At 45.3% G+C, this 144,179-nt stretch overlaps 2 protein-coding genes across 4 annotated transcripts in view; one reads left to right on the forward strand and one right to left on the reverse strand.

Moving 5' to 3' along the window:
- Positions 1-16,175: 16,175 nt before the first annotated feature.
- On the reverse strand, positions 16,176-65,116 carry LOC147107365 (histone-binding protein RBBP7). The gene is made up of 12 exons (XM_086006314.1): positions 64,572-65,116; positions 60,938-61,082; positions 59,614-59,759; positions 58,284-58,457; positions 37,832-37,947; positions 37,285-37,445; positions 35,753-35,879; positions 35,469-35,546; positions 27,275-27,351; positions 21,197-21,254; positions 17,400-17,510; positions 16,176-17,184 (listed from the first exon to the last, which is right to left on the reverse strand). Exons 1-12 carry the CDS (start codon positions 64,594-64,596, stop codon positions 17,116-17,118), a joined length of 1,287 nt encoding a protein of 428 aa, XP_085862440.1. The 5' UTR covers positions 64,597-65,116; the 3' UTR covers positions 16,176-17,115.
- A 48,155-nt stretch (positions 65,117-113,271) lies between these two features.
- The window catches only part of reps2 (RALBP1 associated Eps domain containing 2), a 324,931-nt gene continuing 294,023 nt past the window's right edge, over positions 113,272-144,179 (forward strand). For all 3 annotated transcript variants that reach the window (XM_086006315.1, XM_086006317.1, XM_086006316.1), the window contains exon 1: positions 113,272-113,440. In XM_086006315.1, coding sequence (XP_085862441.1) covers positions 113,291-113,440 — 150 coding nt within the window. In that variant the 5' untranslated portion in view covers positions 113,272-113,290. The remainder of the gene's footprint in view (positions 113,441-144,179) is intronic.

Genomic DNA, 144,179 nt, shown 5'->3' on the forward strand with positions numbered 1-144,179 from the left:
AGGAAACAGGGTCCACAAGCAGAGGTTGACATTTTTTGCAGCGCTGGCAGTTTCCCATGTCTTCGGTTCAGTGAGCCTTCAGTAGACATGCAGGCTGTGCGGAGAAGTGAACCAACGCTAGTTTGTGCCACTTGTTGAATTGGGGTTGCTGCCTGTTAATTATTGTTGTCCTTACTCACACACTCCTGAAATTATAAGGAACCAGAGAGCCATCAGTTCTCCAGTTTTCTAGTCAGTCCTCTGCTCCCTATATCCCCAATAGAAAGAAGCTTGCAATGGATTTTGACCCTCTAAGTTAGTGTTGGGATTGAGCTTAATTTTGCACCAACATTTTTGTTAGTTTGCAAAGTTTTGATGCCCAGCCATTGGGGCTGACCTTGATTTGTTAGTAGCCAGTGATCTAAAAATGTTTAGTATTTTGGTCTTATCTTTTCGTAGCCTGGTTGGTCAAAGCGACCTTTTGTTTATTTTTAAGAACAAAGGGAACATTTTCCCTGAGACACTTTTTAATTTAAATGTAGCTATGATAACTGCACTATCCTTTCACCTCAGGATTTGAATCTAGACTAAAGCGAAGGGGATGAAAATCTTGTGTCTGTGGCTGCAAGGGTTCCAAATGAAATTAGTTTTGGCATTCTCCATCTTGGTGGCCCTGTATCTGCAGAGCACAAAACTGTCATTAATAGACCTATTCCCTCAGAGGCATTATAGATGGAAAAACTAGCATTGGTTTAATGGGGGGGCTCCTGTTTTGAGATTAATACGGAGACACATTTGGAGTGGAGTGGGGGCTTTTAGCCTCGGTATAATTATGCCTGACCAACGGGTACTAAATACTGGGTACCCAAAGAAAACAATTATTCCCACCACTGAATTTGGCATGAAATGTAGATGTCCTTCCATATATGGAGAGTCCGTCAGAGTTGAGCAGTGATAATTAAATGGAAACATTTTAGATGTCAACTCAAGATTGTTGGTAAATTGACAATTAAAGTGGCCAAATTGAGCCCTGGATGTGAAAGGAACAGGGAGATAACTGAATTGATCGTGAGGTCTTGATGGTTTTTTAATCGACATAGTTATTTATAAACCGTACATTTATCATCGATCTATATATACATTAACTATTTGAGGATACAATTCTCATTCCAGAAATCCTGCTTCTGAGTAATCAGATTTTTGTGTATTTAACTTTTCCCTCTTTCTGACTTTTCTTCACTTTGTCGAGCTTTGACTTGCTATTGATGCACTCTTCCCCACTCGCTCAGATCTGTAGGCGGTCTAGTCGTACATACGTACTTCACATACTGAGGGATGTGGATTCCAGTTCTTGCACTGAGTGATTTGCAAATCCATCCACATGATGAATTTGATCAAAGATCAGCCAAGACCACTAGATGTGATATAGCATTGGGCAGCCAGTAGTTCATGCTGATTTGATGTTTTTATTTGGATAAGTCAAAAAACTGACGGGTGCATTTTGCCCTCAGTTGGACACATTTCTGTATAGGGTTAAAAATTAAAAAAACATTTTTTGTCCCATACTGATCTTGACCTGAGAATATATAGGACTGATCAGTCCTGTTTCAGCAAGGGTTTTTCCCACCCCACTCCAACTTTGAGCCTGCTTATGACCCTGTAGGATAACTGAAGTGCTGTAGCACTGCAGCTTCTAAAAGCACTCCCCTTTTTCCCTTTGATATATCACGGACGTGACTTAGATCAGTGCTATTTTTATACTGTGTTTTGATCAGCTGATAATAGAGTAGCTTTGGGGGAATGGTGGTTATGAAGAATTCCTAACTCCCTCTTTAGGGAAGAGGGAAAGAGTGTTGTGAATCTAAGGATCCGCCACAAAGTTTTCATTAGAAATGGGCAGTATGAAAGTTTCTCATGAATTACTGGTTGCCCAATGCTATATTTTATTGAACTTTTCCTGTTGGTTTCAGGCAAATGAACAATTTATGTATCTTCCATGTAGTGTTTCCTGCCATCTTTCCTTTTTAGCTTTGTCAAATCTCCCTCGGCTTTGATGTTCAATGAAACTCTTTCATTATGAGGCATCCTTAGCTCTTGCAAGGTTCATGGCATTCTGTTGGGAGGAAAATGCTGTGTTTTGTGTGCTTAAATATTGAGAACCTAAAGATGACGGCTTGGCTATTTGTTCCCTTTGCCACCTGGGTGTGTGTCACCCTAGTGAAAGCATTTGATGTAATCTGTGAAACATTCCACTTGATATGCCACTTATTCTCCTTCAGTTCTTTGCACATTCCCGTGGGGGTTTTTTCCCCAGGAAGTTATGAAATATGAACCCACTAACCTCACGGTTGTAAATTCTGATTTTCAGATGTAGCTTTTTTTGAATCCCCTTGTATTACTTGAATGTAACCTGCACTATGAGTTTAGGTAGATCCCGGCAACTGTGTCTGGATGCCAGGGCTCAAAATTAACAGTAGTCTTTATAGCTGAGGTTTTTGATTGAGGGATGTGCCAGGCCTCTTGGTACAGCCATTACTCCTTAGGTGCTGAAATACAGCAATGGGTTCTTTGGTGGGCTCTTGAGTATGAGCTGCAGTAAGTCGCAGCAATGGACGGATGTTGTCATTTGGTGTACAGAAAAGTGTTGCATTCTGGAGCAGCCTGAACAGAACTTGCTGTCTAGCCCCATGCACAAGGAATGCTCGTGGGTCAGGTGCCTGTGGAACTTTAGCCAGAATCAGTTCCTTAAGGAGTGACTACAGAAAGTTTGAGAGGGGGAGCGAGCCACCAGCTTTTCAAAAGTGCCAGTGCACAACTGAAACTTATATTTCACTATGGAATATAGTTTTATACATATTAATTTACAAAATAAGGCAGATCGTGCACTAGCTGTAGTAGAAAGGCAGGAAAAAGGAAATTATTGCTGAATGTAAACTGAGCACAATTTGCTTATGAATTTGATTTAACAGCCTATAGTTCCTGCATCTTCTCCACAGCATCAGATGGTGGTAGACCCCTCATATCCATGCACGTTCTAAACAGCAAACTCAAGATCAGATTGGGAGTGAGTGGATTTTCTTTCAGTGTACAGTGTGCCATGGGCTGCTACACTCCTGAAAGCTGCCTGTGTTAATGCAGGCTTGGCAAAGTTGGTTTTCCATCCTTTTGGGTACATGAACACCGTGTGCTACTGGGGCCTTGACTAAGGAGTGAACTAGGCGTTTGGTGTATTTGGGAGGAAAGAAATTTCAAAAAGGAACAAAAATCCAGCGTGTGTACACACTTGAGTAGCTCCTCTTGAATGTACAAGTGGTACACCCATGCCTGCCTGCCCTACAATCTGATTGGCTGATGATCTCAATTTAATTGAATCTAAAGTTCAATTCCTGCCCTACTGTTAGAAAAGATACAGCGGTTGTACAGGGGCTTTCAAGAAAAACCACCATGCACAAGTTTGAGAAGTGTCTGCAGTCCAACATCCTCAAATCTAAAATATAACCACCTCCGATCTCAAACAATGCTTGTGAAGTGGCAATTTTTCTCACTGGTGATCAGTTAATACATTTCAGGCAAAGTACCAAATCTATTTGAAGCTTAGCTCAAGCCATTCTATTTAATCCTGGTCTCAACTTTACACCTAGAGCCTCTGATGACCTTCCAAATGATCAAAATCACAGCATGTTTTATGTTGCGTAGTTGACCCACCAGCAGAGTAAATCGGTGTGCCAATGTGTTGCACTGCACCACGGAGCGCTAGGATGCAGTAGTTTACAGCTGCAGTGAGATCGAGGACCAAATTATTGAATTAGAGGTCTGGAATTTCTTCACAGAAGGACAGTGAGGCATCTCACACACCTAGTAACTGGCTAAAGAGCGTGTACTTGCAGAGACCCCTCTCTTAGACTAGGGTTTGCTTAGGGATATGTGGGGTGGGGATTAAGCATAGGCTCTAGTCACTCAACTGCTATTTTGGTACCCTGATGCTGTGAATTTTGATCCATACCTCATGGCATGTTGCCATTTCCTGTATTTCAGCATCATACTCGTATGATACTATAGGGACTGATGCCAACATACGGTCAGTAAAATATTTTACATCCATTTCAAATAGTGAAAACCAGTGGTATTTACTTGGAGCTTAAGTATTGGCAGTTACGTAATCTAAACCAGATAAGATGTGTTTTATTTGGGAACACAGGTTACGCTAGTTATTTATCTAGCTCAAAATAAGGTCCCTTGTTTGAATGCAGTCAGCACCTTAATGTAGGTAACCAACTTGTCTGCATTCTACAATTCATAACAGTGAGCGATTTAAGTCTGGGATCATAATTTTCCTATGTTGGGATTAACTTCAATCCAAAATGTATTTTAATAGAAAGTATGAATTAGTACAATCTGATCCCTCCGAGGTAGTTGGCTCACTTCGTTGTATTTGCACTTGACCAGCAAAATTGCTGCCTGCTTTAGATAATCCACTTAATTGTAAAAGTGTGTGACAACTACTCACAAAGTAAATTAATGCCTGCCCAGCAGGCCAATGAGGGAGCATTCCAACCATTCAGACACAGCTTGGAAGAATATTGGGAGCCCACTTCCTGCTGCTGGGCTGTTGAGCACTGAAGCCCCTCCCTGACTGATGGATACTCATTGGTGACACGTACTTTTTTTGTCTCCATTTGCACAATTGCCGTTACTAATCAGCCCTTCACACATATTCAAGAAGACAATATTGCCTATTAAATCTCCACTTTTATTGGGCAGGAACAAAATGTTGCTCTTCCTATGACTTAATTTAATCCTTTTTTTGCAAGTTCAAAATCAAGCTGTATACCTCGTACAGTGCAACTGTGCATTGTATTGCTTAAATGATTGGTTTAAAGGTTTTTTAATTAGCAGTAATTGACATGCAGATAATTGAGGAAGCCACAAATTGAGATATACATGTGATTTCGCTAAGTACTACTTGATTGATCAACTCTTGAACCCATTGCTCTTCTGAAGCAATTTAAAAGGATATTTAGAAGATGCATCCCAACTGCAGTTGATCCCAAGCCTTTAAGAGGTAGTGTCCCTCTCTTTGTTTATATGGTGAAACTTTCCATAGCACTTAAACTGCCTTTTAAACAATGTTTGAACAGATGCTTGCTGCAATCAGTCTTTTTTTTTTACACAGCCATTGTTTTGTGTAGATGACTTACACATACTAAATTATTGTAAATTTAGAGGGGTGTGTTAATAGTTGAGATTTGAAATACTTTGCTGCAACCACCCAACCAACATTGAGCTCTGGTGAATAAGAATGAGCAAACGGGCCAGATCTCGGACTTGGCTTAAAAGAAGCATGGGTTTTATTTTCTACAAATCGTTTTTTTTTAGATAAGTGTCATGTGAGATTCTCACCAGTTTAATTTTTACGTAACCATGACTTCACACGAGGGAGTGCAAAATCTAGTGAAAATGGTACACCTTCTCATCTGAGGTGGACAAATGTAGGAAGTCACACAACACCAAGTTATAGTCCAACAGCTTTATTTGAGATCACAAGCTTTTGGAGCGCTGCTCCTTTGTCAGGTGAAGTGGAGAGAAGCATACAGGCACAGCATATATAGTCAGAGAAAACTGCCAGATGATTACAGGTAATCTTTCTAACTGCCCTTTATCACACCTCGGCAGAGAATCACAGCAATCAAAGGTGTGAATGGTGTCCAAACAGGTCAGTCAGGAAAACTTGTTTGGACACCATTCACACCTTTGATTGCTGTGATTCTCTGCCGAGGTGTGATAAAGGGCAGTTAGAAAGATTACCTGTAATCATCTGGCAGTTTTCTCTGACTATATATGCTGTGCCTGTATGCTTCTCTCCACTTCACCTGACGAAGGAGCAGCACTCCGAAAGCTTGTGATCTCAAATAAAGCTGTTGGACTATAACTTGGTGTTGTGTGACTTCCTACATTTGTCCACCCCAGTCCAACACCGGCATCTCCACCCCAGTCCAACACCGGCATCTCCACATCATCTGAGGTGGTGATGGGGAAGTTGTAGAAATCCTGAATCAGACCTGAACTGTTTCTTCATCTGGTGGTGAGGTGTAGTGAGTTGCTTGGTTTTTTCTGATTGTGATTGGCATGGCTTTCAGCCGCTTAGCTTCTATTAGTGTATTGAAAATGGTAGAAAGTTCTAATTCTGCTCACATTTAAATATGTTCCCCTACACCCCCTAGTGGCATATTAGGTAGTTTCACTCCATGTCACAAACCAGAAGGACTCGTCTTTGATCCCTGGTCCCTACTGACTTAGCTGAAGTGATGGTGGGGTAGGGGGCACTACAATTGGCTTCATTGTCCCTGGGCTTAAAAAAAAAGGGGGGGGTAGGGGGGAAAGGACCAGGATTTCTCTCCTGATCACAATTCTGAGAAACCCTTGCTGCAAAGTATGCATAAGTGGATATCCGGTATGGGGAAGGTGACACTTTTCTGTGGTCAAATATGAGACTGCCTCAGCTCACATGAAGAATGGTCACTTGGGGCAACGTATTAGAGACTTATCAATCCTCGTGGAACTGTACCCTAAAATAAGTCGTCAAGAGTAGAGAGAAGAATGGTGGCGGTGGAATATGTTGATCCACATGCATACATGTTTTGTAGAGTGTTTTATTCAAAGTGTTTCACAATTGTTAAGAGATGATGTTGAGAGACTGGGCTGTGTTCTATTTATAAGCTGCTGTTCCTTGCACACGACTGGCTTATGTGAGCCAGTTACAAACTTGTTCAATTCATCTTGTAAAAATCACACTGAGTGACTTAAGAGGTTAGAGGCTGCAGCTTCTAATGGGGAGGGGCAAGGGGAATTAGGCACCATTTCCAGTACAGAAAGTAATAAAGCTTTACTCTGGACCTTTCAGTATGTTTTCTTAAAACTGCTGTCTAATCGGTCAAAATGGCATGGTTTCTGAAACACCTATTTTTGATATTGGTCTTCCTACCTAATTGTGCTAAAGAAAAAAGATGCAGCTTCTAATCCAGATATTACTGCAGTTCTGAAACTACAGTAAGTTATTTTTAATGAAAAGATACAGACTACCTGTGTTTCTACGTGGAATGTTCCAATAATTTGCGTATGATGACGCAAAAATAGAAGAGATGTTTGGTGTATAGCATGTCTTCCTAGTACTGCCTGATTAGAATGGGTTTGCTGTCTGTGTTGATCAATGTTTTGCTGTGGCAAAGAAGTAATGCTGTACTGACAGTGCATTTACACATTTAGCTGGGAATGCTGCGGTTGAAACCTCAGGTGATGATGAGAACAAAAAAAAAAATCTACCTCTGAAGATTGTAGCAGAGAATAACTGTGAAACAATGCGAGGCAGAAATAGTCGATGCTTAAATCCGTTTTATTTTTTTTCGGGGGTTTGGGCAAGTATTTGAATGGGTGGTCAGCACGGTCTTGCTTTCAAATTTTCACAAACATTTTGTAGAATTCCTGAAATGTGAATCTAAAATGTTATTTACTAAGGACATGTACAGAGCAAATCAACAAATATAAGTATGGATAATAACTGCTGTTGCTTTCTTGTTTTGTCATTTTCACTTCCAATCAGAAATAGTTTTATTTTGTGGCTCTGAGCTGCTTTCTTCCATAACTACATTGCTTCCTGATTCCAAATGTCATTTCAGTGCAACAGTTTAAATTACATTTACCCACATTTATATTAATTTGATAGCAGTGCTATTCCTGGTTTCTAAGTAAAATGAGTATTTTACTAATGGAGCCCTAAAAACAATAGACATCCAGTTAATGTTGGTCATCACATTTGTGGAGCATTAACTTTGATTCATTCTTCAGCACTTACTGTACACACTGTTTGAAATGGGCAGTTAAGGAATGTTGCTGAGTGTATGTTGAGGAAATTACTTTGTTTTAGCTTGGGAGGATTTGTACCGCTACATAAACTTGTCGATTTTGCTTTCTCATTGCAAAATTTGATGAGCAATTTATTCCTGTAAAATTATCCCAATCTCTCTCCTCCCCGCCTCCATCTGCCTTTCATCCCTCCCAGTGGGATGGACCATGTTCTCTCTTTATTTTGTACCTCTCCTGCCACAATGACCAAGATCAGAAATGAGCACAACACATTATTCTTACCCTTGCACCATTTCCCCAAGAAAATAGGCAGATAAAGAATGGAATATTTTTCTTTTAAAACTGTACTAGGTTTAGCTTACCTTTTTGGAATGAGGAAGAAGTTGTGATTAAAACTGGTGTTATTTCTGAGGATCAGTTAGGTAGAAATTGTGACATAAATGAGCTGACGTTTCAAAAATCGACCACGCAAGATTTATTTCAGATACAAGGTATTATTGACAGTTATGTTATTCAGCATGAACTCTGGCAAACTTACATATGTAAACTATTTCCGTAGTTAAAAGAAGATGGGTACAAAAAAATTTTGAAAGACTTTTTCTTTTGGCAAATATATTTAAATAAACATTCATCTAAATTGTAGGGTTCAGAGACCACTCTTAACATATCACCCCAAAAAATCCTAGCTCCATGCATTTCAAATTCATTGACTAGATTATACATTTTTAAATGAGATAATAGGTATGGAAAATGTGTTTAAAATTCAAGATTGCATAATGTAAGCTTAACATTTTTGAATACTGAAAAACTGCTCATACCATAACTGTATCAATCTAGTAAAGCTGATTCTTGAAGCAGTGATGCTCATCTCTTTATTACTCCTCAGTTAATAAATATGCTGCAGTGATGAGCATCCCAGTTATATTGCTAAAATAACAGAACATGCTGGAAACACTCAGCAGGCCAGGCAGCATCCGTGGAGAGAAACCGAGTTAACGTTTCAGGTCGAAACCCTTCAGTGGTATTTCAGTTATATTGCTGTTTTCCTTGCTGCCTTTCAAATATTGTTGCTGTTAATAGCTTAGTGTAAATGCAGTTGCATCTAGAAACAAAATGACCAGGTTCCATATGTAGGAAATAAATTTGTTTGGTACAAGCTCACCACCAACCTTATTGGACAAATGTGACATTTGACCGACACACATTTAAAAGTCATTCTGCATTTTAAACTTACCATCTGAATCAACAACTTGCCTTTATATAGTGTTCCTCATATAAACATTTCAGAGCACATGGGGGTAGCTGGACATCAAGCAGGAAATGAAGAAGTTCAGAGGTGAGAATCTGTAATGGATTTTTAGGAGGGTTTTGATGACGGGAAGCGAGGGAACAAATCGGAGTGGTTTTAGGAGAGAATACCAGACAGCAGGAGTATGATGCCTGAAAGATCACACACTGGTGCTAGAGTAGAGGGTGGGTGGAGCTGGGAACAAGCAGTCATTCAGAATTGAGGTCTCTTCTTAGGCAGTCCCTTGGAACCGAGGATGAAAATTGAGGAACAGGAGTGGGCTCAGCCATATGGCTGAACCAAGTTTCCCATAGAGCAAGAACATTTGAAGATCAGGATCTTGGATTTGATTTTCTAAGCCAAAGGAACTTGGTGTAGTAATGGGTGTACGGAACTTTGTGTCAGAGAGGATTTAACACAGAATTCTGAATTAGTTGAAGTTTGTGAAAGTAGGAGGCTGGCAAGGGGAGAATTTGATAAATCAATCCTTGAGGGTTTCAGCAGTACTGGGAGGGAGATGGGACATAAACGGACAATGTTCTGGAGAGGCAGCAAATCAGCTCTGAGCTTTAAAGCTTAAGTCGGCGTTGAACAGAACACCCAGGCTGCACATCATTCGGCTCAGCCCAAGCAGGTGTCCAGGGTGTTCGCTGAATTGGACCCAGAGGTTCTTGCAAGAGTCAAACAACATAGCATCAGTTTTGTCAACATTGATCTGCAGGAAATTTTGACTCTGCTAGGACTTTTGTCACATGGGAAGTTTGGTTAGTACTGCACTATTCCTGGAGTTAGTTGTGACGAGGGCAGGGGGTGGGTAGATTGGAGTGTCAATTGTTTACATATGGGAGCTAACTTCATGACTTGGAGATGATGTCACTATGTCAGGATGTAGATAATGGGAGGGCACCAAAGGTGGAACCTTGGGACATAATGCAGGTGACTATACAAACATAAGAGGAACTGGGGGGGAGGAGAGAGGAGAGAGAGAAATGTCGAGAGCAATGGGCCAGGTTGGTGTGAAATCAGAGGTGGAAGGCATTGGAGAGAATGGAGTGCTCAACAATATTGAGGTCAAGGAGAATGAGGCTGCAGTCACACATTTTGCACCTTCCACCAAGACCTAGCTGGTGCTGCGGGTGGGTCAGAAACTGATTGGGCTTTGAACAGGGAATGGTGAGAAGTTGTGGTTCAAGTAACTTGGGAAGAAAGGACAGAAGGGATAAGGTGGTAGTTTGGGAAGATAGAGGTGTTAAGAGTAGGCTTTTTAAGAAAGGGAGATTGCAATTTTGAAAGGGATAGGAACAATGCAGATAATAGTGGTGGGATGATGTAGAACTACTGATTTAAGGGTTCAAACTGCTTATTTTAATGTAGAACATTAAAGATACAATAGCCCTGTAATTAATCAAGACAGGACTTCTGCACAGCCATTAATTGTACCTTGATCCCATCCCATTTCCTACAGGCACCTGTACTATTAATGGCACAACTGGGGTGCCTGCCAAGGGACACGTGGTAGGGGTCTGGGCACAGCATAAGGGTGCTGGCCCCAAAAAAGTAAAAGAAAATTGGGCACAAATGGTTGTGTGACATAGTTCCTTCATTTACATGGTGTCATGTCTGCACATTTGTGGTGGGTGCAGTACGTGCACGCCTCAAGACCTATGAAAACGTTTACCCCACCATCCCAGATAATGGTGGTTGCCAGAACACACGAATTTCAGATCACTAGTCATGTACTGATGTATCAACACCTGGAAAAACAAATCACACTGAATCGAGACTTTTCAATTGGATCTTGTGACCTACCCTTTTGAGTTCAAAGAAGTGACACCTTACCAAGTCCTCATTAGTTAGAATTTGCCCACAATGCTTCTGAATAGTAACTCGAGCTGTTCCATCTCAGAATTTAACTTGTTTCTCCAAGTTTTAGAATTAAAAATGTTTCCACTAGTTTTTACACTCACCCAGTGCACCGCAAAGGAAGTGGTTGCATGCAAAGCACTTAGGGATAGTTGAGAGGTGTGATAACATGCCATATAAATGTAAGTCTTTTTTCATTTTCTTTCTCCAAGCTGTCTAAATTATAGAAACACTTTGTAACCCAGCTTCACTGAACTATCAGGGTTTTTGAGAGAATATACAAAAACAGAATGCATGATTTTGAGGGAGAAAAGTCAGAGCCCCATCTAATTTTTATTTTTTGCTCCCTCTGCTGAAGCACTGGTTGCAGGGCTGCTCATCCAGTCAGCTGCCTGACCTCTGCTACCTCGCCAGGAAACCATCAGCCTTGGCCGTGAGTGCTGGCAGATCATTTGTCTCTGGCCTGCTTTGATTCTCACCCCACATTCATCCACAGGCACTTTCCAGCATGCATCACTGGATATTGGTGCAAGGTTCCTCACAGTTAGGGTTAAAAAAATTCCAGGTTTAATTCATTAAATACTGAATCCCTATAGTTAGTTGAAGCTTTCACTTAGTGAAAATTCCTCAAATACAAAATGTAGATACATTGGGTTCAAATGTTGATTGGGAAACTTTGAGATAGAGAATACCTGAAGAGATTCACAAACTGAATGCCATGGGTCATAGATTTAACTGAGCATTTATTGCTATTCCACTTGAGTTGGAGTATGTTTTAACTACTGAATCTAGCAGAAGTTTGCCAAGACATTGGCTGTTTAGCACATGCCATCCCAATGGTATATCTCACGCCTATGCAACTAGAATGCTGATGAGATTTTATCAGGATTGTATCTGCTTAACTATTGATTCTGCACAAGTTGACCGACCCCACTGTCTCCCAGGTCCTCTTCAATCCATTGATCATAATTGTTCTGAACTGAGAGTGATAGGAGGAGGGTGTCACAAACTAAATCTTGGTGAGCAACGACAGCTTCACTACTGCAGCTCACATCGGCAGCTGGAGCAAACACCCTCTCCATTAAAATTGTTGTAAGAAATTGCAACTTTCTATTGCTTCCCTGAATTTAGCATCAACACAACTGATGCTGTTTCTATGTAAAAATAGACAGAATCACAAGTTTAAAAAACCTTGGAATGTAATAAAAATTGAATTTAATTTAGGGTAAATTCACCAGTTTTGACCCAAGGGAGTTCAGGTGGAAGAGAGTTACAATACTGCAGCTGGTTCTCCAACCTACACGAGTGCGGGCTCAATTAATTTATCCTAGTTACCATAAACTAGTGACTCTAAACAGATCAAATTGCAAACTATAACCCCCAAAACACCTGTAGAAAATCCTAGAATTCTTTGCAATGGAAGTAGAATTTGACTTATCTGCCCACTGCGAAACAGTGGCCCTGATAAACACGACTTAAATGTGGAGAGTGAGAGTGAGGAATCTCTCAGTTGAAGCAGAGATTAAAAGCACAGTTGTAATGCCCCTGCAATCAGGCAATGGTGCTTTCAGAGCTTGGCTGATTCTTAAACTGACATCAGAATATTGGTACACAAAGCTACAATCTAACTGATGTCGACCTCCCAAATGTATTTAGTATCCAACCAGCTTATAAATGGCAATGCTGAAATGATGGATATTTGGAGTATTTTAGTATACCAGCTCATTCACAATTAATTCAGAATAAAGCAGTCTGCTCAATTTTGCCTAAATCTTAGTCTCTAAATGAGTCACATGGAATTTGGTTATAATGAAGTTCTATTAAATACTCATGCCAAAGTACAGAAATACAACAGACCTGGGAAATTTTCCTTCCTTCACTATAAATCAGATTGATAGGAGGTGCTTAATACTTTCTTACAGACTTGTGCAAATGTTGCTGAGTTTCTGGCTGCAAGAGCCTGTGGGTAACCTGCGTCTGATTTTCCAAGGTACTTGGAATCAAAGATTGGCAGGCAAAACTGTAATCGAACAATAGACTGCCTTTAAAGAGATGGTTCAGCTAGTCGAGGTACATTCCCACGAGGGGCAAAGGTAGGGCAACCAAAGCCAGAGCTCCCTGGATGATGAAAGAGATAGAGTAAAATGAAACAAAAAGGGGACATATGACAGGTGTCAGGTTGAAAATACAAGCGAGAACCAGGCTGAATATAGAAAGTTGAGGGGAAGTGAGAAAGGAAATAAGAGGGGCAAAGAGAGAGTCTGAGAATAGACTGGCAGCTAACATAAAAGGGAATCCAAAAGTCTTCTATGGGCGTATAAATACTAAACAGGTAGTAAGAGGGGTGGGGCCGATTAGGGACCAAAGAGACCTACACATGGAGACATAGGGCATGGCTGAGGTACTAAATGAGTACTTTGCATCTGTCTTTACCAAGGAAGAAAATGCTGCCAAAGTCATAGTTGAAAGGAGGTAGTTGAGGTACTGGGCAAAAATTGATTGAGGAGGTACTAGAATGGCTGGCTGTACTTAAAGTAGATAAGTCACCAGGACCAGATGGGATGCATCCTAGGATGCTGAGGGAGGCAAGGGTGGAAATTGCAGAGTTACTGGCCATAATCTTCCAATCCTCCTTAGAGAGTGGTGCCAGAGGACTGGAGAACTGCAAATGTTACACCCTTTTTGGATAAATCCAGCAATTGCAGACCAGTCAGTTTAACCTCGGGAGTGGGGAAGCTTTTAGAAACGATAATCCGGGACAAAATTAAGTCACTTGGACAAGTGTGGATTAATTAAGGAAAGCCAGCATGAATTTGTTAAAGACAAATCGTGTTTAACTAACTTGATCGAGTTTTTTGATGAGGTAACAGAGGGCTGATGAGGGCAATGCGGTTGATGTGGTGTACATGGACTTTCAAAAGGAGTTTGATAAAGTGCCACATAATAGGCTTGCCAGCAAAGTTGAAGCCCATGGAATAAAGGGACAGGGGCAACATGGATACAAAATTAGCTAAGTGACAGGAAACAGAGTAGTGGTGAACAGTTGTTTTTCAGACTGGAGGAAGTGGTGTTCCCCAGGGGTTGGTACTGGGACCACTGCATTTCTCGTTATATATTAATGATTTGGACGTGGGTGTACAGGGCACAATTTCAAAATTTGCAGATGACACTTAGAAGTATAGTGGATAATGATAGACATCACGAGGACATAGATAGGTTGGTGGAATGGGCGGACACGTGACAGGTGAAATTTAGCACAGAAAAGTGCGAAGTGATGCATGTTGGTAGAAAGAACAAGGAGAGGCAATATAAACTAAATGGTACAATTCTAAAGGGGGTGCAGGAACAGAGACACCTGGGGGTATATGTGCACAAATCATTGAAGGTGGCAGGGCAGGAAGAGAAAGTGGTTAAAAAAGCATACGGGATACTGGGCTTCATAAGTAGAGGCATAATTACAAAAGCAAGGAAGTTATGATGAACCTTTATAAAATACTGGTTCGGCCTCAACTGGAGTATTGTGTCCAATTCTGGGCACCGCACTTTAGGAAGGATGTGAAGGCCTTAGAGAGGGTGCAGAACAGATTTACAAGAATGGTTCCAGGGATGAGAGGCTTCAGTTATGTGAATAGACTAGAGAAGCTGGGGTTGTTCTCCTTAGAGTAGAGGTTGAGGAGATTTGATGGAGGTGTTCAAAATCATGAGGGATCTAGACCGAGTAGATCAAGAGAAACTGTTCCCAAGGGTGGAAGGGTCAAGAACCAGAGGACACAGATTTATAAGGTGATCGACAGATCCAAAGGCAACATGAGGAAAAACTTTTTTATGCAGCGAGTGGTTAGGATCTGGAATGCACTGCCTGAAAGGGTGGTGGAGGCAGATTCAATTGTGGCTTTCAAAAGGGAATTGGTTAAGAACCTGAAGGAAAAATATTTGCAGGGCTACGGGGAAAGGGCGGGGGAGCGAGACTAGCCTCAGTGCTCTTGCAGAGAGCTGGCACGGGCTCGACAGACTGAATAGCCTCCAGTGCTGTAACCATTCTATGATTCTACTTTTTTACTACAGAGCCATAATCCCCAATATGAGCAATTAAAGACACGGGTCAATTCCGCCCAGTCTAGTAATGGCCTGAAAATGGTGTCCCATCACTTAGTGCTGCATTTACACTGGCACTCTGGCTACCTCCAAGTTGGGTAGAGCCTATGGCATACATCAGACCCCAATTGCAATTTTGAGGTTCAAATGGATGGAGGATGTGCCTGTTGATACTCTGCCCATTTCCACCGGCGTCGAGTGGCTTAACCAGCAGTCCTTAGATTGGTGGAGGCTGCTCAAAAAATGGTCCAAAAAGATCTTTTCAACTTGCCAGGGGGAGTAGGAACGCTGCACCAAAATATTCTGGACCAGTGCTGGCCATCCCCAACCAGCAAGCTGCCTCAGAGCACTGGGTTGGCACGTGCAGCTTGCGGACTGCATGAAAATGAGGCCTGGGCCTTAAGGCGGTTTCAACGGGTGGGTGGCTGGTGAATTCTGCCCAGCAACCATCCATTGTGCACCTAATCTTAAAATTGGCCCCAGAAAGCCATGTCTACTGAAGCTACAATAGACAACACATTACAAGGCTCCCAATCTTATTTGGGAGGGTTTTGGATCACCTGTGCCAGCACCAACCCTTGATTTTGTGGCCGACTATATTGACTACACGGCTGCATCTAGTAGAGTCAGGGGTTTACACGTGGCATCAAGGTGTAGTGTTGGTATGGATGGTCCAGATCCTCCGGAGATTGAGCACTTATTCATAAAATTGGTGTGATAATCCATTGATGGCTCAGAGTACACCATAATAATTCCACTTTGATTGCACAGGATGGAGGAAATGTCAGTTAGTTTCTCTTCCCGTTCCGCCCCAGCTCCACCAAGCCATTACATCTAGTGACATTGGTAAGCCATAAAATCTGCATGAACAGGTGCTAAATAACGGGATCTGGTGTTCACTCCGTTTGCACTTTACAACAGAATATAGAGAAATTGAAAGCTCCAGTGTAGCACCTGTTAATTTATACTTGTACATGTAAGCATAAATTTCATTGAGCAGATTAACAAGATCAAAGTGTAAATTAACTTCTAATACGCATACTGATCAGTTTCAGCCTTTCATGTGTACATGTTAAAAAGAACGGCTAAGTTTTAAAAATTATTACAAAAGGTTTATTTTGTTTGTATACCCCCGCTCTACAATGTGCATAAAATGCAGTTTTTAAAACAATAAAGGAAAATACAGAAGCAAATTTCTATAGGAATTCTTAAATGCACAAACACACACACATCGGAGCCTCAAGGAGTAAGAAACCTACGCCACATATATGAAAGTTAGCTCTTAACCCTTTGAAGGCCGCAGCAGCATTTCTTCACCATATGCTGGGTTACGCTATAAAACACATGTAAATATTTTGTTCTCATTACGATATGCAATGTTTGCCGCACAGTTATTCCAGAGATGTAGGCATGGATGCTGTGCATGAGCAGAATATGCTGGAAAATCAATGGTACTTCGAACCACTACTGCGTGCGTGTGTGTTGGTGGTGGTAGTAGAGGGGGTTGGACAGAAGTAAAGCAAAGAATTTTAAGTGCTAAAACATGCACTTTGGATAACAAAAGTTCTTCTGTCCTCAAGTGTTTAAAGACGACATTGCTTCGCAGAGATATTATCAATTTTAACTCTCTTCCATTGGAACCAAGTGACATGCATACTCTGAATCAATGCCCCTGCTGCCAATCACATTTCAGGGTCAAGGTGTATATTACGTATTATCGCAACACACAAGTATACACAATTTGTGCTTAAGCTTTCAAGCAGCTATCAATTAGCTTTTATACATGCTAAGGAATACAATTACATACTACTGTATAAGTCAGGCATTGCATTCTCAAAACACTTCCCAAATTTCTGTACGACACTCGCTGAAAATTAACAGGAGTTGCACATCAGAATTTGCACAAGTGCTTTTTATATACAAGCCCCAGCACTTAACTGGAAAAGACTGCTTGGAAAACAGCTGTATTAGGATTATCAGTCTAAATCTTTTTCAGACCCCTTTTAAAGTGGTATTTTCAAAATGGGGCTTTATGATCCTTGACTCTCAAGTTCAGAGGCAGGCGTGTCTGGTTCTTCATCATTGTAAATATTCTCAGCCTGAAAGAGAAAAATCACAATCAAGCCATGATATATCACATTTAGAAATTTATGTAATTTAACCATAATATACAAGGCATAAAATTATGCCCAAGTATATTTTAACTGAATTTTTTATACTAAAAAGCAAAATTTGAAAGTCTTTGAAAATTTGAGGAAAGAGACAAAGATGGGATTCTTGGATACCCTACAGCTGATCCAGCAAGAACACTCACCATCTGCCAAACTTGCATAATATTATCTTCCGATACAGAACAGATTACCCAAGGTTCGTTGGGATTCCAGGAGAAATCAGAAATCTTTGCAGTATGTCCTCCATGAATAAACTAGCAGGAAGAAGCAAGGTTGTTAGAACGGCAGACAGGTATACATACAGAACAAAACTTCTTGGATTGGAATGCCACTCTTGGCCAATCATGGACCGTGGTTGCAAACTTTAACATGTTAAAATCATGCACCTAAATCTAGTTATAACAGCTCATTTTCGCCTCTGCTTTCAGGCTGACACTCCAGTACTACATTAGTAGAGAGTCTATCCTTTGCAGATGTTCGTGGTTCAGGTGCATGTTAAAAGATCCTATGGCACTGTTTGGGAGAACTCCCTGCTCCTCTTCAGTGTCCTGGCCAACATTTCTCACTCAACCAACACCATGAAAAACAGACTGACCAATCATAGAAACATAGAAGATAGGAGCAGGAGTAGGCCATTCGGCCCTTCGAGCCTGCTCCACCATTCAACGAGATCATGGCTGATCATCCAAACCCTAGCACCCGGTCCCTACACCAACAGCCATCCCACCCAAGCCCTATCACCCCGTAACCCCACGTATTTAATCCCCCCTAACACTAAGGGCCAATTTTTATCATGGCCAATCAACCTAACCCACACATCTTTGGACTGTGGGAGGAAACCGGAGCACCCGGAGGAAACCCACGCAAACACGGGGAGGATGTGCAAACTCCACACAGACAGTCACCCGAGGCCGGATTTGAACCCGGGTCCCTGGCGCTGTGAGGCAACAGTGCTAACCACTATGCCACCGTGCTGCCGAGCAGTAATCATCTCATTACTGCCTGTGGGATCCCATCATGTGTTATTTGGTGTATTCTTATTATAGGCAAGATATTAGTGCCAGGGAAAGGGCACAGTGAAGATTCATTTGAGTGACACCAAGAATAAGAGATTTTCAAAGAGACAATAGTGAAAGATTGATTCCAATGTTTGGCATTTTGATAATGAGGAGGCATAGGCTCCAGATTATCACTAGAAGTATGAAGGGGGAAGTTACAATAATTTATTTTCCTTACAGAGCATTATTGAAGCCCATGGGATTAAAGGGGCGGTTACTGCGTGGATACAAAATTGGCTAAGGGACAAAAAGCAGAGAGTAGTGGTGAGTGGTTGCTTTTTAGACTAGAGGAATTGTGCAGTGGTGTCCCACAGGGGTTGGTGTTGGGACCACTGCTCTTTTTGATATATAAATATTATAATGACCTGGACTTAGTATAAAGGCATAATTTCAAAGTTTGCAATGATATAAAACTCGGAAATGTAATAAACAGTGAGGAGGATGGTAAAGGACTTCAGGGGGACAGACAGACTGGCGAAATGGGAAGACACATGGTAGATGAAGTTTAATAAAGAAGCGTGAAGTGATTCATTTTGGTAGGAAGAATGAGGCAGAGGCAATATAAACTAAATGGTACAATTTTAAAGCAGGTGCAGGAACAGAGACCTGAAGGTGGACGTACACAAGTCTTTGAAGGTGGCAGGACAAGTTGAAAAGGTGTTGGTGATAAAAAGGCATATGGGATCCTTAGCTTTATAAATAGAGGCATAGCGTTCAAAAGCAAAGACATTAAACCTTTATAAAGCACTGGTTAAGCCCAAGCTGGAGTATTGTGGCCAATTCTGGGCACCATACTTTAGGGAGGATGTCAAGGCTTTAGAGAGGGTGCAGAGGAGATTGACTAAAAATGTACCAGGGATGAAATACTTCAGTTACGTAGAGAAAGTAGAAAAACTGAAATTGTTCTCCTTCGCGCAGAGAAGGCGAAGGAGAGATCTGATTGAGGCATTCAAAATCTTGAAGGGTTTTGACGAGAGTAAATAAGGAGAAACTGTTTCCAGCGGCAGAAGGGTTGGTGATCAGAGGACTCAGATTTAATGTAATTAGTAAAAGAATCAGAGGCGACATGAGGAAAACATTTTTTACCCAGCGAGTAATGATGATCTGGAATGCACTGCCTGAAAGGGTGGTGGAAGCAGATTTAATAATAACTTTTAAAAAGGGAGTTGGATAAATACTTGAAAAGGAAAAAAATGCAGGGCTATGGGGAAAGAGCAGGGGAGTGGGACTAATTGGATAGCTCTACTAAAGAGCCAATACAGGTCCAATGGGCCGAATGGCCTCCTTCTGTGCTGTATCATTCTATGATTCTAACAAGTACTGAGGTGACAATTTAATAGTTACCGACATACCTGTTTACAACATTCTTCATGTGGAAAGGACAACAACATTTCACGAGGAAAGGAATTAAAAAAACTGACTTGCAATATCTCACAAATACACATTTAAAATTGGTTGAAAATTCAAGGCTAGTTTGCATTACAGGGAGATCAGATTGCTTTATAAAATCACTTCTGTCACTATTGAGATTAGTCAAGAACAAAGAGACATAGGGGGAAAAATTCAGTTGTTTGCGCCTCCCGTTAGCGCCTCAAGAGGGCGCTAATGGGACGCAAAGCAACTAGCGCCCGGGCGCGGCGATGTTTGTGCCGCTCGCGAAATTAACTAGACATTTTGCGGCGGCGCTAAATACTGCCGCCACGATCTCTTGCGCCAGCAGATCGTGACGTCAGTCGAGTGCGCAACGCCCCGGACCGGATATTGAGTGGCGCCCCCTGCCTTACCGCCTGCCGCTAGCAACGACAGGTTGAGGGGAGCATTTTGCAGTCAGAAAGGGACTGGGGGGGGGGGGGGGGGTGGAGAGTGCTATTTAAAGGCGACCGCTTCCTGCCTTTTTTTGTTGGTGACATTTGTGCACCACGCATTCTGAGAGAGAGAGAGAGAGAGAGAGAGAGTCACTTCTGGAGAGATTTAACGCTGTGTGAAGGAGTTTTGGGTACTGAGCAGCACTTTGCAGGTTTATTTTGATATGCACTTCCTTGCTTCGCCAGTGCTCCGAGGTAGCGCCTCGCTCCTCGGACTTTGCGCCTTAAGACAGGTGTGAAGTGCCTGATTTAGTGCTCCAATCACCTCCAGGGGCGATTAAAGCCAAGTTTGCCGTCGGAGGCGCTAATTACAGGAAACTTTGTGCTATCCAGCACCCACAGGACCAAGCTGCTGCCATTGCCTCAAAACTGCCGTACTCTCCAGAGTTAACGTTGAGAGATACGGAGATTCTTATCTCCGTATTTGACAACAAACACTGTTGCTTAGCAACAGCTTCTAAACACTCGGGTGTGGCCCTAAAGCTCTGTAGCTGAAGCTGTTGCTATAGCTACAGACCTTGCACAGCTTGACTGTTCAAACAAAGCAAAAAAAAACAAAAAGAATAAAAAACGGCTGCTGATTTTTGCCGGTGGCTCCAGATTGCCGGATAGCTCACCTCCGGATAGCAAAGTTTCCTGTAGCGCCAGGTGCTAAACTTTGCGCACGGCCGATAATGGCGCCCCAAACGGGGCGATACTGAATTTTCCCCCCATAATCTTGGAATTAGAGCTAGGCCATTCAGGGGCAAAAATCAGGAAGCAATTTTTCACACAACGGTTGTACAAATTTGGAATTCTCTCCCCCAAAAGGCTGTGGAATCTGGGGGGTCAATTGGAGCTTTCAACACTGAAATCGATAGATGTTTGTTAGGTAAGAGTATCAAGGGATATGGAGCAAAGGAGGGAAAATGGAGTTGATGTACAGATTATAATTGAATGTTGGAGCAGGCCCGAGGGGCTGATTGGCGTACTCCTGTTCCTATGTTCCTAGTTGCTATATCTTGTACAGCGACCTACCAGTAGTTCTGGAGGTCCATCCTCTGCATCTTCTGCTGATTGTTCCTCGCCAATTTTACTACAAAAAAAACAGATGTACAAAAATCATTCATGAATTGTAACATTCCTGAAATTTATCTTGCACCTTGACTACTGCAAAAGGTTGGCTGCATTAATCTGCCTCAGAGAACAAGTCTGAGAATATTACCAAGAGATTCAGCTGGAGAAAGTGCAAAAAAGATTTACAAGGATAATACCAGAAACAGAACAGGTTGGGGCTCTTATCTAGAAAAGGGAAGACTGAGAGGTGATCTGATAGACGTCTTTAAATTTATGAATGGGATTGACCGGGTAGACGTAGAGAAGATGCTTCCACTTGTGGGCGAGTCTAAAACTAGGGACCATAAACACAAAATAGTCACTAATAAATCCAATAAAAAAGAATTCAGGAGAAACTCTTTCACTCAGAGTGGTGAGAACGTGGAACTCGCTACCACTGCGAGTGGTGGAGGCGAATAGCATAGATGCATTTAATGGGAAAGCTGGACATGAGGGAGAAAGGAATAGAACAATATGAAATAAGGAGGGGGGAGGCTCATGTGGAGCAAACACTGGCACGGATCAGTTGGGCCGAATGGCCTGTTTCTGTGCTGTAAATTCTAGATTTGAGAATGCCAGACAACACAGGTGAACCACCTTCCACTGTGCAGTAGTTAAATGTCAAATAGAACTTCTGCACAAAATTGGTCATGAAACCAACCAGTTCTCTAATATCTATATTAACATAGCACCAGTCACACTTCAAGTGTTTCTGAAGTGCAAAGAAAGTGGTCATGCTTTTGTGATTAGATCCTGAGCCAAAATAAAACCACAATCCAATGACATTGCACTCTCACAAACCTCTACAAGAAACTTTCTGGTATCCGGCACTGACGGGACCAAGCTGGTGCCGTTAGATCAAAACTGCTGTATAAACCAGCGGCAATGTTAAAACATAGAGCTTTTCAGCTCCGTGTGAATCAACAAACCCTGTTGCTTAGCAACAGCTTCAAAACAGTCGGCTGCAGCTGCAAGCATCTCTAGCTGAAGCTGTTGCTTAGCTACAGACCTTGCAGAGCCTGACTGGGAAAAAAAAAGCAACGAGAAGTAAAAAAAACTTATAGAAAACGGCTCCTGAATTTTGCTGGTAGATAGAGCTTTCCGGACTTTAACCTCCGGTTAAACGAAAGTTTCCTGTATATCCTTCAGCTCAGCGAGAAACACCACAGGAGATACATTAGTTATAAAACTTGTTTATTTTTCCCCCAAAGTATGTTCCGTTGGCCTAAAAACTGAGAATTAAAACATAACAAAATGTCATATAGATTTGCATTAAGAAAATACTTCCACCCAATAAGAACATAAGAAGTAGGAGCAGGAGTAGGCCATACGGCCCCTCGGGCCTGCTCCGCCATTCAATAGGATCATGGCTGATCCGAACCTAGACTCACATCCACTTCCCTGCCCGCTCCCCGTAACCCCTAATTCCCTTATCAGCTAGGAAACTGTCTATCTCCGTTTTAAATTTATTTAATGTCGCAGCTTCCACAGCTCTGAGGTAGCAAATTCCATAGATTTACTACCCTCTGAGTGAAGAAGTTTCTCCTCATCTCAGAATAAGGGGCTGCTGTTTCAAAACTAAGATTATGCCCCCTAGTTCTAGTCTCACCCATCAGTGGAAACATCCTCCCCGCATCCACCCGATCAAGCCCCCTCAATCTTATATGTTTCAATAAGATCGCCTCTCATTCTTCTGAATTCCAATGAGTGGAGGCCCAACCTACTCAACCTTTCCTCATAAGTCAACCCCCTCATCTCCAGAATCAACCGAGTGAACCTTCGCTGAACTGCCTCGAGAGCAAGTATATATTTTCTTAAATATGGAAACCAAAACTGTACGCAGTATTCCAGGTGTGGCCTCACCAGTACCCTGTATAACTGAAGCAAGACTTCCCTGCTTTTATACTCCATCCCCCTTGCAATAAAAGCCAAGATTCCATTGGCCTTCCTGATCACCTGCTGTACCTGCATACTAACCTTCTGTGTTTCATGCACCAGGACCCCCAGATCCCTTTGTACTGTCGCACTCTTTCCATTTAGATAATAACTTGCTCTTTGATTTGATTTTTTCTGCCAAAGTGCATAACCTCACACTTTCCAACAACATAATTTGCAAAACTCAGCAACTTCAATCTGCACAAGGTAGTTAATAGCAGTCACAATTACATATTTCTAGGCTACAAATTATATTTAAGTTATTATATATGTTAAAAACTGTTTATCCAAGAAAGTCACAAGTGAAATTTTATTTTGCAAGAACTCAGCAGCTATACAATAAAATTAAACACTACCAGCCTTCTGACATATAGTAACAGGAATAGGCCATTCAGCCTGTCAAGCCTGACCTGCCATTCAATGAGATCATGGCTGATCTGTAACTTAACTCCATCTGCCCACCTTGGTTCCGTAACCCTTGCCTAACAAAAATCTTTCAATCTCATAAATTTTCAACAGCTTTTTGGGGGAAGTGTGTTACAGATTTCCACTACCTTTTGTGTGAAGAAGTGCTTTCTGACATCACCCCTGAATGGTCTTGTCCTAATTTTAAGGTTTTATCTCCTTGTTCTGGAATCCTCCACCAGAGAAAATAGTTTCTATATACCCGATCAAATCCTTTAATCATCTTAAACACTCAATTAGACCAACCTTTAATCTTCTATATTCAAGGGAATACCAGACTATGCAACTTTTCCTCATAATTTAACCATCTTAGCCCCAGTATATTTCTGGTGAATCTTCACTGCTCCCCATTCCAAGGCCAATATATCCTTCCCCAGATGAGAATGCAGCACTCCGGATGGGGTCTAACCAGAGCTTTGTACAGCTGTAACAGAACTTCCCTCCCCTTTGTATTCCAGCCCTTGACATAAAGGCCAACATTCCATTAGCCCTTTTAATTATTTTTTGTACCAGTCAACTAGCTTTGTGATTTCTGTTCTTGGACCCCTAAATACGCACTCCCCAGCTCCTCGCCATTTAGAAAATCTATCTTGGGTCCAAAGTGGATGACCTCACACTTTCCCATATTGAACTCCATCTGCCAGTTTTGCCCACTCATTTAATCTATCAATGTCCCTTTACAACTTTCTGCTCCCATCTACACTATTTACTGTGCCACCTAACTTAATATCAGCAAACTTGGATATATGGCTCTCGATACCTTCATCCAAGTCATTTATAAATATATAGTGAAAAGCTGCGACCCCAGTACAGATCCCTGGGGGACAGCACAAGTCACATTTTACCAATTTGAATATGTACCCATTATCCCTACTCTCTGCCTCCTACCTCCTAACCAATCCAATAGGTTGCCTCCAATTCCATGCGCTCTCATTTTTCTCAACAGTCTCTTATGTGGAACCTTGTTGAATGCCTTCTGGAAGTCCATATAAATAACATCCTTAGACACTCCCTTATCTACCACATTAGTTACTGCCTCAAAAAATTCAACTAGGTTCCTTAGACATAACTTACCCATTACAAATCCATGCTGGCTCTCTGATCAACTCATATTTGTTCAGTCACGCTGTCCCTAATAACAGATTCCAGTAACATCCCCACAACTGATGTTAGACTAATAGGCCTATAATTTCCTAGTTTATCTCTCTTGCCCTTAAATAGTAAAGTCACAGTGGCAATTTTCCAAGCTATGGGGACAATCCCTGAATCGAAAGCATTTTGGAAGATCATGACGAACACGTCAACAATTTCCTCACCTATTTCTTTTATTATCCTGGGGTGGAAACCATTGGGTGCTGGAGACGTGTCCATCTTTAAACTCATTGGCCTAGTAATTCCGGGCACAACGCGTGAGTAAGGACGGGGTACTCACGCGTGTGCCCGGAGGAATTGCCGGTTTTCAGCATGCACTGAAAACTGGCATTTTCTGTCCTCTGACCCAAGGGGTTAAGAGGCAGAACACGTGCGACTGCACAGGCAGCGCGTGCGCAGTAAAATTCCCCTTTCTCCCCCTTCCCCCCCCCCCCCAAGAGTTGCCCGAGTGTAAAGGCCTCCGGTTTTTACGCGTGGAAAAACCAGACGTAAGTACTTAGTTTTACAGGTAAGTGGGCTTTTAGTGCAATGTAGAAATTTTTTTTCCACAGGTTTATTATTTTTAAAGAATTTACAGCAAGGTAAGTTTAGTTTTAGACCCTATTTTTAAAAAACTTATTTTTTTCAAAAAATTGATTAATTGTTTAAAACATTTTTAAAAACTTATTTATAGTTAATATAATCAGTGGGATGTTTTTTAAAATTTTATTTAAAGTTTAAGTAGTGTTTTGGCAGCCCATACTGTCAAACTCATGAATGAGTTTCCCCTCCCCTGGTTGGCTGCACAGTGCTCACCTGATCCCAGCCGGCACATCGCACTAACTACGCCGCTGGACCAGGTAAGCACATCGCGCCGACATCTGAACCGGGCCAGTGACAGGAAATGCGAGCAGGCCCGGGCTTCAGATGTCGGCGCGCAGGGTGAGTGCACATCGGGGGCTTGCACGCGCGGCAAGCTCCCGATCCTAATTTCAGGGCCATTAGTTTCTCCATCACCTTTTTTAATATAAAACTTATATTGAATCTAGTTGGTTCCTCCCCTTGATTTATTTTAATTTTTCCTCGTCTCGCTGGTATTTTATCCTCATCCTCTACTGTGAAGACCAATACAAAATAACAATTTAGCAAGTCTGCCATTTCCTGATTTCCAATACACTATCACCTGCGTCTGGCATTAAGGGGCCCACATTACTCTTGGCCACCCTCTTTCTTCGAATATATTTGTAAAAACTTAGTGTTGTCTTTGGTACTCTTTGCAAGCTTTTTCTCCTATTCCTTTTTGCAGCTCTTCCCACTTTTTGTATCCCTTTGCTGTTTCACTCCGAGTCCGCAGGATCTCGACTGATCTTTGCCTTCGCACAAGCCCTTTTAGTTTTATACCATCACTCACTTCCCTTGTTGACCAAAGTTGTTTAATTTCCATAAGTAGAGCTCTTGCCCTTTAGAGGTATGCACAGGTATCATATTCTACCAAATACTTTTTTGAACATCTCCCACCAGTTCATCCATTAATAGTTCTGCCCAGTCTATTGTGGTCAATTTCTGCCACAACCCTCCAAAGTCAGCCGTATCTAATTTAAAACCTTGGTTTGTAACTCACCTTTCTCCCTCTCAAACCCAATATTAAATTCTATCACAACACAAAACACAAAAGCAAAATACTGTGGATGCTGGAAATCTGAAATAAAAACAGAAAATGCTGAAAATACTCAGGTGGTCAGGCAGCATCTGTGAAGAGAGAAACACGTTTCAGGTCGATGACCCTTCGTCAGACCTTCTGTTAACTGTTTCTCTCTCTCCACAGATGCTGCCTGACCTGCTGAGTATTTCCAGCATTTTCTGTTAAATTCTATCATATTATGCTCACTGTTAGCTAGCTGTACCCTTATTGTTAAATTATTGACTAGTTCAGGCTCATTACTAAATCTAAGATGGCCTGTTCTCTGACTGGTTCAAGAACATATTGTTCCAGAAACTGTCCCAAATACCTGTATAAATCAAGAAATTTGCTGCTTTTCGGGCTCGAGCTGTTCTGCTTCCCCCAGTCTATGTGAAAATTAAAGTCTCTCATTATAACTACTCTGATTTTGCAACAAGCGTCACTGATCTCCCCGTATATGTAGACCGCTACTTTAGCACTGCTATCCGGAAGTCTAAAAACTCCCAAGGTCTTGCATCCTTTATTATTTAACAAAAAAATGTTCACGAGATGTGGGCATCGCTGGCAAGACCAGCATTTATTCCTCAATTCTACTCAGTGTTTCTACTGCCTGTTCCGCCCTTACTGATGTCCCCTCTTTCCAATGCTGTAATAGTGTCCCTCATCAATATTGCTACTAATTTCCCTGCACTTTAATATGAATATTGCCACTTGATGCTAGATGAGCTCGCTGCCTTAAGGAAGAGGAAACCCCCACTGGAAAAGAAATACAAAGAATTTCTCCTCACCTCAAATCCCAAACATTGAGGCGACGATCTGTACCGCTGGAGGCAAGGATAGTTTCGTTGTGTGGAGACCACTGTACCTACAAAAATAAATCAACGTTTCAGCACCACATGTGTTTTTTGAGAGGGTTGTGGGAAAAAAGTAACAAAGTAAAGTTATTAGCATTGTTTTATATACAATGCCAATATACAATTTGAAACATTATCCATTATGCACAAATACTGTTGTGATAAGTGGTCACTTGGTGAAATTAAATTTGTTAAAGTGATCATCCACACAATTAAGAGACTACAAATAGTAGCAAAACGTTTCAGTGGGTCCTTTTCAGGTTACTAATGGTTTCAGGCTCAGGGTGCAGTTCCAGATGTAGCGGAGAACTAACAAAACTGAACTAGTGGGAAAAAAATAGGAACTACAGTAGAACTTCTATAAACTGCAATAACTATAGAATCTGCAATTCGATAGGTATAGGTCAAACTATTTTGATGCGATCTGTTTAGATGATCTAGTCAAAGAACATTGGGGTGGTAGGGGAGGGGTAAAACACATCACTTTATTTTCACTCATGACTCAAAGGACTACTCCCAGTCACATTTAATACGAATACACAGAGGTGAGAGCATGGGAGCCACAGAGATTCTTTTTTCCATTAATTCCTTGCATTAAAAACTCCACCTACTCTAATCAGTGGAATTACAAACTTACTATTCAAGGACCAAGTGGGACCAAGTGGATGTTAAAGTTACCCTTGTTGATGGGATGCACATTACATTCTTGCTACATTAAATACCCCTGGATGTTGAATTCCCAGCCTTGGTCACCCTGGAGCCACGTCTCCGTGATCCCAATTATATCATATCCGTTTACATCCATTTGCGCAGCTAATTCATCCACCTTATTACGAATGCTCCTTGCATTAAGACACAAAGGCCTAGAAATTCACTTGCGTTTGCGCCCAATTAGGGGCGAAAGAGTGGGTTGCGCCGGAAGTTGCGTCGCGCCCGAAATTAGGTGGGCCCTAACATCGGCATTAGCCGGTAGCGCTGCACCGGCACCGATGACGTCATCGGTGTGCGCAGTGCCCTGGTACCGCCCGAAACCACGCCGATCCCCATCTTCAGTAGCGGCCGCCTCATCCGTGGCGGCCGCTAACAACATCGGGAGACCGGGTCCTTACAGCAGCCTTAGCGGGGCGCTTTAAGGTGGAGGTGCGACCGGCTGCTTTTTCGGCGGCCGCCTGCCCGCACCTCCTTCCCCGGCCTCCTCCACCCCCCCCCCCCGCGGCACTGCCGGCTGGTTTCCGTGGAGCCCGGCACTTCTCCGTTGTGCCGGGCTCTTTTGCCGGCACTTGCAATCGGGGCTCCGGCCGTTGCAGGCACCTCCCCCTTAAGAGAAGGGGGAGGCCTGCAGTACAGCAGCCTGCCGCACCGCATCGGGTGGCGCAGCGGCACCGGGAGCGCTGAAATTCACTTTCAGCGCCCCAAGCGGGGCGGCCAAACCCTGGAACAGCGCCCGGTTCCGCTTTGGGGCGCTGAAAGTGAATATGGGGCGGGCACAACTGGCTCCGCGGCGGGCGCAAAATTTACGGCGCAAACGAGCTGGCGGGGCTATACCCAATTTCTAGGCCAAAGCCTTCAGACATTTTTTTTTTTTTTTTTTTTTTAAAAACACTTAGTCCTTTTAGAATTATTATTTACTGTAGCCCTGTTTGATTTACTCCCTTGATTTCTCTGCCTTCCACTTTTGCTTTTCTCCTTCCTGTCTTTTGTTTCTATCCTTGCTTCCTTTTCCTCTGTCTCCCTGCACAGGTTCCCAACACCCTGCCATTTTAGTTTAAACCCTCCCCAACAGCACTAGCAAACACTCCCCCTAGGACATCTGTCCCGGTCCTGCCCAGGTGCAAACCGTCCAGTTCGTACTGGTCCCACCTTCCCCAGAACCGGTTCCAATGTCCAATCTGCTGTGTCATGGTAGGTGATGAGTTTGTACAGAGTACTCCCCATGCTGAGCTTCAAATCTTAACTTTGCTACTCGGGAGGGAAGGAAAGACATCAACCACGCTAGGTTTCCTAAAAAACTGCATTTTATTACAGTAAAGATTCCAACTAAAGTGCAGAATGATTAAAATCACTAACCAGGAGGATAGACTCCAGGGGTGTCAATAAACAAGAGAAGTTAGTTTTCTTGCTAGTCATGTCCTAATTATGTTTGCAGAACTGCTTCACAATGTGATTGGACTCGTTTTCACAAAGAATTTTATGCATCTAAATATCGATACCTTGTGTTTACCTATATCACATCACAGATTGCACTTCAACAATAATTTATTGGATGTGAACTGTCAGGTAGTTTTTTTCTTGATTAAGGGCATAGATCCATCATATACAACCTACAAACTGTCATCAGCATAAAGGCTTACACCAGCTGCAATTTAGATCAATGGGGCATGAAATTTGGGAATGGGACACTGCATTAAAATTGGGAATGCAATGTAGCGCACTAGACATGCAATAGTACAATTAAAGATACTAATGCCAGCATAATGGGTGAAAAGCTTTCACATCACATTTGATGCATTCCTGTTATGCATAAAACCTAGACATTGTCCTTGAGCCAGCATTTCTATATAGTGAGGCAAAAGCAAAATACTGTGGATGCTGGAAATCTGAAATAAACAGAAAATGCTGGAAAAACTCAGCAGGCAAACATCTGTGGAGAGAAACAGAGTTAACGTTTCAGGTCAATGAAAGATCACCAACCTGAAACGTTAACTCTGTTTCTCTCCACAGATGCTGCCTGTGCCTGCTGAGTGTTTCCAACATTTTCTGTTTTTACTTCTTTATAGTGGGGACCAATGTTCCATGTAATTTCTTTTAGCGCCATGCAGCCCCTTTAACGGGCTGCGCGGGCCATTCAAAATACAGCGCATGCGCGGTATTTGCACCGACAAGCGGGCTGTGCGGGATCCCTGGAGTGCTACGCGGTCGTGCAGCTTACAGGGAACATTGATGAGGACTGAGCTAATTATTCTGGGTTTCCAGACATTGTATTGTACATGCAGAGAAACAATGGGGCACTCCCAGCACTTGGCTGAAGATTAGAAACAGGAAAGGGTTAGCAGAGGGATAAAGTGGTATTAAATAAGTAGTGCTTACACTGCCACTATGCTACATACCTTGTATGCCATCACAGGTACAGCTACATGGGATTGACTGAAGAGCCGTGGTTAAGTTTGGCAGAGACAGTAACCAAGCTGTGCCAACTCCTAAAAAAAAAGGCCTCCAGGCAACATCTGTAATCTGTGCAACATTGCCAATGCTCGTCAAGGTCACCACAGCCTCAATTTCTGCACCTACAGCTCCTTTTAGACTAGTGCTGCGGGCATCTACACAGTGTTGCCCAGTTTGCAGCTGAAAGAGTCTACCCTTTGGATAAGACATTAGGTAACTGATGTTTTATTCAGAAGGGAAACATGAAAATAGCATTTACCACTAAGCAGTAGCTTAGGAGGACAACATAACTGTAGGGTACTGCTATCTGTCATTAGGAAAATGCTGGAGTCCTTCATTAAGGAAGCAATATCAGGGCATTTGGAAAATCATAATGCACTTAAGCAGAGTCAGCATGGTTTTACGAAAGGGAAATCATGTTTAACAAATTTGCTGGAGTTCTTTGAGGATGTAACGAGCAGGGTGGATAAGGGTGAGCCAGTGAATGTGGTGTATTTGGATTTCCAGAAGGCATTTGAAAAGGTGCCACATAAGAGCTCATGGAATTGGGGGTAATATATTAGCATGGATAGAGAATTGGCTAACTAACAGAAAGCAGAGTCGGGATAAATGGGTCATTTTCCGGTTGGCAAAACGGTAACTAGTGGGGTGCCACAGGGATCGGTGCTCAGGCCTCAACTATTTACAATCTACATTAATGACCTGGATGAAGGGACCGAGTGTAATGTAGCCAAGTTTGCGGATGATACAAAGATGGGTGGGAAAGCAAGTTGTGCAGAGGACTCAAAGAACCTGCAAAGGGATATAGACAGGCTAAGTGAGTGGGCAAACATTTGGCAGATGGAGTATAATGTGGGAAAGTGCGAGGTTATACACTTTGGCAGGAAAAATAAAAAAGCAAATTATTTTTTTAAATGGAGAGAGATTACAAAATGCTACAGTTCAGAGGGGCCTGGGGGTCCTTGTGCATGAAACACAAAAAGTTAGCATGCAGGTACAGGAAGTAATCAAAAAGGCAAATGGAAATGTTGGCCTTTATTGCAAGGGGGTTGGAGTATAAAAGCAGGGAAGTCCTGCTACAACTGTACAGGGTATTGGCGAGACCACACCTCGAGTACTGCATACAGTTTTGGTCTCCTTATTTAAGGAAGGATATATTTGCATTGGAGGCAGTTCAGAGACGATTCACCCGGTTAATTCCAGAGATGAGGGGGTTGACTTATGAAGAAAGGTTGAGCAGGTTGGGCCTATACTCATTGGAATTTAGAAGAATGAGAGGTGATCTTATTGAAACATACAAGATACTGAGGGGGCTCGACAAGGTAGATGCAGTGAGGATGTTTCCCCTCGTGGGGAAATCTAGAACTCGGGGGCACAGTTTCAGAATAAAGGGTCGCCCTTTTAGAACTGAGATGAGGAGGAATTTCTTCTCTCAGAGAGTCGTAAATCTGTGGAATTCTCTGCCCCAAAGAGCAGCGGAGGCCGGGTCATTAAATACATTTCAGGTGGAGATAGACAGATTTTTGCAAGATAAGGGAGTGAAGGCTTATGGGGAGCAGGCAGGGAAGTGGCTTTGAGCCCAAGATCAGCCATGATCTTATTGAATGGCAGAGCAGGCTTGAGGGGCCAAGTGGTCTATTCCTGCTCCTATTTCTTATGTTCTCCATGTGTACAAGGGCTTATTGATTGGGCCCCTCCAAAAATGCTGTGGCAGAATATAAACAGGGGTCACTCTCTCAATAACCAAACAAGCTGTGATCATCAGAAGTGTCATGCAGGTCAATGTTCAGTTCCCCAGCAGCTCCAAAAATGCATTGATTTTACATCAATCTGTGCCAGCCTTATTTGAACAAGATGGTAGAGTGGAAGGGCAGTTCTTTAAAGACAAAGTTTACCATCTTCAGCCTGGCTAATGACACGCTTTGCAGTTGCAACTGACAGAATCAGAGTGCCAACACAAGGCTTGTGGAATCTTCAGGATTATTGCTGAGCATTCAATTGCCACTTTTTAAGAAATACTTAAGCGATCAGGGGGTCGCAATGCTGTACAATCCTCCACAGGGTCCCTAGGATCTTCGTTTCGTCCTGCATGCTCCGTAACTTTGTTCTGCAAAGAGATCCAACAATGGCGGAAGAGCAGAATCCAGAAAGTGTGCCACAGAAGGGAGACAGAGAACAATTAGCTACCGAAACATTAGTGCAGCCTGGAATACTGATGATGATACTAATAGAAGATACATTTAACAAAGTTCCAGAGCTGCCCCCTTGTTAGCCTCATTATCAAACTGGCCCAAAACACTTTCAGCAACACTTCCACTATCCTCAAAAATGTGCAGGCCTAGGAGGAACGAGCAAGGGAGTGGGATTAATTGGATAGCTCTTTCAAAGAGCCAGCCAAGGCACGACAGGCCGCATGGCTTCCTTTCTGTACTGTATCATTCTATCCTCAATGCTCACCTGTGATGCTGCATTGTCCTAAACATTCACAAAAGGTACTTCCAGCACAATGTACAAATAGAGTGTATATATTAAGAGTGTTTTGCCTTGGTGGTTGCCCTTTGTGCTGGTTGTGTATGATGTCTAATGCCTAACCTACTATTTCTATTAAGTGATATTTTAGTGAACGAGGTATGTATGCTGGTTGTCTGGGTTTCACGACAGCCTGTTGGGATTCTGGTGGCCCTGGGCCTTATTTTGCTGTGCATCAAGAGGATCCTGCGCGTGTGTCAGCCACATCCGGCACAGTGGTGACCCGTGCTGCCTGCTTTCTACCACTGTGTCCCATCCTTTGTACATCAGGAAATTCGTTGGGAGGGCATTAGTCCAATTAAGAATGTGCCTCCTCTCCTTGTGGAGCTCTCCAGTGGTCCTGCCATCCCTCACTCTACGACATCCAAATTCATTTCCTCTTGTTCTGCAAAGCCCAATTCTCCAATAATTGTTCTCAGTGACCATCTGTGCTTGTCTTCACACTACTGACTTGGGTTGATGGAATTAGGAGGCAAGTCAGAGAGGATTAGTGCTTCTTCTTTTTCACTGGCTAATCTGCTGTGATTTTTGTCCACAGAAGGAAAGCAGCAAAATTACATACAAAGCAGCAGGCTTTTCTACCATCAAAAAAATAACCACTGCATAGCACGCCAATCACAATTTCTAGGTTATAATTATGGCAACTCTAAGTCTTACTCTGTAATTCTTAAGATTTCAAAAATGATTCAACCTACAAAAATTTACCACATAGTTGAGCTAGCAACAAACGTAAAAGGAATTCGAGCAATTCCCAATTTGGAAATGGGGAGACTGGATCTTTAAGTGAACGATACAAGTGCAGACCCACTTTCGCCATGCACCATTCCAATTCTTTGACTATTTAAAAGGGTGTACAGATGAACAATAACTACAACCTTTAAAAGAGTGGAAACTAGGGCCTAGAAATTCAGTTGTTTGCGCCAGCCGCTAGCACCTTAGGAGGAGGAGATGTGGGGCGCTAGGCGGCTAGCGGCCGGGCGCAGCGCGATCTGTGCCTCTCCCCAACTTCAGTAAAGATTTAGCGGCGGCGCAAAGCCTTTGCGCGCGCTCAGCTGCACGCGCAGATCCTGACGTCATTTCATCATGCAACGCCCTTTGTGTGCCCCGAACCGGAAATTCAGTGGCGCCGCCCTTCTTTGCGCCTGGCGCCCCCAGCGACTGGTAGAGGGGAACGGTTCCCAGTCGTTGCGGGGGGCGCTATTTAAAGGGGACTCCTCCTGCAGTATAAGTGGCAGCCATTTTGTGCCAATCCCTCAGAGAGACGGATATTTGGAGAGAGACAAAGGCAGAGAGCTTTCTGCTGACTCAGCGCTTGCACAGGTACTTGTGGCTTCAGGCCAGAGCTTTGCACTTGGATTTCACTTTCAGTGCCATAGCCTTGAGTCGCCACATATAATGGGGGCTGCAATGGGTGGAAACGTTGGCTTTCTGCATTGCATTCAAAGGGATCAGAGACGCCGTGAGAGAGTGCCAGTCATGGCCAGACGGAGATTGGTCAACAGGCGTCGGCACAGGAGGCCTTACCCACCCAGGGTATACCGCCAGCAGTTCTCATGTCTGAGGAGCAGTGTGTTCGGAGGATGCGATTCAGAAGGGAGGTGGTCACTGAGATCTGCCACCTGCTTCGCAGAGATCTGCAGCCACAGCTGAGGAGCAGGACGTCTCTGTCAGTGGCAGTGAAGGTGACGGTGGCTCTCAACTTCGATGCCACTGGCTCCTTCCAATCCGCTACTGGGGACATTGCCAACATCTCCCAGTTCGCGGTACATTGCTGCATCCGCCAGGTGAACAATGCCCTTTTCAGAAGGAGACGTCAGTACATCTCCTTCCCCATGACCCTGGACAAGCAGCAAGAGCGTGCAATCGGCTTTGGAAGAATAGCGGGTTTCCCCATGGTTGAGGGCGTAGAACTGATGAACCAAGGTCAGGCCTTGCTTCAGGGCTGCAGTGTGCAGGGCATGGCAGCCAAACAAGTCGACCCTTCCCCTTTAAGAGCTGACCGGCCCCAGCATGTCTGCCTTCATTGAGCAACTCGCCGCACCTATGCTGCGCCCGTCCTCGGTGTTAGCACCCCGGATCGCCGGCTTAGCGCCTAATGATAGTCGTGCATCGCCTGCTTTAGCGCAGCAGCAACCTCTTGGGGCGATGCCACTGAATATCGGCGAAGGTGGCGCGAAGTTGCGCCAGGCGCAAACTTTGGCGGCCGCCCGGCTGTAGCGCCCCAAACGTGGCTATACTGAATTTCTAGGCCTAGATCTTTTAAAAATCGAGTTTTTCCTCCTATAACCCCAATAGGATGCACTCACTTCCTGCAATTTTATGGATGTAAACGAGGAGAAATAGATGAACTCGGCAACACAACTGGGAAGTTAGATCGAGAAGACATTCACTGAATTAAGCAGTTCTCAATCTCTAAGTAAAATCTAAAGCTGCTCACCTGGAAGATCTCGTCCTTGTGCGACTCAAAGGAGTGGAGCTTTAACTTTAGATTTCGAAGGTCCCACAATGCCACCGTCTAGAGATAACATAAAAGTTACAATTGTACCGTGGGAAGAGATTCAGTACATGGCCACAATGCTTTAACACATTAAAAACAATACTGTGTTTATAGAAAACAGCCCAAGATCACAGAACTACTACAAAGAAACTTATAGAAACATAGTACTGTACATGCACTGTACAAGTTTGATAAGGTTGCTACAGAAACCAAGAAGTTTTAACCTTGTCAGCAGAGCCAGTTGCAAGGATAAATTCACTGTATGGGTTGAAGGACAGACAGTTGACTTCTGCTGTATGCGCGTCCACAGAGTGGCTAGGTTTTGAAGTGTTATTTGACCTGGTGTCCCAGCTGAAAAATAAAGGTTATATTTGGGTTTAGCCAAAGCTAAAAACGCTTTTGACAACTTTGTATTTTTGTAGGTTCCGTTTAAAAAAAAAAAAGCAAACATAAGGCAACTTGTATTCATCATTCTCAAATCTCAGCAATATTATAAACAGGGCCACTTCTCACTATTCAAGTTACAAGCCTGTTTTCTTGAACAAGACTATTTCAACTTTTGCCCAAATTGATCACCAGCTACTTTCCTGCTTTCATTTCATACATAAAATTTTAGTTGCTATCAGATTAACCACTGGATATTGAAGTGCAAATAGGCAAAACTAAAATAGATTTTAATGTGACTAATTTTATTCCCCAAATCGTTACTTTAACCCAAATTAAGCCCAATGTAGGTCAAGGCACCAGCTGGTTTGCACCAAGTCATACATAGCAATAGGCCTCAGGTTCAATTCCCGTCTGAGGAGTTAGCTGTTCTCAAGCAAGTCATTAGATGCTACAATTGGTCTCTGTGACCTTGGCTAGGGAAGAAAAAATAAAACACCAAGGATTCCTGTTCCTGATGCTATCTGGTGACTCATGCTGGAAAGTTCACATCCAGGGGAAGCAGGTGAAGACAGATGTAATGCCCTCCATGATCACGTCGCCTGCTAACACTCACCTGCTAGACTCACACATGAAGAACGGCCATTTGGGTGAGGTGCCAGCGTGAGTCACACCTTCAGGAAAGGGACAGAGGCAATCGGGGGTGAAAAGAAAACAAACCCTACTCACCTGAAAATCTAGCAATCTAACTGATGCCAACTTGTGAACCTGCCTCTCTGAGGGCCCACAATCCTCAATTTAGGTTTTAAAATGTAATCGCAGGTACCTGAATCTACTTACGGCTATAGTATAAAATGGTACGGGTTCTTCATGAAGCATTACACATTATTGTAACCAAAAACTAAAAATTTATGAGAATGAAAAATGAACATGAAGATTAGTCGCTGTAAAACTCTTGCTTACCGCATGAGAACATGCATCATATGGTACACCATAGCAGACCAGAATGATTACCACTGGTAAATATTAATGTACTTGGGACAGTGCTGCCCACAAAACAGCTGCTATGAGTCTACAGCAGTGGTATTCATAATGTGGTCACTGGTGGTCCCCTCTCCCTCACCTGTAGCCCTCAGCAGATGTGCTGCTCCATGTGTCTCTGGGCTGCCATCCACAGCCTGCCAGCTCTGAGATGTTGCCAGAGTCAGGATATATATTATAAAGAGAAAAAGATAGATATTGGGATTATAGCCCTCAATGAAAAGTTAGTGAATATCGCTGGTCTACAGGAAGTAATATCAGACTTTCCTGTTGCTTATATGGTTACAGTCTTGCTACTTTAGTTAAAATTGCCATTTTATCTTGTACTCACATCATGAGCTTCTGGTCATCAGCCACAGATCCAAACAAGGATTCATGCAATAAATGCCAGGAGACATCTTCCACAACTGCAGTGTGACCTGTAAAGATTGTTTTAGCATCTACTAGCTTTCCTTCTTTTGGACCTGCACTAATGTCCCAAAGACAGATAGTCTGTGGAAAAATATATAGAATTTAAATTAGTAATAATGCCCATTTGCTGGAGAACATTTCTCAATTGTTACCAGTCTGAAAATTTAAAAGAACTCGACTGCAGAATGTGAAAAAAACATATTAAGATTTGTCCATCTAATAGTCGAGATAAAAATCAGAGGGTAAATGATGATCAGAATTCTTTGTTTTGAATCACACAGCAATTCTTAAAATCTTGAGGCTTATTGATTTGAGTGCATTTTACAATCAAGTTTACTGCATAAATTACATTGGTTGGTAACAAAGTGTTTACAGTTTTGCTAAGAGTACATGCTTAAACCATCCTGTGTGAAATGTTTGAGTACTGCATTTGACTGGTCAAAGACTGAAGCAATGTGTGCACCTACATGATCATCAGAAGCACTGAGAAGATGTCCACTTAGATTTGGGTTCCAGGAGAGGCCATATCCTTCTTTCTGGTGACCACGTAGTCGTAGATCAGGATTACATTCACCACTTGGATCTAGTTCAAACAAAAGATCAGCTCATTATAATAAGCCCACGATTTTGCTCTCCCTCGACTTCCTCACAAATAGATATAGGTCACCAGCAAAACTGAAACATAGAAATCTACATATTGTTAAAGTACATTGTTAAAACTTATTAACTATATTAGGACTGTATACTAGCAAAATTTCTAATAATAAAAAAACCAAAATGGTAATTATTTGAACGATTCAGAGAATGTTAACTCTGGTTCACAATCCAATTTCAAAGCATTCAATACAACACAACTAGTAAATGAAAATTGATTTAATGGCCCAGTAATTCCGGGCACAACGTGTGAGTAAGGACGGGGTACTCACGCGTGTGCCCGGAGGAATTGCTGGTTTTCAGCATGCACAGAAAACCGGTATTTCCTGTCCTCTGACCCAAGGGGTTAAGAGGCAGAGCGCGCGCGACTGCACAGGCAGCGCGTGCGCAGTAAAATTCCTTCCCCCCCCCAGAGTTGCCCGAGTGTAAAGGCCTCCAGTCTTTATGCGTGGAAAAACCAGACGCGAGTATTTAGTTTTTCAGGTAAGTGGGCTTTTAGTACAATGCAGAATTTTTTTTTCCCCACAGGTTTGTTATTTTTAAAGAATTTACAGTAAGGTAAGTTTAGTTTTAGGCCCTATTTTTTTCAAAAAATTAATTGTTTAAAACATTTTAAAAACTTATTTATAGTTAATATAATCAGTGGGATGTTTTTTAAAATTTTATTTAAAGTTAAAGTAGTGTTTTGGCAGCCCATACTTTTCATGAATTTGACAGCTCTTACTGTCAAACTCATGAATGAGTTTCCCCTCTCCTGATTGGCTGCACAGTGCTCACCTGATCCCAGCCGGCACATCGCACTAACTACGCCGCTGGATCAGGTAAGCACATCGCGCCGACATCTGAACCGGGCCTGCGACAGGAAATGCGAGCAGGCCCGGGCTTCAGATGTCAGCGCGCAGGGTGAGTGCACATCGGGGGCTTGCACACGCGGCAAGCTCCCGATCCTAATTTCAGGGCCAATGTTATATTTAGTCAAGGAAAGCATATTTTCTAAATTGCAAGGAAACTAGTGTTTTATACATTAGGAACCCAATATCAAGGTAGTATTTATTTCAACAAAAACAAAACAACTTGCAGTAATATGGCGCCTTTAACATAGTAAAATATCCCAAGGCGCTTCACAGGAGCGTTCGCGCCACACAAGGTGATGTTCGGGCAGGTGACCAAACGATTAGTGAAAGAGGTAGGTTTTAAGGAACGTCTTAAAAGGAGGAAAGCGAGGTAGCGAGATGGAGCGGTTTAGGGAGGGAATTCCAGAGCTCAGGGCCTTGGCAGCTGAAGGCACAGCCAATTGTGGAGCGGTTATAATTGGAGATGGGCAAGAGGCCAGAATCGGAGGAGTGCAGATATCTGGGAGGGTTGTAGGGCTGGAGGAGGTTCGAGAGATAGGGAGGATACAGCAAGATAAAATGTTTTTCGAAAGACAAAACAATTCAGTCAAAATAAGAGCTGCAATAACTGCCTGGATTTAATTTACAAATTTTCAAAGCACCACGGCAAAAAGCACTGCAAAAAAAGCTGAAGGAAGTAAATAACAGTAATCTGTATCTCAAAAATACAACTCTACAAATATTTTATTCCCTGGTTCAGAGATCAATTGCACCATTCAAATAATTACCAGTTTCATGCATTACGAACCCTTTCAATAAGGACAGGATATTTTTGACCTATATTTTCTCATTAACACCAAGTCTACATACTACTCCCACAAAAAGCACCCGACCACTCTCCATTGCATGCATGGTTTTACAAACTGGATCTCATAATGGTATCAAATATCTGCAAGTTAATTCATTTTTATAACAACCACTGACATAGCTGATCACCATTTCAGGTGTTTCAGGCAAGTTTTCTGATTTCTCAAGGCACTGACTTTAGGAGAAGAGAAAAAAGCTCACTATGGCACAGACATCTGCTGAAGTCGGATTCCAGAGGAGCTAGACATACTCCTCCATCTGGCCCATTCTTCATGTAGTGGCCAAAACAACAAGTATTGTTAAGCTATTCGATCATTTGGGGGCGGTAGAATAAAGCATGGGCCAACACCAAGAAAAATAGCCATAGCTGCCAGATTGTCATAAACCCCAATTGGGTCATTAATGTCCTTCAGTAAAAGTATCCTGCCACTCCTCTCCAGACTCACCCAACATGAATCCAGTCCCACAAAGGTGGTTGGCTCTTAATGCCCGAACATGGTCTAGCAAACTACTCAGACCATCACTACAGAACACAATTATAAAAAAAGAGGGAGGAGGCATTGCTGGATCTGGTTCTGGGGAATGAGGTAGGTCAAGTGGAACAAGTGGCAGTAGATGAACATTTAGGGAACAGTGATCATAGTATCACAAGGTTTAATTAGCTATGGAAAAGGACAGGGAACAATCTAGAATAAAAACTGGGGGAAGGCCAATTTCAGTGCGATGAGAACAGATCTGGCCCGGGTAAACTGGAATCAAAGATCGGCAGGCAAAACTGTAATGGAACAATGGGCTGCCTTTAAAGAGGAAATAGTTCAGGTACAGTTGAGGTACATTCCCACTAGGGGGAAAGGCAGGGCAACTAAAGTCAGGGCTCCCTGGATGACGAAAGAGATAGAGAATATGATGAAGCAGAAAGAGAGTGCGTATGACAGATGTCAGATTGAAAATACATCTGAGAATCAGGCTACATATATCTAGAAAGGTCAGAGGAGTAGTGAAAAAGAAAATAAGAGGGGCAAAGAGAGGGTACGAGAATAAAATGGCAGCCAACATAAAAGGTAATCCAAAAGTTTTCTATAGGCATATAAATAGTAAAAGGGTAGTAAGAGAAGGGGTGGGGCTGATTAGGGACCTAAAAGGAAACCTACGCATGGAGGCAGAGGGTATAGCTGAGGTACTAAATGAGTACTTTGCATCTGTCTTCACCAAGGAAGAGGATGCTGCCATAGACATAGTAAAGGAGGAGGTAGTGGAGATATCAGTCAGTTTAACCTCGGTAGTGGGGAAGCTTCTGGAAACAGTAGTCAGGGACAAAATTAACAGTCACTTGGACAAGTGTGGATTAATTAAGGAAAGCCAGCACAGATTTGTACTTGATCGAATTTTTTGATCAGGTAACAGAGGGTTGATGAGGGCAATGTGGTTGACATGGTGTATGTGGACTTCCAAAAGGCATTTGATAAAGTGCCACATTATAGGCTTGCCAGCAAAGTTGAAACCCACAGAATAAAAGAGACAGCATGGTTACGTGAGTAGACTGTGGTTGTTCTCCTTAGAGCAGAAAAGGTCGAAAGGAGATTTGATGGAGGTGTTCAAAATCATGAGGAGTCTGGACAGAGTAGATGGAGGGAAACTGTTCCCATTAGCAGAAGGGACACAGATTTAAGGTGATTGGCAAAAGAACCAAAGGCGGCGTAAGAAAAACTTTTTTACACAGCGAGTGGTTAAGATCTGGAATGCATTGCCTGAAAGGGTGGTGAAGGCAAATTCAATCTCAGCTTTCAGAGGAGAGTTGGATGGAAATTTGCAGGGTTGAGGGGAAGAGGCGGGGGAGTGGGACTGGCTGGGGTGCTCTTGCGGGGAGCAGAATGGCCTCCTTCCGTGCTATGGCCATTCTATGATTCTAAGTATTTATGGACTTATTGGCAACAGCCCTGGCATCAGATCAAGACAAGACTCAAGAAAACCCAGCCCAATTGATCCGACAAGGCTCTTCTCACTAACATTTGGGGACCGGTACCCAAGTCAGAAGAGCTATCTCACAAACTAGTCAAACTACAGGCAGATAGGGTTGTACTCGGTCATATTTATCAGCTAACATATCAGACTCTTCCATCATTATCCTTTGCTATGTCCTAACTCACCAGCAGGGAGGTGGGGCTGTAGTGGCATTGTTGGGTGAGTTTAGCCGTGGGAATGACTCCAGACTCCATGAAGTCTCATGGCTTTAGACCAAGGAAACCTCCAGTTGACCATCATATACTGCAACCACCCCCCCCCCCCCCACCTCACCTGACCAAACAGTACAAGTTTCTATGTTGAACTCCACTCTGAGGGAGCAAGGGCACAGAATACACGCTGGGTGCGGAGACTTCAATGTCCATCATCACGAGTGGCTCAGTAGTACCAGCACTAATAAGAGGGCCAACTCCTGAAAAACCACAGCTGCCAGATTGGGCCTGCACCAGTTGGTGTAGAAATTGACAAGCGAATAACCTACTTGATCTAGTCTTCAGCAACCTACCTGTTGCCGACACATTTGTTCGTGACAGTATTAGCATGAGGGACAATCACACAGTCCTTGTGAAGACAAAGTCTCATCTTCATGATAGGACACCCTTGTGTATTGTAGCACTACTACCACACTAAGTGGAATAGACCAAGGACAAATCTAGCATCTCAAAACTGAGTATCCACAAGGCACTGTAGGCCACCAGCAGCAGAACTGCATACCAACACTACCTGTAACATCATGACTTGACACATCCATCAGCAAACCAGGAGACCAATCCAGGTTCAATGGGCAGTGTAGAAGGATGTGCCAAGAGTAGCACCTGGCAGAGTTTAGAATGAGGTAACAACCCAGTGATGCTACCACATGGTTAACACAAAAAGCAGTAGGCTATAGACAAAGCTGAGCAGTCACACAACCAACAGATCAAAGCAAAGCTCTGTACAAGGTGTCAGCCTTGGCTCAGGGGTAGTACTCCTCCGAGTCAAAGTTGTAGGTTCAAGCCCACTTCAGAGACTGGAGCACAATCTAGGCTGACACTTCAGTACAGTAGAGGGAGTTCTGCACTGTCGGAGGTTCCATCTTTTGGATTAAGCGTTAAATTGAGGCCCCGTGTCCCCTCTGAAGTAGATGGAAAAGACCCCACAGTTATCCCTCAACCAACATCATTAAAACAGATTACTGTATATGGTCAGTTACTTCTTTGCTGTTCACAGAACCTTGCCGTGTGCAAAATTAGCTGCTGTGCTGCCCTATATTACACCAGTGACTACAATTTAAAAGTATTTCATTGACTGTGAAGCTTCTTGGGATCTCCTGTAGTTATGAAAGGTGCTATTCAAATGCAAGTTCTTTCTTTGAGCCCTACCACAACCTGCCAAGAATAGTAGTAGGCAATCAGAAAACTTACAGAAGGAGGAGGCTCCATCACCATGAGTATCACCATCCTCAACTATAATGGAGCCCAGGATGCAAGTGCAAGAGATGAGGGCAAATATTTTGCAAACATCTTCAGCCAAAAATGATAAGTGAATGATCCAACTTGGCCGCCTCTCAAGTTCCCCACCATCATAGATGACAACGTCCAACCAATTCAGTTCACTCCATGCAACATTAAATTGCTGAGTGCAGTAAACACAGCAAACGCTATGGGCCTGAACAACATCTCAGCTGTAGTGCTGAGAACGTGCACATCTAAACTAGCTGCCCCACTAGCCAAGATTTTCCAGGGTAGTTGTGACACTAGAAACTACCCAACAATGTGATGGCACAATCTTATTTGATACTCTCTCATTCCTCTGTAGGTGGAGACTGTGATGACTAGTCTCTACTGCTCCCTTTCCACACTGAGTTATGGGTAGCCGGAATTGTGCTCCCTGGAACAATATATGTGTTCCCCGTTATCTAGTGCAGAGGTGGACAGCATTGAGTAGATGGCTGAGGTATGTCTGTGTGCAACTCTGCATTATAGACGGTTAACTTCAACTGCATTGGCTTGTGCTGGATTTTTAGAGCGCACAATAGAATCCTGGATGAAGTGGCAGATTTGGAGGTAATGAACGTAGTCATGTTGGATGATATGAAATTTGCTAACCAGCTGCTGGTTGGACATGATCCCGTTCTGATGGGACAGTATGTACAATCCAGTGATGCCCTTCTCATGCCACCCCGTGAAACCACAGTGATACTGGTATGTCACAGAAAGAGGGACAAAAGGCCAACTGGAACTTCAGGGTACCACAGGCTTCCTTCCAAATCACCAGGCTCAGGGATACTATTAAGTCTTGCTGTGCACTCATTGGTTATTAAGAGGTTCTAGGGACTGGGCTGGGGGGGGGGGGGGGGGGCCGCAGGGGTGAAGAGAATGTAGCAGAGTTGATATTCAGCAGCATTTGCCTCCATTCCAAACTAGAGATTTTGTAGAATCATAGAATGGTTCCAGCATGGAAGGCAGCCATTCGGCCCAGTGCCGGCTCTCAGCAAGAGCACTCCAGCTAGTCCCACTCCCCCACCCTTTCTCCATAGCCCTGCAACTTTTTTTCCTTCAGGTATTTATCCAACTCCCTTTTGAAAGCCGTGATTGGAGTCTGCCTCCACCACCCTTTCAGGCAGTGCATTCCAGACTATAACCACTCACTGAGTAAAAAAGTTTTTCCTCATGTCGCCTTTGGTTCTTCTGCCAATCACCTTAAATCTGTGTCCTCTGGTTCTCGACCCTTCTGCCAATGGGAACAGTTTCTCTCTATCTACTCTGTCCAGACCCCTCATGATTTTGAGCACCTCCATCAAATCTCCTCTCAACCTTTTCTGCTCCAAGGAGAACAACCCCAGCTTCTCCAGTCTATTCATGTAACTGAAGTCCCTCATCCCTGGAATCACTCTCGTAAATCTTTTCTGCATCCTCTAAGGCTTTCACATCCTTCCTAAAGTGCGGTGCCCAGAATTGGACACAATACTCCAGTTCAGGCCGAACCAGTGATTTATACAGGTTCATCATAATTTCCTCGCTTTTGTACTCTATACCTCTATTTATGAAGCCCAGGATCACGTAAGCTTTTTTAAATGCTTTCTTAACCTTCCCTGCCACCTTCAACGATTTGTGCACATATACCCCTAGGTCTCCCGGTTCATTCACTCCCTTTAGGATTGTACCCTTTAGTTGATATTTCCTCTCCTCATTCTTTCTACCAAAATGTATCACTTCGCACTTTTCTGCATTGAAGTCTATCACTCTCCTCCTCGCTGGTCACTATACTTCCAAATTTTGTGTCATTGCAAATTTTGAAATTGTGTGCTTTACACGCATATCCAAGTCATTAATATATATCAAGAAAAGCAGTGGTCCAACCCCTGGGAAACACGACTGTATACCTTCCTCCAGTCCAAAAAACAACCGTTCACCACTACTTTCTGTTTCCTGTCATTTAACCAATTTCGTATCCATGCTGCCACTGTCCCTTTTATTCAAGGGCTTCAACTTTGCTGGCAAGCCTATTATGTGGCACTTTGTCGAATGCCTTTTGGAAATCCATGTACACCACGTCAACCGCATTGCTGTCATCAACCATCTCTGTTACCTCATCAAAAAACCTCAATCAAGTTGGTTAAACACGATTTGCCTTTAACAAATCCGTGCTGGATTTCCTTAATTAATCCACACTTGTCCAAATGACTTAACTTTGTCCCTGGTTATGGTTTCTAAAAGCTTCCCCACTACCGAGGTTAAACTGACTGGCCTGTAGTTGCTGGGTTTATCATTACACCCTTTTTTGAACATGGGTGTAACATTTGCAATTCTCCAGTCATCTGGCACCGCTCCAGTTTCTAAGGAGATTGGCAGATTATGGCCAGTACTTCCCAATTTCTTCCTTCACTTACCCTCAACATCCTAGGATGCATCCCATCTGGTCCCAGTGACTTATCTACTTTAAGTACAGCCAGCCTTTCTAGTACCTCCTCTATCAATTTTTATCCCATCCATTATCTCCTCTACCTCCTCCTTCACTATGTCTATGGCAGCATCTTCTTCCTCGGTGAAGACAGATGCAAAGTACTCATTTAGCACCTCAGCCATACCCGCTGCCTCCATGCGTAGGTCTCCTTTTGGTTCCTAATCGGCCCCACCCCTCCTCTTACTACCTGTTTATTATTTATATGCCTATAGAAGACTTTTGGATTACCTTTTATGTTAGCTGCCATTCTATTTTCATACCCTCTCTTTGCCCCTTATTTTCTTGTTCACTTCTCCTCTGAACTTTCTATATATAGCCTGATTCTCAGATGTATTCTCGACCTGACATACGCACTATTTTTCTGCTTCATCTTACTCTCTCTCTTTCATCACCCAGGGAGCTCTGACTTTAGTTGCCCTACCTTTCTTCCTAGTGGGAATGTACCTCATCTGTACCCGAACTATTTCCTCTTTAAAGGCAGCCCATTGTTCCATTACAGTTTTGCCTGACAATTTTTGATTCCAATTTACCCAGGCCAGATCAGTTCTCATCCCACTGAAATTGGCCTTCCTCCAATTAAGTATTTTTACTCTAGATTGCTCCTTGTCCTTTTCCATAGCTAATCTAAACCTTATGATACTATGATCACTGTTCCCTAACTGTTCACCTACTGACACTTGACCCACCTCATTCCCCAGAACCAGATCCAGCAATGCCTCCTTCCTCGTTGGGCCAGAAACCTACTGATCAAGAAAGCTCTCCTGACACTTCAGAAATTCTTCCCCCTCTCTGCCCTTTACACTATTACTATCCCAGTCTATATTAGAATAGTTGAAGTTCCCCATTATCACTACTCTACAGTTCTTGCACCTCTATAATTTCTCTGCAAAATTGCTCCTCCATATTATTCGCACTAGTTGGTGGCCTATAGAATACACCTAGTAGTGTAATGGCACCTCTTATTTCTTAACTCTAGCCATATAGATTCTGTCCTTGACCCCTCCAGGACATCCTCTCTCTCCAGCACTGTAACATTCTTCTTAACCAACACTGCCACACCACCTCCTATCTTTACTGAACACCTTATATCCAGGAATGCGTAATACGCTATCCTGCCCTTTTTTGAGCCAGGTCTCCATTATCGCCACGACATCATATTCCCATTTGGCTATTTGCGTCTGCAGCTCACCAACCTTGTTTACTATGCTTCGTGCGTTCACATGCATACACTGTAAACCTCTCTTAGTCTGACCCCACCTAATAGCTTACTATTTGTTACTTTAGCGCTATCCATTTCTCCCAATCCTTTGTTTCTCCTTTCTAATGCTACATCCTGGTGCCCACCCCTCTGCCAACTTAGTTTAAACCCTCCCCAACAGCACTAGCAAACCTCCCTGCGAGGACATTGGTACCGGTTCTGTCGAGGTGCAACCTGTCTGGCCTGTACAGGTTCCACCTCCCCCAGAACCGGCCCTAATGCTCCAGGAATCTGAAGCCCTCCCTCCTGCATCATCTCTCCAGCCATGCACTCATCTGCTCTATTCTCCGATTTCTATACTCACTAGCTCATGGCACCGGGACTAATCCAGAGATGACTACCTTTGAGGTCCTGCTTTTTAATCTCTTTCCTAGCTCCCTAAAATCTGCCTGCAGGACCTCACCCCTCTTTCTACCTATGTCTTGGCACCGATATGGACCATGACCTCTGGCTGTTCACCCTCCCCCCTCAATGTTCTGCAGCCACTCAGTGACATCCTTAATCCTGGCACCAGGGAGGCAACATACCATCCTGAAGTCACATCTGCAACCGCAGAAACGCCTATCTGCTCCCCTAACTATCGAACCCTCTGACGTAAGAAAACTACTAATCACTTGGTCTAAGCGTTAAACAAATCTTTAATCAACTGTTTTACAACATGGTGGTCTAGTTGTGTCCTTCACTAGTTCCTGTTAAGAATGTCCTGCACAAGCTGGGCCCGTGCCCGAGTATTTATACTCTCCCTGGACAGCGCCACCCGTAGGCCGCTCAGTATTATTTCATGTGTCTTTCTTTCATGAATGAAAGACTGATTCATGTCACCCTCTACCACTATTACTTACCCCATCTTCCTCCTCCCTCTCTCTCCTCCCCCCCCCCCCCCCCCAGGTTTTGGGAAGAGGCTTTATTTAGGCAGTGATGCTCTGGAATTGAGCTCCCCTGTGGTAGTACTTTTAACCAAAACAAACTAGTTTTATATAAAGTTCTGGAGTTGTACACTTCGACAATCGAGGAACAGGCTGCTTCCCAGCACACCCATTTTTGAAAAGAACCCTGTATCTGATGGGAAATTCTTCAAATTTGAAACCTAGAGAACATTTTAACTTGAATAAACAAGTAGCTTTTATGGACAGTTACATACACAAGACTTCCTATTAATTAATATTTTGCACCCTGTTCACTTTAGAGAAAATCCAAATGGTTCTTGCAATGTTAAATTAGAATGTACTGGAACACAGACATACATCATGCCTAAAATAAAAAGGAAGCCACTAATCAGTCAGTGCATATTAAGTAACACTCTGACTTATTAATCTCCCACCCTAAAAATCTCATCAGGCTGCCACACTGATGGAATTCAAAAGAGCCCAAAACAAAATAGAGAGATGAAATATTGACACGTAGGAGATGAATGATCTGATCTCTTCCAGCACGTCTTTGATCAAAAGAAGCCACAATGAAATTTGTTAAAATGACATATTTAGATTACAGAGGTGACCAGTTATTGTTGATGCATGAACAATGATCACAAAAGCCCTCTACAGATCTAGCTACAGTATGGAGAAGGAAAGAAAGGCACTTTAAAATAAAACAAAAATTATTTTCAGAATTGTGTCAAAAGAGAGTACATTGTGACCTGAACAGTCAATACTGGATGAGTGCTGTCAGCTTCTTGGTATATTATTGCCTAAAAGCCAGAAGAAAACTGTTACCACACAACTATGCATGAATGTTTGTCTTTTCCTGGCAGAGTGTCTAATGAGAGCATAATCAACTCTGGAAAAAAGGTTTCTGATCACGACACATCTAAAATTATCAATACACCACAAAATTCTGAGCGATCAGAAATTCAACAGTGAATCCTAATGGCAGTTTTAAATAGAAATAATGCTCACATTATTATGCCACTTTATCATCGGAAACATTTCAAAGCACTTTGCATAATGAATAACTTTTTGAAATAGTGATCGTTACGTGGGCAAGCTCAACAGTAACTGTGGCCCTTTGGTTTGCAGTTGGCTGTTAGTATTTATATAAAAAGGTACATTTCTAAAATATCTCATACAATTTTGCCAAGTAATTGTCCTTCCATATATCACAATAGCATTCACAATAGCTGAATTATACTACAGTGAATCCTGTAAATTAGGGACACCCAAGGGACTTGCATCAGGTGTCCTTTATTTACAGATGTCCATACTTTCAAAATGGTCATTGTAAACTGGATGAGCAAAATATCCCAGGATTGGCTGCATCTCATACAGTGTCCCTTTCTTTCGCCCTCACCGGAGTTTGTGCTCACTTCTGGAGCCCTGCCAGCTGGATGTGATTTCAGTTCATTGGGTTTCCCAGTTCATTGCCATCCCGGGGTCCTTTTCCATTGAGGGAGGGATGCCCTGATCCTGGGATCTGCTACGTTGGCAGCCTGCACAGGGCAAGGTGGTTGCTGTAGGGCCGGACTGCCTGGCAGATCCCAGCTAAGTTGGGACGTGGGGGGGGGGGAGGGAGGGATTAATACCCTGCAGATGCCTGTCCGGGACACCCTCCCTCTGTGTGCTGCAGCTGCTAATGTTTGAAAAGCTGGGTAGGGGACTGTTTGCTCATCAGTACCTAATGTACTGATAGAGTAGGGTTGCCAATTTTGGTCAGAGGCATTCCTGGAGATTTGATAACATGACTTCTACAAATCTTATTGGATTTACCTTATAAAGGTTGAGCCCCTGTAGTTGATAATCTTTTTGGGGTTTCACACCAGCAGGTGTGTGAGAAGTCCCAAGAACCAGGAGGCCACCCGTGAGCAGACGAAGAGGGGAAACCAAGGGCGGGGAAAAGATTCTCCCCATCCTCCCCCCCCCACTCCCCAGTCTCCGTCTCTTCCCCCCCCACCCCCCATCCCGAGCCCCCATTCCCCAGTCTCCATCTCTCCCCTCACCCCCATCTCTCCTCCCCCCCATTCCCCGTCCCTCACCCCCACCCCCCATCTCTCCCCCCCGCCCCCATTCCCCGTCTCTCCCCCTCCCGAGCCCCCATTCCCCCTCTCTCCCCGAGCCCCCATCTCTCCTCCCCCCCCCCCCCCCCCCCCAGAGCCCCCATTCCCCGTCCCTCACCCCCACCCCCATCTCTCCCCCCCGCCCCCATTCCCCGTCTCTCCCCCTCGAGCCCCCATTCCCCCTCTCTCGCCCCCCATTCCCCCCCCGAGCCCCCATTCCCTCTCTCCCCCATTCCCCCCCATGCCCCCTCTCCCCCCCATTCCCTCTCCCACCTTCCCCCCCATTCCCCCCTCCCCATATTTCCCCCTCCTCTCCCCCCATTTCCCCCGAGCCCCCATTCCCTCTCCCCCATTCCCCTCCCCCATGCCCCCCTCCCCCATTCCCCCTCCCCCATGCCCCCCTCGCCCCCATTCCCTCTCCCCCATGCCCCTCGCCTCCATTCCCCCTCTCCCCCCATTCCCTCCGAGCCCCCATTCCCACCCCCCCCCCGAGCCCCCTCTCCCCCCTAGCCCCCATTCCCCCCTCCCCCATTTCCCTCCTCTCCCCGAGCCCCATTCCCCCCTTGCCCCCATTCCCCCCTCTTTCCCCCCCCCCCCCCCATGAGCCCCCATTCCCCCTCTCTCCCCCGAGCCCCCATTCCCGTGTCCAGTGGGGTACCGCAGGGATTGGTACTGGGTCCCTTGCGGTTTGTGGTCTACATTAATGATTTGGATGTGAATGTAAAAGGTATGATCAGTAAGTTCGCAGATAACACGAAAATTGGTGGGGTGGTAAATAGCGAGGCGGGAAGCCTCAGGCTACAGGACGATATAGATGGGTTGGTCAGATGGGCGGAACAGTGGCAAATGGAATTTAACCCGGAAAAGTGTGAGGTGATGCATTTTGGACGGACTAACAAGGCAAGGGAATACACAATGAATGGTAAGACCCTAGGAAAGACAGAGGATCAGAGGGACCTTGGTGTGCATGTACATAGATCCCTGAAGGCAGCAGAGCAGGTGGATAAGGTGGTTAAAAAGGCATATGGGGTACTTATATTCTATGCCTCGGCTAATAAAGGCAAGAGCAGGGAGGTTATGATGGAGCTGTACAAAACGCTGGTAAGGCCACAGCTGGAGTACTGTGTGCAGTTCTGGTCGCCACACTATAGGAAGGATGTGATTGCTTTGGAGAGGGTGCAGAGGAGATTTACCAGGATGTTAGGTACCAGTGAGGCAGGTACGGGGATCCAGGAGGTAGTGTTGGAGGAGCCGCAGCCCTTGCACTTGTCCAACAGGTTCGAGGCTCTTACTCCCTGTGGGGACAGGAGCAGGGACTGCAGGAAGGATGAGCAACCTGGCCACAGCACCGTGGAGCAGGGGGCCATTCAAGTGGGGGGAGTTAAAAGAAATGTTGTAGTGGTAGGGGATAGTATCGTTAGGGGGATAGATAGAGTTCTTTGCAGCCGAGAGCGAGAGTCCCGAAGGCTGTGTTGCCTGCCCGGTGCCAGGGTTAAGGACATCTCCTCTGGACTGGAGAGAAACTTGGAGTGGGAGGGGGAGGATCCAGTTGTTGTGGTCCATGTTGGTACCAACGACATAGATAGGACAAGGAAGGAGGTTCTGCTGAGGGAGTTTGAGCAGCTAGGGGCCAAATTAAAAAGCAGAACCACAAGGGTAATAATCTCTGGATTATTACTTGAGCCACGAGCAAATTTGGCTGGACAAATAAAATTAGAGAGTTAAATGCGTGGCTCAAAGACTGGTGTGGGAGAAATGGGTTTTGCTTCCTGGGACACTGGCACCAGTACTGGGGCAGGAGGGAGCTGTTCCGTTGGGACGGGCTTCACTTGGCCAGTGCTGGGACTAGAGTCCTGGCGGATCATATAACTAGGGCTGTAGAGAGGGCTTTAAACTAACTAGTTGGGGGGAGGTTCCTAGAGAGCAAATAATAAAAATGACAACAGAGAAGGTAATAGACTTGGGTAGCAGTGGGGAAATTAAAAACCAGAGCGTGTCAGGAAGGGGCAGAAGGTATGGAGTAAAAGGTAAAGTAATAAAAAGGGCAAAAGCAGGAACTAAGTGTCACAAAACATATTTGAAAGTTCTCTATCTGAATGCACGTAGCATTCGTAACAAAATAGATGAGTTAATGGCACAAATAACTACATATGGGTATGATCTTGTGGCCATTACAGAAACATGGCTGCAGGGTGACAATGCCTGGGAATTAAACATACCAGGTTATTTAACGATCAGGAAGGACAGGCAGGAAGGAAGGGGAGGTGGGGTGGCTATGTTAATAAAGGAAGGAATCACTAATACAGAGAAATGATATTGGGTCAAAAGATCAGGATAATGAAACAGTTTGGGTGGAGGTAAGGAATAATAAGGGGAAAAAAACACTAGTGGGCGTAGTCTATAGGCCTCCGAACAGTGGCAACTCTGTTGGACGGAGTATCAATCAGGAAATAGTTGAGGCTTGTAATAAGGGAACATCTATAATTATGGGGGATTTCAACTATCATATTAATTGGACAAATCAAATTGGGCAGGGCTGCCTTGAGGATGAGTTCATTGAGTGTATTAGGGATGGGTTTCTTGAGCAGTATGTAACTGAACCGACCAGGGGGCAAGCAACCTTAGATCTGGTCCTGTGTAACGAGACAGGATTAATTAAAAATGTCCTAGTAAAGGATCCCCTTGGAATGAGTGACCATAACATGGTTGAATTCCATATTCAATTAGAGGGCGAGAAGGTTGGATCTCAAACAAGCGTGCTAAGCTTGAATAAAGGAGACTATGAAGGTATGAGAGCGGAATTGAGTAGAGTGGATTGGGAAAATAAATTAAAGGGTAAGACAATACATGATCAGTGGTGTACATTCAAGGAGTTATTTTACAACTTCCAAAAAAAATATATTCCACTGAGAAGAAAAGGGTGTAAAAGAAAAGACAGCCATCCATGGCTAAGTAAAGAAATTAAGGATAGTATTCGACTAAAAACAAGGGCATATAAGGTAGCCAAATCTAGTGGGAGGATAGAGGATTGGGAAAACTTTAAAAGACAGCAAAAAATAACAAAAAGATTGATTAAGAAAGGGAAGATAGATTATGAAAGTAAATTAGCAAAAAATATAAAAAAGATAGTAAGAGTTTTTATAGTTATATAAAAAGAAAAAGGGTGGCTAAAGTAAATGTTGGTCCCTTAGAGGATGAGACCGGGAAATTAATGGTGGGAAATATGGAGATGGCAAAAACACAATGAATATTTTACATCAGTCTTTACAGTAGAAGACACTAAGAATATCCCAACACTGGACAAACAGGGGGCTAAAGGGGGGGGAGGAGCTAAACACAATCAAAATCACTAAGGAAGTGGTATTCGGTAAAATAATGGGACTCAAGGCGGATAAATCACCTGGACCTGATGGCTTACATCCCAGGGTTTTGAGGGAAGTGGCGGTAGGGATTGTGGATGCATTGGTAATAATTTTCCAAAACTCCCTGGACTCGGCAAAGGTCCCGGCAGACTGGAAAACTGCTAATGTAACACCCTTATTTAAAAAGGGCAGTAGACAGAAGGCTGGAAACTATAGACCGGTTAGCCTAACATCTGTGGTAGGTAAAATTTTGGAGTCCATTATTAAGGAGACAGTAACAGGACATTTGGATAATCATAATTTAATAGGACAAAGTCAGCATGGTTTTATGAAGGGGAAGTCATGTTTGACAAATTTGCTGGAGTTCTTTGAGGAAGTAACATATAGGGTGGATAAAGGGGAACCAGTGGACGTAGTGTATTTAGACTTCCAAAAAGGCATTTGACAAGGTGCCACACAAAAGATTATTGCTTAAGATAAAAAATCACAGGATTGGGGGTAATATTCTGGCATGGATAGAGGATTGGCTATCTAACAGAAGGCAGAGAGTTGGGATAAATGGTTCATTCTCAGACTGGCAATCAGTAACTAGTGGTGTTCCGCAGGGGTCAGTGCTGGGTCCCCAACTCTTTACAATCTATATTAACGATTTGGAGGAGGGGGACCGAGTGTAACATATCAAAGTTTGCAGATGATACTAAGATGGGAGGGAAAGTAGTGAGTGAGGAGGACATAAAAAACCTGCAAGGGGACATCAACAGGCTAAGTAAGTGGGCAGAGATTTGGCAGATGGAATACAATACTGGAAAGTGTGAGGTTATGCACTTTGGCAGGAAAAATCGTAGAGCAAGTTATTATCTTAATGGCAAGAAACTGGAAAGTACTGAAGTACAAAGGGATCTGGGGGTCCTGGTGCACAAAACTCAAAAGGTTAGTATGCAGGTGCAGCAAGTGATTAAGAAGGCCAATGGAATGTTGGCTTTCATTGCTAGGGGGATAGAATATAAAAATAGGGAGGTATTGCTTCAGTTGTACAAGGTATTGGTGAGGCCGCACCTGGAATACTGCGTACAGTTTTGGTGTCCATACTTAAGAAAGGACATACTTGCTCTCGAGTCAGTACAAAGAAGGTTCACTCGGTTAATCCCGGGGATGAGGGGATGGACATATGAGGAGAGGTTGAGTAGATTGGGACTCTACTCATTGGAGTTCAGAAGAATGAGAGGCGATCTTATTGAAACATATAAGATTGTGAAGGGGTTGGATCGGGTGGATGCGGGGAAGATGTTCCCGATGATGGGTGAAACTAGAACTAGGGGGCATAGTCTTAGAATAAGGGGTTGCTCTTTCAAAACTGAGATGAGGAGGAACTACTTCACTCAGAGGGTGGTAGGTCCATGGAATATGCTGCCCCAAAAAGCTGTAGAAGCTACATCATTACATAAATTTAAAACAGAAATAGACAGTTTCCTAGAAGTAAAGGGAATTAAGGGTTACGGGGAGCGGGCAGGAATTTGGACATGAGTCTAGGTTCGGATCGGTCATGGCCCTGTGGGTAGCGGAGCGGGCCCAGGGGCCGTGTAGCCTGATCCTGCTCCTATTTCGTGTGTCTAATTCTGTTAGATTCAGGAGATGGTTCTGTGATAGTGGATTGGCGGTTAGGATCAGATCAGCCATGATCTTATTGAATGGCGGAGCAGGCTCGAGGGGCCGATTGGCCTACTCCTGCTCCTATTTCTTATGTTCTTATGTTCTTATTACCTGGGCTGGAGCGCTTCAGCTATGAAGAAAGACTAGACAGGCTGGGGTTGTTTTCCTTGGAGCAGAGAAGGCTGAGGGGGGACCTGATTGAGGTATACAAAATTATGAGGGGCATAGAAAGGAACTTTTCCCCTTAGTAGAGGGGTCAATAACAAGGGGGCATAGATTCAAGGTAAGGGGCAGGAGGTTTAGAGGGGATTTGAGGAAAAACTTTTCACCCAGAGGGTGGTTGGAATCTGGAACTCACTGCCTGAAAGGGTGGTAGAGGCAGGAACCCTCACAACATTCAAGAAGCATTTGGATGAGCACTTGAAATGCCATAGCATACAAGGCTACGGACCAAATGCTGGAAAATGGCATTAGATTAGACGGGGCTTGATGGCCGGCGCGGACGCGTTGGGCCTCTTTCTGTGCTGTATAACTATGATGACTCTATGACCCCCATTCCCCCTCTCTCCCCCGAGACCCAATTCCCCATTCCCCCCACCCCCCGAGCCCCCATTCCCCCGCTCTCCCCAGTCTCCCCCGCTCTCCCCAGTCTCCGTCTCCCCCGAGCCCCCGTCTCCCCCGAGCCCCCGTCTCTCCCGTTCCCCCCCGCCGTCTCTCCCGTCCCCGTCCCCCCCGAGCCCCCCCGCCGTCTCTCCCGTCCCCGTCCCCCCCGAGCCCCCCCGCCGTCTCTCCCGTCCCCGTCCCCCCCGAGCCCCCCCGCCTCTCTACCCGTCCCCCCGAGCCCCCCCGCCTCTCTACCCGGGCCCCCGAGCCCCCCCGCCTCTCTACCCGGGCCCCCGAGCCCCCCGCCTCTCTACCCGGGCCCCCGAGCCCCCCGCCTCTCTACCCGGGCCCCCGAGCCCCCCGCCTCTCTACCCGGGCCCCCGAGCCCCCCGCCTCTCTACCCGGGCCCCCGAGCCCCCCGCCTCTCTACCCGGGCCCCCGAGCCCCCCGCCTCTCTACCCGGGCCCCCGAGCCCCCCGCCTCTCTACCCGGGCCCCCGAGCCCCCCGCCTCTCTACCCGGGCCCCCGAGCCCCCCGCCTCTCTACCCGGGCCCCCGAGCCCCCCGCCTCTCTACCCGGGCCCCCGAGCCCCCCGCCTCTCTACCCGGGCCCCCGAGCCCCCCGCCTCTCTACCCGGGCCCCCGAGCCCCCCGCCTCTCTACCCGGGCCCCCGAGCCCCCCGCCTCTCTACCCGGGCCCCCGAGCCCCCCGCCTCTCTACCCGGGCCCCCGAGCCCCCCGCCTCTCTACCCGGGCCCCCGAGCCCCCCGCCTCTCTACCCGGGCCCCCGAGCCCCCCGCCTCTCTACCCGGGCCCCCGAGCCCCCCGCCTCTCTACCCGGGCCCCCGAGCCCCCCGCCTCTCTACCCGGGCCCCCAGTCCCCCGCCTCTCTACCCGGGCCCCCAGTCCCCCGCCTCTCTACCCGGGCCCCCAGTCCCCCGCCTCTCTACCCGGGCCCCCAGTCCCCCGCCTCTCTACCCGGGCCCCCAGTCCCCCGCCTCTCTACCCGGGCCCCCAGTCCCCCGCCTCTCTACCCGGGCCCCCAGTCCCCCGCCTCTCTACCCGGGCCCCCAGTCCCCGCCTCTCTACCCGGGCCCCCAGTCCCCGCCTCTCTACCCGGGCCCCCAGTCCCCCGCCTCTCTACCCGGGCCCCCAGTCCCCCGCCTCTCTACCCGGGCCCCCAGTCCCCCGCCTCTCTACCCGGGCCCCCAGTCCCCCGCCTCTCTACCCGGGCCCCCAGTCCCCCGCCTCTCTACCCGGGCCCCCAGTCCCCGCCTCTCTACCCGGGCCCCCAGTCCCCCGCCTCTCTACCCGGGCCCCCAGTCCCCGCCTCTCTCCCCGGGCCCCCAGTCCCCGCCTCTCTACCCGGGCCCCCAGTCCCCGCCTCTCTACCCGGGCCCCCAGTCCCCGCCTCTCTACCCGGGCCCCCAGTCCCCGCCTCTCTACCCGGGCCCCCAGTCCCCGCCTCTCTACCCAGGCCCCCATTCCCCGCCTCTCTACCCGGGCCCCCATTCCCCGCCTCTCTACCCGGGCCCCCATTCCCCAACTCTCTACCCGGGCCCCCAGTCCCCGCCTCTCTACCCGGGCCCCCATTCCCCAACTCTCTACCCGGGCCCCCATTCCCCAACTCTCTACCCGGGCCCCCATTCCCCAATCTCCCGACCCGCCCCCATTTCCCCAGTCTCCATCTCTCTACCCGAGCCCCCATTTCCCCAGTCTCCATCTCTCCCCCTGAGCCCCCATTCCCCAGCAATGTTCCCTCTAAATTTTTTTGGGCTGGGTGGCCCATTCAAAATTCCACGCCTGCGCAGTTTTTTTCCATTTAAAAACCAGCAAGCCGGCTGCGCAAGAGCTCCAGAGTGATGCGCGGCCACGCAGCTTAAAGTGTTCTGTTCCCCAGTCTCTTCCCCAAGCTTCCATTCCCCCGTCTCACTCCCACTCTCCACCGAGCCCGCATTCTACAGATTCCATCTCTCCCGCCAACGAGCCTTCCACGATTTCAGGGCCCCCGATTCCAGACTACCCCCCGGCTGGTTGCAGCTCTCTGTAGGTGACGGCACGTGAGCAGTAGCTGGTGACAAGCTTTGTGGCAAAGGCGAGAAATTATTCTGTTTAAAATTAATGCGGTTTAACCTCATTCTGATGCCCGACACCAAGCTAACAGTTACTCATTATTTACGGTATCTCAGATAAGTGTCTGTTTTTCCACGTGGGCGCACTGCTGCAGGAAATTTTAAAATCGCTCATCTCCCGGGCTGCTGGAGGCAGCGCTTGAGATAGGAACCCCCGATTGCAGGAAACTGTGGAGTGAGATGTGATGTACAGTGCAGCTCCTGGCTTCTGTGGAATGGGGAGTTCTTTAGCATCCATAGCAGCAAAGAAAGCACTCTATCCCTGGGATGGAGCTGTGCAGGCATTCACTCCCAGAGTGAGAGCAGTTTCTCTGCCGCTATGGACGCTGGGTAAAGAGATCTCCATTCCACAAAAGCTGTTTCGTTCACCTGCTGTCGCATCGCACTTACCCATGTGTTGTGTGCTTTAAGCTGTAAACAGACTGGGTGCATTGAAGGCTCTCTGTCCATGGTTTCAAGTTGCAGGATGTGTTTATTACAATGCAAGTTATTTCGGACCGTCAATAAGTGTCTGTTTTTTGGGGGTGTCAGTTTGTACAGGTTTCACCATAGTTTATGCACTGAACATTAGTGGCTCCATAATCTTACTGAACAACGTTTATTACCTGGCTTAGATGGATGCTTGGTGTAGTCAAAAACGAGCACATCAGAGGTGGGGGTTTTGGTGGCAATAATGCATGGATTCTGTGGCATATAACGTGCCCGGTTCACTTCACCTTCATGATTGATTTTAATTTCAATTTCTATTTTTCCACTTACAGAACCAAATCCACCAAATTCTGGAAAAAAAAATCATGATACATTAGGACAGTTTATCTTAAATGACAAAACGATCCCAGAGGAGCTAGCTTTAAAAAAAAAATCATCACTAGGAATTATTCAGAACCAGAAGTATTAAAACAGTCTCAATCCAGTTTCCCTACTTCTCAGCTGAGTTATTGTTTTTTTTTTCCACTCCCGGGGAAGAAAACTGGCTCAGAAGCATTCTCGAACCATTATTCAAGACCTGCTGACATGGCCCTGCCTAAAGAGAGTGTATGAAGAGAAAGAAAATACAAGGCACAAAAGATAGTGAGCATTGGTGCCATTTGTAGTTCACGTCTTTACTAGGGGCACAGTAGATTAGGCACTAGCCTCTTGGGCCAGAGATCAGATCCACAGACGAGGCCGAGGATTTCAGTGCACAGCTGTAAAGTCTGTATGTGAAATAAATTTGGGCAGTCTCAAACCAGTGCTCCTGCTAATTGGCAATCTTGCTCAGTAGGTGTGGAAGATTTCCTCTGTGCTTTATGTACAGTGAAATTGTAAACACACTCCTTATTAACATGTTTATAATTTTGCTATGTACTGTACACAAAGTAAGCCTCCCACTCCTTGTTCCCCCCATTATTGATGCAGAGTGCAAAAAGGTTGAGTCTGCATCTAGATCTGGGAGTGTTTGATGTGGAAATTGAATGGCGAAAGTGTTCTACTCTGCAGCACGGACATTCTTTACCTTGAGTACAACATTCAGATACAGGGAGAAAATTTGAAGTGTTGAACTACTTTAGTATAAACTAGCAAATGAGACGAGTTACTTTCCAGGTTGAGAGATTAAGAGAGAGAATTCCAGAGCATGGGGCCTCGGGAATTGAAGGCACTGGCACCAATGGTGGGGCGAAGGGAGGGATACAGAAGACGCAAGAGCTGTTCGAATAAAATAAAGTGCTGAGAATTACACTTAAAAGTCAAAAGAACTATTGATGGGATACTGAATTCTAAAAGGACATAGTTACAGATGTAAAAGACTTGGTGCTAACTAATCTAGGATTAATCAAAAACAAGGCTGGTCAACACTTATGGTGGTTTGCTCTCTAGAAACAAGCAGCACAGAATAGAACTGTTATGTAGCTAAAATCTAGCATGCAACAGACACCATAACATCTCACCACATACCTCCCTTCTCACTATCATAGTGAGAAGCATCAAATTGAGCATCATCATTGGGGATCTGGACACTTGCAATAACCAAATGGTTCTGTTCATCCGATGTATGTGTCCCTAGCACCAAACGGTGAACGCTATAGTCTTTTCCTTCAGGCCTGTACAGAACAGAATTTTTTTTAATTAAAGAATTAATCTGCTAATCACCCAGCATTAAAACTAGAAAATTCCTCTCAAATAATATTCTTCCTTTATTCAAAAACTCCTAAAATTTGTGAAGCACAGATTCCCTATTGAATTCTTTTAAAAGTTATGTTATGTTATGACAACTCAGGATCCCTACACAAATCTTCATCTGCTATTACTTCATTAGAATGCTGATATTCTCCATCAACCAAAAGGAACATTCAAATTTAGAGTATTCTTAGGAGAATTTAACAACATTATTGGTTCCTGAGCTGCATTATGAGAATCACTAATCTACTTTACAGATACTGGAAGTGATGTTACCGAATAGAAAATAAAGAAGTGAAAGACCTGGAATATCTTTTTTTTCCATTTGCCATGGGAAATAAGTAGGTAACTGCAATAGGCCTTTGCTGCAAGGCAGTGTATTTTTCTTACTATGCATTAATGAGGCTACGTACTTCAAGGGTGCCACCACAATTTAGTAAGATTTGGTACATTGCCAGCTTAAAAAGCTGTTAATATTTCTGCGTGGGTTATTTAGGAAAACAGCAAGACATGCAGACTAGTATATAATATACACACCACACAAAAACCTGAAGATAAAACAAGCATGCATGTTCAAATGGTTACATTTTAATTATACGGCACGGCTTTGTTCCCACACATCCTTGAACGTCACTGAAATAAAATGCACTCCTGACAATGGCCCAGTGGTGCAGCATGTTATACAAGGGTAATATGGCTTGGATGGGGATATTAATTGTCTCTCTTCTCCCCCTCCCTAGAGCTCAGACGGACATCAGCGGATATACTTTTCCAAATTAAATTGAACAAAAGTCAAAGTCTATGTCAACTGTACTGGTCTTGCATGTGTCCTGACTGCCTGTTAGAAGGATGCAGATTAATTCAGTTTAAATTGTGATTTGTGCATCCTGTTCCCTGGTCTCTCACACACACACACAGAGCACAGTTGGAAAACAGTGGCACTATAATGTAAACATTTTATTTAACAAAGCTGTGCATTTTTATTCCTAAGTCAAGAAAGTCTATTTTTCATTCATTTTAATATTTTACAAAAAACAGTACTGATATCAAACACAAATAACTTTAAAAATGTGAACAAAATCTTTAGTAAAAATATATTCACCTGGTAACATCAGGAAGCCACTGTACAGTAAGACTTGGCCATTCTAATGCATGTGTCATAACCAAGTCATACAGAAACGGAGTATTCTTTTTCCATATTTTATATTCTTCATTGATCACACGCTCCTCCACTGCGTCGTCATAAACTGAAAGAAGAGTTTACATATCAATTCCAGTCTACAGCCGTAGTTTTCACAAAACATAATTGACGAATTAAGAATATATCACATCCCTATACCATGTTAAAAAGATACACCACATGGCCAGAATAAATTTTAAAAGGTTAACCTGTTATATCAAGACCAGTAAATGTAATAGACCAGAGGCAACTCATCTAGGATTTATCTTGTCCAAAAAGCAACTGTCTCGTACTTTTTTGTTAATTACATTTTGTCGCGTTCTATGCGCCAACAGTTTCCATCTACAATTTTGTGTGTGGTTCTGTGTCATTTCAAAATATTTTCTCTCCTTCCCCTTCAACTGTCTTTACTCACCCTTTTTCAAGGGGACACTTGATTTCAGTGGTGTTTATTCCAATCATCAAATCACCTCTTTTACAAAACAAAACTGAAGACAGATGTTACCAAGAATACTTTCTTCCACTCTTGTAACAACTTGCATTTATATATAACGCCTTTAGTGGGTAATTGATATCACCCAACTCTGCTCGCCCCTCTCAGTCACCACCCCAAAACCCTATCCACACCTTGATTACATTGAGATTCAATAGATTAAATGCTCTCCTAATCAGGCTTCATCTCCACAAATCATATCTCATTCAAAACACTCATACAAACTCTCACACTTCCACTACCCTACCTTTGCTCAGCTCCACTGGCTCACCAATCCTCGGCAAATTGATTTTAAGACCCTTATCCCCATTTTCAAATTCTCAGTGGCCTTGCTCCACCTCTTCGATCACCTCCATCCATGTTTCTTTTTATTAGTTCATGGGATGTGGGCGTCGCTGGCAAGGCCGACATTTATTGCCCATCCCTAACTGCCCTCGAGAAGGTAGTGGTGAGCCATCGCCTTGAACTGCTGCAGTCCCTATGGTGAAGAGACGCCCACAGTGCTGACTTTGTTGTAGCAGTTTGGTACAACTGAGTGGCATGCTCGGCCATTTCAGAGGGCAATTAAGAGTCAAACACATTGCTGTGAGCCTGGAGTCACATATAGGACAGCAGATTTCCTTCCCTAAAGGACATTAGTGAACCAGTTAGGTTTTTCCAACAATCTGGTAGTTTTATGGTCACCATTACTAATACTAGCTTTTTAATTCCAGATTTATTTAATTAGTTGAATTTAAATTTCCCAGCTGCCGTGGTGGGATTTGAACTTATGTCTCTGGATTATTAGTCCAGGCCTCTAGATTACTAATCCAGTAACCACTATGCTACCGCACCCCACATACACTGTCCTATACCAGCCGACTCATTGCATCCCTGCAGCTCAAGCCAGCAGCGGCACATGCTCTTTCAGCCATCACACCCTGCTCTCTGGAACCACCTACCCAATCCCTCCATCTTCCTTTCAAAAGGTCTCAAGACAATCCTTTTCAACCGTGCTTTCGGCTTCACCCCTCAACTCCTTCCTTTTTCCTCACTCTGCCTCAGAGCATACTACCGCACAATTTCACTCAGCAGGTGAACAGCACCATAGAAATATTTGTCAGAGTCCAATCAGGGCGGTTATTATATGCAACTATAATGCCTTGTACTGACAAAAAAAAATACAAGCTAGTTTGGAATTGTCAAGCCAGAAGCAAACAATGATAGTTTCAGATTTTTAAAATCAGAATGCCGAACACATTTCAAGCAGCATTCAACTTCAATAATAAGAGATCACAGAACTTTGTTTTATATAGAAAAAGCAGGGTTCTTTTAAATGTGGACTGCTGCAAGGAGCACATAAATTGACAACTTTAGCTCAACAGGTAGCACATTCGCATTGGAGTCAGAAACTTGTGGGTTCAAGCTCCACTCCAGAGACTCGCGCGCACAATTCAGGCGGACACTCCAAAGCAGTACTGAGCGAGTGCTGCACTGTCAGAGGTGCCATCTTTCGGATGAGACATTAAACCAAAGTGTATCTGCTCTCTCGGGTGGCTGTAAAAGATCCTATGGCACTATTTGAAGAGCTGGGGAGTTTTCACAGAATCACAGAAACCCCACAGTGCAGATAGAGGCCATTTCGGCCCATCGAGCCTGCACCGACACATATCCCACCCGATCCCCGTAACCCCTACACCAACACATATCCCACCCTATCCCCGTAACCCCACGTATTTAATCCCCCTAACACTAAGGGTCAATTTATCATAGCCAATCAACCTAACCCGAGGAAACCCACGCAAACACGGGGAGAATGTGCAAACTCCACACAGACAGTCGCCCGAGGCCGGATTCGAACCCTGGCGCTGTGAGGCAACAGTGCTAACCACTATGCCACCGTGCCGCTATCCCAGTGTCCCAGTCAATATTCATCGCTCAATCAACACCTGAAACAGATAATCTCATCGTTTATTTTACTGCTGTTTGTGGGAGCTGGCTATGCATTAATTGGTTGCAGTGTTTCCTTCATTACAAGTGACAACATTTCAAAATAATTTATTTGGCTGGAAAGCACTTTGGGACATCCTGAGGTCATGAAAAGCATTATATAAAGTGTTCTTTCTTTAAATTGACACCCAGCTGAAAGGAAGATTCCAATAGCATTTTGCCCAAAAATTAGACTTATACTGGCATTTGACACAAAAGCAAAATTCCACCCACCAAACAGAAATCTAAGCAGCTCCCACTGCTACAGATCAGCACAAATAGGACCACCAGAGTACCACACACTGCAGCATGTGAACTGCCTCACAAAATAAAGCATCTTCTAAAAGATGATTAAACTATTACTGTGCATAAGGAATATAGTGGGATCCACACCTACAAGTTAATGTTAGAGCACTTAAAATTGATGTTTTTAAAAAATGAGATGTTTCGCATGTATATTATTTATAGTGCTGGGTTACAAGTTATCTCATCCTATCAGCATAACCTTCGATTCCTTTCTCTCTGGTGCTTATCTAGCTTCCCCTTAAATACATCTATGCTATTCGCCTCAGCCACTCCCTGTGGCAGCGAGTTCCACATTCTCGCCACTCTTAGGGTAAAGAAGTTGCTCCTGAATTCCTCATTTGGATTCTCTAGCTTATATTTCTGACCCCTAGTTTTGGACTCCTCCACAAGTTGCAACACAAGTTCCCCAGCAAGCACATTACTGAGCGACCTACTGTCTTAAAGGGCGGTGCAGTGATCACCCCCCACACCGAGTCCTCGGCTCTTGCAAAGTCATTGCATTCCCCCCCCCCCACAAAAAAAACCCACAAACAAACAAGCGGGTACTTCCAGTGACCGGGTGCAAGCGCAGCGCGGTAGTTGCCCGACAGTGACTGCTGCGGTGCCCGGGGTAGCCCGCCATGCCTGGGCTTTTAGCGCCACAAGGCTTCCTGGCCGGCCCCCACATGATGATGTTGTGGTGTGCCGATTGATCACTCGCTCGCACACGGATCACGAAAGGGGGACATCACTCACAAGGGAGCCCCGGTGCGCTGCGCCCCTCCCGGAGCCCCCACGCCAGCCACTCACCCTCTTTATCCGCCATTCTCACCATACGGAACGGAGGCTGCGGCCGCCGCTGCTGCTGCTGCTCACGGTTTTTAAATTTAAATTGTTTTTTTTTTTGAAAATAAACCAAAACGAACAATCGGGGCCTCGCTCGATCGCGCGCGCGCACACTCTCTCTCTCTCGCTCTCTCCAACCGACCCACGGCCCCCGCGCCACAACTTTCACCCCGACGTGATGTGACGCGCGTGCAGGGCAATCGGGGAGGGGTCACGTCACGCCGCCGCCTTCGGAGCATGCGCGCAACGCCCGGCTGCTTCTACCCATGCGCAGAGCAGCGCCTGCTGGGAGTGCGCGCCTCTATGGTCATCGTCTTTGGCTGTTGCCCCGGTGTCACTCGGTTCATTATATAACGCTCTCTAAAGCGGATTGGTATTTTGGGGGGTCCCTCCGCCGTCGCCTGCCCGCTACCCAAGCGAAAGGCGCACAGCGGCCGCTAGTGTCTCCTTGTCCGTAAGTTCCCACGTGCTCGCTGTCGGTGCGAGCGATGGTGGCCGCGCTCAGCGGTTCAAACGCGGGACGCTGCGCTCTCGGGCGACGTGATGACGTCAAGGCGCGGCAAAGGAACAATGATCAGAACAGTAATAAGTAGAAGGAAATGCGAGTATTTGCTGTTTCCACGGGTTTTGAGAAAGTTGGATGGCTCCTTTTCCGTGGACAAGCTGAAGATTGTGTATAAGGACTATGATATTACATGATTAGATAATACCAAGTAAAAGCGAGGAGTCACTGGATTGCCAATAGGACTGGTGCAAACTTGTTTTTTCACTAAGGGTACCTGTACTGTTAATGATTTATCTAAAAATGTATTATTGTATTTACATTGTTGACCATAAAGCTGTTTTTGAGGCTTTTTTTGTGGTCAATGAATGTAATGGATTTACCATGTAATTGATGAGTTGTTTTAAGTACTGTTGTCCTTTTTTTTAACTTTAACATTCAAGTACAACAGGTTAATACCAAGCAAAAATGAAGAGTCACTAGATTGCCAATAGGAGTGGCGTAAAATTGTTTTTCACTATGGGTACCTGTACTGTTAATATTGTTGATTTGTCTGTAAAATTTACCACTGTATTTGTACTGTTAATCCTAAAGCTGTTTTTAAGGCTTTGTTTTATTGCGGCTAATGAATGCAATGGATTTATTATGTAATTGATGAGTTGTAACAAGTACTACCATATTTAAATAAATATGTTTGACTCAAAAAAAAAAAAAATAAACGAACATTGATCAGAACAGTAAGTAGAAGAAAATGCGAGTATTTGGTGTTTCCACGGGTTTTGAGAAAGTGGATGGCTCCTTTTCCGTGGAAAAGCTGAAGACTGTGTATAAGGACTGTGATATTACATGATTAGATAATATCAAGTAAAAGCGAGGAGTCACTAGATTGCCAATAGGACTGGCGTAAAATTGTTTTTTCACTAAGGGTACCTGTACTGTTAATTTTATTGATTTATCTGTAAAATTTATTATTGTATTTATATACTGTTAATAATCCTAAAGTTGTTCTCAAGGCTTTGTTTTATTGCGGCTAATGAATGTAATGGATTTATTATGTAATTGATGAGTTGTAACAGGTACTATCTTATTTAAATAAATATGTTTAACTCAAAATAAAAAGGTGCGGCCGCGTGAGACACCAACAACAGCAACAACTTGTATTTATATAGCACCTTTAACATTGTAAAATGTCCCAAGACGCTTCACAGGAGTGTCATAAGGCAAAAACATTGACACCGAGCCACATGGATGACCAAAAGCTTGGTCAAAGAGGTAGGTTTTAAGGAGCGTCTTAATGGAGGAAGGAGAGGTAGCCAGACGGAGAGCTTTAGGGAGGGAATTCCAGAGCTTGGGGCCTAGGCAACAGAAGGCACGGCCACCGACGGTTGAGCGATTATAATCAGGGATGCTCAAGAGGGCAGAATTAGATGAGCGCAGATATCTCGGGCGGTTGTGGGGCTGGAGGGGGTTTTCGGCAGGCGGGCGGGCAGGTGGTGAGGGAAGTGAGGCCATGGAGGGATTTGAAAACAAGGATGAGAATTTTGAAATTTGCTTAACCGGGAGCCAGTGTAGATCAGCGAGCACAGGGGTGATGGGTGAACGGGACTTGGTGCGAGTTAGTACACGGGCGGCCGAGTTTTGGATGACCTCAAGTTTACATAGGGCAGAACATGGGAGGCCAGCCAGGAGTGCGTTGGAATAGTCAAGTCTAGACGTAGACCCCGCCTCCTCCTCCTGGACAACCTGTTCCCACAGGCTTTGAAATTTGGTCCGCATCAGTTGCTCTTCAACACGATTAGTTACAGAATTAGTGTGGTTATCCATTTCCTCTTAGATTAGATAGTTTTCTTTGAGCAGGCTGTCCTGGAAAATTTCTGTACTGTAATTGGTAGAAGGATTAGAGGGGAGTTGAGAACTTTTTTCACCCAGAATGTGGTGGGGGTCTGGAACTCACTGCCTGAAAGGGTGGTAGAGACAGAAACGCTCATTACATTTAAAAAGTACTTGGATACGCACTTGAAGTGCCGTAACATACAGGGCTATGGACCAAGTGCTGGAAAGTAGGATTAGGCTGGATAGCTTTTTTTCAGCCGGCACAGATGATGGGTTGAATAACCTCCTGTGCTGTAAATTTCTATGATTCTATATTAATCTTCATCCTGATAAATATGTATTATCACAATTGCACTGTCCGGCACTACGCTCATGGTCTACAGAGCAGCAGTGATACCCGCCCTCCTGTATGCTTCAGAGACATGGACCATATACAGCAGGCATCTCAAAGCACTGGAGAGGTACCACCAACGCTGCCTCCGCAAGATCCTGCAAATCCATTGGCAGGATAGGCACACCAACGTCCGTGTTCTCACTCAGGCCAACATCCCCAGTATCGAAACTTTGACCACGCTCGATCAGCTCCGATGGATGGGTCACATCGTCCGCATGCCCGATAGGAGACTCCCAAAACAAGCGCTCTACTCGGAGCTCCGACATGGCAAGAGAGCCCAAGGTGGGCAGAGGAAATGCTTCAAGGACACCCTCAAAGCCTCCTTGAAAAAGTGTAACATCCCCACCGACACCTGGGAATCCCTGGCCCAAGAGCGCACAAAGTGGAGGAGAAGCATCCGGGTAGGCGCCAAACACCTCGAGTCTCTTTGCCGGGAGCAAGCGGAAGCCAAGCGCAAGGAGCGCACGTCAACCCAAGCACCCCACTCACCCGCCCCTTCAACCACCGTCTGCCCCACCTGTGACAGAGACTGTAGGTCCCGTATTGGACTCATCAGTCACCTGAGAACTCATTTTTAATGTGGAAGCAAGTCATCCTCGGTTCCGAGGGACTGCCTAAGAAGAAGGAAGAAGTCCTCCAATAACTCTTTTTGGCTTGGCTAAATGCTTCATTTACATTCAAACAACGTGCATTTATATAGCCTTTAACGGAGTAAAATGTCCCAAAGGGAGCATAATCAGGCAAAGAGTGACACAAATCCTTAAAGGGATCATGCTTGAACTTTATAAATCACTGGTTAGGCCTCAGTGGGAGTATTGTGGACAATTCTGGGCACCACACTTAGGAAGGATGTAAAGGCATTGGAGGGGGTGCAGAGGAGGTTTACCAGGATGTTACCCGGAACGAGGGACTTCAGTTATGAGGAGGGGTTGGAAAAGCTAGGACTGTTCTCCTTGGAACAGAGAAGGTTCAGAGAGGACCTAATAGAGGTTTTCAAGATGCGGAGAGGCTTTGAGTAAATAGGGAAAAAGTATTTCCTCTGGCGAGTGGCTCAATAACTCGAGGTCATAGTTCACAATCATTGGAAAACGATCTAGAGGGGAGATTGGGAGAATTTTTTTCACTCCGAGTTGTCAGGATCTGGAACGCACGACCTGAAAAGGTGGTGGAAGCTGTTGCAGAAATAATTTTAAAAGGGAGTTGGACAGGTACCCGAGGATGAGGAACTTACAGGGTTACGGACAAAAAGCAGGGATGTGGGACGAGGCACGACTGCTCTTTCAAAGAGCCAGCACTAGTTACAGGCACGATTGGCCTCCTTCTGTGCTGTAAGTTTCTGTGATTCTAAGCCAAAGAAAGAGACATTAGGACTGGTGACCAATCACTTGGTCAAAGAATAAAAACAGAAAATGCTGCAAGGTCAGGCAGCATCTGTGGAGTCAGAAACAAAGTTAACGTTTCAGGTCGATGACCTTCTGTCAGAACTTGGACAAAGAAGTAGGTTTTAAGCAGTGCCTTCAAGGATGAAAGAGGCGAAGAGGTTTGGGGTGGGAATTCCAGAAGTTAGGGCCTAGACGGCTGAAGGCATGGCCCCCAATGGTGGGGGATGGACAAGAGGGCCGCAGTGGGCCCAGAGGGTTGTAGGGCTGGAGCAGGTTACAGAGATAGGGAGGAGTGAGGCCATGGAGGGATTTGAAAATAGGGATGCAAATTTTAAAATTGAGGCGATGGTGGACGGGACTTGGTGCGAAGTAGGTTACGGGCGGCAAAATTTTGGATGAACTCAAGTTTCCGGAGGGTGGAAGATAGGAGGCCGGCCAGGAAAACATTGGAATAGTCAACTCTGGAAGTAAGAAGCATGGATGAGGGTTTCAGCAACAGTTGGGCTGGGGCAGGGGCAGAGACAGATGATATTACAGAGGTGGAAGTGGGGTACTATTGCGATGGAGAGGATATGGGATTGGAAGCTCAGCTCGGTCAGATAGGTCGTCGAGGTTGCAAACAGTCTGGTTTAGCTGGAGACAGTGTCCATAGAGGGGGATGGAATTGGTAGGTAGGAAACGGGAGTTTGTGGTGGGGACTGAAGACAATGGCTCATCCAGGATTGGATGTCGGACAAGCAGTTTGATAACACAGAAGCTGTGGAGGGGTCAAGAGGGGTAGTTGAGGTACAGCTGGGTTTCGTCCGAGTACGTGTGGAACCTGACATTGTGTCTTTGGATGATGCCACCAAGGGGTAGCATGTAGATGAGAAATAAGATTTTTTTAAATTTAACAACTAACATTGAGTTTTTTTGTGTAAATAGAAAGCATCTGTGGTACAGCATGGAAACAACTTCTGGATTCAAAGGCTTTGTTGCCCATTGTGTATGAGTTAATTCAATATGTATATTAGACCAGGAGTATTGGTGAGTTTGCTGATACCAGTTACAGTACTTCAAGTGGCACAACTTTGCCATCAGAAGGAAGCTAGTAGTACTGCAGCTATTTGTGAATTACACATATCAAAACTGCCTTGGCACATTGGATCCAAAACTGGCTTAGTGGCAGAAGGCAGAGGGTGATGGAGGAAGGTTGTTTTTGTGACTGGAAGCCTGTGTCCAGTGGGGTACCGCAGGGATCGGTGCTGGGTCCCTTGCTGTTTGTGGTCTACATTAATGATTTGGATGTGAATGTAAAAGGTATGATCAGTAAGTTCGCAGATGACACAAAAATTGGTGGGGTGGTAAATAGCGAGGAGGGAAGCCTCAGGCTACAGGACGATATAGATGGGTTGGTCAGATGGGCGGAACAGTGGCAAATGCAATTTAACCCTGAAAAGTGTGAGGTGATGCATTTTGGACGGACTAACAAGGTAAGGGAATACACAATGAATGGTAAGACCCTAGGAAAGACAGAGGATCAGAGGGACCTTGGTGTGCATATACATAGATCCCTGAAGGCAGCAGAACAGGTGGATAAGGTGGTTAAAAAGGCATATGGGATACTTGCCTTCATTAGCTGAGGCATAGAATATAAGAGCAGGGAGGTTATGATGGAGCTGTACAAAATGCTGGTAAGGCCACAGCTGGAGTACTGTGTGCAGTTCTGGTCGCCTCACTATAGGAAGGATGTGATTGCTTTGGAGAGGGTGCAGAGGAGATTCACCAGGATGTTACCTGGGCTGGAACGCTTCAGCTATGAAGAGAGACTGGACAGGCTGGCGTTGTTTTCCTTGGAGCAGAGAAGGCTGAGGGGGGACCTGATTGAGGTGTACAAAATTATGAGGGGCATAGATAGGGTGGATAGAAAGGAACTTTTCCCCTTAGTAGAGGGGCCAATAACCAGGGGGCATAGTTTCAAGGTAAGGGGCAGGAGGTTTAGAGGGGATTTGAGGAAAAACTTCTTCGCCCAGAGGGAGGTTGGAATCTGGAACTCATTGCCTGAAAGGGTGGTAGAGGCAGGAACCCTCACAACATTCAAGAAGCATTTGGATGAGCACTTGAAATGCCATAGCATACAAGGCTATGGACCAAATGCTGGAAAATGGGATTAGATTAGACAGGGCTTGATGGCCGGTGTGGACGCGATGGGCTGAAGGGCCTCTTTCCGTGCTGTATAGCTCTATGACTCTATGCTTGGCCTAGAGTTTCCACTTTGGGCGCAATGGGGAAATTGTGCTTGACATTACACTGTTATTGAATATATGGTTCAAGTTCCTGCCCAAACTCATTTGCATAACGGCAAACGTAAAACTTCCCATGAGTCAGCATAGCGTAAACAGGCGTGATCAATAAGTGACTGGGTACACGTATTACATAAGAACATAAGAAATAGGAGCAGGAGCAGGCCATTCAGCCCCTCGAGCCTGTTCCACCATTTAATGAGATCATGGCTGATCCGATTTTGGCCTCGACTCCACTCTCCTGCCCGCTCCCCATAACCCTCGACTCAAAAATCTGTCTATCTCAGCCTTGAATATATTGGGCCTCAAGTATCTGTGGAGGGGTCATATAAAAGCCACTGTGAAAAATGTTCCTTCAGGGTGCGGCTGAAGACTAAAAGATAAGAGGACACTTCTTTCTGTAAAAAGTGCCATGTGGCTTGACTTATTATATTGATTATAGCATAGCAATAGTAAGTGATTTCAATCTGCGTTGTGCAAATTGATTTAAGGAATGGCATTGATCTGACTGATTTAAATTAATTTTAATTTATTAATGCATAAGTTAATAAATGCTTAAGTTTTAATTAATTTAATAATGCATGTTTTATTTAAGAGCAGTGAGTGATTTCAATCTGAGCAGTGTGCAAATTGATTTTTTTTCAAACTAGATTAATTGATTTTAAATTCATTTTACTTGAATAATGCATAAGTTTTAAGAACAGTTATGAGTGTTTTCAATCTGAGCAATGTGCAAATAGATTTAACTATCTCTGTACTGACCAGTGAGTAATTGTAATCACTTGCCAAGCAGTCTGAAAGTATTGTGTAATTGTTCACTCCCTTCAGATGACGGACAAAAAGCTAAGCAAGGACGGTCGCAAGAGGGCCTATAATTTTGTGGATGTGGCCCTCCAGGCCCTCCTTGATGAGATCAAGACATGGCGTGGAAACCTGATTGCCTCGTCTGGGGTCCAGCCCTTACCGCCAGCGACTGAGGCACTGAGTGAGGTCCACGTTGATCCCCAGGATGGGGGAGCAGTGGCAGTTGAAATTTAATGAGCTGACAAGATCAGGGAAGGTGAGAAATTAATTTTTATTCCTTCTGCTACGCCCAATCTGTAAGACTCGGGCGAAGCAAAAGGACCAGTAATCTGCCGGAGAGAACTGAACACTCTTCTCCCGATATATGCACAGCAGTAGCTTACTGGAATTGCTCGACACACATTTTGATCTTTTTCTTTTGTTTTTGCAGGCCAGGCATGCGCACAATGCCCAGGAAAGGGCAAAGAGTGGTGGGGCATCCCAAATCTCAGGGTGTTGATCCCCCATGAGCAGAAGGCAGTGGAGCTGCAAGGGAGACACGCCATCATGGATGGGGCAGGGCCGAGGAGGGTTGGGAGAGTCCAACAACTGGTGAGTACCTACCCTTTAGCCATGCAATGCTTCCATACAGGACAGCGGCAGAGAACTGCCTCCCACACCACTCCCCTCCCTCCTCTCCCCGGCAATATAAGCACTCTAATCGTCTGGTTTTCTCTCCACAGCCAAGAAGAGAAGATCAAAGGCGATTCCACTGGAGGAGTCAGAGGGGAACGACTCGAAGGAGGAGGTGGGGGGGGGTGGGGAAGGGTGCATGGGAAAGTGAGGCGGAGCAATCCCAGTGGGAGATGGAGGGAGAATGTCCTGGCTTCAGAAGATAGCTTATGCCCTATGATGAGGGATTGACCGAAAGCCAGGACTCCTCACCAATGGTCCTTCCTGGGAATGAACCCTCAACCCCAACCTCAGGTCACCCCCAAGAGAGACAGTCAACTGACTCTTCTCAACTTGGCACCAGCATGGACACACATGACCGTGCCCGCACAGTACTTCTGTGCTGCTCTAGTTCCCAGACATCTGACTCCGGCAGTACTGTGGCGGTGGAGGATGTATCTGCCTCTCCAGTGACACTGGCCAGCAGGCGGACTCAGAGCGGTGAGTCAGCGGAGCCTGATCTGTTGTCTGCTGAAATGAGGCACCTGGTGATGGAGCACCAGAGGGGACTAAGTTCCCTGTCCTCCATTAAGGCCACATTGGACAGCCTTGCTGACCTAGTCTCAGAATCTGCTGCGCAGATCTGCAACACATTGAACAGGCAGTGGCTCAGGTCCAGGAGCCCATCCAGCAGTTGATTCACCAATTCACTGCTCCCTTGGGCTATCCGGCAAGTCCTCTGCAAGGGGATAATGAAGTAGAAGCCAAGGCCCCCAACTCGATGGAGATTCAGGTTTCTGCAGTTCAGCCTTTAGAAGACAGACTGGAGGTAGTTATTAGAAGATGGCTTACTGTCTGTCAACTAGACCTTGCAGGGCATCTCAGCTGCCATCATTTCACCCATCACGGCAGTTGATGAGTTTGTTGGGTTGGCTCGTAGGGTCCATGTGACTGATGCTTCCACCTACGTGGGTGGCAGCACCACCCTGACTTCAGTCTTACAGCAGCAGGCATGTTGCCAGCTGCACACGGCGGGCCGCACTAATAGCTCAGGATCTCAATCCTGAGATGCACCCAGGAGCAGACGGTCGTAACAGTTGGTGAGTCACAGGCCCACGGCTCATCGGGCCTACATTCCTCCACCACACCGCAGGTAGACGTGCCATCCACAGTTGCTGGTAGACAACACGGGGGCAGCGGGTAGAAGAGCTCAGGGCACGGGGGCCAAGCAAGGTTCCTTGAGAGAGATGGGGAATTTAATTCCTGTCTCTGCTACCTCCGCTTTCTCCTTGTCATCCAAGGGAAGAGTTGAGAGAGTTGTTTGCATGTTTAAAGTTACACTTTATGAATAGTTGTTAGAGTTTCTTACTGGCGTGACATTGGCTGTCTCCATTTCTCTGCTCCCCTCACTCACTCCAACCTACCTCCCTCTGAACTCGCAGCACTCCGTTCTCTCCGATCCAACCCCAACATTGTCATTAAAACTGCTGACAAGGGTGGCGCTGTTGTTGTTTGGCGAACCGACCTCTACCTTGCGGAGGCTGAACGGCAACTCTCTGACACCTCCTCCTACCTCCCCCTGCACCATGACCCCACTACCGAACATCAAACCATCATTTCCAAAACTGTCATTGACCTCATCTCTGGAGACCTTCCCTCCACGGCCACCAACCTCATTGTTTCCCTAACCCTGCACAGCTTGCTTCTATCTCCCTCCTAAGATCTACAAACCGGACTGCCCTGGTAGACCCATCATTTACCTGTGGGCCTGTTCTTGCCCCAAGGAACTAATTTCTTCCTACTTCGACTCTTTTTTTCTCCCCTTGTCCAGTCTCTTCCCACCTACCTCTGCGACTCTTCCGACTCCCTCCGCCACTTTTCCAGTTTCCTGGCCCCAACTGTCTCCTTTTCACTATGGACGTCCAATCCCTCTGCACCTCCATCCCCCACCAGGATGGCCTGAGGGCGCTCCGCTTCTTCCTTGAACAGAGGCCCAACCAGTCTCCATCCACCACCACCCTCCTCCACCTGGCTGAACTTGTTCTCACGTTGAACAACTTCTCCTTTGACTCCACTCACTTCCTCCAAATTAAAGGCGTTGCTATGCCTGCCTTTTCGTGGGATATGTGGAACATTCTTTGTCCCAGTCCTACTCGGGTCCCCTCCTTCACCTCTTTTTCTGGTACTTTTGATGACTGTATCGGTGCCGTTTCCTGCTCTCGCCCTGAATTAGAAAATTTCATTCACTTTGCTTCCAAATTCCACCCTTTCCTCACCTTCACATAGTCCATCTCCGACTCTTCCCTTCCCTTCCTCGACTTCTCTGTCTCCATTTCTGGGGATAGGCTATCGACAAACATCCACTATAAGCCCACTGACTCCCACAACTACCTGGACTACACTTCCTCCCACCCCGCTTCCTATAAAGACTCTGTCCCATTCTCCCAGTTTCTCCGTCTCTGTCGCATCTGTTCTGACAATGCCACCTTCCATACTACTGTTTCGATATGCCTTCCTTTTTCCTCAACCGAGGATTCCCCTCTACCGTGGTTGACATGGCGATCGACAGTGTCCGTTCCATTTCCCGCACTTCTGCTCTCACTCCATCTCCTCCCAGAACCATGATAGAGTTCCCCTTGTCCTCACCTTTCACCCCACCAGCCTCCACATTCAACGGATCATCCTCCGCCATTTCCGCCACCTCTAGCGTGATCCCACCACCAAACACATCTTCCCCTCCCCTTCCCTTTCAGCATTCCGAAGGGACTGCTCCCTCCGCCACACCCTGGTCCATTCTTCAATCACCCCCAGCACCCACTCCCCTTCCTACGGCACCTTCCTGTGCAAGCGCAGGAAATGCAACACCTGTCCTTTTACCTCCTCTCTTCCCATTGCCCGGGGCCCTAAACACGCCTTCCAGGTGAAACAGTGATTTACTTCTACTTCTTGCAATTTAGTATGGTGTATTCGCTGCTCACGATGCGGTCTCCTTTACATTGGGGAGACCAAACGCAGATTGGGTGACTGCTTTGCGGAACACCTCAGTTCAGTCCGCAAGTCTGACCCTGAGCTTCCGGTCGCCTGTCACTTTAATTCTCCGCTCCACTCCCACTCTGACCTCTCTGTTCTTAGCCTCTTACACTGTTCCAATGAAGCTCAACATAAGCTGGGGGAACAGCACCTCCTCTTTTGATTCGGCACTTTACAGCCTTCTGGACTCAACATCGAGTTCAACAATTTCAGACCATAACACCTGCCCCTATTTTTTCACATTGCAGCTGTTGATGATTCTGCCATTCCCATTTACTCCTCCTCTAGACTCATCTTTTGTTTCTTTACTTGTCCCATTACCATCTCCTTTTGCCTCGCACCATCACCCTTTTGTCATTTAATCTCTCCTGCCTTCCACCCTATCACAGACCTTCCCTTTTGTTCTTTCCTCCCCTCCCCCCTTTCCCTGCCCCTGCACTTGCTTAAATCTGTTACATCTCTAACTTTTTCCAGTTCTGACGAAAGGTCAGCGACCTGAAACGTTAACTCTGTTTCTCTCTCCACAGATGCTGCCTGACCTGTTGAGTATTTCCAGCATTTTCTGTTTTTATTTAAGAAACAAATTTAGTTATACAGGAAACTCTTGTTTAAATGGCACCTAAATATCCGGAATTCACTATTAACCGGCAAAATTCATACTCCGAAAACAACACCTCAATAACCGGAAATGTTGCCGAGTCCGAGTCTCCTGCGGTGGCCGAGTTAGTCAGTGGGGGTAGTTCTCCAAACTGCCACTACTCGGCTTCTTGGCGCTGTCGGAAGTCCGAAAACCTCAATAACAGGAGTCTGACTCTCCAGTGCTGACTGTAGTCTCTTCCGATCTGCCAATTACTGTATACTGCACATTTCTTAATTTTTTTATTTTTGTTTGTTAAAAATAGCCTCGGTAGATAACCCTCTCCGTCATCCAGAATTTTTAATCAACCGGCACCATCCCAGTCCCGTCGGTGCTGGATACCAAACAGTTTCCTGTATTTTGAACTGCAAAATGTTATTCATTTAATGTTAACAATTGTAGATTGTAATAAATCTTGATTTTTTTAAAATCATCAGTGTCTGAGTTTTCTTCTGCTTTCATCACAGGGGAGCAGGGCATGAAGTGGGGCTAATTGTGTGAAAATATGCCCTACGAGCTATGCTCGGACAGCCCTGCCCTGTCGAGCGGTTGCCTCCTACGCAGCTTAAGCATCCTTTGGCTTGGATCCTGAGGCACAACATTCATTTCGACCAGCTCCTCTCCCCGGATGTCCAGGCCCAGACCGTCGAGAGCAAAATTGTGCAGGGCGCAGCACACACAATTAATTCTGTCCACTTTCTGGGGAATACGGCAGTATGCCCCCAGATCTGTCCAAACACCTGAAGCAACCCTTCAACACCCCAGTGGCTCTCCCCATAACCTGCCTGATGGAAAAGAAAAAGAAAGACTTGCATTTATATAGCGCCTTTCACGGCCCCCGGTCGTCCCAAAGCACTTTACAGCCAATGAAGTACTTTTTCAAGTGTAGTCACTGTTGTAACAGTGGGGGACTTCAATGTCCATCACCAAGAGTGGCGCGGTAGCACCACAACTGACCGAGCTGAGCTGGCCGAGTCCTGAAGGACATAACTGCCAGTCTGGGCCTGCAACAGGTGGTGAGAGAACCAACACGAGGGGGAAAACCTACTTGACCTCGTCCTCACCAACCTACCTGTCGCAGATGCATCTGTCCATGACAGTATTGGTAGCACACTCATTGTGGAGACAAAGTCCTGTCTTCACACTGAGGACACCCTCCATTGTGTTGTGTGGCACTACCACCGTGCTAAATGTGATAGATTCAGAACAGATCAAGCAGCTCAAAACTGGGCATCCATGAGGCGCTGTGGGCCATGAGCAGCAGCAGAATTATATTCCACTACAATCTGTAACCTCATGGCCTGGCATATCCCTCACTCTACCATTACCATAAGCCAGGGGACCAACCCTGGTTCAATAAGGAGTGTAGAAGAGCATGCCAGGAGCAGCACCAGATGTACCTAAAAATGAGGTGCCAACCTAGGGAAGCCGCAACAGAGGACTATATGCATGCTAAAAAGCAGAAGCAGCATGCTATACACAGGGCTAAGCAATCCCACAATCAACAGATCAGATCAAAGCTCTGCAGTCTTGCCACATCCAGTCGTGAATGGTGGTGGACTATTAAACAACTCAAGGGAGGAGGAGGGTCCATGAATATCCCCATCCTCGATGATGGTGGAGCCCAGCACGTGAGTGCAAAAGACAAGGCTGAAGGGTTTTGAACCATCTTCAGCCAGAAGGGCTGAGTGAATGATCCATGTCGGCCTAGTCCTGAGGTCCCCACCATCACAGAAGCCAGTCTTCAGCCAATTCGATTCACTCCAGGTGATATCAAGAAATGGCTGAGCGCACTGGATACAGCAAAGGCTATGGGCCCCGACAACATCCCGGCTATCGTGCTGAAGACTTGTGCTCCAGCCTCGAGCCAAGCTGTTCCAGTACAGCTACAACACTAGCATCTATCTGACAATGTGGAAAACTGCCCAGGTATGCCCTATCCACAAAAAGCAGGACAAATCCAACCTGGCCAATTACCGCCCCATCAGTCTACTCAATCATCAGCAAAGTGATGGAAGGTGTCGTCAACAGTGCTATCGAGCGCACTTACTCACCAATAACCTGCTCACTGATGCCCAGTTTGGGATCTACCAAGACCACTCGGCTCCTGACCTCATTACAGCCTTGGTCTGAACATGGACAAAGGAGCTGAATTCCAGAGGTGAGGTGAGAGTGACTGCCCTTGACATCAAGGCAGCATTTCACCGAGTGTGGCATCAAGGAGCCCTAGTAAAACTGAAGTCAATGGGAATAGGGGAAAACGTTCCACTGGCTGGAGTCATACCTAGCACAAAGAAAGATGGTTGTGGTGGTTGAAGGTCAATCATCACATCCCCAGGACATCGCTGCAGGAGTTCCTCAGGGCAGTGTCCTAAGCTCAACCATCTTCAGCTGCTTCATCAATGACCTTCCCTTCAACATAAAGTCAGAAATGGGGATCTTCGCTGATGACTGCACAGTGTTCAGCACCATTCAAAACTCCTCAGATAATGAAGCAGTCCATGCCTGCATGCAACAAGACCTGGACAACGTTCAGGCTTGGGCTGATAAGTGGCAGGTAACATTCGCACCACAGAAGTGCCAGGCAATGGCTATCTCCAACAAGCGAGAGTCTAACCACCTCCCCTTGACATTCAACGGTATTACCATCACCGAATCCCCCACCATCAACATCCTGGGGGTCGCCATTGACCAGAAACTTAACTGGACCAGCCACATAGATACTGTGGCAACAAGAACAGGTCAGAGACTAGGTATTCTGCGGCGAGTGTCTCAACTCCTGACTCCACAAAGCCTTTCCACCATCTACAAGGCACAAGTAAGGAGTGTGATGGAATACTCTCCACTTGCCTGGATGAGTGCAGCTCCAACAACACTCAAGAAGTTCGACACTATCCAGGACAAAGCAGCCCGCTTGATTGGCACCCCATCCACCACATTAAACATTCACTCCCTCCACCATTGGTGTACCGTGGCTGCAGTGTGTACCATCTACAAAGTGCACTGCAGCAACTCGCCAAAGCTTCAGCAGCACCTCCCAAACCTGCGACCTCTTCCACCTAGAAGGACAAGGGCAGCAGGCACATGGGAACACCACCACCTCCAAGTTCCCCTCCAAGTCACACACCATCCTGACTTGGAAGTAAATCGCCGATCCTTCATCGTCGCTGGGTCAAAATCCTGGAGCTCCCTCCCTAACAGCACTGTGGGAGTACCTTCACCACACGGATTGCAGCGGTTCAAGGCGGCTCACCACCACCTTCTCAAGGGCAAGTAGCAATGGGCAATAAATGACGCCGACATCCCATAAATGAATTTTTTTTAAATGTAGGAACTGCGGCAGCCAATTTGCACACAGCAAGCTCCAACAAACAGCAATTTGTTAACAAACAGATAATCTGTTTTAGTGATGTTGATTGAGATATAAATACTGGCCAGGACACCGGGGGTAACTCCCCTGCTCTTCGAAAAAGTGCCATGGGATCTTTTACGTCCACCTGTGAGAGCAGACGAGACATTGGTTTTATCCAAAAGGTGGCACCTCTAACAGTGCAGCACTCCCTCAGTACTGTACTGGAGTGTCGACCTAGATTTTAGTGCTCAAGTGGCGACATGGGCCTCACTGAATTTCGCCTCTGCCTCAAGTCTGTGGTACCTGAAATGGTGTCATCAGCCATGGCAGCAGGGTAGGCCTTTTCCCCAATTAGCCAATCATCAAGCTGATCACCTTCACCGAATATGCTGACTGTCGGATTTCCTCACTTTGAACGCGTCATGAGTTGAACCAGCATGCATGGCATTCATGTGCAGAATTCGCAGATGGGCATTGCTCACTATCTGAATGTTGAGGGAGTGGAATCCCTGGTTAGGTAGCTCCGAGTCTTCACAGGTGACTTTCAGTGCCACGTGAGTGCCATCAATTGCTCCAAGTACCTTGGGGAAGCTAGCCATGCGGTAAAACTGAAGTGACCTCTGCCGTTGCTCTGCAAGTGTCAATGCAAATTTTAAAAAGTAAATCAAATCAAATCAAATCAAATCAACTTTTATTGTCATTGTTAGTGCACAAGTGCAGTACAATGAAATGTAGGCTTGCGGCTCCCGAGAGTGTACATTTAGATTAAGACATTTAAACATTCCACATACATTTGGCTTGTAATACATTAACATAAACATAACCATAATAAAGTGCATTGGCAGATGTGCAGGCTTTAGAGTTTATTTGTGGAGTTCAGTAGGATGACAGCCCTGGGAAAGAAGCTGTTCCTAAATCTGGTCGTACGGGTGCGAATGCATCTGCAGCGTCTCCCAGATGGCAGGAGGGCGAACAGACTGTGGCTGGGGTGGGCAGGGTCTTTGATGATGGACCGTGACCTCCGTAGACAGCGTTTCTGGTATATGTGCTCTATGGTCGGTAGCTGGGTGCCGGTAATGCGTTGGGCAGTTTTGACTACCCGCTGCAGGGCTTTCCGGTCATAGTAGCTACAGCTGCCATACCATACTGTGATACAGTTTGTCAGGATGCTCTCTATTGTGCTGTTTCACCCTGTGGAACAGGGTGTCTGTCACCTGCCAGATGCTGGCCTTCATTGCCCCTCGGTTGATCCGGCACAGGTCCCCCGTTGATGCCTGGAATGAACTACACCCACAAAGATTTAAAGCCGATGTGACAGTCATTTCCACTGTGGGCCGTGCTGGTTGTCGCTCGTGGCCTCAGGTCCTCCTTCAGTGAACCACAGAGCTGGCCGATTGCAGCCTTGGTGAAGCGTAGATGGCGCACCACCAGCTGCTCCGACATCTCATAACTCAAGCGGGGCCTGTACACTCAAGTGGCGTAACAGCGAGTGGGTGAACTCTCCTGTGTAACCTCACTCATTGTGCCACGAGTGTGGGCTTCGAGCCTACAGAACCCTTTCTCCTCCTCCACCTTTATCTTCTCCAGCATTATAAAGAGGAGTGGAATAGCGAGAAAGTGTGCCATTTTGTCTACTCGGAGTCTGAATTTACTTGATTTTAACTCCAAAAAAAATGGTCAACATGGAAACTTGAAGCACTATAATAAGGTTATAATGTAAATTATTTGACTTTCTCCAATATAAATTCATATGGCTTAATTTAACTAAGCTATTTGCTGCAGGCCTGTACATTGCTGTAATGATTGCTGATCACTGCAGGAAGGCTGGACTAAAGGAGCCTGTGTAACAAAAAAAAAGCGCAATTTGACGACCCTCCTCAAACGGGCGCAATCAGTGGAAACTCGCCATCCTCGTTATTTCGATCTGGGGGCGTGGCCAGTTTAGTGGGCGGGTTTGCCTTCGGACACATTGGCCCAGAAATTCCAGAACGGGGCTTGCAGCGCGTGCAAGCCCCGTATTTGCACTTACCCCGCGCTCGTGCCGATCAGCTTCTGGGACGCCTGAACTTGCAGAAATAGAAAGCACATTCCCGGGCAGCGTATGACATCACGCCGCCCAGGAGTGCAGCCAGCGCGAAGCCAGGAGCGTGCAGTGTAAGTGAGACACGCCCCTTGAGGTCTCAGTTTCACTGGACACGCCCCCAATGTTTCTGTCAAGCTGCTAAGGATTTTTACATGCAAAGCAGCAGTTTAAATAGGTTTTTGGAAGTTTTTTGAAGATTTTGGTAACTTTTATAAACTTTTTAAAATGTTTACATTATTTTGAGTAATCTGAAGTAGTTTTAAAGAGAATTAAAGCAATTTAAAGACTTTTAAAAGCCCTAAAATAATTTTTTTAATTCCATTTATTTATTTAGCAATGTCGTCGTCATACGTGTCTTCACACTGTTCCCTTTGGGGAACTGTATGAAGTGGTGGAAGGATTTATGGCCATGATTAACGCTCATTCCGTGACCGTAACCATCTTTGAACCAGCCATTAGGGCGGTTAGTCCTATGGCGGGAGGGTTTTACGGGCTCCCACAAGCTATACAAGGAGGGGGGGGCCACCCACACCCACGGACGCAAATATCCCACTGGATGTCAACCCAGAATTTAGAGCCGGAGCTCCGACTCCACTTGCCGGGACTGTCTGGAGCGGGGTTCGAAACCCTACCCTGATCTGGCCCAGCGGCGGGGATCCTACCGCTATGACAAAGGCCCAATCCAATTAGCAACGTGAAATGGCAGCATAGGGCTCCAGTCACGGGGAGGGAAAAGGCGCAGGAAACGTATGGGTGTCACCTTTTGTGCGGAGTGGGCCTTTTGCGTAGCAGTAAGCATCCCCGTCGCTGGGCCAGAAGGAGTAGGGTTTTGAACCCCACTCCAGACAGTCCCGGCAAGTGGAGTCGGAGCTCCAACTTTAAATTCTGGGTGGACATCCAGCGGGATACTTGCGTCCGTGGGTGTTGGTGGCCCCCCCCCTCAGATGGGTTGTGGGAGCCCGTAAAACCCTCCCGCCATAGGACTAACCACCCTAATGGCTGGTTCAAAGATGGTTACGGTCACGGAATGAGCGTTAATCACGGCCATAAATCCTTCCACCACTTCATACAGTTCCCCAAAGGGAACAGTGTGAGGATACGTACGATGATGACCTCTTGCGCAATGCACCTCCTTGGGCCCTCAGTCGCAGATGCGAGGGGGCAAGTCGTGATGTTGGCCCAGTAATTCCCTTCCAAATGCGCTAGTACGGTCGGGGTACTTACGCATCTGGCCGGATGAAATGCCGGTTTTCAGCATTCACAGTGCATGTGGGGAAAACCGGCATTTCCTGTCCTCTGAACGAAGGGGTTCAGAGGCAGAACGCGTGCGACTGCACAGGCAGCGCGTGCGCAGTATAATTTGCCGCTTTCATTAATGCTTTCAGTGAGGTCCAGTCATTACAACTTACACATGAAAAAGGCATGGGTACAGTTGCTCCACAGGCTGCGGAGGAAGATATTTCTTATCGTGGAGCTTCTGAAAGTATGTATGTCTGTATATATTCCTTTGCGTGTTATGTATATATTCCTTTATTTATGTGTATGAATGTATTATTTAATTATGACTTTCAGAGAAAGTAACTTATTGGAAAATCATAATTAAAAACATACATTCATACACATTAGTAAAGGAATATAAAACATACATACATATACGTAAAGGAATATATGTGGACATACATACATAACTCATTCTCACATTCCATTCACACAGCCACAATTGCTCCTTCTACCTACCGTTCTGAAAACCCTTTTTAAAAAAAAATTTAAACTTTAAAACTTACTTAAAATTTCTTAAAATAACTTCCCTCCCTTTCCCAAACAAAAATATTGCATTTCAAAAGCTCCACGATAAAATATATCTTCCTCCGCAGCCAATGAACAACTTTACACTTGCTTTTTTCACGTGTAACTTCTAAGGACTTACCCTCACGGATTTCATGAATGAAATCCACGAAGTTCACTGCGCAAGCGCTGCCTGTGCAGTCGCACGCGCTCGAGGTCTGGAAATGCCGGCGTTCCCCGCATGCGCTGTTCATGCTGAACGCCGGCATTTCCAACGGCCAGAAGCGTGAGTAAGCCGACCGTACTCACGCTTCTGGCCTGGAATTTCTGGCCCATTGATTTTTAAACCAATGTAAAAGATTGTGGAAACTTGCGCGTAAGTCAGTTTTGAGCATAACTGACGCTTAATATTCCGCAATCTTTTGCACTGTTTCGGCCAATTGCGCCTGTATTGCACTGATATAACTAGTGGAAACTCTAGGCCCATATCTTTAATTATTCTCACTCTTAATTGCTTCATCTTCAGAGTATGGTTGGGGATATATTGCCAGTTTGATTATTAAAATTATCATAACTTGTTGCTGAATTGAGAGACGCCTGTTAAAATTGTTTCAGGTGGCACACCAAATGAGACTATATGGGTCCAGATGTTAAGGAATATTACCCTATTGGAAAAGTTGACTTGAACAACCTACCACCAACCCATCTCAAATCTAGAAGGCCATTTTGGACCGTCGCCAAAGTCCTTCAGCGATCTCCCCTCAGCCTTGATGACCGATGGCGAAATGCTTGGAAGAACTGCGACATAGGGAATGGATTCCTTATAGAGGACCCCACAGAGCAATCTGAAGGATCAAACCTTCCTCGCAAACAGTGGACAACCACCAACCGCCTCAGAACCGGCCATGGTAGATGCTGCCAACTTCTCCATAGATGGAAGATTAAAGCATCCCCATCATAAGAGCATAAGAAATAGGAGCAAGAGTAGGCCATTTGGCCCCTCAAGCCTGCCCTGCCATTCAATAAGATCATGACTGATCTTCTACCTCATCTCCACTTTCCTGCACTATCCCCATATCCCTTGATTCCCTTAATATCCAAAAATCTATCGATCTCAGTCTTGAATGTACTCAACGACTGAGGCTTCACAGCCCTTTGGGGTAGAGAATTCCAAAGATTCACCACCCTCTGAGTGAAGAGATTTCTCCTCATCTCAGTCCTAAATGGCCGACCCTTTATTCTGAGACTGTGACCCCTGGTTCTAGACTCCCCAGCCAGGGGAAACATCCTCCCTGCATCTACCCTGTCAAGCCCTGTAAGAATTTTGTATGTTTCAATGAGATCACCTCTCATTCTTCTAAACTCTAGAGAATATAGGCCTAGTCTACTCAATCTCTCCTCATGGACAATCCCCCCATCCCAGGAATCAGTCTGGTGAACCTTTGTTGCACTCCCTTTATGGCAAGTATATCCTTCCTTCGGTAAGGAGACCAAAACAGTACACAATACTCCAGGTGTGGTCTCACCAGGGCCCTATATAATTGCAGTAAGACGTCTTTACTCTTATACTCAAATCCTCTTGTGATAAAGGCCAACATACCATTTGATTTCCTAATTGCTTGCTGTACCTGCATGTTAACTTTCAGTGATTCGTGTACAAGGACACCCAGGTCCCTCTGAACACCAACATTTCCCAATCTCTCACCATTTAAAAATACTCTGCTTTTCTATTTTTCCTACCAAAGTGGATAATTTCACATTTCTCCACATTATATTCCATTTGCCATGTTCTTGCCCATTCACTTAGCTTGTCTATATCCCCTTGAAAACTCTTTGCATCCTCCTCACAACTTATATTCCCACCCAGCTTTATATCATCAGCAAACTTGGATAAATTATATTTGGTCCCCTCATCCAAATCATTGATATAGATTGTGAATAGCTGAGGCCCAAGCACTGATCCTTGCGGTACCCCACTAGTTACAGCCTGCCAACCCGAAAATGACTCGTTTATTCCTAGTCTCTGTTTTCTGTCCATTAACCAATCCTCAATCCATGCTAGTATATTGCCCCCAGTCCCATGAGCCCTAATTTTGTTTGATAACCTCTTGTGTGGCACCTTATCAAATGCCTTCTGAAAATCCAAATACACATCAACTGGTTCCCCCTTATCTATTCTGCTAGTTACGACCTCAATAATCTCTAACAGACTTGTCAAACATGATTTCCCTTTCATAAATCCAGGTTGACTCTGCCCAATCCTATTATTATTTTCTAAGTGCACTGTTGCCATGTCCTTAATAATAGATCCTAGTATTTTCCCGACTACTGATGTCAGGCTAACTGGTCTGACGTTCCCCGTTTTCTCTCCCCCTCCTTTCTTAAATAGTGGGGTTACATTTGCTATCTTCCAATCTGCAGGAACCGTTCTAGAATCTATGGAATTTTGGAAAATGACAACTAATGCATCCACTATCTCTATAGCTACCTCTTTCAAAACCCTAGGATGTAGGCCATCAGGTCATAGAAACATAGAAGATAGGAGCAGGAGTAGGCCATTCGGCCCCTCGAGCCTGTGAGATCATGGCTGATCATCCAAATTCAGTACCCTGTCCCTGCCTTCTCCCCATATCCCTTGATCCCTTTAGCCTTAAGAAATATATCCTGAAGTATCCAACTCCTTGAATATATTTAATGAACTGGCCTCCACCGCCCTCTGTGGCAGAGAATTCCACAGGTTCACCACTCTCTGGGTGAAGAAATTCCTCCTCATCTCAGTCCTAAATGGCTTACCCCTTATCCTTAGATTATGACCCCTAGTTCTGGACTCCCCGGCCATCGGGAACATCCTTCCTGCATCTAGTCTGTCCAGGCCTGACAGAATTTTGTAGGTTTCGATGAGATCCCCTCAATCTTCTAAACTCCAGTGAGTATAAGCCCAATCGACACAATCTCTCCTCATACGTCATACCTGCCATCCCAGGTATCAGCCTGGTGAATCTTCGCTGCACTCCTTCCATGACAAGAACATCCTTCCTCAGATAAGGCAACCAAAACTGCACACAATACCCAAGGTGCGGTCTCACCAAGGCCCTGTACAACTGCAGCAAGACATCCTTGTTCCTGTACTCGAACCCTCTCGCTACGAAGGCCAACATACCATTTGCCTTCTTAACCGCCTGCTGCACCTGCATGCTTACCTTCAGCGACTGGTGCACAAGAACACCCAGGTCTCTTTGCGCTTCCCCTTCTCCCAATCTATTGCCATTCAAATAATAATCTGCCTTCCTGTTTTTGCCACCAAAGTGGATAACCTCACATTTATCCACATTATAGTGCATTTGCCATGTTTCTGCCCAATCACCCAACCTGTCCAAATCGTACTGGAGTTTCACGACATCCTCCTCACAGCACACCCTCCCACCCAGCTTTGTGTCGTCTGCAAATTTGGAGATATTACATCCAATTCCTTCGTCCAGATCATTAATATATATCGTCAACAGCTGGGGTCCTAGGACCGATCCCTGCGGCACCCCACTAGTCACTGCCTGCCACTCGGAAAATGACCCATTTATTCCAACTCTTTGCTTTCTATCTGCCAACCAGTTCTCTATCCAAGTCAATACCTTGCCCCCAATCCCATGTGCCTTAATTTTGCACGCTAATCTCTTATGCGGGACCTTATCGAAAGCCTTCTGAAAGTCCAAATACACCACATCCACTGGTTCTCCCTGATCTATTTTACCAGTTACATCCTCAAAAAATTCCAGTAGATTAGTCAAGCACGATTTACCTTTTGTAAATCCATGTTGACTTTGTCCGATCCTGTCGCTGCTTTCCAAGTGCTCTATTACATCTTTTATAATGGACTCTAGCATTCTCCCCACCACCGATGTCAGGCTTACCGGTCTATAATTCCCTGCTTTTTCTCTACCACCTTTTTTGAATAGTGGGGTAACATTAGCTACCCTCCAATCCATGGGTACTGTTCCAGAGTCTATCGAATTCTGGAAGATGACCAGCAATGCATCTACTATCTCCAGGGCCACTTCCTTAAGTACCCTAGGATGTAGATTATCAGGCCCTGGGGATTTATCGGCCTTCAATCCCGTCAACTTCCCCAACACAATTTCCTTACAAATACTGATTTCTTTCAGTTCCTCCCTCTCATTATTCCCTATGTTCCCCGACATCTCTGGGAGGTTATTTGTGTCCTCCTTTGTGAAGAGAGAACCAAAATATGTATTTAATTGGTCTGCCATTTCTTTGTTCCTCATTATAAATTCCCCCGATTCTGACTGTACGGGACCTATGCTTGACTTCACCAATCTTTTTCTCTTCACATATCTATAAAAGCTTTTACAGTCAGTTTTCATGTTCCCTGCCAGCTTACTTTCATAATCTATTTTCCCCCTCTTAATTAATCCCTTGGTCCTCCTTTGCTGAATCCTAAACTGCTCCCAATCCTCAGGTTTGCTGCTTTTTTTGGCCAATTTATATGTCCTCTCTTTGGATCTTATGTTATCCCTAATTTCCCTTGTTAGCCACGGTTCAGTCACCTTTTTGATTTATTTTTATGCCAGACTGGGATAAACAAATTCTGTAGTTCATCCATGCGATCTTTGAATGTTTGCCATTGCCTATCCACCGTCAACCCTTTGAGTGACATTCCCCAATCAATCCTACCCAACTCGCGTCTCATACCATCATAGTTCCCTTTATTTAAATTCAGGACCTTAGTCTCCGAGTCAACTACTTCACTCTCCATCTTAATGAAGAATTCTATCATATTATGATCGCTCCACCCCAAGGGGCCTCGCACAACAAAATTGCTAATTAATCCTTTCTCATTGCATAATACCCAGTCTAAGATGGCCTGATCCCTAGTTGGTTCCTCGACATATTGGTCCAGGAAACCATCCCATATACACTCCAGGAATTCCTCCTCCACAGTATTGTTACTAATTTGGTTAGCCCAATCTATATGTAGATTAAAGTCACCCATGATGACTGCTGTGCCCTTATTGCACGCTTCTCTAATTTCCCTTTTAATGCCATCCCCAACCTCTGCATTACTGTTTGGGGGTCTATACACCACTCCCACTAACATTTTCTGCCCCTTGGTATTTCTCAGTTCTACCCATACAGATTCCACATCATCAGAGCCAATGTCTTTCCTTACAATTGTGTTAATTCCCTCTTTAACCAGCAATGCTACACCACCTCCTTTTCCTTTTTGCCTATCTTTCCTGAATATTGAATACCCCTGTATGTTGAGTTCCCAGCCTTGGTCACCCTGGAGCCATGTTCCGTAATCCCAATCATATCATATTCATTTACCTCTATTTACGCTGCTAATTCATCCACCTTATTACGAATGCTCCTCGCATTAAGACACAAAGCCTTCAGGCTTGTTTTTTTAATGCTCTTAGACCTTTTAGAATTATTTATTGTGGCCATATTTGATTTAAACCCTTGATTTCTCTGACTGCCACCTTTGTTTTTCTCCTTCCTGTCTTTTGCTTCTATCCCTGTTTCCCTTTCCTCTGTCTCCCTGCTCAGGTTCCCAACCCCCTGCCATTTTAGTTTAAACTCTCCCCCAGAGCTCTAGCAAACACTCCCCCAAGGACATCGGTCCCGGTGCTGCCCAGGTGCAGACCGTCCCGTTTGTACTGGTCCCATCTCCCCCAGAACCGGTTCCAATGTCCCAGGAATTTGAATCCCTCCCCCTTGCACCATTCCTCTAGCCACGTATTCATATGAAATATCCTTCTATTTCTACTCTGACTAGCACGTGGCACTGGTAGCAATCCTGAGATTACTACGTTTGAGGTCCTATTTTTAAATTTACCTCCTAACTCCCTATATTCAGCTTTTAGGACCTCATCCCATTTTTTACCTATATCGTTGGTACCTATATGCACCATGACAACTGGCTGTTCACCCTCCCCTTCCAAAATGCTCTGCAGCCGCTCTGAGACATCCTTGACCCTTGCACCAGGGAGGCAACACACCATCCTGGAGTCTCGTTTGCGGCCGCAGAAATGCCTATCTGTTCCCCTTACAATAGAATCCCCTATCACTATAGCTCTTCCCCTCTTTTTCCTCCCGTCCTGTGCAGCAGAACCACCCCTGGTGCCAGGAAGTTGGCTGCTGCTGCCTTCCCCTGGTAAGCCATCCCCCTCATCAGTATCCAAAGTGGTATATCTGTTTGAGAGGGGGATGGCCACAGGGGACTCCTGCACTACCTGCCTGCACCTACTACTCTGCCTATTGGTCACCCATTCCCTTTCTGCCTGTGCAACCTTTACCTGCGGTGTGACCAACTGGTTAAACGTGATATCTACGACGTCCTCAGCCTCGCGAATGCTCCAGTGTACATCCATCCACAGCTCCAGCGCTGCAATGCGGTCTGCCAGTAGCTGCAGCTGGATACACTTCCTGCACACATGGTCACCAGGGACACAGGAAGTGTCCCTGATTTCCCACATTGCGCAGGAGGAGCATACCATGGGGCCGAGCTCTCCTGCCATGAATTACCCTTTAATTAATTTAAATTAAATCAAAACCACCAATTAAATTATATACTCAATGGCCCTTGTTTACCAACTGTCCCCGCTACACCACAGATACCCTAGAAACTATAAAACACAGAATTTAAGCTTGTAAAAAAGGAGAAAGGGAGAAATACTCACCAACCAATCACTTACCTGCTTTCTGGTGACGTCACAATTCAATTACTTTTTACTTCTCTCTCCCGCTCTCGGAGCTCTGAGATTGGTAAACCTACCTGGTCCTCGGGGTCGCTTTTATAGTCGCTCCGCCGCCGCTGCGGGGATTTCTTGGCTTTCAGTCCCATTAATTTCTCCAATACTATTTTTTTTACTAATACTAATTTCTTTCAGTTCCTCATTCCTTGGTTCTCCACTATTTCCGGGAACTTTTTTGTGTCTTCTTCCATGAAGGCAGACATAAAGGGCAGGATTTTCATTGGAGGCGGGATTGGTGGCATGTGGGGGGTTAAAATCTCAAAATCGGGGGGCACGAACCCATCCCGCCCCAAACCTGCCTCCATGCCAGTTTCAAAGGAGGCGGATACCCGACCTGTGCTGGGACCCGCCTCCCCGAGGCGGGAAGGGGATTAGTGCCAATTAACTGCCTGTTAACAGGTAGTTAACAGGCAGTTTTTAGCCTAATCCCTATTTTTATTGCTGAAGTGTGAGCTTCCCGATGGCTCCAAACCATGCCAAGTTAGCGAGGTGGACCGTCGGGCTGAAGGACTTGGAGGGTTCGAGATGTCCGGTGTTCAGGTGAGTGATGGGTGCATGAGTGCAGAGGTAAATGTGTTTGGTGTGTGTAACGTGTTTAAAGAAGTTTTACTTACCTTTACTTACCTTTACGGCCTTCCTTCCTTCAGGTCTCGGGAGTCCCTCATCTCACCGGCACAGAAAGCAGAATGGCCGCGAGCTGTCAAAAGTTGCAGCATTCAGCTTTCTGTTCTGGAGAGATCTCTAAATCAGCCTGAGAGGAAGAAATTAACTTAGTGTACAGATTATCAGTGTTTGACAGCTTCAAACAGCTGTGAAACACTGATATTTCATCTGTCAAAAGTGGTAGCAAATGTAACCCCACTATTTAAGAAAGGAGGGAGAGAGAAAACGGGGAACTGCAGACCAGTTAGCCTGACGTCAGTAGTCGGGAAAATACTAGGATCTATTATTATGGACATGGCAACAGTGCACTTAGAAAATAATAATAGGATTGGGCAGAGTCAACATGGAGGAAGTTCTTGACAGATGAAATGTCAATCTGTGACATCACCTGTTGCAGGGTGGCCCTTAATTGGCCTGCTGAGCCCACTGCGCGGGCTCAACAAGGTCAATCAAGTGAAAATCGCGTGGGTTGGCCGCAACTCGATGGAGGCAGGACTACAACCCCGAAAGTTGTAGTCCTGCCTCCTACACGCCTCCAGAATCAAAATCCAGCCCAAAGTATTTGTTTAATTTCTCTGCCATTTCCTTATTCCCCATTATAATTTCTCCTGTCTCAGCCTGTGAGGGACCCACATTTACTTTCGCTAATCCTTTCCTTTTTACATACCTATAGAAGCTTTTACAATCTGTTTTTACGTCTCTCGCTAGTTTACTCTCATATTCTATTTTCCCTTTCTTTATCAATTTCTTGGTCCTCCTTTGCTGAATTCTAAAATCCTCCCAATCCTCAGGCTTACTACTCTTTTTGGCAACATTATAAGCCTCTTCTTTTGATCCAATACTATCTTTAACTTCTTGTTAGCCACGGTTGGACCTGTGGGGTTTTTGTGCCTTAAAGGAATTTGTTGGAAATTATGTATTAAATTCTTCAAATGCTAGCCATTGCTTCTCTACCGTCATACCTTTTAATGTAGTTTCCCAATCTACCTTAGCCAACTCGCCCCTCACACCATGTACTGTGCAGCTGTGCAGCTTCTACTCAGACCCTGGAGCACATCATTGAGCACGGCCCTCAGAGGAAATTCACAGGCAGCCTACACGATATCCACGCGGTTACACCGGAAGCTTTGGTCCGGATATCTGACTTAGATATTGACATTTGATTTGCTTTGCTACTTGATGCGCTATCAATTACTCATAAAAGACTGAGAGTTAGAAGAGTAACTAAAGGCTTTTATTAACAACAGAATGGAGGTCTGCCTCGCGTGGTCGACCGGTCCATGATACTAAGGGCTGGGGAGCAGTCACCTTTATACTAGGACCTGTGGGAGGAGTCAGCCGAGGCATGTCCGGGCATGTACACAGTGGAATACAAACAGGACAAACAGGAATACAAACAGTGGTTTACCACACTACTACCATACGAAAGAAGAAGAAGATTGGAAAAGGTTATAATAAATTATATATAATGTGTTTTTGTTCCTCCTGGAATATTGAGAAAAGTTGGAGAAGTTGCTCACTTGACATGAAGATACTCTTTTTAGGCAGTCCCTGGGAACCGAGGATGACTTGCTTCCACATTAAAAATGAGTTCTCAGATGACTGATGAGTTCAATGCAGGACCTACAGTCTCTGTCACAGGTGGGGCAGACGGTGGTTGAAGGGGCGGATGGGTGGGGTGTTTGGGTTGACGTGCACCCTTTGCGCTTGGTTTCCGCTTGCTCCCGGCGAAGAGACTCAAGGTGTTCGGCGCCTTCCCGGATGCTTCTCCTCCACTTTGTGCGGTCTTGAGCCAGGGATTCCCAGGTGTCAGTGGGGATGTTACACTTTTTCAAGGAGGCTTTGAGGGTGTCCATGAAGCGTTTCCTCTGCCCACCTGGGGCTCCCTTGCTGTGTCGGAGCTCAAAGTAAAGCGCTTGTTTTGGGAGTCTCGTATCGGGCATGCAGACGATGTAACCCGTCTATTGGAGCTGATCGAGCGTGGTCAAAGCTTCGATGCTGGGGATGTTGGCCTGAGCGAGAACACTGACGTTGGTGCACCTATCCTGCCAGCATGAAGATAACAACAAAAGCACCAGCACAGCACGGCTCAAATGAACCCAGTGGGAAAACTACCTTTGCCCTGCTTCCTCCAGTGACCAAATTAGAAATTAGTTTGTCTTTAAAATATGACCTGACGCTCCTTAAAACCTTCCTCTTAAACCAAGCTTTTAGTTATTCCTAATATCGCCTTCTTTGGTTTGGCATCCATTGTTGTCCGATTTCATTCTGCAAAGCACTTTGGGTCATTTTTGTACAATAAAAGCTTTATATAAATGCAAGTTATTTTTCTTCAGCCTTTAAGTTTATTATGATAGTTTTACATGGACTGCCTCCTTAATTCTGTTTGTATAGAATGAAACAATGGAATATTAAAAGTTATTAAAAATCCACATACTTTTTTAATGTAAATTATAAATTATTTTAAGCAGTTTCTTTTCCTTCATTGGTTTCTTGCACGCACACCACGTTTGAATGATGCAGTGATGGTAACCCCAACCCTCCTCAGTGCTGTAGTATGGCTGGCTGAGGTATGTGGGAATGGTCCAATGTGAATATTCTTTTAGTCCCTAGTCAAAGCAGTTAGTCAACTGGAAAATCAGTATGTTGAAAAATGTCCACATCCTGCACTCTGGCACAATGCATTAGATCATCAATAAACTCTGCTTCTTGTAAGTTATTTGAAATAAGAAAGTGAAGTTTGAACTCTACCCGTGGGTAAATGTACTGAGCTTTACAGATCAGCAAGATTCTTGATTTGATCCCTGCTTTATGCTGAATTAGCTCATTACAGCTGGGTGTATTTGGAGTGCTACTACTGGTCTTTAGTGACTTCCAGTGAATGAGACAGGGAAGAAGTTAGCTGCGGTTTCTGTGCTTTAAGTTGTCCAGTAACCCTGGTGGAAAGTGTATGCTTGGAGAGGATGGCCTTGAGCTAAGCACACAAATAACCCGCTAACATTACCATCTAGGCTCAAGCACGAAAAACAGACGTGGTACCAGAGAGCTGCTGGCGCCGGTGGAAGTATACCTCAGGATGAGTCGGTGCCTACAAAAGTGAGGGAAAATATGTAATTGCTGTGAAAGTGAAGGCTTCTCGAGTATTCCAGATCTTTATCAGATGGCAGGAACCGACTCCTGCTGACAAGCTTAATGTCCATTGTGTCTATTTTCAAGCATTTTCTCTTAGGCCTGTGGTAGGATGCAGATTCACACCCACAATCCTGCACATTCTGAGCTTGTGATCCCAGTCATAGTGCCAGAGAGGTTTAACATTTCCTCATAGTTCTCAGCCTTAGCTGTGCCATAAGGCAAGTGTCACGTAGTGTAAGACATTTAAATTCACCCTTGTCCTTTAACCCGTCCAACAGTTTCCAAAGTTCAGACCCGTTGAACAGACAACACAAAACCCAATGAATCTGCGAAAAACTTCTTTTACTTAAAATCAGCAAGAGATTACAAGTAAGCATCCAACAGTTATGTAGTGTATAATAATTCCCAATTATACCTCAGCATACACAGAGCTATCCCTTTACTTTAAGATCAAGCGATAATAAGCCAACTCTACATACATACTAACACCAGCGAGTGGTCAATCAGGCAGTGACTAGGCGTATGATTTGTACAACTGACCAGGTCTCCTGGCTGCAGCCGCCCCGAGTGTCTTAAAACAGCACCTCTTATACCCTAAAAACCTGGGCAGGCCCCTCAATGCGTACGCGTCCCCAAACTGTGACAAATGGTCGGCAGTTGTTTTCCTTTTCTTCTCATCACCTAGTCAGTTAATCAGTGGGCCCCAAGGCCGTTCACACCATTTGCCTGAAGATGTTCCTGTCTTTGTAATGCCCAACAGTTTGTTCCTGCTCAGGGTCTGTCGTTACCTTATCTGATGAACAGCTTGCAGCCTCCACAGTTCACAGTCACAGTACAGGAAACTTTGGTTTATCCGGAGGTTAACTGTCCAGAATGCTCGAGCCACCGGCAAAAATCAGGAGCCGTTTCGTTAGGTTTTTTTTTTTCTTTTCGTTGCTTTTTTTTCCACCAGTCAGGCTCTGCAAGGTCTCGCTGAAACTGTTGCTAAGCTACAGAGACGCTTGCAAGGTACGGCCGACTGTTTAGAAGCTGTTGTTAAGCAACAGGGTTTGTTGCCAGATACGGAGCTCAAAATCTCCGTATGTTTCAACATTAGTGCTGGTTTGTCCGGCAGTTGTGATGGGACGGCAACAGCTCGGTCCCATCGGTGTTGGATAGCACAAAGTTTCCTGTAGTTGATTTTACATTTGTTCAGCAGAAACTCTCTTGGCCTCAAGGAATGCTGGTACATTAAATTTAGTCAACTTTTAAGTTTGGTCAAGTTACAGCAAAACTTTTACGGTAAATGATGTATTCTTACAATAGTGGGAGGCATTTTCACATAGGCGATAACATGAACAAGACAGTTGGTTCATGTCACTTTTCCTGAACTAAAGCAGCATTTGCAGAGGCCAAGTCATAAGCCACCTTTCTATTCTCGTAGATAAGGGATAGTGACGATGAAAAAGTAATGAAAAATACATTTTAAATGTTGGAAAAATAAAACATGCAATGTCCTTCGATTCAGTATCACGATAATTTGGTAGTATAAAAAAAAAAAAAGAATTCCTCATGGGAAGGGTCTTGTGTTAGTTTAAGACTAGGTTTGTTGTACCCTTATGGTATATTACAGACCAGTTGTCTTAAATACCTGAGTTGAGTTGCTCCAAAATCCTCAAGCATGGCATTCAACTTGTGTGAGGCTATAAATGGAGCACTGGACATACACATTTTACTCAACTGAAATAGACATGTCATGGTGGGAGATGTTTATTCTGCCTATACAAAATGACCTAAAGTACCTTGTAAAATTCTATGCTTAGAACTGTGCATTAGAGCAGATTTTGGCTAAATTTCACAAAAGCAGTGAAGAAGGGGATTGTGCATGATTCGAAGCTCCAGACAGCTGTGGCACAGATCTATGACATTCATTCCCTCCACCACCAGCATACCGTGGCTGCAGTGTGTACCATCGACAAGATGCACTGCAGCAACTCGCCAAGTCTTCTTTGGCAGCACCTCCAAAACCCATGACCTCAACCATCTAGAAGGACAAGGGCAGCAGACGCGTGGGAACACCACCACTTCAAAGTTGCCCTGCAAGTCACACACCATCCTGACTTGGAAATATATCGCCGTTCCTTCATCGTCGCTGGGTCAAAATCCTGGAACTCCCTACCTAACAGCACTGTGGGAGTACCTTCACCACACGGACTGCAGCGGTTCAAGAAGGCGGCTCACCACCACCTTCTCAAGGCAACTAGGGATGGGCACTACACCCACATCTCATGAATGAATATTTAAAAAAATGTGTGACCTGCTGAACAGCTTGGAGACAGAGCTGGGAGATCGCAAATGGAGTGAATCACAAGCAGAGTTAGGAATTTTGTGAGCGCAGGAATTCAGTCGAGAGGAGGAAGGCGGTGGAGACATCTGACTAAAAAGGTGGAATGGAGCCACAGAACCCAAGGTCTTCAAGTTAATAGACATGAGAGCGGACCTGCGGGAGAGTGAGAGGAATGGATGCAGATAAAGGTAGGCCCAAGAGCCCGGAGGGAGTGTGAGTGTCAGGGAGCGAGTTGAGTGGCATCAGTGCAAGGGAAGGAGCTGATTGGTGATTTTTTTTTAAAGTCTTAAGTTTATTTCTGTTAAGTTACTTAAGTGGAGGCATGGCAGGGCACCTCGGTCCCGTGGAACACACATCTTGTACCATGTGGGGACTCCAGTATGCTTCCCGTGTCCAGGACAACCACTAGATGTAATATCTCCAAGTTTGCAGACGACACAAAGCTGGGTGGGCGTGTGTGCTGTGAGGAGGATGCTGAGAAACTCCAGTATGATTTGGACAGGTTGGGTAATTGGGCAGAAGCATGGCAGATGCAATATAACGTGGATAAATGCGAGGTTATCCACTTTGGTGTCAAAAACAGGAAGGCAGATTATTATCTGAAAGGCAATAGATTGGGAGAAGGGGAAGTGCAACGAGACCTGGGCGTCCTTGTGCACCAGTCGCTGAAAGTAAGCATGCAGGTGCAGCAGGCGGTTAAGAAGGCAAATGGTATGTTGGCCTTTGTAGCGAGAGTGTTTGAGTACAGGAACAAGGATGTCTTACTGCAGTTGTACAGGGCCTTGGTGAGACCACATCTTGAGTATTGTGTGCAGTTTTGGTGCCTTATCTGAGGAAGGATGTTCTTGCCATGGAAGGAGTGCAGCGAAGATTCACCAGGCTGATACTTGGGATGGCAGGAATGACGTATGAGGAGAGATTGGGTCGATTGGACTTGTACTCGCTGGAGTTTAGAAGAATGAGAGGGGATCTCATCGAAACTTATAAAATTCTAACAGGACTAGACAGACTAGATGCTGGAAGGATGTTCCCGATGGTCAGGGAGTCCAGAACCAGGGGTCACAGTCTAAGGATAAGGGGTAAGCCATTTAGGACAGAGATGAGGAGGAATTTCTTCACCCAGAGAGTGGTGAACCTGTGGAATTCTCTGCCACAGAAGGCAGTAGAGGCCAATTCATTAAATATATTCAAGAAGGAGTTGGATATATTTCTTAAGGCTAAAGGGATCAAGGGATATGGAGAGAAGGCAGGAACAGGGTACTGAATTTGGATGATCAGCCATGATCTCATTGAATGGTGGAGCAGGCTCGAGGGGCCGAATGGCCTACTCCTGCTCCTATCTTCTATGTTTCTATGTTTCTATGTGCAGGAAGTGTCGTCAGCTGGAGGAGCACAAGCTCCAGATTTCGGAGCTTGAGCAGCAGCTGGCGTCATTGCGGTGCATCCGTGAGGCTGAGAGCTACGTGGGTAGCACGTTTCAGGAGGTGGTCACCTCGCAGCATAAGCGTGTGCATGCAGCGAGGGAATGGGTGACCGCCAGACAGACAAGGAGGACCATGCAGGTAGTGCAGGAGTCCCCTGAGTGCATCTCGCTCTCCAACCTGGTGAGGGCGATGGTTCCTCTGGGGAGTACAGCCAAAGCCAAGTCCATGGCACCACGGGTGGCTCAGCTGTACAGGGGGGTGGGGGGGTGGGGGGGGTAGAAGGAAGATCAGGAAAGCAATAGTGATAGGAGATTCGATAGGGGAAGACAGGCGTTTCTGCGGCCGCAGACATGATTCCAGGATGGTATGTTGCCTCCCTGGTGCCTGGGTCAACGATATCAGTGAGTGTCTACAAGACATTCTGAGGGGGGAGGGTGAACAGCTAGAGGTCGTGGTCCATATCGGTATCAACGACATAGGTAAAAAGAGGGATAAGGTCCTGCAGGCAAATTTTAGGGAGCTAGGAAAGAGATTAAAATGCAGGACCTCAAAAGTAGTACTCTCCGGATTACTCCTGGTACCACGAGCTAGTGAGTATAGAAATAGGAGGAGAGAGCAGATGAATGTGTGGCTGGTGAGATGATGCACGAGAGAGGGCTTTAGATTCCTGGGGCATTGGGGCCGGTTCTGGGGGAGGTGGGACCTGTACAGGCCGGATGGGTTGCACCTCAACAGAGCCGGTACCAATGTCCTCGTTGTGGGGCGGGGGGAGGGGAGTTGATAGTGCTGTTGGGGAGGGTTTAAACTAATTTGGCAGGGGAATGGGCACCAGGATTAGAAAGGAGAAACAAGGTGCACAAAGGATTGGGAGAGACAAATCGTACTAGAGTAAGAAATAGTACGGTATTAGGTGGGGTCAGACTAAAAGAGAATACAAGATAGGTTTATAGTTCATGTGTGTGAATGCACAAAGTGTGGTAAATAAGGTTGGTGAGATGCAGGCGCAAATAGACACATGGGAATATAATGTTGTGGCGATAACGGAGACCTGGCTCAAAAAAGGGCAGGATTGGGTTTTAAGTGTTCCTGGATACAAGTTGTTCAGGAAAGATAGGGAAGGAAAGAAAGGAGGTGGAGTGGCAGTATTGATTAAGGAGAATATTACAGTGCTGGAGCGAGAGGATGTCCTGGAGGGGTCAAGGGCAGAATCCATTTGGCTAGAGTTGAGAAACAATAGAGGTGCCATTGCACTACTAGGTGTATTCTATAGGCCGCCAAATAGTGGGAAGGATATAGAGGAGCAAATTTTCAGGGAAATTACAGAGAGGTGCAAGAACTGTAGAGTAGTGATAATGGGGGACTTTATCTATCCTAATATAGACTTCACCTAATAGTGGAAAGGGCAGCGAGGGGGAAGAATTTCTGAAGTGTGTTCAGGAGAACTTTCTTGGTCAGTACGTTTCCAGCCCAACGAGGAAGGAGGCATTGCTGGATTTGGTTCTGGGGAATGAGGTGGATCAAGTAGAGCAAGTGTCAGTAGGGGAACATTTAGGGAACAGTGATCACAGTATCATAAGGTTTAGATTAGCTATGGAAAAGGACAGGGAGCAATCTAGAGTAAAAATACTTAATTGGAGGAAGGTCAATTTCAGTGGGTTGAGAATGGATCTGGCCCGGGTAAATTAGAATCAAAGATTGTCAGGCAAAACTGCAATTGAACAATGGGCTGCCTTTAAAGAGGAGATGGTTCGGGTGCAGTCGAGGTACATTCCCATGAGCGGGAAAGGTAGGGCAACCAAAGCCAGAGCTCCCTGGATGATGAAAGAGATAGAGAGTAAAATGAAGCAGAAAAAGGGGGCGTATGACAGATGTCAGGTTGAGAATACATGCGAGAACCAGGCAGAATATAGAAAGTTCAGAGGGGAAGTGAAAAAGGAAATAAGAGGGGCCAAGAGAGAGTATGGGAATAGATTAACATAAAAGGGAATCCGAAAGTCTTCTATAGGCATATAAATAGCAAACGGGTAGAAAGAGGAGGGGTGGGGTCGATTAGGGACCAAAAATGGAGACCTATGCATGGAGGCAGAGGGCATGGCTAAGGTACTAAATTAGTTCTTCGCATCTGTCTTTACCAAGGAAGAAGATGCTGCCAAAGTCATAGTTGAGATATTGGATGGGACAAAAATTAAAAAGGAGTAGGTACTAGAAAGGCTGGCTGTACTTAACGTAGATAAGTCACCAGGACTGGATGGGATACATCCTAGGATACTGAGGGAAGTAAAGGTGGAAATTGCAGAGGTACTGGCCATAATCTTCCAATCCTCCTTGGATACGAGAGTGGTGCCAGAGGACTGGAGAATTGCAAATGTTATACCATTGTTCAAAAAAAGGTGCAAGGATAAACCCAGCAACTACAGGCCAGTCAGTTTAACCTCGGTGGTGGGAAAGCTTTTAGAAATGATAATCTGGGACAAAATTAACAGTCACTTGGGCAGGTATGGATTAATTAAGGAAATCCAGCACAGATTTGTTAAAGGCAAATAGTGTTTAACTAATTTGATTGAGTTTGTTGATGAGGTAACAGAGAGGGTTGATGAGGGCAATGCGGTTGATGTGGTGTACATGGACTTCCAAAAGGCATTTGATAAAGTGTTACATAATAGGCTTACCAGCAAAGTTGAAGCCCATGGAATAAAAGGGACAGTGGATATGAAATTGACTAAGTGACAGGAAACAGAGAGTAGTGATGAACAGTTGTTTTTCAGACAGGAGGAAGGTATACAGTCGTGTTTCCCAGGGGTTGGACCACTAGGATGTACAGGACACAGTTTCAAAATTTGCATATGACTCGAAACTTGGAAGTATAGTGAACAATGATGAGGATAGTGATAGACTTCAAGAAGACATAAACAGGCTGGTGGAATGGGCAGACATGTGGCAGATGAAATTTAACGCACAAAAGTGTAAAGTGATACATTTTGGTAGGAAGAACGAGGAGAGGCAATATAAACTAAAGGGTACAATTCTAAAGGGGGTGCATAAACAGATAGACCTGGGGGTATATGTGCAAAAATCATTGAAGGTGGCAGGGCAGGTTGAGAAAGTGGTTAAAAAAGCATACAGACCCTGGGCTTCATAAATAGAGGCATAGAGTACAAAAGCAAGGAAGTTATGGTGAACCTTTATAAAACACTGGTTCGGCCTCAATTGGAGTATTGTGTTCAATTCTGGGCACCGCACTTTAGGAAGGATGTGAAGGCCTTAGAGAGGGTGCAGAAAAGATTTACAAGAATGGTTCCAGGGATGAGGGACTTCAGTTATGTGAATAGACTGGAGAAGCTGGGGTTGTTCTCCTTGGAGCAGAGAAGGTTGAGAGGAGATTTGATAGAGGTGTTCAAAATCATGAGGGATCTAGACAGTAGATAGAGAGAAATTGTTCCCATTGGCAGAAAGGTTGAGAACCAGAGGACACAGGTTTAAGGTGATTGGCAGAAAAACCAAAGGCAACTTGAGGAAAAACTTTTTACGCAGCGAGTGGTTAGAATCTGGAATGCACTGCCTGAAAGGGTGGTGGAGGCAGATTCAATCGTGGCTTTCAAAAGGGAGTTTGATAAGTGCCTGAAGGAGAAAAATTTGCAGGACTACAGGGAAAGGGCGGGGGGAGTGGGACTAGCTGAAGTGCTCTTGCAGAGAGCCGGCAAGAGCTCAACGGGCCGAATGTCGACCTTCTGTGTTGTAACCATTCTATGATTCTATGAGCTGAAACAGTGTGTGGAGTCACTGCATAAAAACTCCATGCCAAGTCACCCAGTGCTACTCTTGTCTACCTCCTAGTGGCAGTTTACAAAGTAACATTGACAGACGGTTGGGAGCAGTTTGCATTCCTACCGTTTCACAAGGACAGTTGCGGAGCTACACTTCACGACACTTTGATGTTGAGAAATGTAAGCAATAATCTCATGGGTGTAAGCAATATGAGTTGATGTGCTTTTTAAAATCTGTTTAAATTAACCATGCGTTGTCATATTCTGTCTGGAACAATGCAGCAGAGTATTTTAGAAAGTATTCCTTTACTTTTGTGAGCTTCCCTGACACTTTTCTCATAGCATATCAGCTATTCAGCAGCTTCTGGAGGAGCTTCAGCCTTTGCAATTGTCCAACAGGTTTGAGGTTCTTGCGGCCTGTATGGATGAAAGCGGTGGCTGCAGGGTGGATGAGCAAACTGACCATGGCACCATGGTACAGGAAGCCATTCAAGTGGGGGGAGTTAATAGGAAGGTAGTGGTAATAGGGGACAGCAGAGTCAAGGGGATAGATACAGTTCTCTGCGGCCAAGAGCAAGACGTCTGTGTTGCCTGCCCGGTGCCAGGGTTCGGGACATCTGCTCTGGGCTGGAGAGGAACTTGCAGTGGGAGGGGGAGAAGCCAGTGGTCGTGGTCCACGTAGGTACCAACAACATAGGTAGAACTAGGAAAGAGGTCCTGCTGAGAGAATATGAGCAGCTAGGGGCTAAATTAAAAAGCAGAACCTCAAGGGTAATAATATCTGCATTATTACCTGAGCCACGAGCAAATTGGCATAGGGTAAATAAAATTAGAGAGATGAATGCGTGGCTCAAAGACTGGTGTGGGAGAAATGGGTTTTGATTCCTGGGGCACTGGCACAGTACTGGGGAAAGTGGGATCTGTATCGTTGGGACGGTCTTCACCTGAACCGTGCTGGGACCAGTGTTCTGGCGAGCCATATAACTAGGGCGGTAGAGAGGGCTTTAAACTAAATAGTGGGGCAAGGGATCAAATTTGGGAAGATGTGGTAAATCAAAGAGTAGAGACAAGGCAAGAGAGAAAGGTATTAATATGGGAAATGATAAACAGACCGTGACAGGAAGGGATAGAGAGTACAAATCTAAGAGTAAATCAACAGATAAGGCTAGAGAGAACAAAAATAATAAAAGAACAAAACTAAAGGCTCTGCATTTGAATGCTCGTAGCATTCAAAACAAAACAGATGAACTGATAGCGCAAATAGAAATAAATAAGTACGATCTGATAGCCATTACAGAAACATGGCTGCAGGATGACATAGATTGGGATCTGAATATTGAAGGGTACATGACATTTAGGAAGGACAGGAAGCTAGGAAAAGGTGGAGGGTGGCTCTGTTAATTAATAATGGTATTAGCACAATAGAGAGGGATAACCTAAGTTCAGGAAACCAGGATTTAGAAGCGGTTTGGGTAGAGATGAGAAATGATAAAGGCAAGAAGTCACTTGAGGGAGTGGTGTACAGGCCCCCTAAAAGTAACCACACGGTAGGATGGCGTATAAAGGAAGAAATATTGGGAGCTTGTCAGAAAGGTATGGCAATAATCATGGGGGATTTTAATCTACATATAGACTGGAAAAAAATCAGATGGGCAAAGGTAGCCTAAATGAGGAGTTCATAGAAATTTTTTGGGATAGTTTCTTAGAACAGCACGCTATACTAGACCTGGTATTGTGCAACGAGATAGGATTAATTAATGGCCTCATAGTGAAGGCGCCCCTCGGTAGCAGCGATCATAATATGATTGAATTTTACATTCAGTTTGAGGGAGAGAAGAGTGGGTCCAAGACTAGTGTTTTAAACTTAAATAAGGGCAATTATGAGGGCCTGAAAGCAGAGCTAGCTAAAGTGAACTGGCAAATTAGGTTAAGGGATAGGTCAATAGAGTTGCAGTGGCAGACATTTAAGGGGATATTTCAGAATACACAATATATACATTCCAACGAGAAAGAAAAATTCCAAGGGGAGGACCCACCATCCGTTATTAACTAAAAAAGTTAAAGGTAGTATCAAACTTAAAGCATATAATTATACAAAGATGGGTGGCAGGTCAGAAGATTGGACAGAATATAAAAAACAGCAAAGAATGACTAAAAGATTAATAAGGAGAGAAAAATTAGAGTACGAGAGAAAGCTAGCTAGAAATTTAAAAACAGTAAGAGTTTCTATAGATATTTTAAAAAGAAAAGAGTTAACGAAGTGAGTGTTGGTCCTATAGAAAGTGAATCTGGGGAATTAATAATGGAAAATAAGGAGATGGCAGTTGAATTGAACAGGTATTTTGCATCAGTCTTCACTATAGAGGATACAAGTGACATCACAGAAATTGCTGTAAATCAGGAAATGGAAGGGAGGGAGGAACTCAATAAAATTATAATCACCAGGGAAGTGGTACTGAGAAAATTGTTGGAGTTGCGGGCTGACAAGTCCCCAGGTCCTGATGGACTTCATCCTAGGGTCTTAAAAGAAGTGGCTGGTGAGATAGTTGATGCGTTGGTTTTAATTTTCCAAAATTCCCTAGATTCGGGGAAGTTTCCATTAGATTGGAAAATAGCAAATGTAATTCCTTTATTCGAAAGGGGAGGGAGACAGAAAGCTGGAAACTACAGGCCATTTAGCTTAACATCTGTCATAGGGAAGATGTTAGAAGCTATTATTAAAGACGTTATAGCAGGGCACTTAGAAAAGTTCATGGTAATCAGACAGAGTCAACATGGTTTTGTGCAAGGGAAATCATGTTTAACCAATTTATTGGAGTTCTTTGAGGAAGTAACATGTGCTGTGGATAAAGGGGAACCAGTGGATGTACTGTACTTAGATTTCCAGAAGGCATTTGATAAGGTGCCACATTAAAGGTTATTGTGGAAAATAAAAGCTCATGGTGTAGGGGGTAACATATTGGCATAGATAGAAGATTGGCTAGCTAACAGGAAACAGAGAGTAGGCATAAATGGGTCATTTTCTGGTTGGCAAGATGTAACGAGTGGTGTGTCACAGGGATCAGTGCTAGGGCCTCAACTTTTTACAATTTATATAAATGACTTGGATGAAGGGACCGAAGGTATGGTTGCTAAATTTGCTGATGACACAAAGATAGGTAGGAAAGTAAATTGTGAAGAAGGCTACAAAGGGATATAGATAGGTTAAGTGAGTGGGCAAAGATCCAGCAAATGGAGTATAATGTGGGAAAATGTGAAACTGTCCATTTTGGCAGGAAGAATAAAAAAGCATATTATATAAATGGTGAGAGATTGCAGAGCTCTGAGATGCAGAGGGATCTGGGTGTCCTAGTGCATGAATCGCAAAAGGTTAGTATGCAGGTACAGCAAGTAATTAGGAAAGCTAATAGAATGTTATAATTTAGTGCGAGGGGAGTTGAATACAAAAGTAGGGAGGTTATGCTTCAGTTATACAGGGCATTGGTGAGACCACACCTGGAGTACTGTGTACAGTATTGGTCTCCTTATTTAAGGAAGGATGTAAATGTGTTGGAGGCAGTTCAGAGAAGGTTTACTAGACTAATACCTGGAATGGGCGGGTTGTCTTATGAGGAAAGGTTGGACGGGCTAGGCTTGTATCCGCTGGAGTTTAGAAGAGTAAGAGGTGACTTGATTGAAACATATAAGATCCTGAGGGGTCTGGACAGGGTGGATGTGGAGAGGATGTTTCCTCTTGTGGGAGAATCTAGAACTAGGGGTCACTTTAAAAATAAGGGGTCGCCCATTTAAGACAGAGATGAGGAGAAATTTTTTCTCAGAGGGTCGTGAGTCTTTGAAACTTTCTTCCTCAGAGGGTGGTGGAAGCAGAGTCTTTGAATATTTTTAAGGCAGAGGTAGATAGATTCTTGATAAGCACCTGGGTGAAAGGTTATGGGGGTAGGCGGGAATGTGGAGTAATCAGATCAGCCATGGTCTTATTGAATGGCGGAGCAGGCTCGAGGGGCCGACTCCTGCTCCTAATTCGTATGTTCTGATGTTTCCTGAAGTTTGAATACCGTAGGTAGATATTTTATTCACATAGTAAATTCTCGATATTGTGATAATCTAAATATATTCTGTGTGGTGTGAGTAAATCTCAAATAAATGTTTTAAATTTCAGAATTCCGACTTCCATTGGGGACAGTGCCTTCAGTTCTGAAACTCCCTCCCGAAATCTCTCCACCTCCTTTAAGACGCTCCTTAAACCGTACCTCTTTGTCCAAGCTTTAGGTCACCCATCCCAAGGTCTCCATGTCAATTTCTGTTTGATAACGCTCCTGTGAAGCGCCTTGGGAAGTTTTACTTCGTTAAATGCGCTATATAAATGCAGGTTGAAGTTCCATGCCTATGTAAACGAAACGTAAATTTATGCATTCCAATACAGCAGCTGTCGGTGAGCCCACCAGCAAACTTTCAAAGTGAACAGAATGCAGAAGTTTGCAGTGTAGTTTTCAAACAAACTTGTGTTTCTACATTCCACGACTGATACTCATTGTTAGAGCCGTGTGTTAATGGAGACACGGAATGCAGGAGTTGATTTAACAAGTGTTTACTGAACAAAGTCTGGAGGTGAACTAACTACACAAGACGCTATACAGGCTTATATACCCGAGTGGTTACTACTGGTACTACAGTATACAGGGGCTTCAAAAACATAGTTCCTCTTAAAAGGTACATACACTACAATTCCTCCCCTTTTAGATAAATAGTACATAACATTTTAAGTAATCATTAGTAACATTTTTACAAGAACAATAATATACACATTTGCTGAAGTTAATCAATTACAAATTCAGTCTCTCTGGAGGCTTCCTGACTCGGTCCGGATAATGCCTCGGTGGTGTAGTAGGTTTCGGTGGTGTAGTAGGTTCTTTTGGCAAGGTCAATTCGGCTTCAATGCCAGTGTCGGGCTCATCTGGTTCCAGTATCACCGGATCGGAGGTAGATACTATGGGTATCTCTGCTTCATCACTAGGCGTATAGAGTTGTGGTGTAGGTTGTCCTTTTTCGGATGACTCTATGATCTGGTCAGCATGGCGCCTTATTATGCTTTCTCCAATGTCCACGGTATACATCAGCGGTCCTAGTCGTGTGCAAATAGTTCCAGGCTGCCATTTCTCGCTACGGTAGTCCCGAGCCAAAACTGGTTGACCTATCTGGAAGGTTCTAGTTGGCCTTTCATTCATGCTTTGAAATTGCCGGTTCTCTACGTCCCTTCTGACATTTGGCTTGACCAAATCCAGCCAGCATCTTAGGCTTCTATTGAAAAACATCATGGCGGGGGTTTGGTTTGTAACCACGTGTTGCATTCCTGTACGCAAACAAGAAGTTATCTACCTTATGTTGTAGATTTATGTCTTCATTACCCATGGCCTTTATGGCCTTCTTGAAGGTCTGGACAAACCTTTCAGCCAATCCATTGGTGGCGGGATGGTATGGGGCGGACGTGTAGTGCTTAACCCCATTGTTTTTTAAGAACTACCTGAATTCTTCGGATACAAATTGCGGTCCATTATCAGAACAGATCTGTTCAGGCAGCCCATTCCTGGCGAATATGGTCCTTAATACTGTGATGGTTTTTTCCGTGGTGGTGGAGGACATCTTTATTACCTCCGGCCACTTGGAGTGTGCATCCACCGCGATTAAGAACATTGAGTCCATAAATGGACCAGCAAAGTCGATATGTACCCTTTGCCATGGAGATGAGGGCCACTCCCATGGATGTAGAGGGGCTTGTGGTGGGGCGTTTTGGACCTTCTGGCATCCTAGACAGCTCTTGGTCATTTCTTCGATGTCTCCATCGATACCTGGCCACCACACAAACGCTCTGGCTAAGTTCTTCATTTTCAATCCACCCAGATGCCCCTCGTGAAGCTCCTTTAGCACTTTATCCTGGAGTTTGGGTGGAATCACCACTCTGGATCCACACATCAAGGTTCCTCGGCACACTGACAGCTGTTCTCTTCTTTGCGAGAATGCTGGCAACAGTGGTTCGCCATGTGCTGGCCATCCCTTCACCGTTAAATCATAGACTCATGAGAGAGTCGGGTCATTTCGCGTTTCCTTTTCAATGGTAGAATTTGTCACCGGTAGACATTCCACTATGGTCGAGTGGAACATCTCCACTGGGTCCACTGTAGGCGCCTCTTCCACCGTTGGCAACGGTAGGCGCGATAACCCGTCAGCATTCCCATGCTGTTTTGTTCCTTTGTATTCTATGTCATATTGGTGTGCCCCTAGGAAAAGGGACCACCTCTGTAGCCTTTGCGCTGTCATGATGGGAACGCCCTTTTTAGGGTTGAATATGGAGACGAGGGGTTGATGGTCAGTCAACAAGGTAAATTTTTGTCCGTGTAGGTAATGGTTGAATTTCTTCACCCCCCACACCAGGCTGAGTGCCTCCGTCGATCTGGGCATAGTTACGCTCAGCTGAGTTCAATGAGCGTGACGCAAAAGCTATTGGCCGCTCCGAGCCATCAGGGAATCTATGCGATAATACCGCTCCCACGCCGTAAGGGGATGCATCGCACGCCAGTCTGATTGGCAGTGATGGGTTGTAATGAGCCAACACTTCCCTGGACGTGATCAAGCCTTTGCATTTATGGAAGGCACGTTTACAGTCTTTGCTCCATTTCCAAACTACTCCCATTTGTAGCAGTGCGTTAAGAGGGTGCAGAACCGTCGACAAGTTAGGTAAAAATTTATGATAGTAATTTACTAATCCCAGGAACGACCTTAATTGTGAGACATTTTCAGGCGCTGGGGCCTTTACAACCGCTTCAATTTTTTCAGGTGACTTATGCAACCCTTCTTCGTTAATGATATGGCCACAATATGATATTTGTTTCTGGAAAAATTCACACTTGGGGCGATTTGCTCGTAGGCCCCGTTCTCTCAGCCTCGTGAGCACCTGCTCCAAGTTGGCAAGGTGCTCGTTGTCATTTTCTCCTGTTACAAGGATGTCGTCTAGGTAGCATTGAGTCCCCGGAATCCCTTGTAGGACTTGCTCCATAGCTCTTTGCCAGATAGACGGAGCTGATGCCACTCCGAAAACCAGTCGATTGTACTGGTACAGGCCTTTGTGTGTATTTATCGTGAGATACTTTTTAGAGGCCTCTTCAACCTCCATCTGTAGATATGCCTGTGCTAAGTCAATTTTGGTGAAACGTTTCCCTCCGGATAGTGAGGCGAAAATATCTTCTATCCTCGGAAGAGGATACTGTACCGTGTGAAGAACTGGGTTTACAGTCACCTTGACGTCCCCACAGATGCAAATTTTTCTCTGTTCTTCAGATTTATCATTATTCAACGTTTTCTTCATGACCGGGACGATGGGTGTTGCCCACTCGCTCCAATCTACCTTGGATAACACGCCTGCTTTTTCCAAATTCTCCAGCTCTGCCTCGACGGCTGGATGGATTGCGTATGGCACCGGCCTTGCCTTAAAAAACTTGGGAATTGCCGCATCTTCCACTTTTATTGAGGCGGTGGCGCCTTTCAGGGTTCCTAGTTCCTGTTGAAACACTTCTTTGGCGTTAGCCAAGATTTCTTTTAATCGTCCAGGTATGACATCATCATCGTTTTTTTTCTTACTGGTCACCGTCAGTGCCTGAATGGAGTGCCAGTCTAAACATATCTTTCTGATCCATTCACATCCCAACAACGGTGGACCACCATCTTGCAGAACGTATAAATACAACTTCTGTATTTCCTTGCCGTTGTATACAACAGGCACCCTTATTTCCCCCCTGGGGTATACTTTCTGCCCCGTATATGTCTTTCAAAGGTATATGCAGAAATAGCCGCTCGTAATCCCGTCGACTCATGACGGTCAGAGCTGATCCTGTATCTAGCTCCATTTTGACTGGGGACCCCGCTATCGTGAGGGTAACCCAAATGGTCTGGTAATCTTCTTTGGCAATTACATTATGTAATTTGAGACAGCCTAGTCTCTTGTTCCCGAAGTCGCTATCGCTCTTCTGGTCTTCAGAGCTACTGTCCGTCATCATTTGTACCTTTCTGGAATTTTCCTTATTGACCTTTTTACTGTCAGCGGATTTCTTTCCAGATCTGCATACACGTGCAATGTGTCCCATCTTTCTGCATTGCCTGCATGCTTTGTCCTTGAACCAGCAGTCCTTCTGGTCATAGGTGGATCTGCCGCAGCGATAACATCTCTCGAAACCCCGTGTCATTTCATGGGTGCCGAAGTCTTGTGGCTTTTGCTGTATCTCTGCAGCTCCTTTTGCTGCTGCTTCGTATGATACAGCCACACGGAAAGCCTTGTCCAGTGTCAAATCTTTCTCAGACAGTAGTCTTTTCTGTGTTCCTTCGCTTAGGAGACCGCAGACGAATTTGTCTTGTAGAGAATCTGCCAGTCCTGCCCCGAATTGGCAGTGCTTTGACAGCTTCCTTAATTCGGTGAGGTAATCAGCGTTACTTTCATTCTTGTGCTGATTCCTCCTGAAGAATTTGAATCGTTCCGCTATCAGCAGCGGTGTTGGGTTTAAGTGCTCCTGTAAGGTATCAACAATCTCCTTAAAATTCTTGTCCATCGGTTTGGCTGGAGTGATCAAGTTTTGTAACAGCCCGTGTGTCCTTGTGCCCATCAGATTTAGAAGTACCGATGCCTTTTTATCATCCACTACTTCATTCACCTTGCAATATACCTCCACTCTTTCCACATATGTGGTCTAATCTTCTATATCACTAGCGAAAGCAGTAATATTGCCAGTCTTCGGCATCTTGAAAATCTAAAATGGCGCTTCCCGCGCTTTTCCTCCGTCCCCGATGGATCAAAATGGCGCCTCCTGCGCTTTCCCGCTGCTGCCGCTGCTGCCAACGCTGTTCTCCGCGGTTCCCATTGCAACCTGCAGCTTTTCGCGGTATTTCTATTTTTTTTTAAATATATTGCTTCAATAGTTTCTCCGTTACTTGGAGAACCGTTCCCGTCATGGAGCGGACCCTCTGGGACTTTCCCCTCCCTCTGCTCGGTCTGAACGCCGACCTGCTTTGCAGCACCGGCCGCGCCCCGAGTGCTCCACCCTCTCTCTCTCCTTGCTTCTGCTTCCCGACTCACTGCCCGACCCCGTTGCAGAGCCACCCAATCAAGCTCTAGCCCGCCGCAGCCTCTGGCTTTGACCTTCGTCTGAGGAATCGATCTCCTTGAGGTGCTGCTGAATTGCAGGTAAGTTCATTTCTAACTCGTCGCCACTGTTAGATCCGTGTGTTAATGGAAGCACGGAATGCAGGAGTTGATTTAACAAGTGTTTACTGAACAAAGTCTGGAGGTGAACTAACTACACAAGACGCTATACAGGCTTATATACCCGAGTGGTTACTACTGGTACTACAGTATACAGGGGCTTCAAAAACATAGTTCCTCTTAAAAGGTACATACACTACACTCATCAATTCTGTTATCGTCTGAAAACGTTGTGACCGACTCCCAGCCCACCGCCCTTTTGAAGCACAGAAATTTCTGCTTGCCCTGTTGTCCCAAGAAGGAACTGATAAGTCACCTTTAAGTAGAGACCCCCCAAAATGGCAGAAAATAAACAATTAAACGAGAGAATAAAGGAATACGAAAATTAGAAGAAAACAAAGTAAAAAAAATCAAAAAATTGCTAGAAGCAAAAACAGACCCCTTAGAAATAGTTAACGATTAGTGTACAGTATAGAACACGGGAAATAAAGAAACCGAGAGCATTTGCATGAGATAACTATAAGCACAAGCATTAGAATTGAATAAATACATCGACCAAACATTTAAAATAAGGAAAGAAAATCTGAAAAACAAAAATGAAAAAGATACGAGGGAAGAAATGAAATAAAAAGCGAGAACATGCAATGGGAAAGAGCAAACAAGTATCAATACAAGTCATTCCCCTTGTACATCAAAGTTAAAGAGCTCCAAGTCAGCACGCCTTAAGAGTTCGTGAAAATAGAATGGGAAATTAAAAGTGATGGTGTAAATGAGTTTCTACGGAAGATTTACTGGCAAATAAGCTTTATCGTGTTTAAATGAAATTGAATGTGTTTGGTCGGATGTCATCGTGAAAAAGAAATCCTGTTTACCAGAGCCATCTCATTGAGGTGGATGTGTGCATAACTAAAGAAAGGATCTACAGCTGAAAGCGGGTTAGAAAATGACTACATTGGCTCGCTCCTTGTCGTAGTCGGTGACCCACCGGCTCTAAAGTCCTCTTCCAAATCCCGCGGTGCCCAGCTGTCACTTGCACACCTGGCAAATACCTTCCTTTCTTTTTGTCCCAACTCGTGTAAACATCCAACATTCAGGAGAGGGTGCCTTCTGAAGTATCCCCGAAGTTAACTTTCCTTTTTATTTAGACGGGCACCAGAGGACGCCAGTGTCAGCATTGAAAAACACTGAAAAAAGGAAAACCTTCTATTCACAATATTACATTAACGTTTCATGATTCGTTTGATATAAACAAATAAAGCGATGTTTTGAAGTGATTACATAACTAAAGCTTTTTTTAAAAAAAAGGAATTGTACTTTGTTTCCATCAGGTGCTTTGAAACGAATTATTCCACTCACCCTTACTGACGGGTAATGGCAAATTCAAGACCAACTTTTTTACATTAAATTATAACTTCAGTTATTTTAATATAGTTCAACGAAATAGCTTTTCGTTAAATATACTGATTGACCTGACTCAGCAGGTCTGAACAGACAAGTCAACATTTCAGGTTCAGACCCTTTGTCAAAACACGACAGCATAAGTGTTCATTTTTTGTTACTTGAATTAAATACGGACACAACCATCACCGACACGACAATATCTGCTATTCCACTTGAAAACCCCATTGCGTCTCTGCCTGATCACAGAAGTCCGCTTGCTCTTACGGATGTTTTGATGAAATGCTCATGAATTATACCTGTAATTGAAGCCAATGCACGAATGATCAGCCTGTGAAGGTGAACGCCCAGGAAATAGTCCAGTGACTGCTCGTCGCCAATGTCTGCTATTCTTGGCACCCTATATAACATCGCTATGTGTTTCATCGCGTTCCGTAAGCAACCTGATTGTTTTTGAAATGCTGTGGGTGTAGTGGCTGGGCAGGCTCACAACAGCTACTTTAATGCACAAAAACGAATTCTCTTGATCTACATTGCTGCAAGCCTGAATTGGCAGTCACTAGATTGCCAATAGGACTGGCGTAACATTGTTTTTTCACTAAGGGTACCTGTACTGTTAATATTCATGATTTATCTGTAAAATTTATCACTGCATTTATACTGTTAATCCTAAAGCTGTTCTCGAGGCTTTGTTTTATTGCGGCTAATGAATGCAATGGATTTATGATGTAATTGATGAGTTGTAACAGGTACTATCGTATATTTAAATAAATATGTTTGACGCGAAAAAAAAGTCTGAATTGGCCCATGTGCTTCAAGCCCCTCACCTGTACTATGCAATTGAAGCTCTCCGATGCAAATGTAGTGCTCCACCGGGGTGGGGTTTTTTTTGGTAGATGGAGAGCGGGTTGCATGAGGTTTTTAAAACCCATCCTGGGTGCGGGTCGCCAGCACCAGCAGCAGCAGCACCCTCTTGTTCAGGAGCCGGACTTGACCCCTTGCAGCTGCTGCCGGGCGGCGGTGACGTCACGGCGGCTGCTTCCAACAAATGGCGGCGGCGGCGGCTGAGGGAGGAAATGTGAACTAAACAGGAAAAAGTGGCAGAGGGCGGAAGAGTCTGCGACAGACAGACAGATAGGCAGGCTTGAGCGAGTGAGCCGGCCAGGCAGCTCCGTCCCGCCCCGCCCCCCAGGGGGAAGTGTCCGGGAGTGCGGGCGAGCCCCGGGGATGCTCCTGAGTGACCAGGAGGAGAAGTGCTTCTCCCAGCTCTTCTCCCGCGCCCGCTCCGATGCCGACACCACCGGCAAAGTTGCAGCCGGAGCTAAAGTTGGCGAGTTGTTCCGAGCGTCCCAGCTCCCTCCCGACACGTTACACCAGGTAAGTGAGGGACTGGCGTCCACACTCGCCGCTGCCAATGACATTTTCATTTCATTTATTAGGTTTCCTTTAATGTATTTTTTGTTTGTTTGTTCGGACCCAAACGATTACACCAGGTAAGTGGAAGAGGCACCTCGACTATTTCAAACCTGATGAGGTGTCGAATGTTTTCCAGTGGCAGTCTTCAGACAGAGCTGTTGCACTGCTGAAACTTAAAACAATTGTCTTGCTGTATTTTCCAATACTTTACTGTGTTTTTTTTTTAATTTTCAAGTTGCTACGAGTTGCACTCTTCTCTAAAGCAGTGCAGGTGGAAATATTTGCTTCACAGTTTATTTAATCGAAAAGTAGATCCTTCACAGTTTATGTAATCGAAAAGTGCATTTATTTTTATCGTCTCTATGCTGTAGACATCTCTGCGTTGTGGGCGACACGCGATTTCCCCCCCCCCCAATTTAATACATTGCAGGAGCGACAATCGCCGCAAACCTTGCCACTGACAGACTGCGCGCATTTATGAAAAACGTTTTGAAGTTGTCACTCGTGCCGTCTCAGCTCTGATGTTTGGTGCAATGAATTCCTAAATATTGCATAATCCTATGAACAAGGTTTCCTCGTACTTTTTTGAGTGGTCTACATTTCAGATCGTGCAATACATTTTTTTTGTTCATTCTGCAGACATGGGCATCTCCGGCAAGGCCAGCAGTTATTGCCCATTGCTAGTTGCCCTTGAGGTGGTGGTGAGCTGCCTTGAACTGCTGCAGTCCATGTGGTGTAGGTACTCTCACAGTGCTGTTAGGGAGCGAGTGCCAGGAAATTTGGCCCAGCCATGATGAAGGAACTGCAATATATGCCCAAGTCAGGATGGTGTGCGACTTGAAAGGGAACCTGGAGGTGGTGGTGTTCCCATGCTCCTGCTGCTCTTGTCCTTCTAGGTGCTGGATGTCATGGGTTTAGGAGGTGCTGCCAAAGAAGCTTTTGGCAACTTGCAGCAGTGCTTCCTGTAGATGGTGCACGCTGCAGCCATTGTACACCAATGGGGAAGGAGTGGATATCTGGTTGTTGGGGTGCTGATCACGTGGACTGCTTTCACAGAATCACAGAAACCCCACAGTGCAGATAGAGGCCATTGGCCCATCGAGCCTGCACCGACACATATCCCACCCGATCCCCGTAGCCCCTACACCAACACATATCCCACTCTATCCCCGTAACCCCACGTATTTAATCCCCCTAACACTAAGGGTCAATTTATCATAGCCAATCAACCTAACCCGCACATCTTTGGACTGTGGGAGGAAACCGGAGCACCCGGAGAAAACCCACGCAAACACGGGGAGAATGTGCAAACTCCACACAGACAGTCACCTGAGGCCAGATTCGAACCCGGGTCCCTGGCGCTGTGAGGCAATTGTCCTGGATGGTGTCGAGCTTCTTGAGTGTTGCAGTTGCACCTATCCAGGCAAGTTGAGAGTATTCCATCACACTCCTGGCTTGTGCCTTCTAGATGGTAGAAAGGCTTTGGGGAGTCAGGAGGTGAGCCACTCACTGCAGAATACCCAGTCTCTGACCTGCTCTAGTAGCCACAGCATTTATGTGACTGGTCCAGTTGAGTTTCTGGTCAATGGCGACTCCTCCACACCCCCCCCCCCCCCCCCCAACATTGGTGGGAGAGTCAGTGATGGTAATGCCATTGAGTGTCAATAGGAGGTGGTTAGGCTATCTCTTGTTGGAGAAGGTCATTACCTGACACTTTTGTGGTACAAATGTTACTTGCCACTTATCAGCCCAAGTGGGATGTTCTCCAGTTCTTGCTGCATGGCCTGTTTCATTATCTGAGGAATTGCAAATGGAGCAGAACACTGTGCAATCATCAGTGAACAGCCCCACCTTCTGATGAAAGGATGATCATCAATGAGGCAGCTGCAAATAGATGGACCTAGGACACTGCCCTGAGGAACTCCTACAGCAATGTCCTGGGCTGTGATGATTGACCTCCACTCATCTTCCTTTGTGCTAGGTATGATTCCAGCCAGTGGAGTGTTTTCCCCTGATTCCCATTGACTTCAGTTTTACTTGGGCTCCTTGGTGCCTCACTTGGTCGAATGCTGCCTTGATGCCAAAGGCAGTCACTCTCTCATCTCTGAAATTCAGCTCTTTTGCCCATGTTTGGACCAAGGCTGTAATGAGGTTTGGAGCTGTGTGGTTCTGACAGAACACAAACTGAACATCAGTGAGCAGGTTATTGGTGAGTAAGTGCCGCTGAGAGTGCTGTCGGTGACATCTTCCATCACTTTGCTGATAATTGAGTGTAGACTGATAGGGTGGTAATTGGCCAGGTTAGATTTGTCCTGCTTTTTATGAACAGAACATACCTGAGCAATTTTCCACATTTTCCTGTTGATGCCAGTGTTGTAGCTGTATGACAGTTTGGCTAGAGGCTGGAACACCTTGGCTAGAGGTATGGCTAGTTCTGGAGCAGAGGGCTTCAGCACCAGAACAGGGATGTTGTGGGCCAGCAGCCTTTGGCGTGCCCAGAGCACTCTGCCATTTCTTTATGACGTGGAGCGAATCGAATTGGCTGAAAGACTGACATCTGTGATGGTGGGGACCTTGGAGGGAGGCTCAGAAGGATCACCAACAAGGCACCAGTGCTTCAGCCTTGTCTTTTACATTCGGGTGCTAGGCTCCACCATCATTGAGGATGGGGATGTTGGTGGAGCCTCCTCCTCCGTTAGTTGTTTAGTACAAACTGCATTAGTAGTTTGCAAGCTGTCCCGGTACTTTGAAGGCATTATATAGTGCAATTTAATTCAAGAAAACCCTTTTATAATGCTGTTAAATTGCTGTTGCTGAGCAGGTTCACTATGAATCCAGTTTCTCCCAGGGACCGCAGAAAGAATAATCGCGTTTTCGGCCGTTGCATAATTAAAATCGAGGTCTGTGCACCTTCGGTAACTTTTTCTCTTTTTTCTATGAAGATACAATGTAGAGCAATTCGCTGTTCTGAATGAACATTTGTCAGTTACAGTGCCTTGTATTTCTAGCGTCAGGCCAGTGCTGAATACCGACAGAGGCTGATGTGTTAGCCTGCTGACTATTGGGGGGCGTTATTTTCGCATCGTCCCTGGAATCTGGATGGTTTGCGACAGGGAAAGACGCTCGAGGAGCCAATTAGACATCCAGTGTAAAACGGTGCTGAGTGTTCATCCCGGGTCGGCAGTGAGGCATCTGCTTGCTTTACAAATCGAACTAAATGCTTTATTCAAATACCCCCCTAAACGAAAGAATATGCAATTTAATCTAAAGATATATATAGTCAGCATAAAGATTAATGAGCATGAAAACAACAAAAGCGGAGGAAATAATGTTGCTGAACTGGAAAGACAGCTAGAAATAATGTTGCTGCACTCAGCAGGTGTGGCAGCATCTGTAGAGAGAGGAAAATAAGGTTCACACTTCAGGTTAACTGAAGGTTAACACTTCAGGTCCACCGCCTTTCATCAGAACCAGGAGATGTTTACAGTTCATAGTTGGAGTGCAGTTAGTTACCACAGAACTAATTACAAAATATTGGTCAAATTACCAGCATTATTTATAAACGTTGCAAAGCAATTTAAAGGGCTTATATGCACCTTTGTGGAAAAATACATATAATTAAAATAAAATAACATTCACCCCCTCCACCGCCAGCGTACCGTGGCTGCAGTGTGTACCATCTCTATAAGATGCACTGCAGCAACTCGTCAAGGCTTCTTCGGCAGCACCTCCCAAACCCACAACTTCTTCCCCGACAAGGACAAGGGCAGTAGGTGCATGAGAACACCACCACCTCCAAGTTCCCCTCCAAGTCACACACCATCCTGACTTGGAAGTATATCGCCGATCCTTCATCGTCGCTGGGTCAAAATCCTGGAACTCCCTAACAGCACTGTGAGTGCCTTCACCACACGGACTGCAGTGGTTCAAGAAGACGGCTCACCACCACCTGCTCGAGGGCAATTAGAGATGGGCAATAAATGCTGGCTTTGCCAGCTACGCCCGCATCCCGTAAACAAATTTTTAAAAAAAGTATACCTTTTTTATTTGCCACGTTAACTTTTTGTTCTAATCCGAGCCATCTCTACAGTGTTTGCTTTAAGCGCTCTACTTATCTACTGTAAAAATGTACTTGGACCAACATTAACCTGCTGCTGGTGCTTAGAGATGCTATTTAAAGAATTTCATATCATTATCATAATCATAATCAACTTTATTGTCATTGTTAGTGCACAAGTGCAGTACAACGAAATGTAGGCTTGCGGCTCCCGAGAGTGTATATTTAGATTAAGACATTTAAACATTCAACATTCATTTGGCTTGTGATACATTAACATAAACATAACCATAATAAAGTGCATTGGCAGATGTGCAGGCTTTAGAGTTTATTTGTGGAGTTCAGTAGGATGACAGCCCTGGGAAAGAAGCTGTTCCTAAATCTGGTCGTTCGGGTGCGAATGCATCTGTAGCGTCTCCCAGATGGCAGGAGGGTGAACAGACTGTGGCTGGGGTGGGTAGGGTCTTTGGTGATGGTCCGTGACCTCCGTAAACAGCGTTTCTGGTATATGTGCTCTATGGTCGGTAGCCGGGTGCCGGAAATGCGTTGGGCAGTTTTGACTACCCGCTGCAGGGCTTTCCGGTCATAGTAGCTACAGCTGCCATACCATACTGTGATACAGTTTGTCAGGATGCTCTCTATTGTGCAGCGGTAAAAGTTAGAGAGGATCAGGGGTGACCGGTTACATCCCTTCAGCCTCCTTAGGAAATATAGGCGCTGCTGGGCCTTCTTCACCACAGAGGAGGTATTGAGGGACCAGGAGAGGTCTTCCGTGATGTGGACTCCGAGGAACTTAAAGCTGTCCACCCTTTCCACCACAGCCCCATGGATGTGGATGGGGGTGTGACTTCCGCCTTTAGACTTCCTGAAGTCCACAATGATTTCTTTGGTTTTCTTGATAAGGGCCAGGTTGTTATCGGCACACCACTTCACGAGATGCTGGACCTCCTCCCTGTAGGCTGACTTATTGTTGTTGGTGATCTGGCCTACTACCGTGGTATCATCCACAAACTTGATGATGGTGTTGGAACCATGAACAGCCACACAGTCGTGGGTGAAGAGGGAATAGAGGAGGGGGCTCAGCACACATCCTTGTAGGGCCCCCGTGTTCAGGGTCGGGGGGGGGAGGTGTGGTTACCTAATTTGACAGACTGGGGTCTGTTTGTTAGGAAGTCCAGGGTCCAGTTGCAGAGGGAAGTGTTCAGGCCAAGAGTGTGGAGTTTGGTGGCCAGCTTGTTGGGGACGATAGTGTTGAATGCTGAGCTGTAGTCTATGAACAGCATTCTGATGTAGGTCTCTTTACCATCTAAGTGATTCAGTGCAGAGTGTAGAGCAGTTGTGATTGCATCCTCCGTTGATCTGTTTGCACGATAGGCAAACTGGTGTTGGTCAAGAGAGGCGGGAACACTGGCTTTGATGTGAGCCAGGACCAGTCGCTCGAAACTTATGACCTGACCCAGAATCATCATGTTTGCTCAATATCCAAAGGACACCAGTTCAGCAGTGAGCCTTCTAATAATCAGCAACTTGGTGAAGATCCTCCAGTCCTCTGTTTCTTTATCAATAAGTTGGCTCCCTGGCCACTGTCTCAGGCTGAACCAGACTGTTTGCAACCGCAGTGTCCTATTTGACCATGACCAGAGCTTCTGACCCCATATCTTCTCCATCACAAAGACCGCCTACATCCACCTCCGTAATATTGCCTGTCTCCATCCCTGCCTCAGCCCATCTGCTACTGAAACCCTCATCTGTACTTTTGTTACCTCCAGACTTGATTATTCCAATACTCTCCTCCCTGCCTCCCGTATTCAACCTACCATAAACTTGAGCTCATCCCAAATTCTGCTGCCCGTATCTTAACTTGCACCACTCTTTCATCCACCACCCCTGTACTCGCTGACCTCCTTTGGCTCTTGGTCCACCAATGCCTCTTTTAAAATTCACAGCCTTGTGTTCAAATCCCTTCATGGCCTCACTCCTCCATGTCTCTCTCACCTCCTCCAGCCATGCAACCCTTTGAGAACTCTGCGCTCTTCCAATTCTGGCCCCTTGTGCCCTAGTTCTGTCGCCCCGCCATTGATGGTCGTGCCAACAGCTAGCTAAACCTTAAGCTCAGGAATTACTTTCCTAAACCTCTCTACATCTCTTTGCTCCTTTTAAGACAACCTTTAAAACCTACCTCTTTGACCAAGCTTTTGGTCACATGTCCTAATGTCTCTTTCTTGGGCTCAGTGTCAGTTTTTGCCTGATTGCACTTCTGCTAAGTATGGTGGGACATTTTTCTACTTTAATGGCGCACTATAAATGCAAATTTTTGTGTCAAACATGCCAGTCGTGGCTGTGGTAGCACTCTTGCCTTAGAGTTAGAAAGTTGTGGGTTCAAGTCCCACTCCAGAGACTTCAGCACAAAATCCAGGCTGACACTCCAGTACAGTGCTGAAGTGTCAGAGGTGTCGTCTTTTGGGTGTGACTTTAACTGAGGCCCCGTCTGCCCTCTCAGGTGGACATAAGCTCCCATGGCATTATTTTGAAGAAGAGCAAGGGTGTTCTCTCCAGTGTCCTGGCCAATATTCATCCGTCAACCAACATCACTAAAAACAGATTAACTGGTCATTGTGGGACTTTGTTATGTGCAGAATTGGCTACAGCTTTTCCTACATTACAACAGCGACTATAATTCAAAAGTACTTTATTGCCTGGAAAGTGCTTTCGGACAGTCTGAGGTCATGAAAGGACTATATAAATGGAAATCTTTCTTTCATGGTAGGACATATGTTAACCTCATTGATTTCTTTGTTATTTGATCCCAGTCACTATTCTTGCAGCGTTTGTTCTCAAGCCTGCCTTATAACTTGTGCTCTCTCTTGATGTTGCTAGAACCTGTTATTGGAACAAATATGAATAGAAGTAGGTGGATGGTTAGTATTAATTGTGTAAATATGTTTTGGGTGGCAAGTCGCCTTTTTTAATTATACTTTTGTAATAAAACAAACCAACTTATATGTAATAGTAGTGTATAATAGCAATTCTTTAACTTGTTAAGCAATTACCAATTTGATCACTTGAAGAAAAAAACGAAGGTAAACAGCTTGTTTTTATTGTTAGTCCTGTTAAAGCGCATTATTTAAGCGTCCTGGACTGAAGGTTTTTCTGACTGTTGCCTTGACTCATTTTGGCTTAAGGAACGCCTTGCCTAATTTATCTGGTGATAGTGTCTTTTTGCACTGGTGAATATTATGTATCTGATTTCCATCTATTTCTCATCTACATGTTAAAACTCCACTTGGGAGTCATGCATATAGTGCAGCACAAATACAGAGGGCATTTCTCTCTCAGTCCGAAAAAGCAAAATTGAAGGGTTTTCTTTAAATGTGTCTGGGAAAACCCTTGTTTCCCTGTGTATTTTCAGAACTGAGATTCAAAGCATCTCATCTGCATTTTCCAATAATGCATTACAGGGACAATTCAGTTAATTTTTGTCTCACGTTATTCTTCTAGTTGCAAGTTGGTGGTAACTTCTGATGTCTTCAGATTGGACATTTCATCATTTTGCTGACAGCCTAAGATCAACAGGTTGCTGGCAAAGTTTAGGAAACTCTTGGTTTGCAGATGACTCTCTCCAGATCAATACCTTTATTCCACACTTGTATTTCTGCATTCTAAAGGAATACTGCAAACCCAGAGGAAATGGGACCAGACATCAAAACCTGCAAACACAGTAAAAAAAAAACAACTGTCTCAAACAGTCATGGTGCAAGGGAACATCATGAGACCCAACCCACCAGAAGGCACTTAATCTCCTGGGGCAGGCATAACAAAAAGCACACAAAAAAAGCCCAGCCCAAGTCGGGGAATAAAAGGTCCGGGAATTTCTCATCTGTTCCTGAAGGCAATAAAGACAAGTTCCAGGAGACCACTCTGACCATGAAACACCTCGCCCAATACCTCACTTACTCTTTGTATGCTGCATAGAAGATAGGAGCAGGAGTAGGCCATTCGGCCCCTCGAGCCTGCTCCGCCATTCAATGAGATCATGGCTGATCATCCAAACGCAGTACCCTATCCCTGCTTTCTCCCCATATCCCTTGATCCCTTTAGCCTTAAGAAATATATCTAACTCCTTCTTGAATATATTTAATGAATTGGCCTCAACTGCTTTGTGTGGTAGAGAATTCCACAGATTCACCACTCTCTGGGTGAAGAAATTCCTCCTCATCTCAGTCCTAAATGGCTTACCCCTTATCTTTAGACTGCAATATCAGACACAGCCATAAAATCTCATCCATCTCCCTTTTGAATACTTGTAGCAAATCCGCACTCACTGCCCAACACATCTTGTTTTCAAGATCAATGATCCCCCTGAAAAGAAAAATGTGATATCTAACATATTTAACTTCTACACATGTCCCCGGTTCACCCTAATCCATCCAATTCAAAGAGTCTATCCACATGGACACAGTTCATTCCCTTCATTATTTTATAAACCTCAATTAAATATCTCGAGTCTATGCTTTTCTAGCGTGAAAGGACCCAGGTCTCTAAGCCTACAGTGATAACTAAGGACTTTTAAGCTAGGTGTCAATCAAGTGGCCCTCTTTTTGTTTAGGGCCTCTCACCCATCAAATGAAGGGACTAAAACTGAACACTGTATTCTAATCAAGGTCTTGTACAAGGACAGTATAGTGCTTTCTGTTTCATATTGGATCATCTTAGCAATATATCCTAATACTGTGTTTGCTATAGCTTCACAGCACTAGTCATGAATCTTTAAAAATTCAGGTACTATAACAGCTAGGTCTCATTCTCACTCAACAGACCTTGGTTCATAACCCTGCATTGTATACACATGGTTAGCATTAGCACTACCTACATCCATACTACATTTATCTATATTAAATAGCATCCAATTGTAAACCAAAGCATCTCTAGCAATATTTTCCCTTCCCACCCCTGCACGGTTGCCCTGGAGTCTCCCAAGGATCTATTCTTGGCCTCCTCCTATTCCTCATTGGTGACATCCGAGGTCCGCTTCAGAACACCCCACCCTCCCTCACCACCACCTCTCTCGACCCCTCCACTGCCTCTTTATTGCCAGATTGGTTGTCTGACATCCAGTCTTGGATGAGTCGTAATTTCCTCCAGTTAAACATCCATAAGACCAAAGCTGTCCTCTTCAGCCCCTGCCACAAACACTTGCCACAGACACTCTTTCCCCCTCCATGGTCACAGTCTCAGTTTGAACTAGACTGTTCGCAACCTTGGTGTCCTGTTTGACCTGAAGCTGGGCTTTCGACCCCATATCGTCTCCGTCACCATTGCATTTATATCGTGCCTTTCACAACCTCAGGATCACCGCTAATGAAGTACAGGTAGACTACCCTTTATCCGAACTTCTGAAAACCGAAACCCTCTAAAAACCGAAGGTTTTTTCGTTCAGCGTAAGTCGTGCGCACGACCCCCCGCCGACCCCGACCCTCGCCGACCCCCCCCCCGCGGACCGACCCCGACCCCCACCGACTTACGCCGTGCGCACGACCCCCCGTGGACCCCCCCCGCCGACCCCCGACCCCCCCCCCCCCCCGCGGACCCCCCCGCCGGCCCCGACCCCCCCCCCCGCCGACCCACCTTCCGAAATCCGAAATTCTCCGAAAACCGAAACACGGCTGGTCACGAGGTTTTCGGATAAAGGATAGTCTACCTGTACTTCGAAGTGTACTGTTGTAACGTAAGAAACGTGGCAACCAATTTGTGCAGCGCAAATTCCCAGAAATAGCAATGAGATAAATGACCAGATAATCTGTTTTGGGCAGTGTTGGGCGAGAGATAAATATTGCCCAGGGCACTTTGCCCTCCTTCGAGCCATGCCATGGGATCTATTGGGCCCACCTGAGAGGGCAGATAGGGCCTCGGTTTAACATCTCATCTGAAAGAAGGCACTTGTGACAGTACCTCACTCCCTCGCTACTGCACTAGGGTGTCCGCCTAGATTATGTGCTCCAGTTTCTGGACTGGGGCTTGAACCCACGACCTTTTGACCGCGATGCATGAGTGCTACTTCTGAGTCAATGCTGACACGCAAGGCCTTCCTTACAGCTCCTCTCTTTAACCTACCCCTCCTAATGGCTCCTTTTTACATAGACCCAGATTCTGTGTAATCTCTAATCTTCTAAGTGTAAAATGCTAAATTTACTGCTTCAGATTTAGTGAAAGAAAAATAATATTGGAAAAAATACTAGCGTAATTAACAGTTTTTTCACCTCTCTTGTTTAGGAACTGTGGTGATGTTTTTGAAATTGCCATCTGAGTTTGTAATTACAACTGTTAATTGTTTTGTTGTAAACATTCACTTGAAAGCAGGTACAGAAGAAATTAGTTCAGAACTCTAGGTTTAAAAAAATTAGGAATATTGTAGAGATTAAGCTTTAGAGTGAAACAAAATGACATTGAATGTGGATGTTAAAAAGGTAGTAAATTAATTGTCATTTGTATTAGAACTCCAATCCTTGTGAATTTCCCCCCCCCCCCCCCTGTTTTCCTGTGAATCAAATTTGAAATGGTTTTGTGGGGAACAGATTGCTCCTCTCCCTGTATTTGTGTTCTATTGTAATTACCTGGGTTGGGGGGGGGGGGGGGGAATAATTCAGCCAAAGCCTGTGAAACTTGGAGGATTGCAGTACTGTTCATTGGTTTGTAAGAGGAGTTAACAATTGGAAAACAAGTACATTCTTGATGTGCGATGAAGAAACTGCTAATGTGCATTGATGCATTTTTAGATTTGGTACTTAAGTGATACTGCAAAGTGTGCTTTTATATACAGATAGATACCAGCTGATTTTCCAAGGTTGTGGGTTCAAGTCCCACTTTAGAGACTTGGGCGCGCAGTCTGGGCTGATGATCAGTACAGCGCTGGGGGAGCGGTCTATTGCTGGAGGTGCTGTGTTTTTGATGAGACGTTAAACGTCTGCCTGTTTGGGTGGATGTGGGGGATCCCATGATGCTGTTGGTGAAGAGCAATGCCAACACCATCAATATCTTGGGGTTCACCATTGACCAGAAGCTGAACTAGAACAGACATATCGACACTGTGACTACTAGAGTAGGGCAGAGGCAGGGTACTCTGACCAGTGGCTTACCTCTTGACCCCTCAAAGCCTCTATTCACTACAAGGCTTGTCAGTAAGTAAAATCAAGGAAAACCCAAAGGTGTTTTATAAAGAGCAAGAGGATTACTAAGGAAAGAGTAAGGCCTATTAGAGACCAAAAAGGTAACCAGTGTGTGGAGGCGGAAGATGTGGGTATGGTTCTTAATGAATACTTTGCTCATTGTGTCTGTCTTCACAGAAGAGAGGGACGATGCAGACATTGTAGTTAAGGAGGAGGAATGTGAAATATTAGATAAGATAAACATAGTGAGAGGGAACATTAAGGGGTTTAGCATCTTTGAAAGTAGATAAATCGCCAGGCCCGGATGAATTGTATCCCAGGCTGTTGAGCAAAGCAAGGGGCAAAATAGCGGAGACTCTGGCCATCATTTTCCAATCCTCTCTGGCTACAGGTGCGGTGCTGAAGGACTGGAGAACTGCTAACATTGTACTGTTCAAAAAGGGCGAAAGGGATAGACCAAGTAATTATAGGCCAGTCAGCCTAACCTTGGTGGGCAAATTATTGGAAAAAATTCTGAGGGACTGTAATCGTTATTTAGAAAGGCACAAATTAATCAAGGACAGTCAGCATGGATTTTTTAAGGGAAGGTCGTGTCTGACTAACTTGATTTTTTTTTGAGGAGGGTTGATGAGGGTAGTGCATTTGATGTAGTCTATATGGATTTTAGCAAGGCTTTTGACAAGGTCCCACATGGCAGACTGGTCAGAAAAGTAAAAGCCCATGGGATCCAAGGGAAAGTGGCAAGTTGGATCCAAAATTGGCTCAGTGGCAGGAAGCAAAGGGTAATGGTCGATGGGTGTTTTTGTGACTGGAAAGCTGTTTCCAGTGGGGTTCCGCAGGTCTCGGTACTGGTCCCTTGCTTTTTGTGGAATATATCAATGATTTTAGACTTCAAAGTAGGGGGCATGATTAAGAAGTTTGCAGATGATACAAAAATTGGCCGTGTGGTTGATGGTGAGGAAGGTAGCTGTAGACTGCAGGAAGATATCAATGGACTGGTCAGGTGGGCAGAAAAGTGGCAAATGGAATTCAATCTGGAGATGTGTGAGGTAATGCATTTGGGGAGGGCTAACAAGGCAAGGGAATACACAATAAATGGTAGAATACTGAAGTGTAGAGGAACAGAGACACCTTGGAGTTCATGTCCACAGATCCCTGAAGGTAACAGGACAGGTAGATAAGGTGGTTAAGAAGGCATATGGGATACTTTCCTTTATTAGCTGAGGCACAGATAATAAGAGCAGGGAGTTTATGCTAAAACTGTATAAAACACTAGTAAGGCCACAGCTAGAGCACTGCGTACAGTTCTGGTCAGCACATTACAGGAAAGATGTGATTGCATTAGAGAGGGTACAGAGGAGATTTATGAGGATGTTGCCAGGACTGGAGAATTCTAGCTGAGGAAAGATTCTATATGCTGGGGTTGTTTTCTTTGGAGCAGAGGAGACTGAGGGGACACTTGATTGAGGTATATAAAATTATGAGGGGCCTAGATAGAGTGGATAGGAAGGACCTATTTCCCTTAGCAGAGCGGTCAATAACCAGGGCCATAGTTTTAAAGTAATTGGTAGAAGGATTAGAGGGGAGTTGGAGAACATGGTGGGTGTCTGGAACTCACTGCCTGAAAAGGTGGTAGAGACAGAAACCCTCATCACATTTAAAAAGTACTTGACTATGCAGTTGAAGTGCCGTAACCTACAAGGCTACGGACCAAGAGCAGGAAAGTGGGATTAGGCCGGGTGGCTCTTTTTTGGCCGGCACAGACACGATGGGCCGAATGGCCTCCTTCTGTGCCGTAAATGTCTGATTCTATGATTTGCTGACTAATGTGGGATTCAACAGGCTTTGGCCAAATTAAGTCAACGGACCAGGATTGGCAAATGGATTTTAATATGCGTTCTACTTAATTTGATCCACCTAGTTTAAAATATTTTCTTTAAACCATGGTGATTTCTATTTTCAAATAGTGTCAAATTTTGTTTGATAACGCTCCTGTGAAGCACCTTGGGATGTTTTACTATGTTAAATGTGATCTATAAATGCAGATTGTTGCATTGCTAAATAATGGGCCGTATTTTCCGATGCCTACGGGTGGGTACGCGCTGTGTACACACCCGTAGGGACATCGGAAATGCCGGTTTCAGGCATGCACTAAAAACCGGTATTTCCGATCTGTCAAGAATGCTCTTGACAGATCGGACACCTGCCCTGGAGAAGGGCCTCTGCGGGGGGAGAGTTCCGCTTTCTGGAGAACCTCCGCCTACAGAAAACCCTTAGAAATCTTACACCTGGTAAAAGCAGGCGTAAGGCCTGCTTTTACCAGCATAAGAGTTTGGGGGGAAAAAAAAATTTTTTAAATTTTTTTTTTCCCACTCATTATAATTTAAAAATACTTTTTTAAAAAAGGTAAGTTTATTTTTAGCCCTGTAAAAAAAACTTAAATTTTTTCAAAATTAAATTTTTGTTTAAAATATTTAATTTATTGTAATTTTAACTCATTTTTAAAAATGTGATGGTTTTTTAGAAATTTATTTAATGTTTTACTGTGTTTTTGGGGTGTTCTCCTTCATATATTTGACAGATCTATCTGTCAAGTGTATGAAGGAAGATTTCCTTCTGCTATTGGCTCCCCATGGCCCACGTGATCCCAGGGACGCTTGCGAACTGCCTGCACCTCTGGGATACCTGGACCCTGCCGATTTTCGAGTTTGGAGAGGCCCAGGAGCGAATCTGTCTGGACCTCGGGAGCCCTCAGGTAAGTTCGTAGATTTTTTTTTTTCCAGATCGGAGGCCTCTGCATGCAGGAAGCCTCCGATCGGAAAATACGGCCCATTATGAACCACAAGAACAAAAGTCCAATGCTTCTAACATCTTACAAATATGTCATGTATTTAAGGAAAATGGAAGGAGCAAATCATAATTATAAGATCATGTACTTGTCCAAAGAGTTGCACAGTGAGCATTTTGACGCTTGACTCAAACAAATGGAACATTTTCAGCTTTCTGTGTGCATGTTTATTTTAAAAATAATAGTTACTAGGGGAAACTAAGTTCATATTCTAACACACTACTTGTTAAACAGCAGTGTGAAAGATGGTGGTATAGATGTAGCTTTGAGAGTAATTGGTTTTTGACTGTTCTAGTGCTGTTATGACTATGCAAACTTTTGTGCTTTAAGAATTTATATTCGGTGTATCTTTTCTCTGTAGCATCCTGATACTTTGAGTGAGATTGCAAATTTTTTTGGGCACGTTCAGTGCTACCACTAACACGGTTTTGGATGCTGAATGATACTACTACTGATGTAGCTTAGACCAAGGCTTGGTGATTCCGTTCGGGTGCTGTGCCACTCAATGTGCAGCTTTCAAAGAGCAAACCTTTCAAAAACTGAGTCCTGTCCCGAAAGAGACCAGAGTCCAACAACAGGACACATCTTTGAAACAATAAAGAGGTGGACTGTTCCTTGTAGCAACTTGGCACATGCAGTGGCCATTTCTTCGTGGCACTCAAAAGAAAAAGTCAGTATTAAATTGTGGATAAAGGAAAAACTTTAACATTTCAGATATAACCTTCTTCAGAACTGGAACATTTTACAAATGAACAGCTTATATGAAGGAGTAGAACAAGGGGAAAGAGGGTAGCGGAACAAAAACACACACACACACTTAGTTGGAGAATAGAAGATGGGTAATGACAAGTGTTAATAGTGTAAGATAAAAGGAGACTTGATGAGAGGAATTGGAGAAATAAAAGACATATGAGACCCAGAGAATGCGTGACTAGTTAAAGCAGGATTGCTAATCAAGAGGGGAGCAGGAAAACCTGGCAAATTAAAGCAGGTTCCAGCAGCCCAGGAGTCCGTCAAAAGAAAAAATGCAGTTTGATACCAGGGGTGCAGACCACCCGGCCGGCAGTGTACCGATGGGAATCTCCAACCCACGCACCAACCTGCTCCCACCCCATCTCCAGAAGCACTAGTACATCCATCCATATTACCAGCACCTCCTGTCGGAGAAAATGGAAACCGTGGTTAAGGTCTGAAGTTTAAAAAAAAAAAAAAATCATTCTCGGGGTGTGGGCATCGCTGGCAAAGCCGGCATTTATTGCCCATCCCTAGTTGTCCTTGAGAAGGTGCTGGTGGGCCTTCTTGAACCGTTGCAGTCCTTGTGGTGAAGGTACTCCTACAATGCTGTTGGGTGGGGAGTTCCAGGATTTTAACCCAGTGATGATGAAGGAACGGTGATGCATGTCCAAGTTGGAATGGTTTGTGAATGAGGGAAACTTGGAGGTGATGGTGTTCCCCTGCACTTGCTGCCCTTGTCCTTCTAGTCAGTGGAGGTTGCAGGTTTGGGAGGGGTTGCCAAAGAAGCCTTGGCAACTTGCTGCAATGCATCTTGTAGAGAGTGTACACTACAGCCACAGCACACTAGTGGTGGAGTGAGTGGATGTTAGAATCATAGAATGGTTACAGCATAGAAAAACCATTTGGCCCGTCGAACCCTTGCTGGCCCTCTGCAAGAGCACGTCAGCTAGTCCCACTCCATCACCCTTTCCCCGTAGCCCTGCAAATATTTTTCCTTCAGGTACTTATCCAATGCCCTTTTGAAAGCCACGATTTAATCTGCCTCCACTACGCTTTCAGGCAGTACATTCCAGATAATAACCACTCGCTGTAGAAAAAAAGTTTTCCCTCATGTTGCCTTTGGTTCGTCTGCCAATCACCTTAAATTTGTATCCTCTGCTTCTTGACCCTTCCACCAATGGGAGCAGTTTCCCTCTATCTACCCTGTCTAGACCCCTCATGATTTTGAGCACCTCTATCAAATCTCCTCTCAACCTTCTCGGCTCTAAGGAGAAAAACCCCAGCTTCTCTAGTCTAGCCACGTAACTAAAGTCCCTCGTCACTGGAACCATTCTTGTAAATCTTTTCTACATCCTCTCTAAGGCCTTCACAGCCTTCCTAAAGTGCGGTGCCCAGAATTGGACACAATACTCCAGTTGCGGCCGAATCAGTGTTTTATAAAGGTTCATCATAACTTCCTTGCTTTTGTACTCTATGCCTCTACTTATGAAGCCCAGGATCCCGTATGCTTTTTTAACTGCTTTCACAATCTGCCCTGCCACCTTCAACGATTTGTGCACATATACCCCCAGGTCTCTGTTCCTGCACCTCTCCTTTAGAATTGTACCCTTTAGTTTATATTGCCTCTCCTCGTTCTTCCTACTGACATGTATCACTCAATTTTGCCCCAGATTATCGTTTCTAAAAGCTTCCCCACCACCAAGGTTAAACTGACTAGCCTGTAGTTGATGGGTTTATCCTTGCACCCTTTTTTTGAACAAGCATGTAACACTTGCAATTTTCCAGTCCACGAAGGAGGATTGGAAGATCATGGTCAGTACCTCTGCAATTTCCACCTTCACTTCCCTTGGCATCCTTGAATGCATCCCATCTGGTCCTGGTGACTTCTCTACTTTAAGTACAGCCAGCCTTTTTAGCACTTCCTCTATCAATTTTTAGCCCATCCCATATCTCCACTACCTCCCCTTTCACTATATTTAAGTCTGAAGTTGCTGAAATCAGTGTTCAGGCCAGAGGGTCACAATGTGCTTAATAGAAAGATGAGAAGCTGCTCCTTGAGCTTCCGTTGAGTTTTATTGGAACAGCGAGGAAGGCCAAGGACAGAGAGGTCAAAGTGGGAGTAGGATGGAGAATTAAATTGAACTAGTGACAGTAGCTCAGGCTCGCACATGTAGACAGAATGGAGGTATCCAGCAAAGTGATCACCTAATCAACGTTTGGCCTCCCTGATCTAGAGGAGGCCACATGAGCAGTGTACAATGTTCCCTGTAATTTTTTGGGGGGCCCTTTAATGGGCTGCACGGCCCATTTAAAACACTGCACATCCGTGGTTTTCCCATTTAGAAGCCAGCTGCGCGGGACCTTCAGAGCGCTGTGTGGCCACGTAGCTTAAGGGAACATTAGCAGCGTATACTCGGCTTGAGGACGTACAAGTAAATTGCCGTCTCATCCAGAAGGACTGTTTGGAGCTCTGGATGATGCTGCTCTCACATGGGAAGGTCTTGGGGAAGGAGAGCAGGTGTTGGGGGTGAGGAAGAGTGGAGAAGGTGCCATGGTGGGAATGGTCCCATTGGAATAATGAAAGGAGAGGGAGGGACAGATATGTTTGGTAGAGGGATCATGTTGGAGGGGGCAGAAATAGTGGAAGATGATCTGTCAAATGCGGAGACTGGTGAGGACAGGGGAGGTTATCGCACTTCTGGGAGGGGTTAGAGAGCTGGGGGTGAGGGCAGAGGTGTGGGGAAATGGGATGGAATTTGCACCAGCCATTTGGTATTTAGCCATTCTTCACCTGAGCCAAGGCACTATTCTCCCATGGAGAGCATCACAGCTGACCTTGATTCTGACTTTGCCTGACATTTGCGTACATGCAGTTTCCAACACAAGCGAGTGGTTGGTGATCTGGAGTGAAAGCCTTAGCTGGCATGTTTTTCTCCCTCCCTCGCTCAAGGGTGTCGAGGCCAATCGCAGTGCCACTACTGCTGCTGCTCCCTCTGTGATAAACTACTTGGTACAAATTGGGGAATTGAACCTTTCACCTTGTAGTTTGCACAGCTCAGTCTCGCACCGAGTAGTACATTACTCACTGAGCTATTAGGCGAGTTACTTTAAAAAACTTTTTTGTTTTGTTTTGTGCATTCACCTGAAGTTGGTGTGGTTGAAAGAATGCCAAGTATTGTTTGGGCGTTTTCCACTCTGGTCACCTCTGTTGAGTGCAGAGATCAGCAATTGGAAAGCAAAGTCAAAATGGATTAAATTTTTTAGTAAGAGTTGAATTAAATAAACTTTTTTGTGATGATGGACCAAAACACATTTGGGAAAAGTTAAATGTTGCCACTTCTGATTGCATGTCAACAAGTTTATGAAAATTAAATTATTTTGAAATCCATTAACTTGACATAGACCTTGGGGTAGAACCTGGAACCCTCTGACCTAGAGGGTTCAGTACAATATGGCATCGTGCATTTACTCCATTTGTGTTGCTTTAATATACAGCTGAGTGGTGATCTTTGCTGGAAAGTGTTTTGATGACACACAATAGACATAGTTTGCAAATATAATTTACCACCAATTAGAATTTGATACTGCTCAAAGTAAACTCCTATTTTAGCAATTCTTTAATCGGATTTAAAACTGTTAAAGGTCAAGAAAATGTTTTAACCTCGGAAACTATCCAGTAAACTGTAGGGTAAATGGCTAAACTTGTTGTTTGGAGACCAGTAACTCAAATAATTGCATGTGTGCTGATAATGGTATAATATACAAACAGTCTGTATTGGAAGGCCTTCGGAATGAGCCACTGACCTGAGAGAGACAGAACAAGTTGATCATACCAGAAGTGGAAAATTTGAGAGGCAATAGCTTAACTTGTGGCCTGAAAATTGCACACTGTATTTATTTTAAGTTCAGGCATGTAAATAAACTTTTTAAAAACTTGAGGAATCTTTGCAGCTGTTGGTTGTTTAGTGATGTCAATGGGCAAAAAAAAAATGAAGGAGTTGCCTCAGTGGCTTGTTAGAGCTGTGAGCAGCTAAGCCAATCTCATCAAAAAATCCCAGGTTATGTTGTGTTAGCTGGTTTGAGCCAAGGCAGCAGTTATAGGAACAGCAGTAGGCCATTCAGCACCTTGAGCCTTTTTCTACCATTGAATTAGATCATGGCTGATCTGTACCTCAACCCCACTTATCCGCCTTTGAACCATATCCCTTGATACCCTTACCTAACAATAATCTGCCTATCTCCGTCTTGAAAGCTTCAATTGACCCAGCATCCACAGCCTTTTGGGGGAGTGAATTTCAGATTTCCACTACCTTTCTTGTGGAAAAAGTGCTTCCTGATTTCACTCCTGAACGGCCTCGCTCTAATTTTAAGATTGTGCCCCCTTGTTCTGGATTCCCCACTAGAGGAAAACGTTTCTCTGTACCTACTCTATTGAATCCTTTTATCATTTTAAGCACCTCACAACCGTCTAAACTCAAGGGAATACAAGCCAAGCTTATGCAACCTGTCCTCATAATTTAACCCTTTTAGCCCTGGTATCGTTCTGGTGAATCTGCACTGTTAACCCTTCAAGACCAGTATATCCTTTTGAGGTGTGGTATGCAAAACTGAACGCAGTACTCCAGATGGGATCTGAACAACGCTCTGTACAACAGAAGCATAACTTCCTCTCCTCTGTTTCCCAATCCCTTGAGATAAAGACCAACATACCATTAGCATTTTTGATTACTTTTTGTACCTGTGCACTAGTTTTTAGTGATTTGTTTACCTGGACAATTAAATCCTTTTTGCTCCTCCACAACTCTTGGTCAACCACATTAAGTAAGTATTCTGATTTTGTTTTTCTTGGATCCAAAGTGATTACCTCACACTTTGGGGGGAAAAAGGCAGATGGAGTTCACTCACTTAATTTGTCTGTCTCTTTGTAACTTCCTGCTCCCATCTACACAACTTATTGTGCCTCCTAACTTCGTGTCATCTGCAAACTTTGATAAACCACTCTATAATCCTTCACCCAAGTTATTGGTCTATATGGTGAAAAGCTGAGGCTCCAGTACAGATCTCTAGGGAACACCACATGTCGCGTCCTGCCAATCAGAGTACATTCCCTTTATCCTTATTCTCTGTCTCTTGCCTCCCAACCAATTAACAACCCATGTCACAAGCTTACCTCCAATTCCGTGCGCCCTCATTTTTGTTTATAATCTCTTGCGTGGAACTTTATCAAATGCCTTTTGGAAGTCCATATCGACAACAGCCATAGACACTCCCCTATCCATGATGTTAGTGACATGTTGTGACAGTACAATTGGCTTTTGGGTTAGGGCGACAAATATCTGGCAAGGTTTTCACTCCTGATTGTTTTCTAGTGACAATTGTGGGAAGCACGTATCTACGTATGTTGGCTGAGTACAGGGTGGGGCTTGTGATTTGAATAATCTGGCAGTACTCGCTGTATTGGGTTACGTATGGGGCATGGTCAGCTGGGCAAGGAATGAGAAGGAGCCTGTGAAACCCTAACCCAGCAAGGAATTATTGGCTTTGTGGAAGGCAGAAAGAGGATATCACTGATGTTAGGATCCCTGCTTCAATGGAGGGTACTTTTGCCAAATGTGGATTGCCTGAATTATTAGGGGCCTGAACCCATTTGCAGCTCTGGCAAGCTGCCCAGCCAGCTGGTGAAAATAGCATCATAGATGTAATGTACAACTATATCCAGGGGCGGCCACCACTAGGCTGAATGGTACTCACGTTGGATCTGCCTCAAACTCACTCTCCAGTATACAAGTGACTGCCCCTTATCCATGCTCTTTTTATTCTCTTGACACAATGAACAATGTCCAAGTTTTTAAAAATTAGTTCATGGAATGTGGTGTCGCTGGCAAGCATTTATTGCCCATCCCTAATTGCCCTTGAGAAGGTGGTGGTGCGCCACCTTCTTGAACTGCTACAGTCTGTGTGGTGAAGGTACTCCCACAGTGCTGTTCGGGAGGGAGTTCCAGGATTTTGACCCAGCAACTATGAAGGAACGGTGATATACTTCCAAGTCAGGATGGTGTGTGACTCGGAGGGGAACTTGGAGGTGGTGGTGTTCCCATGCACCTGCTGCCCTTGTCCTTCTAGGTGGAAGAGGTCGCGGGTTTGGGAGGTGCCACCGAAGAAGCCTTGGCGAGTTGCTGCAGTGCATCTTGTAGATGGTACACACTGCAGCCATGGTACGCTGGTGGTGGAGGGAGTGAATGTTTAAGGTGGTGGATGGGGTGCCAATCAACTGTACAACTTAAAGATTCACAATCTACCTGGGATTGCGATGCCCAAAACCATACCCACTGTATCTGCTGTTCCCTATTCTCACATTATCCCTTCCTCTTCCTCAACCATCTACATTTTCTCCATTTCTATCTCTCCTCTCACCCATATATTTTGTTTCTCACTGAAATAGAAGTTTTGCCTCTTCCTGGCTCTTCCCTTTTCTGCGTTCCATTCCAGCTTCCAATCTAGTGGTGTATGTGGTGTATGTAACCTGTTCCACCTTAAGAGAACTACTTTAAGAGATGTACTACTTTCTCTTGGCTGCTGTATACTGTAATACCGGTGGTGACCACACCGGTATATAAACGTTGTGTAGTGATTTGCTGGGCAGTTCAGCCCTGACCTCCGAATAGTAAAGACCTGTTAAAGTTATTCTTGTTGTCTGTGTCCAGTGATTTATAATAAGCATAACTGGGACACACACACTCAACAGTGGCGACGAGTCCGATCTTACCCTGCGGCAGTTTTACATCCAAGGCAGCTTCGTCCTCAGAACGGGCGTCGAGAAGAGGCATCCGCCCTCATCATCCTGCTGAGCACCACATCGCATGGGAGGCATCGAGAACCCGGGTTAAAAAGAAAAATTCTGAACACGAAGCCCTCCATCAGCGACAGGCAGTGATCATCCCTTCTACCACGGTGGTGGGTAAGCCGATCAGCGACACGAGCAGAAAGTCGGCCGCGTTGGCTGTGGAGTAGGGGAGGGAAAACGGAGGAAAAAGGGCGGAGAACTCGACCGCGGCCGGTGAAAAGGGCCGGGCTGCAATCGGGGCTGAGAGGCGCAGCGACTGGGGCAGCGTTAAGGCCACGAGAACCGTGGAGAACTCAACCGCAGCCGGTGTAAAGGACCGGCCTGCAAGCGGGGCTGAGAGGCGCAACAGCAGGGGAAGCGTGAATGCCCATGGGAACCGCGGGGGAGCAAAAAGCAGCGTCGGGGAATTGAGAACCGCTGGGGAGGCGAGAACGGCAGCAGCACGGCAATCGCCATTGCAGCCAGCGGGGGGGAAGAAGGCAAACGCGGGAAGCCACCATTGTAGTCGGCGGGGGAAGAAGACGAGCGCGGGAAAAACCGCCAAGCGCGGGAAGCCGCCATTTTAGTAGGCGGGGGAAGAAGACAAGCGCGGGAGGCCGCCATTTTGGGAAAAAGAAAATTTAAAGAAACTTGCAAGGATGCCTAAACATGATAACATCAATGCTTTTGATAGCGATGTCGAAGATTGGGCCACGTATGTAGAACGCATGGAAGTTTATTGTAAAGCAAATGAGGTACCAGATGATAAGAAAGCACTAACCTTATTAAACTCAATGGGTGCGAAGACGTACGGGCTATTGAAGCACCTTGTATCACCAGATAAACCGGCGGATCAGACTTTCGCGAATATTGTTACTGTCCTGAAAAATCATTTAAACCCCACGCCGCTGCTGATAGCGGAACGATTTAAATTTTACAGAAGAACGCAGCTGAAAGAAGAAAGCAACGCTGAATTCTTAATTGAACTGCGTAAGCTATCAAAGTACTGTCAGTTTGGAACAGGACTAGCAGATGCGCTGAGAGATAAACTTGTGTGTGGATTGTTAAAAGAAGGAACACAAAAGCGACTGCTAGAGGAGAATCCTCTATTGCAGCATCGCACGAAGCCGCAGCGAGAGGCACTGCGGAAATGCAGCTAAGGTCATCGGAACTCGGCACCAATCAAATGGCCTTGGGTGCAGTAAAGTGTTATCGTTGTGGAAAGACAACGCACGATCAGAACCAGTGCTGGTTCAAAAATCAGGAATGCAGAAAATGTGGCAGGCTTGGTCACATAGCTAAAGTATGCTGGTCAGGAAAGAAGACCAGCAACAAAAAGTCACCGCAGGAAAAGTGCAGAAAGGTACACAAGGTGACAGAGAACAGTTCGGATGAACAGAAGTCAGATTCAGACTCCAGCAGTAAGGAACTGGGTTGTCTAAGAGTACACAATGTGGGTAATGAAGCAGACCTCCAAACTATCTGGGTCACACTTCAGATAGCAGGAGTCCAAGTGAAGATGGAATTGGACACTGGATCGGCATGGACGGTCATGAATAAGCAAGATTACAAAAGGTTATTCCCACATATTCCCCTACGGGATACGGAGATTGTATTGAAAACATACACGGGGCAAAGAGTATACCCCATCGGAAAGATAAAGGTAAAGGTGGTCCACAAGGGCAAAGAAAGCCGAGGAATGGACTTATATGTGCTACCTGAGGGAGGTCCACCACTACTGGGACAGGAGTGGATCAGGAGAATAAATATGGACTGGCATTCCTTAAAAGCACTAACGGTAGATTCCGGTGAAAAAGATGTCAAACCTAAACGATTGTCCAGAATATTGGACGATGCTAAAGAGGTGTTCCAACAGGGACTGGGAACACTGAGAGGAATTACGGCAACCATCAAGGTTGAAGAACATGCAAACCTGAAATTTTTCAAAGCCAGACCGGTACCTTATGCGATACGACCTGCTGTGGAAGCTGAGCTGGAAGGGCTAGAACGTTCAGGAGTACTGTCAAAGGTGGACTGGAGTGAATGGGCCACGCTCATTGTTCCCGTCATGAAGCGTTCATCGAGCAACAAGCCGGGGGAACCGGGGAAGGTTCGCATTTGTGGAGATTTCAAGATCACTGTTAATCCGGTGCTTCACACGGTGCAATATCCGCTTCCGCGGATTGAGGATATCTTCGCTTCATTGTTGTAGTGTATGTAACCGTCCACCTTTAAGAGAACTATTTTAGGTGTTGCACTACTTTATCTTGGCTGCTGTATACTGTAATACCGGGAGTGACCACACTGGTATATAAGTGCTGTGTAAGGATTTATTGGGCAGATTCGCCCTGACCTTCGAATAGTAAAGTCCTGTTAAAGTTACTCTTGTAGTCTGTGCATTAATTCACCATATAACCCACAGACTTTACAGTGGCGACGAGTTCGATCTTACCCTGCGGCAGCGATACATCCGAAGCAGTTAACGAGCGTCGAGAAGAGGCACCCGCCCTCGTCGTTCTGCTGAGAGAAGACTCGAGTCTGCAGAGCAAGGAAGAAGGAAGGATTCAGACACGAAGCCTTCCATCAGCAACAGGCTGTTATTGTCCCTTCTGCCACGGCGGTGAGTGAGCCGATCAGCCACGAGAAGCAAGTCGGCCACGTTGACTGTGAGTAGGGGGAAAATAAAAAGAAACGGAGGATAAGGGCGGTGAACTCGACCACGGTCGGGGGAAAGGAGCCGGACAGAAGTCGGGCCCAGAGGCGCTGAGACTGGGGCAGCGTAGGGCACGGAAGCCGCGGTACAAGCGGGAACGCAGCCGGTGTGAGAGACCGGGCTACAAGCGGGAATGCAGCCGGTGTGAGAGACCGGGCTACAAGCGGGCTGGGAGACGCCACAGCGTCGTGAGACAGCTAGACCGCGACCGGCGAAAAAGGCCGGGCAGCTACCGAGGCCACGAGGCGCTGCGACCGGGATCGTAAGGCGCGGGAAGATATAAAAATAAATAAAACCGCGGAGAACTCGGCCGCAGCCGGGGGAGGAAAGGACCGGACTGCGAGAGGGCTGGGAGGTGCGATTGGAAGCCGCTGAGGGAGAGACGGGGCCCGAGTGAAGGGGGAACGGGACCGAGCGAGGGAGACCGAGCGAGATTCCGCCCAGCGGCTGGAACTGTTCGCCGCCAACGGGTTGTCCTCCGCGCCGGTTGCCGGCCGAGAAAAGGGAACAAGGAACGCACTGAAGCCGGCGCGCAGGCTGCGAACTCCGAAAGCCAGCGGTCGTCGCCCGAAGGAAAGCTTACCCCTCCCGCCAGGGGAAGAAACGCGGGAAGCCGCCAGTAGGCGGGGAAGAAGACAGAAGCGGGAAACCGCCATTTTGAAAGTGGGCGGGGAAGAAGACAAGCGCGGGAAACCGCCATTTTTGGAAAAAAAAAGTAACGAACAAATTCGTTGTGGTTTCTCAAAAAGATAGTGAAGATGCCTAAGCATGGTAACATCAACAACTTCGATTCCGAGGTGGAAGATTGGGCCATGTACGTAGAACGCATCGAGATATATTGTGAGGCCAATAAAATAGCAGATGATGATGATAAAGCTCTCACCTTATTAAACGCAATGGGGGCGAAGACATACGGGCTATTGAAGGATCTTCTATCACCAGCTAAACCGGCGGATCAGACTTTCGCTGATATTGTTGCTGCCCTGAAGGATCATTTGAACCCCACACTGCTGATGTTGGCGGAACGATTCAAATTTTATGCGAGAACGCAACGGAAAGAGGAAAGCAACGCGGAATACTTGGTCGAACTGCGTAGACTAGCGAAATACTGCCAGTTTGGGGAAAATCTGACAGAGGCATGGAGAGACAAGTTCGTGTGCGGGTTGTCGAAGGAAGGAACACAAAAGCGACTGCTCGAAGAGAACGATCTTACACTTGGCAAGGCTGTCCTTATTGCAGCATCACACGAAGCAGCCGCGAGAGGCACTGCGGAAATGCAGCTGAAGGCAGCGGTACTCAGCGTGGATCAAATGACTTCGGGTACAACAAAATGTTATCGTTGTGGGAAGACAACACACGACCAGAACCAATGCTGGTTTAAAAACCAGGAATGTAGAAAATGTGGCAAGCTTGGTCACATAGCTAAAGTATGCCGGTCAGGAAAGAAGACCAACAACAGAAAAAAGTCACCGCAGGAAAAGTACAGCAAGGTACACAAGGTGGCTGAGAAGAGTTCAGATGAACAGAATTCGGATTCAGACCCGAACGGCCAGGAACTGGGTAGTCTGAGAATTCACAATGCGAGTAAGGAAGCTGACCTACAAACTATCTGGGTCACACTAAAAGTAGCCGGAGTCCAAGTGAAAATGGAATTGGACACAGGATCAGCCCTATCAGTCATAAATCGAAGGGATTACAACCGGCTATTCTCACATATACCCTTGAGAGATACCAAGATCGTATTGCAGACATACACGGGGCATAAAGTATACCCCATGGGAAAGATACAAGTCAAGGTGAGAGACAGGGGCAAAGAACACCAAGGAATGGACTTATATGTACTACCTGAGGGAGGTCCACCACTTCTGGGACGGGAGTGGATCAGGGAGATAAACATGGAATGGCACTACCTAAAAGCAATAACGAGTGAGAACTCGGTGAAGACAATCAGCTCACACTCTGGAACGGATGATGACAAGACCAGCCCAAGTGCGAAAGACAAGTCTAAAATGGACTTGCTGACTAAGGTTGGAAAAACGAAGGAGTGCATAAATACTAATGCTTCAAAGGAGAACAAAGTTTCAGAACAGAATTCCACTGAACAACAACAACATAGTTTGGCAGAGAATTCTGAGTCTGTCCAGTTTACAGACATGCACAAGTCTGAGGAACACCGGGCTCGAACTCGACTCCATTTCAAATTACAACAGCAATTAGAACAATTGAGTTGCCGTCTCGAGCAAGAGATAAAAGCAATGAAAACGTTCTTTGACACAGAGTGGGAGAATCTGGAAAGACAACAGGAACAGCTGAGGGAGAAAAGGGAGCAGGAGTACACAAACCGTCTGCGCAAGGAGGTCAAACGAATCAAAGCTGATTCGGTTTCTGAAGGTGCGGGCTCTAATCTGGTGGAGCAAGATGTTCAGCAACTGAAGGCGCTTGTTAGCAGATTGCAGGCAGAAAAGGCTGAGTTGGTCGCCATGAATTCCGAGCTCCTACTGAAGTTGGGTGCAGCATCACCGGACGATTCATTTGTGGAAATTCGAATGGTGGAGGCTGCGGATGATGGCGAAGTAGAAACAGCAAAGGAGCCCCAGGGCAAGGTTATAAACAGCCCTGCAGCTACTGGGAAACGGATGAGGTCAGAAGAGTCAATGGTCAGCCAACTCCTTCATATGCTGAGGGACAAGACTCTGAAATGGAAACAATTTGGACATGAGTCTAAATCTTCAAAGGAGAGGGGTTGGGAGCTCCCAAAAGTTATTGGAATAGCTGAGGTTGCAACACAGACTGAGAAGATGGCAGCAGAGCAAACCTTGGATGCCAAAAGTACGCTGATTCACGTCAATGTTGAACAACAGAATGCTGAAACAGCTGCTCCAGTAGAGGGATTGAATAATACAATCAATCAATCTCCCAATGAAGTTGAAGTATTGAAATCACGAATGAGGTCAGTAGTAAAAGACTTGCAGGAAGCCCAGAAAAAGCTGGATGAAACTGAACGCATGAAGAAGTCTCTTCAGGAAAGATGTCTGGATTTGGAACAAAAGCTGGCTAACGTCCAGCTGGGTATGGAGGAAATAGAAGACCCTCTCGCTGGCCTAGCTCAGGACGACACCGAATATTACCATGACCTGTTGGACGACACCGAATATTACGATGACCTGCTCTGCCCAGCTTGTGATAAACTCCCAAAGTGCAGAAACCATGAAGAATCACCTAAAGTCTAAGGAACATCGGGAGATGGTGGCGCTACTACGGAAAAAGGAGGACGAGAAGGAGGAACGGCGCATGCAGCTGGCAGCTGACCGTGGAGCCCAGAGAGTCTCCAAGAAGCAGAAAAGGAAAAGACGAAGCAGAAGATGATGACCATCTGAACCATTATCACCTCTACCAGGTCACGCACGTGGTCTCTCCGTATGGAGCCAAATCAGTTTGGAAGTAGAAAAACTTCCCAAGGTACTCAAGCTTTTAAAAGTCAACAATGCTGGTTCAGAAGTGACGGAAGTTCAAGCTGTTAAGTCCAGTGAAGGACTATTGGATGAGTCACTCCAGCAACATGAACCGACTACACCAAGACTGAATCTGTGAACTGTTTTCCGCAGAGACTGAATCTGTGAACTGTTTCCCGCAGAGACTGAATCTGTGAACTGTTTCCGCAGAGACTACATCTGTGAACTGTTTTTACATGAAGTTGGATATATGTTATGTTTAATGGGGAATAAGTATGTTGTAAGCTAAAAAGGGAGGATTGTAGTGTATGTAACCGTCCACCTTTAAGAGAACTGTTTTAGGTGTTGCACTACTTTATCTTGGCTGCTGTATACTGTAATACCGGGAGTGACCACACCGGTATATAAGTGCTGTGTAAGGATTTATTGGGCAGATTCGCCCTGACCTTCGAATAGTAAAGTCCTGTTAAAGTTACTCTTGTAGTCTGTGCATTAATTCACCATATAACCCACAGACTTTACAGTTGTCTGGCGGGAAACACTTCACCAAGATAGACCTGGCGCAGGCGTACTTACAGATGGAAGTTGAGGAAGAGTCACGCCAGTATCTCACGATTAACACGCATAGAGGCTTGTATCGGTATAATACTGGTTTTTGGAGTGGCATCGGCTCCAGCAATTTGGCAGAGGGCCATGGAGCAGGTATTACAGGGAATTCCAGGCACACAATGTTACCTGGACGATATTCTGATTACAGGAGATGATGATGAGGAACATCTTGCAAATTTGGAACTGGTGCTCACCAGATTGAAAGAATATGGACTTCGAGTTAACCGCCAGAAATGTGAGTTCTTTCAGAAGCGGATCTCGTACTGTGGTCAAGTCATTGACCAGGAGGGGCTTCATAAGTCTCCTGACAAGATCGAAGCTGTTGTGAAGGCTCCCGCTCCGGATAATGTATCCCAGTTGAGGTCGTTCCTAGGGTTGATTAACTATTACCATAAGTTTCTGCCAAATTTATCCACGGTGCTGCACCCGCTGAACGCTCTTTTGCAGAAGGGAGTACCATGGAAGTGGAGCGAGGACTGTAAGAGGGCCTTTCGCAAAAGCAAGGCATTGATCACCTCCGAGGAAGTGTTGGCTCACTTCAACCCAACGCTGCCTATTCGTTTGGCTTGTGATGCTTCTCCATATGGTATTGGGGCAGTACTCTCACACAAGTTGCCAAATGGCCTGGAGAGGCCAGTCGCATTCGCATCCAGATCATTGACCTCCGCTGAGCGCAACTATGCTCAGATAGATAGGGAGGCTCTCAGCCTTGTGTGGGGAGTAAAGAAGTTTAATCATTACCTGCAGGGCCAAAAGTTTACGCTACTGATAGACCACCAGCCGTCGGTATCCATTTTTAACCCTAAGAAGGGTGTTTCGGTGATGACAGCACAGAGGCTCCAGAGATGGTCCCTTTTCCTAGGGGCACATCAATATCAGATCAAATTCAAAGGTACAAAGCAGCATGGTAATGCTGATGGGCTGTCGCGCCTGCCACTACCTACAGAGGAGGAGGCACCGACGGTTGACCCTGTTGAGTTATTTCACTCGACCATCATCGAATGTTTACCAGTCACCAATGCAAGTATTGAAAGAGAAACCAGGAACGACCCGACACTGTCCCGGGTCTACGAATTGACAGCGAAGGGATGGCCAGCACATGGTGATCCACTGTTACCGGCATTCTCAGCAAGACGAGAACAGCTGTCCGTCTGTCAAGGAACATTGATGTATGGAACAAGGGTGATTATTCCTCCTAAGTTAAGAGAGAGAGTTCTAAAGGAACTGCATGAAGGTCATCTGGGGGGAGTCAAGATGAAAAGCCTTGCTAGGGCTTATGTGTGGTGGCCGGGCATCGACCAACAGATAGAGGATCTGACGAAAAGCTGCTCAGGGTGCCAAAAAGTTCAAAATGCACCTCCGATTGCACCGCTGCATCCATGGGAATGGCGTTCAACCCCATGGCAACGTGTACATATTGACTTTGCTGGTCCATTCATGGACTCCATGTTTTTAATTGCGGTGGACGCACATTCTAAATGGCCAGAAGTGATTAAGATGACTACCACTACCTCGGAAAAGACGATCGCGGTGCTAAGAACGATATTCGCAAGAAATGGATTGCCAGAACAAATATGTTCAGACAACGGACCGCAGTTCGTGTCAGAAGAATTCCAGAAATTCATGAAGAATGGGGTGAAACATTATACCTCTGCCCCATATCATCCGGCTACAAACGGGTTGGCCGAGAGATTTGTACAAACGTGCAAAAAAGCAATAAAGGCCATGAGCGAAGATCAGATTCCACTACAACACAAGGTGGACAATTTCCTACTGGCATATCGAAACGCCACTCATGCAGTGACAAACCAAAGTCCTGCCATGATGTTCTATAACAGGAGGTTGCGGTCCAGGTTGGACTTGTTAAAACCAAATGTGCGGAGGGAAGTCGAAAACAAACAGTTCCAGCATATAAATAACAAGACCACTCGGAGTTTCGAAATAGGACAACCAGTGTTAGCCCGGGACTATAAAAATGAGAAATGGCAATCTGGAACAATTCGGGCCAGACAAGGACCCCTGATGTACAGGGTAGATATTGGTGAAAATGTAATACGACGTCATGCTGACCAACTGGTAGAATCAAGAACAAGGGCCGAACCCATGGTTACGGCAGAGACAACCGTGGAAGAAGTTAGTGAACCTGAAGCATCTACCTCAGAAGTGAATGTACCTGATGATGATGATGTCCAATCCATAAGAGATCAACTAGATGAGTCACCCCAGCAACGAGAATCAGAGACCCCCTGAAAGGCGTTATCCAACTCGGATCAGGAGGCCTCCTCAGAGACTGAATCTTT

This window comes from Somniosus microcephalus, chromosome 14 (assembly GCF_052327205.1).
Source record: "Somniosus microcephalus isolate GS21.2 chromosome 14, FLI_Smic_1.0, whole genome shotgun sequence".
Classification (NCBI taxonomy): Eukaryota; Metazoa; Chordata; class Chondrichthyes; order Squaliformes; family Somniosidae; genus Somniosus; species Somniosus microcephalus.

Excerpts from the sequence above, each read along its gene's own strand:
- LOC147107365 (XM_086006314.1), bottom strand. The coding sequence starts at position 64,596 with ATGGTGAGAATGGCGGATAAAGAGG. Across the intron at positions 59,760-60,937 it reads TGGCTTCCTGATGTTACCAG|GCCTGAAGGAAAAGACTATA; the intron begins GTGAATATATTT and ends TGTTCTGTACAG. Across the intron at positions 35,880-37,284 it reads GATGACCAGAAGCTCATGAT|CTGGGACACCAGGTCAAATA; the intron begins GTGAGTACAAGA and ends TTTATTTTTCAG.